The sequence below is a fragment of the Podarcis cretensis genome (genome assembly GCF_951804945.1).
Source record: "Podarcis cretensis genome assembly, chromosome: 8".
NCBI lineage: Eukaryota > Metazoa > Chordata > Lepidosauria > Squamata > Lacertidae > Podarcis > Podarcis cretensis.
Genome location: NC_137177.1, coordinates 35,716,681 through 35,825,868, shown reverse-complemented (window position 1 = coordinate 35,825,868; position 109,188 = coordinate 35,716,681). Strand labels below are relative to the sequence as shown.

Sequence of the window (109,188 nt, the reverse complement as noted above, 5' to 3'; positions counted from 1 at the left end):
ACCACTGGGAGAAGAGGGATGCTGGACTAGATGGGCCACTGGCCTGATCAAGCAGGCTCTTCTTGCATTGGGTGCTGCAACAAGGGCCTGAGCAGAAGTCAGTGGAAGGACTGGGGCTTCCAGTGTGGCACCTTCACTTGCTCCCCTGAAAGGGATATGGGGGCAAGCAAGGGCCTCAGGCTGGACTCTTCCACTGCTGAGTTAATGCCTGGCCCTCTTTTAGGCACAAGAGGGCGCCCAAGGGTTGGGCGCTGGATGCAGCCCTGACTGGGCCTCAGTCCCTCCTGGAAGCTCCACCCTTTGCAACTGCAGCAGCAGCCTTCCCTTCCTGCAAAGGAAGATTTGGGGTGGGAAAGTCCCTGCCAGCGCTTTCCCCCCAACTCCCCAGTTCAAGACCTGGAAGGAGAAAGGAGCTTTTCTATTGGGGCTTCCCATCTTCTTTGAGCAGCTTCCCTGAGGGTCTCTTGCACCCCCCACCCCAAAACAATGAGAGATGGAGGGCTGTGTACTCAACAGGTTGGCCCCAAACCTGTTTTGGGGTTGGCAAACTGCTTGTGTAACTTTGTGCCAAACTGAGGAATTGGGGACCTATTTTAGCATAATTATGGGACGCAGGTGGTGCTGTGGGTAAAACGTCAGCACCTAGACTTGCCGATCGCATGGTCAGCAGTTCGAATCCCCGCGGCGGGGTGAGCTCCCGTCGTTTGGTCCCAGCTCCTGCCCACCTAGCAGTTCGAAAGCACAATTAAGTGCAAGTAGATAAATAGGTACCGCTTTCTAGCGGGAAGGTAAACAGCATTCCGTGTGCTGCTCTGGTGCCGGTGCGCCAGAGCAGCTTCGTCACGCTGGCCACGTGACCCGGAAGTGTCTGCGGACAGCGCCGGCTCCCGGCCTCTAGAGTGAGATGAGCGCACAACCCTAGAGTCTGGCAAGACTGGTCCATACGGGCAGGGGTACCTTTACCTTTACTTTAGCATAATTGGAAATCCCTTTGTACAGGAGTACAGGAGTGAAGGTGATTGAGATGGAGCCAGCCTACAAGGGGTGGCTGGGGAGAGTTCTCCAGAGGTTGGGGGTAGCCCTTGAGGACGCAGCATTGCCCCTTCCTTGCCACTTGCCATTGCTTCCCAGTGCCAGTGTCCACCATCCCCTCCCGAGTGCATGCTTTTCTCTCACAGCTCAATAAGCCCAGCCCCACTCTCCTGCCCCCTGGATTTGGGGGACAAGGCATCCAGGCAAGGAGGCAGGGTTAAGTTCCAGCCCCATTTCCCTGTGGGACTGGGTGGACAGAAATGGGCTGTGCTGATGGCGCAGCTGCCCTTTGAGGTAATAGAAGTGGACTGAGGAGCACCCTCTAAACCCTGGTTGGACTAATGCCTAAAAAATCTCCCTCGACCCAAGTAGAAGCTGCACGTGATTGAACACATAAGAGTCTTGTGGAGGAAACAGCCTCAGAAAGAGCAGCCGCAGCAGCAGGAGGAGGATACCGGTGAGAAGGGAAGGGAATGGCCAGATCTAGTAATTTGGGTTAAATTTGTTGGGAGAGCAGCAGCTTATAAATGAGGTAGGGGAGGGGGTGAATTTATGGGTGGGGGTCTCTGCAACACCTGGGAAGGACCTGCAAATGGTTGAGAAGCGGAAAGAATGAAAGGAGAGAATTTTCACTCCAACATGCCATGTTCAGTCTTAGCATGTCTTCCGGAAGTCACCTGCCAGTGGTGGGTGGGGCCAGAGGCAAGAGTGGGCGGAGCAGCGGAGGTGACTCCTACTCCCTGCATTCTAGCCACACAGGTCAGAGTGGGTGCATGCCTGCCCACCCACGCTTCTCTCTCTGTCCAAGCAAGCAGGAGGCATAATCACACAGCTCATGGACATGTTCTAGCTAGGCAAAAGCAGTTGAGGAGGGTGCTGAGCCAGGCAGATGAGGGCTGTGGCCTTGGGGAGAAGGGGTGTGCCCTGCAAAAGACTCCCAGCCACATTCAGACCCAGGTTTGAGGTTCTCCACCCCTGATAACAGAGTCAGCTGGTCTAAAGGGGTCCCCCATTTCAAGTCATTCCCTGGCACAGATCCACCCTTAAACTCCACAGGACACACAGGGGCTGTTGCAGGCCTGCCCACGAACACCAGAGCAGGAGATATGGGAATGTGTGAAAGCCATGCTGTCTCTGGATTTACACCTTCAAAAGCTGGATCCTTGTAGCTAAAGGGAGTTGCAGTTTGTGCCCACGAAGGACTTGTTGTTCTGCCCTGGTAGGGATCATGTCTCTTGTTCTCCTGCCTCTCAGCCTATTCTATTTATTCAGGTTAAACCAACAGGCTCCTCAAATCTGCATATCTTTAAATAAATTAACATGCCAACTATTCCAGCTGGAATATTTAATCCTCCTTCCCTCCCATCCACATGGAATTTCAATATGCATTATTGTCATTTTGTGTACTCCAGTGGCCATTTTTGTTTAAGGGACGGTACCTGCCTTCCCTTGCTTGTTCTACCTGAAGCAGGTTAGCCATCAAAATAATCCAGCCATCCCTGCTCTCGCTCCCTCTGTGTGGGTAGAAGGGGGGGAGCTCTGACCCGCCAGCCCCCTCTCAACCACTTCCTGTTGCTCAGCAGCGTTAATGGAAAACAGACCCCATCTTTGCCTCTCTGACTCTTTTCATTCCCAAGCAAGAGGACGGAGCAGGGGCGTCCTTCCGTGGCAGAGGGGCTCCATTTTTCCCTCCTGGCACCCCTGGTGCTCCCGCGTCCCTCTTCTCCGTGTGCCTGGTGAGTATGCCATGGCGAGCAGCCTTCCCCCACCCCACCCGCATCTCTAATGTCTTCCCACCCAGGGATCCAGGCGACCCAGTTCTTTGCTCACTGGAGAAAGAGGAACGGCTTCTGCGTCAAGCCACTTAGCTTGAGGTTCTCCACCATGTTTCACAAGGAAGGTAGCGGAGAAATCTCCCCCCACCCCGATTCTGCTCTGTGTGTGTGTGTGTGTTCATGTGTTTGCTTGTATGTAGGGAGAGGAACTGATCTGGGCCTGTTAGCTCAGTGCAAGCATGCTCAAATTTGCATCTTGGGCACAGACTTGAGTTCTCTCAGATGCTAGAATTCAGCCGGAGAACAAGCTAGCCACCTTCCTCCTCTCCGGTCCTACTTAACTTCTGCAACCCTTCTAATCCTTGGAATTAGGGAGCCATTGTTTTCAAATGTGTAGCAGTTGACTGTAGTTACTCAGCAATGTCCCTCTGCATATGTTCAATGACCCAATTGCTATTTCACAGAACCAGAGAGTTGGAAGAGACCTTGAAGCTCGTCCACTTGAAACCCCTGTTCGGTGCAAAGACACCCATTGCTTCAGCATCCCATCCAACCTCTGCTTAAAAACCTCTAACAAAAGAGAGTCCACCACAGCCTGTTCCTAATAGCTCACGTTATCAGGAAGTTCTTTCTAATAAGGCAAAATCCTTTTTCCTGTGATTTGAATCTGTTGTTTCAGAAGTCCTACAGATTTGCCCCATCTCTGTGACAGCCCTTCAGATATTTGAAAGTAGTCGTCATTGTATCTTGTTCAGGCTAAATATACTCAGCTGCTTCAACCTAAAGACCTAGGAAGAAAGGGGTCCTCTTGCCCCTCCCCGTGTTAGTTTGCTTGCTTGCCCACCCGAACCCCAACCTCTGGACACATTCCAATGTGTCAATAGCCTTTTTAAGCTCCAGTGCCCAGAAGTTAACACTGTTCTCCATATGAGGCCTGGTCACAACAGAATGGAACAGCACCGTTCCTTGTGATCTGGATGCTATCGTGCTGATGCAGCCTAGAATTTCACTAGCCTTTGTAGACACCCCATCCCACTGCTGACTCAACAGTGGGGCTGCTGATGCCATGTGTCCCAGCGCTGAATACTAGACTCTGTGTCAGCATCAAGCATCCTTGGGCAGCTTCCAGAATTGCAGTACCTTGGCATGGTCCACTGCTGATGCCTTCCCTAGAGCTCCCATAATTTTGATGGGGTGGGGGAGCACTATGAGCACGGCAATGGGGTCTATCCAGCTTTTAAATTTCCCAACAATGCCCCTGGCCTAATGTTGCTTTGGGGTACTGTATGAAATTTTAAAAGTACATAGATTTCACTGCCCAGCAGTCAGCTAAGCCCATCAGAGGACATTGTTGCCCAAGGCAAACCTGAAGCTGGCTCTGATGAAGGCCTTGAGAAGGGGCTCCAGGTCCAAATCCACCCCCTTCTTCCACCTTGCCCTGCCTTTAAAGCCTGCTAGGGTCAAAGACATGAGATAAAGTCCACAGGGCACTAGGCTTCTTCAAAGCTCAGTGTTGCTTCCTGGGTTTGGGCCATGAAAGCTTTCTCCTGCCATCTTGGCAGCACATGGCTCAGCAATGAGGACTGGAGCATGATGGCAATGCCCATTCCTGTTAGCACATTCCCAGCAGGACCAGGAATTGCTGCTGAAAAGTCCGGGCGACATTCTTGTTCATGGCTCTGGCTGGGGCCAAATGGACTTAGCTGCCCCAGTTGGGTGCTCTTCAGCAGTTGCAATAATGCATATATAGAGTGCTGCAGACTCCCCTAAGCAGTCAGGACTCGGTCTCAACCTAAGGATCCAGTTGAGAATATTGCAGAGATGAGAGAGTGAGCCAAGGGCACCCCAGGATGACCGTCAGCCGGTGGCCTTATTGCAAGCGCACACCCTTTGTCTTGGGACTCCGTTTCTCTTTCCACCTGTAACTGCTTCCTCCTCCAGCTCTCCAGCCTGCCAGCTGACTATGAAGATGCAGGACTTCCTTGCTCTTGTGCCTCCAACAGCACTGAGACCATTTGTCCTTTCACCTGCTAAAGTCTGCGGCCCAGTGTGCTTTTACAAAGACACAGTTACACTTTGCAGCTGAGCAGTTGGCACCCTGAGTCACCCCCTCCACTGCTCTCTCCCTGCACTTCAAGCCTCTTGACTTTGCTTTAATCATTAACCAGATGTTTGAGCTGTGCAGAGACCAGGGAATGGGAGGGGGGCCCCGCTGGATGGTGGGAGCTTATAGGAACTGAGCTGCTGCATTGAGGGGAGGAGGGGAAGATTGTGGAAGAGGTTGCAAGGGTCAATCTAGGACCACTTCACATTATTTTAGTGGCCCTAGTCTGGACTCATAATGTGCCTATGGCAGGGTCCCCTCAAGGCTGGCAGCTTCAACCTCATCACCCCTCTTTGTGGTAGTGAAGTGTCAACTGTCACTCAAGCCTGGCCACTTCATTGACTTGCCTCCCTCCCTCCCTCCCCCCCCCCCCAACAGATAAGCCAACCAGCTCTTTGTCGGACAGATACAGCCAGACATATAAGTACAGATTGGGAAAAGCCACTGAATTGGCTGGGGGAATAGCTCCACTACTTGAGGCAGTGACTGCCCCCCCTCCGCCGCCACCACAAACAAGAGAGGGGCCCCAGCACCCCCATTTCCTGTGGCTGAATACTTGGCATCCCTCCTCCTGCTCCTTGCCAGAAGCCCCCCCACCCCACCGAAGGGGGTCTGTGTTTTCTATTGCTGGCCTGGCTTGACTCATCTCTGCTGATGTGTCACATTTTTTGGATTTTTCTCTTCATCCTCCATCCATCCAGATATTTCTGGGAAAAACAGGATCTGGCTGCCCCTGTGTCCGCTGCCCCACTTGGGCTAAACTCAGCAGCCATCGCTCTCAGTCCCAGGAAAACTCCAGCTGCCAAACTTGCTGCAGCCAAGGAGACGGGACAGCTGCTTTTGAGCTCAGTGTTCTGAAGCGGAGAAAGAGAGAGAGGATGCTAGAGGAGGCCTGATCCTTCCTAGCCCCATTGCCACTGCTGGAGTTCTGAGGTTAGTGACTAAAAGGCTGAGGGACTTAAAGGCTGGAGCGCCCAGAGGTATGAGAGCACTTTCGTGTGCCAGGAAAACATGTGTGCCAAATCTGAACCAATGGCGGAGGGGAGCAGTCACTTTATATTTCTGGATCAGGTGGCCGGATCCTTTTCCTTATCAGGCTGACCAGTATTTCTAATATATTTGGGGAGGTGGGGGTGGGCAGCCGCCCACATTCTTGGAAGGGTTCCTGCACTGAAAGTTTGGTTGTCTGCAGTGTTTCTCCCTAAGACAGGGCACCTGGCGTTTGTCTTTTTGATAACAGGGTTTGCAAAACCTGCTGGAACTGGATGCTGCATTTGTGGCCTGTGCGCGGTTTTGACATTTTGGGGGAGAAGTCCTGGCAACAGCAGGAGAGGCTATTTTGATGCGCACCAAAAAAACCTCCCTTGCGGGGTGTGCCAACCAGTGTGGCCTCCTGGGACCAGTGCCTTGGCGTCAGTGCTTGTTTTCTCTCCTGTGGGACTGAGTTAAACTTAACATGCCACATCTAATGAGCACCCTTCCCATTGGAGGCATGCTGCCAGGGTGCCGTTTTGGGAGCTTAATCCGAGAACCTCTTAGCTTGGAGAAACAGGAACAGAGTGTCTCTGCGCCATGTGCAGAGAGAGACTTTCCCCTCTCAAACTAAGAAATTGCTGCTCCGGTATAGTTAAGCTTACTGACTGGTTTCCCATCCAGAAGGAGGCAGCCTTGGGGGCCCATCCAGCACTCCTCCTTTTTAAAACCAACCTCTGCTGATGAAGCCCGGTACCAAATCTGAGAGGCCCAAAGGAGCCGTTTTCTGCCTCTGCTGGCAGGAGGGTGTTTCTCTTGCCCTGGCTGTGCAAACACACCCAGCGGGTCTTGATGCCAACCCAAGCCCAACCTTGGAGGCCTCCCTGGTGCGGAGAGAGAGGGTCCTTTGTGTGGACCTCTTTTGATCCTGACTTCCTTCCGTGGACTCTGGGCCCCTTTGACCACCACGGCAGGTGGGCGGGCACAGGGACAGCTCCTTTCGCAAAGGATTTTGCAGTCCATTGGCCCTTGCAAGCCTCTCCTCCTTGCTGCCTGGCCCTCTGCTGCCTGGGGGCTGCTCCTCCCCTGAACGCAGAGAAACAGGAGGCCTTCTCTTCTCCTCCCTCTGTGTGTCCCTGGGTGTGTGTGTGTCCAGCCCAGGCTTCCTGCTCCAGGGGAGGGGGCGGGTTCACTGTCCAAAGGGAGCCAGGCCGGTCCTGACATTTGTGCGCTTCCAGCTGCACGGAAGTGAGCGGCAGTTTCCATTAGCCGCTCAGTCCAGAGGCCAGTCTGCTGCTGCTCTGTAAGATCCCGCTCAAGCGGGGGGGGGGGGCTCCCATTCTCCCCTCCTTCTCAGAGGCTCCTTTCTTCTGACAGGGACTGCAATGGAGGCAGAGCAGCAGCCTTGAATTCGGACAGACCCTGCGCTCGGTAAGCCTGGCAACCTTTCTCAATGTTGGTCTGCTAGCTGGATTCTGTGGCTGCTAATTGCATGAGCCGCTTTGTAACGGTCCCATTCAAATCTGCTTTGAAGATAGCAAACTTTTAAGAAAGGAGAGCTGGAAGTTGCCCATCCACATCTATGCACTTGGATAGCAGACCAAGCACAGGGCCACAGGTTGCCTGACCCACAAACTTCCCTGCCAGGGTGCGATGTACTCTATTTGCATCGAAAGCACAGTAAATACTGGCAAGCTTTCGTGAATTAGTGCATCCAAAGTTTATGCAATTGCGTCCTCTTTGCCCCTCTTTTGGTGTTGCATCTCATCCTTTTCGGGTGATGCCTGAGAGGGGATCCTGTCCCTGTGCCATTTGGGAAGGATGGGCTGATAGACGGAGCTTTGTGGAAGGAGCTTCTCAGTGGAAATAGTGGGTGAACAAGCCTTGGGATTCCAGTCCGATTCTACTCTGGCAACTGTTCCTTTAGAAGAAGTCGTGCTTGTTCCTAGAATCAAAGAATTGTAGAGTTGGAAGGGACCCCAAGAGTCATCTAGCCTTGCAATGCAGGAATCACAGCTAAAGAATCTCTGGCAGATGGCCATCCAACCTCTGCTTTAAAACTTCCAGTGAAGGAGAGTCCCCACCTCTAGGGACAGCCCTGTTGGCTCCATCTCTGGCCTCTTCCTCGCATCCTTTACTGTAGTGGCATGAATAACCTACTCAGGTGTAGCTCCTGAACCTTCATGGCTCACTTTCACCAATGGATGGGGTAACTGCTCTTAATTTCACAAAGCAGACCTGGCTAGCTATCACCTCTGCCCTTGGAGGGTCCTCTCTTATCCCAAATTGGGGGAGGGGGCTTGCTGTGGATGCAAGAGCACTCCGCCCATGCTCAGAGACAGAATTTATTATTAAATTCTAGGCTGAGTCTTGCCGATGACTTGTACCTCCAGTCAAGTCCCCCAGTGACATCTTAATATCCTGTTGTTACTGGGTGAGATCAGTTTCTACATCTTTAATGCTCTGTGGAAAATCCCATTTCACGGAGCCTTTCCCAGTCCCTACTAACATTACGTCTTCAGCCAAAGCTGCAGTTCACCATAACATATTCACAAAGTCTCCCCCCACCCCCCAAAAAACACCCAAACTCCTCTTCCCTTTTTAAAAATTTGATGTTATATAGAACCCATAAACAGCCTAAGGGGTGAAATTGAAAAATTAACTTTCTAGATTTGCTCTCCCCCAAATAACAGGCAATGTTTCCTCAATGTGAGGGATGCACCCTGTGCATGCTTTTGATTATTCTTGTCTTTGTTGTTAGCTAGCACATTCCCAGAGATGTGCTTAAAGCAACATTGAGCACCAGGACTGTGCCTGAAGCTGCGTCTGTGTTTGGCTTCTGCTGGTTTTCCCCCCTTCCCGCCCCCTCCCTCCCTCCCCTGCATTCCTGGACTCTTGGCTTCCTGCTGCAACAGGCCAGGCATCATTGGGCAATTTGGTCAGCACAGGAGAGACTCCAACCAAGCCAAGCCAGTTTCCATTTTAATTTCAGGCTCAGCTGGAGGAGGAATGGCCTGGTCCCTCTTTGAAATTCATTCACCCTCAAAAAAAAAAAAAGTACCAGTGGGGGTGGGAGAGAATCTGAGGCACCTTCTAAATTGCTTTCCCTACTCACAAAAGGTTCCTCTGCAATCTTTTTCTTTCTTTATTCTCCCCTGCTTGATATTTGAAAAAATAGGACAAAGCTGGGCTTTGTTGGTGAGACTGGTTTTATAAGAGAAATCTCTATTTTTAAAATTATTCCATTATCTCAAATTATTTTGATCAGATTATGGAAGCATTTATTTCTATGCTTATTAGCTAAAACAGATGAAAAACAGGTTATGGGGGGACCCCTTTCCTACCCATACCCCAATATGCGTGTGTTGCACTCCAGTTAGTGATCGATGGCACAAGTCTGTTTTTCTGCATTTTTTGTTGTTTTTTTTAAGGGTTTCATCCTCTGTGCCCAAATGTCTCATTTTCATTTCCAAGTTTTACAGATATTTTTGCAAGTGGTTTTTAGACTCCATTTCCCATTGCATCCCTGCTGTACTGCCATGGGGTTGGTCGAGGGGTGTGTGCGTAATTTCCAACATCACAGACAAATGAGAAGAGGCAGTTCTTACCTTTGATGAAAGTTAGCAGCAACACCCCCTTGTTCCCTCCCTTACAACTTTGTTGTTATCCCCGACTTATATGGAAATACTGCTTAGCCAGTCTGGTAGGAGCTGAACAGACCCCTGATGCAGGACCTTGTCTGCATTCCTTGTAGAGATGAACAGTGGGAGGTAACAGGAGGAGTTGCTCTCCTTCCCAGCAGAAGTGACCAAACTCACACCCCAGATCAACAAGGCAGTGGTAGTCAACAAGCTACGTAAAGGTAAAGGGACCCCTGACCATTAGGTCCAGTCGTGACTGACTCTGGGGTTGCGGCGCTCATCTCGTTTTATTGGCCAAGGGAGCTGGCGTATAGCTTCCGGGTCATGTGGCCAGCATGACTAAGCCACTTCTGGCGAACCAGAGCAATGCACGGAAATGCCATTTACCTTCCCGCCAGAGCGGTACCTATTTATCTACTTGCACTTTGACGTGCTTTCGAACTGCTAGGTTGGCAGGAGCAGGGACCGAGTAATGGGAGCTCACCCCATCGTGGGGATTCGAACTGCCGACCTTCTGATCAGCAAGTCCTACGTTCTGTAGTTTAATCCACAGTGCCACCCGCGTCCCAGTCACCAAGCTAGATGACTCTAAAAGCGGTTTAGACAAATTCACAGAGGAGAGGGCTATTGTTGACCAGTGGCATAGCGTGGGTTGTCAGCACCCGGGGCAAGGCAAGTAATTTGCGCCCCCTAACCCTAGATTTGCGCCCCCTAACCCTATCCCTAACCCTAACCCCCAGATGTTGCGGCCGGCACCCCCGGCACCCCCCACGCTACGCCACTGTTGTTGACTAACAACCATGATAGCTACTAGCCACGACCAGTCAGAGGCAGCAATACTTCTGAATACCAGTTGCTGGAAACCACTGGAAAAATCCTGGTTGCTGTTTCCCCTTTAGGGCATCAGATTGGCCACTGTGAGAACAGGATGCTGGACTAGATGGGCCATGGGCCTGATCCCGCAGGCTGGTCTTATGTTGTTATGTTTGGGGCCCATAACTTTGCATGGTTTATCCTTAGCATGTTCAGAAGAGGAGGTAATTTTTCCCCAAAAACAACCCCCTCTTTCTTCTCTGGCCTGCTGCCCAGCCCAGCTGCCTGGCTCTCATCAAAGGGTCGCTCAGAGCTTTAGGAAATCTTGGACTCATGAAAAGCTTGTGGGGTGAGGGGGGGAGAGTTCTGTTTGCAGATGAGGCTGGCATCTGCCTGGATGGCTCCTGAAAATGGGTGGCTGTGAGCTGCTCATTGCTCAAGGGGGCATCCAATCCAGCATGTTGTCCTGAATGGGGGTGAGGTGCTTTCTATCTATTATTCAGTGGAAGTGGGGGCCAGGAATAATTATTTGCCCAAGGCCCTGTTTAAGGAGTCAGTGCTGTGGGTAGTAATATTGGTGAAAATTTGTGTTCACATGCAGCTTGAGAATCTTCAAAGCTTTTGACTCAGATCTAGTTTGAACCTGAGAGTCTCAGACCCAACCTGTCCTTCTGTCCTCAATACCTTTTTGCTCTGATTGCAGGTTTGATCCCCGTATGGGACAGCCACATATTCCTGCATTGCAAGGGGTTGGACTAGATTATACTCAGGGTTCCTTCCAGCATCTACAATTCTATGACTATCAGCTTCTTCCCTGACCCTTGTTCTGTCCACCCTGGAGTGTGTCCTCTGGACCCTTTGCAACATCCTTTCAACCTGCCAGAAATAGCCTTGACCTGGAAGACTCCTGAGTGCGGGTGGCTGTTGCTGGGTGGGGGCAGAGGAAGAGGCAACATCCGGTCTCCAAACAACAAGCCATCTTCCCACCACTGAGGATGCATCTTTTCCTGTGACAGTGGCAGGAAGTGCCCTGGGGGTGGGGGGCTTAAGGGATGAGGGAAGAGAGGAAACATTTGCTGGGACTCTGTTCCCAGGGTCATGCACAAGCGTAAATTAAACATTGGGCCTCAGTGCATGACAAGGCAGTGTGAATAATGCATTGGGTTTGGGTATGGAGAAACTTGGGTTCAAACCCTGTTTGGGCATGAAACTCAAAGGCCTGGGTCATTGAGAGGATTAAATGCCACAGGAAATTCTTTGTATCCTTTGGCGCCCCTCTTTTCAGCTTGCAGAGTCACTGACAGATGCCTCCATCCAAGCTTGCCCGGGGTGTGGTGTATGACGCATGTCAGAAGAGGCCCCCTGGGAGGGATGACTGTCACAGGACTTTGTAGCCTGAGAGGCTGTACTGTCCAGCAACCCCATGACTGGCCTGGGGGCCTGAGGGAAGCAAGGCAGCTGTTTTGCTAATTAATGGGGGGGGGCAGTTGTTTGGCACAGTCAAGCCCCCAAGGTTTCTTTTATTTGGCAATTTAAAACTATCTCAGCTGTTTGCCCTTTAAGCTTAAGAGTTCTGGGGCTGTGCACCCCACAGTGTGAGCAAAACCGAGAGAGAGGAGTTCTCAGGAGTGCCACAATCAATTTATTAAAAGCCCGACCCATTTTAGAGAAATTCCTTTGTTGGAGGCATCTTAGTAGACCTGCAACCCAAATGCATTAAACTTGTGTGCATTCAGCTTTATGTGACCTGGTTCTAAGAAATGATTCACAGTGGGGGCAGTGTACCTTGTTTTTATCCCACATGTTACTGAGGTGCTCATTTGTAGTGGTCTTTGTGTTTGACCCACATACAGTTTCCTGCATGCCCACCAAGTGGCATATTCTACATAACTGCTACTGCACATGGAGAAATGTTGGCTGGTATAAACTGTTGGATTTGTGAACATGTAAAATTTACTTGTATGATTACAGTGAATGCAGTGTCTGCAGGGATGGTGGCCAGAGAGCTTAGATATTCCCAAGATAATGGACTATGGTGGATTTTACATTAGAGTCGCTGCGGACCAACCAGTGCTTTAAGTTCCTTGTTCTTTTGTGATTAAAGGTTTGCTCTCTAAACATAGAACGCTATCTTGAGATGCCAATGTTTGTGAATACGATTCTGAAGACCATTGGTGACACTGTCCTATCTCAGACCACAAATAATTCTGTCCTTGCTCCTCAGCAGGGATATTGATAGAAGGTCCTCTGTGTTCTTTCTGAAGGCCCTTAGCCTGATGTTCTCTGCAATTCTTCATGGACACCCTGTCATTTAGTCCTCTTTCCAGTCGAGCTGCCTCCTGTCTGAACAAATCGTTAGATGAACCATGTCTCCTAATTCTAAGGAATTGGGCAGGAGTAATATGCTAATAACAACCCCTCCTCCCTGTCCTCCCAGGTGCCACTGAGGAGCCACCATGGAGACCCACAAGCGGGAGATGGAGCTGCTGAGCAACAGCATGGCAGCCTATGCACACATTCGAGGTGGGTCAGGAATTGAGGCAGGGGCAGACATATATGTGAGCAATGGCAGTCTCTGGCATTTGGCCGGAGGTGGCATCTTGTTCCCACTATCCGTCCTCAGCACACTATCTTGGGATGTGGAGGGAGGATCTTCTTCCTCCTGTTTCAAAATGGCAGGCCAACCTCCTTCCTTCCCATCCCCAGAATGGAGACTGGTTTACCTGCATTTATGAACTGACCGGCCAATTTAGCCACCAGCCTTTGGATTTCTTCTCTCAGAAGCCAATATAGTCCACTGCATTTCATGTTCAGGAACCCTCTTGGTCAACTTAACATTATAAAAGTTATATTGCTCCATACAGTGCAGTGTGATTTAGGATACCTCCTTGACTTCATAATGGAAAACAGTGGGAGGCATTCAACACCGTGCTCTTCCATTCATTCATTCATTCATTCATTCATAAACTAATTCGTATAGCACTGTGTCATTGAGGATGAAGGCTATCCATCCCTTGATGTGCAATTCACAAACGCCTGAAACTGAGCATTTACAAAGCAAAATAAATAAATAATACTCTGGTAACCATTTAAGAAACCTCAGCGAAAGACTACCATGTCAAATTAATTGCCTTCTTCCTGTACCCACTTCCGTATTCCTTCATTACATCCTAGCTATTCAAAGGCCATTTCTTTATTTCACACTGAAGAAACTATATCCCTATATTTTCTATATATGTCATTGTACTTTCCCTTCACCATAGTATTTATCTAAGTTTTAAGCACTTAGTACTGAACAGCCCTTCACCTCCAGCTGCACAATAGTTTAAATCTCTGGTGTCTTTCAGTGTTTGGCTACTAAAATTCCAGCATCCACAAAGAAATGGCAAATCAACTCAGTTTCTTACTGCCTAATGTCTACAGAGTCTGTGGGAGCCCCAGCTCCTAACCATTTCTGTCCCCTTCACTACCATTTGAATCTAAAAAGCCGGTCTCCTCGGTGGTCTTCCTAGCCTATTTCTGACCCTCTCCTCCATGTCTCTGTCATCTAGATCACCCTGAGAGCTTTGGCCTTTATTTCGTGCTGGGGGTCTGCTTTGGCCTTGTCTTGACCCTCTGCCTGCTGGTCATCCACATCTCATGGCAGCCTCAGGCCATCCCCCGCAAGCCCCGAAAAAGCCTACGCGACTTCAGTGAAGAAGAGGATGAGGAAGATGATGACGATGAGGAGGAAGAAGACACCATTGACCAAGCGGCTTCTGAGCCCCCCTTGGCTATGACGGAGCTGCCACTGGAGGCCCACTCCACCCCTGATGGGACCCTCACTGTCAACGTCTTTGCCTCGGCGGAAGAGCTGGAGCGTGCCCAGCGGCTGGAGGAGCGGGAACGCATCCTCCGGGAGATCTGGCGCAACGGGCAGCCTGACATCCTGGGCACAGGCACTGGCACCATTGGCAGAGTCCACTACTATTGACCCATGGTTGGCCATGGTCACATTCCTCACCCGGGCAGGGTGGACTGCTACTGAACTCTTGAACCCCCTTGTCTCACCCCAAGGGATTTATGGTTAATCACTTCACCCAGCCAGTATCTCAAACATTGCGAGACCTGCCCTGATGCCAGATAAGAGGCAGCGGTTTCACACAGGGGTGAGAGAGGATCAAGTGACAGTGATAAAATGGCAAGAAGGACCAAGATGAGTTAGTTAAACTGTTGGACAGCAAATTCAAGGACTCTGCTCCTTTTCCTCCTGGGAACTTGAGAGGGAAGGCAGTGCAGGCAAAGTAAAGGAGCAGCACACAGAACTAATGCCAGTTCTTTTGTTTATGTGTGAGGACTATTCCTGATTTTCAGAATGGACATGTGTAGGGAACATGGAAAGTGGTGTAGCAGTGCCCACTGCAGTAACCGAAAGGTACGGGGGTTGCAGTTCACCAGCCTGAACAGACCAAACTCAGTACTTGCATGCAGGACTCTGGCTTGCATTGTGCTTAACTGATTTAGTAGGCAAAAAAGGAATATGGCGCTCTTGAGGAGGATTGTGGCGGCAGTGGGGGGGGCGGGTCTTGTTGCACCTGTCCAGGTACCTCTAAAGGGATGGGTTGGAGGGAATAGACTGCAAGGAACTTCAACCCACCTGTGCTTACACACAACCACATACCAAGGGAGACAGATCAACCGTGACAAAGTTCTGTATCTCCCTTTCTTCCTGGCTGTGTTGGAAGCCTGTTTTTCTCCTACCCCTCCCCAATGGTGCTTATTATTTCAAGGAGCTGCGTAGGGAACAGGTAAGTGCCAACTTCAGTATTTTTCCACACTACCAGGAAACTCCCAGTGAATTCTCAGGGTGCAGCACTTCATCTCATCCCACCTTCAGCCAGGTTGATGCACAACTGGGGCGCATCCTGCAGGGAGGCAGCTTGGGGATGACCCCAGCACTTCCTTTGCTGCCTGACTCCTCTCATTCCACAAACAGGGTGTGGTTTGGCTAAGTATTATCAAGCAGCAGCATTGTCCAGTGGCCTTTATGGCTCTTTCCCCGGATGGAAAAAAAGGGGGGGGATTAGCAACCCTCCCACTGGTCCTGTGGGGCTTTGTGCCTGGTGCCCATGTCCCCCAGAAGGGGACTCTTTCAACTTTGCACAGACCCATGTTGTATACAGGACAAGCTTGGTTTTTAACAGGCCGGTAAACTTTTGTGTAAAAATGTGCCTTATCTTTCATAAACTTCATTCCAGTTTTCCACAACTTGCCTTGTGGTCTCACCTCTGGTCCTCTGCCTAATTTTACCTGGGTAACAAGGAAAATGGGGGAAGCAGGCGGGAAGGCTAGCTTTCCCCTGCCCCTGGTGGAACCTCCTTTGGTTGAGATGCTTTGCCAATGCCTCTCTCTCTAAGCCCCCTAATGCACAGGAAGGAGCCAGATGGGAGGTTTGAGAGGGCGGGGGGAGTCTGAGAGACTCTTGGCCATGTTCCAAGCATATTTTGGTAGTATAACTTCCTTTAACTTTCTCTCTGTCCCCATTCACACACACACAGACCAGCCAACATGAAGGATGTCTAGTCTTTTCCTGAAAAAGGCTGGTTCTCCTCTGCACCAGACCTTCCCTGTGTTGTTGGAAGAAGAGTTTTTTGTACCCATGCTACTTGAAGGCTCTTACTGACCTTCCTTGTTTGGGAGCCCTCTGCTTGGTTCCCACAAACCTCCTCCCCACCCCCACCTGTCCCTTGACTCAATCTTGGAAAACAGTAACAGGCTGGTGGGAAGGGGGGCGGGTCAGGTTGGGGTTGGCTTCCCAGGGTCAAAGCCTCTGTCCAGTAGCCGCATGTTTCCCCCCAGAGACACAGCACTGGTGATGTGGGAGGGGTGGAGAGTGAGAGCAGAGTAAATCTGTCTGGGCTGGGAATGGGCAGTGCGGAGCAGGGACAAGCACAGCTGAAAATCAGATGCTTAAAGAGTTTATTTTGCAATTAGGGAAAGCAACCAATTCTTCCATCCAAGAAAACAAACCCCACCCCTGACAGCATCTGACCCCTGGTAGGACATTTGGGGTCATTGGTCCTGGGACAAAAAGGGCTCAAGGCACACACCCCTTCCTCCCTGCTCCTTTTGCTCTTTATCCCACTCCTCCCTAGTTTGGCTTGATAAAAATAGCCCGTCCTCTCCTCCTGCTGCTGCTCTAATTGGAGCCAGATGTTTTCCTGCAGGCGGGGGGGGGGGGGGGCTGGGCAGGATGTTGCCTGGAATGCAGTGGATGAGGGGATGAGAAGGGGTGTTGGGGGCAGGAAGCCATCCGGCATCTAGGGAGTGGGAAAGGAAGGCAAGGCTTCCTGGTCCAGATGCCCCAAAGAGAGCCTGTGCCAGCCCAGGGTCTTCCCTGTTCCCATCTGTTGAAGGTTAGGAATGTGATATCTGTTTTTTATATCCACATCATCAACTATGTTGGGATTTCACACACACAGCATCTCCAAGGCCAGTGTCTCCAGCCACCCTGAAATCCTTCTGGGTTTTATCCTGCCCCACATTTTTTCAAGGCTTGTGTGCCACTTCTTTATGTCTGTGCATGGGAAGGTTATTATGCCAGCCTCTTAAGTGAGGCTTAATATCATTTTCCTCATATTATCTGGTGTAAGAGGGAAGTTAATGAGTGAGGCTTATGACCACCCCACCAAAACAAACATCATTTAGCTGGCACTGTTGAAATTAAAACCTGATCTACCCAATTCAGTTTGGGTGGGGGAATAGAAAGGAGGGCCCCACAAATAAAATTTATGTCTGCAAAAGTCTAAGATAGGCTTCCTCAACCTCAGCCCTCCAGATGTTAAAGGTAAAGGTAAAGGTACCCCTGCCCGTACGGGTCAGTCTTGACAGACTCTGGGGTTGTGCGCCCATCTCACTTAAGAGGCCAGGGGCCAGCGCTGTCCGGAGACACTTCCGGGTCACGTGGCCAGCGTGACATCGCTGCTCTGGCGAGCCAGAGCCGCACACGGAAACGCCGTTTACCTTCCCGCTGGTAAGCGGTCCCTATTTATCTACTTGCACCCGGAGGTGCTTTCGAACTGCTAGGTTGGCAGGCGCTGGGCCCGAGCAGCGGGAGCGCACCCCGCCGCAGGGATTCGAACCGCCAACCTTTCGATCGGCAAGTCCTAGGCGCTGAGGCTTTAACCCACAGCGCCTCCTGCGTCCCCCGCAGGTGTTAGGAGACTACAATTCCCATCATCCCTGACCACTGGTCCTGCTAGCTAGGGATCATGGGAGTTGTAGGCCAAAAACATGTGGAGGGCCGAGGTTGAGGAAGCCTGGTCTAAGAGGTTCTGGTTGTGCCAGAGCTAAGAATTGAAAGGTCCTGGCTAAGTGAATTTCTTCCCGTTCCCTTAAAAGGGGGCAAATGTCTTGATCCCTACAAGTGTGGGTGATGAGACCCCAAACAGTGTTAAACATTCTCTCTCTAGTCACCTGCCTCCTTGAGTCCCTTTAGGTTTACAAGCAGGACAAACAAAGGCACGTGCTATAGAACATACCACTTATCAAGCAACATCTATTCTTTAGGAGGGAACCATGATATACAAACTGCCAAAAAAAAAAAATACAGGTTCGGAAACTCCCTTAATCCCCTTGAAGGAAACAGGAAGCCAAAACTTCAGGCAGAGTCTCTTCTTTCTGGCCAGAACGGACTGCCTGGAGCTCTGCCAAACTGGGAGCCTGGAGGTTCTGAAGGAAACTGGTTCTTAGCCAGGCTTGTGCATGTGTTTGTTTAGTTTCAAGTAGTCACGACCGTATCTCTCCTCTCCCCAAAGAAGACTGGGACCAGGATATTGGGTGCCTGACCAGTGCTCTTGATAGCCATTTTATCCCTTTGAAAATCCAAGTTTCTAGCTGCAGAGAGGTCCTGTTTGCATGGGGCACCTTCTAAAGAGCATCTCATCAAAAGCAAAAGTAAGGCAAGTAGCAGGGAGACCAAAATGGACTTGAGTTCCTCTTTGGTCCCAGTAAGCCATGGTTTGGCCTAGTGCAACATGAGAAAAAGGATAACAAAATAAGTAATGGAATAGAGACATCCAGCAGTTGTCTACGCTAGACACTTGCAGTTCCCCTAGAGTCCAACAGCCCTTGTTTTGCACATTTAGCAGAGAGCTAACACATTGTTCCCTCATTTTTTATGGGACACCTACATGATGATGCCACCCACTTGTTATCCTCTTGTGTGTTCTCCACAGTATCAGCTTTTCTTCATCCATCTTCCCTTACAAGTCTCTGCACTACACCCTCTGTCACAGGTGTGCATTTAACTCTTTTTAGAAATTGTCCATGGAGGATGGAGAGGTGGTTGTGGGTGTGCTTATGCACATCTAAACACTGTGTGGTTTGAATGCAGCCTGTTCTACAAAGGTTAAGAGCCATGTCTGTCACTTCACAGTGATATTTGTAAGCTCTGGAGTACAGTTATGGGAGCTGAACTCTATGAAGCCACAAAGCTCCACCTCCAATTTGGGACTTACCTCCTTCTGTCAAATCATCCACATGCAGCCAAGGTCAACAACCAACAGACTGCAGAACAAGCCAATACAGAGACCATAAAGGGTGCTAATAGCTCATGTAAAGTTCAGATTTCATCCAAGGTAGACCAGCTATCAGTCTGTAGAAATGGGCTCTGAGCCTCACTCACAACAGATAAATCGGAAGAGAATCTTCACTGTTGCTTTCACAAACATCAAAGCTGGGGGTATGTGGAGTAGCCAGCTCCAGGGAACTACAAGCTTTTCCCTGCAGTCATGGTGGAAGCTGCTCCCCCAATGCTTTCTTCCCCCTGATGGCTGGTAAGAGCAGTTACATCTGTTTCTGTTTGACTGGGAACATAGGCTGGAGACCTCCAAGTCAGCAGTCACTCTGGGCTCCCCAACTTCTGTTTCAGGATCAAATACTACGAAGAAGGGAGGGAGGGAGAAAAGAGAGAGGAAAGGAAGAAATAAGGAAATGAGTTGCAGATGAAGTCTTGTCCTTTGTACAGCACCTAGGCCACCACTGGTTCTGAAATGAATATTAAATTGTAATAAGCACCAGTACCCCCATTAGACTCCAATGGATAGTGCCTTTGACAGTTTTAGCTATTTGGTGCTGAACTGTCTGCGGAAGCGGACAAACGCCAGCTCCCTCGGCCTGTAAAGCGAGATGAGCACCGAAACCCCAGAGTCCTTCATGACTGGACTTGTCAGGGGTCCCTTTACCTTTACCTTTTACCCACCCACTGAGATTAAAAGAAACAAAAGCTGAGGGATCATCCCAGACCCACCAGCTCTTTTCTCAATGGTGGGAGGGTGCTGTAGGCATCTTACAAAGGTGTGAACAAGAAGTCACAGCTCCGCACCACAGCACTGGCTCTCCTAGCATCTCTTCCCCATGCACAGAAGACACCCCATGGCTCCTTGAGGACCAGCTCTTACGTTCTTACGGCTGGCAATCGCTTGTTGCAGCCACAGCAGCTCCATGGCCAGGTGCTTTTGGTAGCGCTGGAGGTCAGGCACAGCTTGGGGCATCTCTGGTACTCTTTGGAAATGAAGCTCTGCACAACAAGAGGTGCACAAAAGGTCAAGAAACCACTCTTAGTCTGCGCCACCCTTGTCTCTCCCCTCCAGTTGGCTCCTATGCCCTGCCCCCCACTACCAGGTAAGTTTATTGGGGCAGGGACTTGCCTTTTCAACATAAGCAAAAAGCACTATGTTGGGTGATGATGCTGAAGAACAGAGAAAAACAGCAACTGTACTGCAAAGCAAAGGAAGACAGTGGGTGGGAGCTTGGAGTCTCAAATTGTTCCACATGCCTTACCTTGGCTCAGCCTTGGAGACTCCATGTTGAGGATCATGCTGCTCCATTCGGACAACATGCTACTGTGGTACATGCTTTCCTCACTCTCTCCTGGCAGGCTGCAAGCATTCCCAGGGGGCCTGCCCACAAGATGTTCCTCAGCCTCAGTTTCTGCCACCACTTCAGCTGGTGATTGCATCTTGCAATAAAGGGTTTTTTTGGAGAGTAGCTCTTCTTGACAACAAAACGCTGTCTCCTTTTCATGCAACTTGTTCTTGTTGGCCCCTGGCTCTTGGACACTTAATTCCTTGGCTTTTATTGGCTTCTGGACAGACTATATTTAAGGCAGAGGAAGAAGAGCACCATTTTCAATGCATGGCTGCAACATTAAGTATCACCCTCACTTTTACTGCCGCCAGTTTTCATTTCCCTCTTCTCTTTCCTCCTCGTGCAATTAAAAGCCAGCGAAATTATAAGCACTGCCAGCTTCTACCAAGAGTAGAAAGAACCAGTAACCATACCTTTGGAAGAAACACCGGCACAGGCATGTAATGACTGTCCCACTTCAGCCAATCCAGATCCCCTTCAATCTCCTTGACGATGCTATCATATTCCCCCTTTAAGCTTTGAAATCTCTTCCTGACCAGGTAACCCCTGACATGAGCCTAGGAAGTAAATGAATCATAAAAAAATAACAGTCACAAATTAGGAAGGAATTAAAGGCCATTAGCTCAAGCCTGGTTTAATAAGACAAGTCTACACAGACCAGCCTTCTAGGGTTGCCATGAGTCCCCCCACTTCCTGGTCTTGTGGCTTTAAAAAGCAGCCCAACAAGCAGGAATTATATAGTGACGCTTTTTCTATCTCCATCTTTGCCAGGCTGTTGTGGAAGATGCAGGAGAAAGGCCAGTTAGGAAGTTGGCAGTCCTAGTATACTGCGCTCCTGACCCCAATCCCAAAAGAACAGATGCTGGAGGCAGGAAAGGAAAGAAAGAGGAGCAAAAGGCATATGTATGTGTGCGTATTTATATATTACATGCTACCACCACCACTTTTGAGAACTTTTCCCTATGGGTATTCTTTAACAGAAGCTCCCAGTTTTGCATGCAGAAGCTCCTCTCGCCTGCTTTGCACCCTCACCAAGCCCCCCGCCCGCCCAGGGCTGCTGCTCCTTTTCAGGGTCTCCAGGGGGATGAGGCCACGATAGGAAGCCAAACAATGAGGACGAGCACCCCTAGGTCTGCCTTGAGTGGCAGGTCCACCATGCCAACCAGTGCCACCCACTATCCTGGTTCCGGCACCTGCAGCGTCCCCAGCACCTTCCTCCTCCTCCTCAGCACTAGCTCCTGCTGCTCTTCCTCGCTCTCCTCCATCATCTTCCTCGGCGTTGGCTGCCCTGGCAACCGCGTCTCTCGATGACATCAGCGAAGCGCGACAAGCGCGGGCTCTTTTCTTCTTCCTTTTTCCTGAAGTTCCTCAGAGCGGCCGCGAAGTGGCGCTGTCCAGGCGCCCTCTTCGTTTTCCGGGCTGGATGACGGAGGCGAATGGGGAAACTAAAAAAATTCCGTTATTTGCTTTCAAATTAATTGTAACGTCTGGCGCGCGCGCGCGGCCCCTCCTCCAGCCCACCTGCCCCCCGCCCACTGCCCGCAGACAAGTCTCTTCTGCTGCTCGCGGCGGCTGTTGGCGAGCTCTCGCGAGGTTTGTTCGCAAGGCATCGCGCATGCGCCTCTGAGCCGCGCCATTTTGGAACTGGCTGGCAGACTAGAGCGAGGCCTTGTGGGCGCGGCGGGGGAGAAACGGCGGCAAAGAGGAGCGTTCAAAATCCGGGATCCCGACTGGAGCTGCTGTGCTTTGCTGGAACTTGGCTGGCAGGTGAGAGTCGCGGCGGCGGCGGCGACGGCGACGACAACGCTTCCTCCTTCTCCCTCCACACCGCCGACCGGCCTGAGGGAAGAGGCGGCGAAGGAAACAATGCTTGCGTGTGGGGGGCGGGGCTCGTCCCGTGGGGGGGGGGAGAGGGAGGAGAAGCCGGGCTCTGAGGCTCCCATAGTTCCGTCTCTTCCCCCCCTGCCTCGAGCATGTGGCCTCTCCGTCCTTCCCCCGTCTCCTTTCTTCTTCCAAGGGAAAAAAATTATGGGACTGAAGTTCCGTTGGGGTCCAGCTTGGTCGAGGGGCGGCAGTTGGAGGCGGATTGCGAGGGAGGGAGAGTATAGATAGGGCAACCTGGGGCGGGGGGTGGGGAGTCGTACCCGACTTTACCTGGCTATGAAATGGGAGGGGAGCATAGCTGTCAACTTTCAGATTGGAAAATAAGGGATCAGCAGCCTCACCTGTCCCGGGGACAGTCTACAGGATATCTAACAATCCGGGATAGCAGCGGGAAGCAGCGCTGGAATAAGGGAATTTCCCGCAAAAAAGGGAAGGTTGACAGCTATGGAGGGCAGGAAACGCGCGCGCACTCCTGTAGGTTAGGCGCTGAGATCCACGGGCGCTTTTCCTCCTCCGCCCCCTCTTTCTTTCCTCGGGTCCCGAATCCGAGCTTGCCACCTCTGGTGGTTTGCAGCGCCGTCCTGTTGCGTGTTTACTCGGAAGTAAGCCACACGGTGCGTAACGGGGACTTTTCCCAAGTAACTCTTATGCCTTGGGGTTGCAACTGCAACTCCTCCTTTCACCGAGGACTGCCTTCTCTTCGGCTAGTTGGGCCAAGGAGCGTGCTTTTTGACAGTTTTAATTCCTCCGGTTTCCTTTGCGCCTGCCTCCCATGATAGTATCGCCGTTTCACCCTGCAGTAAGACATTCTCACCTCCCCTTTTTGCTGCCGATTTTAGCGTATGCTTCCAGCGCAATCGGCGTGGATTTCGTTGCATGTTATTATTTTAAGGCTTCCTTGTCCACAAGTACATGGTGTTCACGTCTGGAGAAAGGAACACTGATTGCAATGTGTCTTGTCTCTTCTTCCCAGCCTGGCCTTCTAGGTGATCTGGATTCTGAACATGAGGCCTGGATGTTTTGCAACCTGTTGCCTCACTTGTGGGGGACAAAAGGTAGCTGGATGTTGACCTGCAGAGTCTGCTTCGGTTGAAAGGGAAAACGTTGACTAAAAAGTGAATTGGAATTAAAACCAGCTCAGTCACTTTTCCACTTCAAACACTTCTGAAGTCTGCAGAACCACCTCATGAACTTTTGAAATTCTCCTTAAATTCAGGATAACACCTTGGACTAATATTTTCCCACATGGAAAGGATAATTGTATAAACTTCAGTTCCGCATACTACTTTCAAGAGCTGTTTTTGCTTTCTGGTTCAAACATTTCAGGCAAAACTGAGATTTAGTGCTTCTACACAACAAAATGCCGAAAAGAAAATGTAAATTTTCTGTTGGGCTACAGAAGAAGTATACCTGTTTTAGAAGAGGTAGAGATGATTTTGAAGGTGAATGCATGATATGTAAACCGGGTACATTTGTCTCTGTGGCAAATAAAGGAGGACGTGACCTGCAATCACATGTGGAGTCCGAAAAACACAAAAAAGCAATTCGAGGCGAAGCTTCCTCAGCACAATTAACAGACTTTTTCATAAAACCGTGCAGCAAATTAGAAGATGAAGTAACCGCAGCTGAAGGAACTTTTGCTTTTCACACTGTTAAGCACCACAACAGTTATAACGTGATGGCGTGCACATCAGGCCTACTGAAGACGACATTCCCAGATTCCAATATCGCAAGGAAGTTTTCAAGTGCAAAAACCAAGACAGAAGCAATTGTAAATTCTGTCTTGGCACCCGATTGTTTGGAAAATGTTTTGAAAAGCATTGAAGAAAATGACGTATGTTATTGTGGAGTTTCTACTGATGGGAGTAACCATGGTTCAGTAAAGGTGTTTCCAATAGTTATTCAGTATTTTGACTGGAAAAGTGGTGGTTTGCAGTCCAAAATAATTGAAATGCGAAGCCAACCCAATGAAACTGCAGATACAATCTTGTCATACGTGAAGGAAACTCTTGAAAGTAAAGGACTGCTAAAGAAATGCATAGCATTCATAGGTGACAACTGCAACACAATGTTTGGAGGGATACGATGGGATTCAGAAGGAAGAAATGTGTTTGCAAAGTTGAACAATGAGCTAGATAACAAAACTTTAATTGGTGTGGGATGTCCAGGACACATTTTGAATAATTGTGTTCATCAGGCAGCAGAAACTTTGGACATTGATGTTGAGAGCATCATTTTCAAGATATACCAGTACTTTCATATCTATACAGTCCGAACGGAGCAGTTAAAGGAGTACTGTGAATTTGTAGATACTGAATACAAAAAGCTGCTATCTCATAGCAAGACAAGGTGGTTGTCATTATTTCCAGGCGTCAATAGACTCATTCGCGTGTTTCCAGCTGTCAAGGCATTTTTTCTCTCGCAGAATAATCCACCAACAGTGTTAAAAAGGTTTTTTGAACACGCTTTTAGTGAGGTTTATTTATTGCACTTGCAGTCTCTCATGAGTATGTTTCACTCATATATTTTAGAACTCGAAAGGGAAAATAATTCAGTTGTAGAGGTTCTGAAAGTTCTGCTTTGTGTTCAGAACGTGCTCAATGAACATAAAAGCAACAACTTTATGTCCCTCAAAGTTAAGAGCCTTCTAGAAGAAAAGTGTAAGGAGGGTCTTGGTGCAGAATGTAACAAATTCTATGCAGAAGTAAATAGCTTATATGACAGCTGCATAGAATATCTGGGAAAATGGATGGAGTGCATGAAAGAGTTTTCATGCTTCATGTGGATGTCTCTTAGTGAGTCACTTGAGTGGGATAAGGTAGAACTTTCCATAAAATTTCTCCTGGACAGGGATGTGTCCATAGATGATGTGAAATGCTTTGATCAATTCTGCAACCTCAAGAAGTTTGTGGATCAATACAAAGGTGATGATAGGTTCATTAATCTTCAGGCACATCAGAAGTGGACCAAGTACTTTGAGACTTCCCAAAACATGTGCCACTCAGAACTTTTGAAGATTGCACAGTTTTTTTTTGCTGTTGCATCACATGATAATGCAAATATGGAACACATTTTTTCTTTGATGCAGAGTTGGTGGAGCAAAGAAAGAGGCCACTTATCCTTGGAATCGCTGCGGAGTATATTGCTAGTACAATATAATTATAAGCACTTTACTTGCAAGGAATTTCATGCTTATCTCTTAAGCAATAAGCAGTTGTTGAATAAGATAAGATCTACAGAGAAATATGCTTGGGCCAGACAACATCAGAAAGAAGAACAAAGTACATTTGAAAGTGACATACCATGAGGTAATTAGAAGTTAGCAAATGTGTTCTCTTTTTCGTTCTTCAAAATATGGCAACCTTAGTCTGGAACTGAGAGGGGTGTTACGCACTGTTGACACTAAATAAATGTTTTGTACTGACAGTATATGGTGAATGCTAATGTATAAGTTTGCTTGAAGACAGAGATGCATTATTAAACAGTCTGTCTCCCCACACTGCCTCATATTTAAATCAAGCCTTGCAATTATGTATTTGTGCCCCATCTCTCAGCCTTAGTTCCCAAGGCAGTTTACAATGACATTTAAAAATCCATCCAAGAAATGAAAGGGCCCCTGAGCAAATGAATGGGGAGGGCACAGGAGGGTGACACAGCCAAGAGGAGCCTTGGGGCAGAGCAGCAGTCCCCTAGGATTGCTATCAGCCAGTTAAGTCACTAAAGTGTAGTGCCAGTTCCCTCCCTTCAAAACATATTAGTATTAAAAGCTGAAAAGCTATAGGAGAGCCAATATACTCGCACGCACCCTCCACTGGTGTAGACCATCTAGCAGGACCATCAAGACATTTTCAATCCCAAATCTGGGTCTGAATCAATTTTATAGCAAATGTGGTTATAGTATGAACAAGAATTGAGAAAAAATTATTTTAAGACACAGTTTGCCAGTCTGACTTGCACTGCCACAATGATGTCTCCCAGCCCACGTAAAGCCCCGAACTCCTGGCTTACTGCCCCCTTGATCATGAGATGATGAGGTTCCTTACTACCTTCTCCCTTGAAAAGCACTTAGAACTGAAGGAGGCAGTTGGACACCCGTTTCCCGCACGATGTGCTCTCAAGGCTCAGATTAATTCTACTGGACCCAACTTTTGCACAAATCCCTTGGAAAAGTGAAGTGAATGCATGCACACTTTCTCTTGCACACCCCTGGTTGATGTTAACTGTCGTGGTTACAGGTAGGTAGCCGTGTTGGTCTGCCGTAGTCGAAACAAACAAACAAAAAATCCTTACAGTAGCACCTTAGAGACCAACTAAGTTATTGGTATGAGCTTTCGTGTGCATGCACACTTCTTGAGATACACTGAAACAAGTCTCCAGACCCTTATATATAGTGAGAGGGTGGGGAGGGGTATTACTCAGAAGGGTGGTGGGAATTGCAGTCGTTACCAGTCATCAACAGGTTTACCACACCTATCAGCTAATCACCCATTCCCACCACCCTTCTGAGTAATACCCCTCCCCACCCTCTCACTATATATAAGGGTCTGGTGACTTCTGTTTCAGTGTATCTCAAGAAGTGTGCATGCACATGAAAGCTCATACCAATAACAAACTTAGTTGGTCTCTACTGGAAGGAATTTTTTTATTTTGTTAACTGACCTGTTTACCCATTCCCATATTTGTGTGTGTGTCACTGTATTAAACTAGCAAGTATCAGTTGTCTCACACAGTCCCATTGAGGTCTGCGCCCCTTTCTGCCTCCTGGATCCCACCACCACAGCCCACCTCTGTGAAGTGATCCTCAGATGTACATTCCAAAGTAGAGAGCATTCCAATGCTACATCTTTATTGTAAGAACATCCATAAGATAAGCATTTGAGTCAAAGATTGCACAAAACCAGCATGTGGTTGTTTAAGGATCTCACACACACGCATATCTAGGAAAAGCCTTGCTGGTTCTTTGTGTTACCACAGTCTTTTCTCAGGTGAAACAAAGTTTCTTCAAGCCGGATGGAAAGGAGGCTTTCTTGTCACTTCTTCCTGTGAGTCACCAGCAGAACTCTGAATTGTGTGGGCCTTCTGTAGTTTGTCAGTATTCTCAACCTACTTGATGCATAAAGAATTAGAAATTAAAAAAACAAGGCTAGTGCTGTCTCCAAAAAACATTGAAATAAGCATCTAGAGGGCTTTGGAAGGAAGGTTGAACTGGGGTGCAACTGCTGGAGTAGGAGGGCTGTAGGAAGAGAACAGGGATGGGGGACTTGTGGTGTCCCAGGTGTTGCTGGACTACAACTCCCATCATCCCTGACCATTGGGCCATGCTGCCTGCAGGGGACAGTGAGACTTGGGAGTCCTGCAAGATGTGGAGGGCCACTGATGTACCCCACCCCTGTCTTAGAAAAAGGTAACACATGCAAGAATAAATGATATTTTGTGATTAACCACCTTTTCTAAGGTGAAGGGGTTAAACTATGGATACGTTTTTTTCTGTGAAAGGTGCTGTAGACAATATGCACATTTCTATGAGACGGCTACTTTACCTTCCTGCGTTGCAAAGCTTCACTTTTGGGCACAACTTCCTCTTCTACAGTCTCTGCAGCTTTCTGGAAAAAAGGGGAGATAAAATTGAAGAGGCCCAAGAGGATTCACAACACACAGCTGGAGAAGTGCTTTGTTGCTCCATACAGCAGTAAGTCCCAGTGAAGAAAATGGGACTTGCTTCTGTGTAGAGGGCTGTACAGTAAGTTGGCCACAGCCACAAAGCCAGCTGCTTTTTAGAATCATGGCCACAATTGGAATGTAAAATTTAACAACAGGCTCCTTGTGTGAGGATGGAGATCTAAAAAAGCTTTCAGCTTTCGAGTCAATGTAAAGGCAAAGAGACTCCAACCCAATATTCAGAGTTCTCCATAACTCCTCCCCTAGACACATTTTGAGAGTGAATTCTTCCTGCTGAAGTTTCGTCACCCACTGGGATTCTTTGCGGTGGTGAGAGTTTCCATTCATAAAATCAATCCAGAAGATGTTGACCTAAAGAGAGGCCCACATAACCCCCTCATACCTGGTCAAGAGGCAATTCCACCTGCGTGTTTTCATCATCTCTGATTTCCTGGGCATTCTGTATCTCTTCCCTTACACCTTTTATTTTGTAAACACTTCCTTCATCTGTAGGAAAATAAGACATTTTGAGAAAACATTATTTCGTATCCTGGGGCATCCTTACCAGAGGAAATGGGATTGCAAAGGCAGCCTACCCAAATGGCCTGCAAGTCTGAAGTCTTCTTCACTTTGGGGGAATCCTATGACCTTTCCCCTTTAAATTAGGAGCACCCTTTCATTTCACCCAAGAGGTACTTCTGAATAACACAGCTACGTCATATTCCAGAGAAGTTTTCAACATCTCTCACACATGATGGATGGGATTCACTACGCCAAAACACAGTTCTTGCCACCAGCTAAGGACAAATTCATGGAAGACAGGAAGACGGAACCTTCAGGGGGCACTGCCTAAATTTAAATCAAGCTGGCTCAACCTGAGACCTTCCACAACCTTCACAGGTCATACTACATGCGGTTGGGCTTTATGTGAATTCTACCATCTTTATTACTACTGTATTAAGGATACTACAATCCATATTAAACCAACCAATAAAGACATTTGGTTGGCCTAAATGAATACACTGCCCCTCATAGGGATTTGAGTTTTGTTTCTTAATGACCAATGAGGCTATCTTTGTGTTATGTGCAACATTCATTCATTAATAACATTTGTACTCTGCTCTTCAGCCCAAAAGGCTCCCAGAGTGGCTTACATGCAATCAAAACAAGACAGGCTTATCAGCTAAAAATTCACACAGCACGCAAGGGAAAAGGAACAGGGAGGGGAGAGGGAAATAAAAAACTCAGGCACTACACAGCAGTTCCTATATTGACCAGCTGGCAGAATTCAGGGGCAGGTGGGGCCTGATGGAAATGATCCTCCAGCAAAGCTGATTACATTAGCCCTGTTGCTTCCCATCTCTCCCCCTGAGGCAGCCTGAGAGAATGGCTGCCCCCAGGATGACAGTTGAGGGGAGGAAGAGGAGGAGGTCTGGTGGGGCTGGCTTAGCTGACAGACATTCCAAGCAAGAAAACCTCCTTTTCCTTTTTACCTTGGTCAGAATTCTGGTTTGAGTTCCTCCTGATACGCCCGGCCTGGCCTGGCTTGGCGTGGAAGATGGAGTCTGGCTCCTTGCGCAGGTGCTTCCTGCCTTTCCGCGTCACCGCGGAAAGATTCTGGCTGCTCTCCTTCTGCACAATCCCTGTGGACTGCACTCTCCGAAGGTTCAGCTGCAAGTGTGAGACAATTTTATCATTCTCAGGAGAAATTTATTTCTAGGAGTGGTGCCTTATTTGAGCTGGGAGCCCCACCACCTCCACATTTATGAGTGCTGATGCTCAGGTGAGATGTTTCTTCACAATCACACAAGTTGCCATGGCTGTCACTTGTGAGCTCCTACACTCACATTTCACTGCTGACACAACTAGGCTCTTTCCACCAAAAAAAGAAAGCTAGTGTGGTGTAGTTGTTAGAGTGTGGGACTAGGACCCAGGAGACTAGGGCTCAAATCCCCACTCGGCCACTGGGTGACCTTGAGCCAGTCATAGCTTCCCAGGCTAACCTACCTCCCAGAGTTGTGAGGATAACAGTGGGGAAGAGAACCATGTGTGCTACCTTGTCACTTTTGAGCTGGCCATCGGGTTTGAGGGAGAAGCAGGGCTGTTTCCACACAATGATTGCTAAGGTGGAAGACACACCACAGGATGACTTTTCCCACTCCATATTCTCATGCTGAAGCAAACTTGGGGAAAGGGTCCCCACAAAATAAAATGGCAGACTTGGGTAGCCAGAGAACAAGTGCTTTCAGCACATCCATCATTTGTCATCACTCTCTAATTCTAGAGGGTGGACTCAATGGCAACCTCATGGAGATTCATCCACTTTGAAAATGCACCATCTCAAATCGGGGTGTGGAGTCTTCCTGGCCCAGTGGGCCTGATGACCTTCTGTTCCCACCCTCACAGGGTCATTACGATGCTAGCTGCTTGGGGGCTGCAGCAAGAGGAGCTTGGGCAGGCCGATGCTTGGTAAAGCTGCATTCTGGAGGGATTGGCTGTGCAACCATGGGTTGAGTTCACCTGCTGATGGGCAATGAACCATGATCAAGTGCCCCACAGGGAATTTGGTCATGCAGATGATCTACCTACGTCTATACCTGATGTTACATTTGCAGAGCTAAGCAGGATCCAGTATGGTTTAAAACTGGATGAAAGACTATGTGTTGAGATTCCTGCATTGCAGGGGACTGGACTATAACACCTTCCAACTCTGCAGTTCTGTGAATCTATTATTCTATATGACATCAGGTGTGGGGAAGATGGGTGTAGTTTGGGGAAAACAGTCTCACAGGCCAAACTGGAACCCACACAGGGCCAAATCTGGCCTGAAGTCTGGAGATTGCTCACCCCTGTCTTAAATGGTTCAAACATTTGTCCCAAATGGCATATTAAGAGCCACCATTTGCTTTTCGGGGGGGGGGGCAGATAGAAGTATTTAATGATGGAAGGGAGAGATACATACAATAAAAACATGTTTTTAAAAATATGACATCAATGAATTTTTAAGGCTGCACAAACCTTATGGGGCCTTTGTTAAGTTCTTTGCAGTAATATTATTTGTGCACTTTTACTGATGACCATGTAATCACAAGCTCCCTTTTTCAGTCAACACGAAAGAGAAGCATGAGGAGAAGCCCCCATTTCCCCAGAGCTGCTGTTTGTGTTTCTCTACCTGTTGTGGCGGTTCAAGGAGTGCTGAGTCACTGGACCCCTCTAGCGGAGCCAGGTGGAGCTTAGCTAACTGGAAAAAAAGAAGATATAAAATTCCCACCAGGGTAATTGTGAATAAATCAAATTAATTGTTAACTTAACCCAAGGCTGCTTCATTTTAAAAAGACAGGCAGACCCAGAGGGCTGGAATTCCGAGTAGAGGAACCAAAGCCTATCTCTACATTTCAATTGGGTTTTGAGCCGTGGCAATGGAAAGGGCAGACTTTTGTGGCACAACATCAGGAAATCCTATGCACTGAGATTTAGCAATGTGAGATTTTAGCTTCCCTGTGATCTCTTTTATTTGATGAAATGAGGGTGGACCAGCCCAATACATCACACAGGGAAGCAAGCGTTTTGCAGAAATCACACTATTTTTGAAGAATCTAACAACTCCTTGGGTGCTACCCAATGGTCACTGGAAACCCTTTTTTTTAAAAAATGGATTTTTCTCAGAAAGGGAAAATCTAGAATAAAATATTTTTCTCATAAAATATCTGAGAAAAAACATGGGCTGGCCATTCTGCATGAGCACCACCAAACCCACCATATGACACACCAACCCATCTGGAAGTCCTGTCCCCACCCTTGCCCCTTCAACCAGCAGAATCCCTGGTCAGCACCATCCCTGGGGAAGTCAGCAAAACTTACCCCTCGATTGTGGCTCATTCGTCTGCTATTTGAGTGGTCCCTGTAATCATAGAAGCAGGAAATTCACTGCGGCCCACACCTGGATAAATTTAGTTAGGGAAAGAGGGTCTGGACAGGTAAGATTTATTTTAAAATAATAATTCTTATAGTGCTAAAAAGTTGCCTTTGGTACGTTGTTATATCTGCTATTGTGTTGTTTTACTATGTAATTAGGACATTGTTTTTGCACTTTTTGATTTTGAAATGCATTCCTGTTTCCTTGGTTGTAAGAGCATTATTTGTTTTGTAGAAAAGCGGCCTACAAATAGGATCATGATTGATTTTTATTTTGTTTTAAAGGGCTATGTTTGGAACAAGAGGGACTGAACAAGTTTTAGCAGCATGAACACAACCACGAAGGAGTGGGAGGGGCTGGTGTTTACGGACTTATGGCCATCTAAGGAGTGGCAATTGAACTGGCCCCCACTGACTTCAGCCACCTACCGAATTGGCTGGTGTGTTATCTTTGGGGGCACCAGCAATTCGAAGTAGGGCAGGTCTTTGTACTTCTCCAGGCCCACTGCAACGTAGTAGTTGCCGCTCACCAGATCTTCACCCGTGGAAACGGCATCACCATTGAGCTTGCAGAGCCTGGCCAGAAACAGAAAAGCAAGTATCTATAACAGGCAGGGAAATCTATACTGGGAATGAGATTGAGGATGGAGAGAAAGTTCTGTATTTGAATGGAGAAGGACCATAGCTCAGTGGTGTAGCACCTGCTTCGCATGCAGAAAACAACCTTTGCATGGGAGAGAACCCTGGAAAACCACTGCCAGTTAGTGTGGGCAATACTGAGTCAGATGGGTTAATGGTCCGCCTCAGTATAAAGTAGTTTCTGAAACTTCACTATAAATCTGAAGTGAAACTAGCAAACCAAAATGCTTACAAAGCCTTGAGAACAAACTTTGCACCTTTCTGCATTACTGTAAAATATTAAATAATAATAATAATAATAATAATAATAATAATAATAATAATAATAATAATAATAAAGAATTGGTATTCTATTCCAACATTAAACCTACTGTACAAAACAATGTGGCTTTAAATGTCACTGTCTTCCCTTGGGAACTGTGTTGACAGCTTGGGACTTTGAGCAGAATTGCCAAATTACAGTTCCCTAAATTCCTTGGGAGGAAAACCATGACAGTGATGCCAATATGAAACAGAATGCAGATCTCTTCCTACAGACCATGTGGTTGCTTGTAACCCCCAGTCAACAAACCTTGTTGCACATATTCCTAGGAATGGGCACTTTCAGAGGAAGAATCTAGCAAGTCCAATTACTTTTATTTATTTATGGCATTTATACCCCACTTCTCCTTCAAGCTCAAGGCGGGATTCTTCCCCATTTTATCCTTATAACAACCCTGTGAGGTGGGTTGGGCAGAGAGTAACTGGCCGAAGGCTGCCCAGTGAGCTTCATGACTGAGCTGGTTTTTCTACTTGTAAACTACTTAATAGTCTATTTTGGCACTAAACAACACATAAATAGCCAGTGTTCCAGAATTCAATAAATCCCACATAGAGGTGCCTCCTAGGAGACAAAAACCTTTGGGTCCATTTCCCAAAGAATCTCGTTGTTGGAAAGCGAAAGGCAGGCAAAAGGGGTGGAGCTTGTTCAAAGTACTCACCTTCTAACAGCCCCAGTCCGCAGGTTCGCCTTGACTGACAAGATGGACAGGACGGCACTCCACTCTTGCAGGGTGCTCTTGTTGAGGATCAGGCGGAAGGGGGGGCTTAGCAGGTCCCCGTTGCGAAAAACACTTCAACAGAGAAGCAAAGGGACAGGCTGCATAGGGCATGATTTCTATAGTTGCCTGTATGTGTAAGCTCTCCATTCCTTTGGGAAGGGGCGTGGCTCTGTGGCATGGTTGCATATGGAAGGTCCCAGTTGAAACCCCAGTGGCACCTGGTAGGGCTGGGAGAGAACCTGGCCTGAAATGTTGGAGAACCACCGCCAGTCACTGTAGACAATGCTGACCAAAATGAACCAGTGTATGAATGGTATACACTGATGGTATATACAATGACGACCACCAAATCCACCAACTACATACAACAAGACACTTAATGCCACTGTTGCTTCAGGAACCTCCAAGCCGCCTTGCACCCAACAGGTACTCAATTCAGGTTTATACATTTTTGCTAACCACACACCAGCTAAAAGCAGCACGAAGCCCTTGTGCCAAGACGTTTACCCCTATAACAGTCAAGAAACATGGCTTGAATCAGGCCTGGAGTGAGGGACGGGGCATGTTCTGCCTTCAGACCCTTTCCTAATAATCCCTGCACTCCCCCCACCACCACTGTCCAAAGAACATTTGCTTTCTCTACTGCTCCAAAGGGGAAATTGTCAGAAGCAGCCAGGGAGTCACTCACTGTATAATGCAGGGCAAGTTTGCCTGCTTCCTCCACTGTGTCGAAACAGGCATCTTCTGGGGAATAACTGGGTAGCTCTGAAGACCAGAAACACCAAAATTGTTATTGACAACAGGAGATCTCCAGCCGTGCTCTTGGTGCTCTGCAGATAAGCATAAACAGAAAAGAGAGACCAACAGGGGTCTCTACCCCAGCAACCTTACAATCTGATTTTTGGAAGACCAGAAGAGGGGAGGGAGGACCAAGTCTGACAAGCGACGGACATGGGGTGACTCAGAAGACAGAGGCAGCCCAGGAAAGCCTGACAGGTTTATGCATTCTAGAGTTCAAACTCGGAATTTGAAACCAGACAGCCAACAACAGGTTAATGGGCTGCTGCCCTCCCCGCTAAGCCCAGAACTATGGCACACAGCAGTGAGTCACTGTGGCCTTGGCAGGCCTGTTCCTAAGAGGCACTGCTAAGACAAGGTCTCTGTTGTCACCAACACAGAAAGAAGCCTTCACAATAGCTTGCTGAGTGCACATCTTGCTGCTACGGTGACTAAAGCTTTACTGTATATATACACAACTCAGTTGGTAGAGCATGAAACTCTTGATCTCAGGGTCATGGGTTCAAGCCCCACACTGGGCAAAAGATTCCTGCATTAAAGGGGGTTGGACTAGATGACCCACGTGGTTCCCTTCCAATTGTATGATTTTTAGTCTTGTAAGGTGGATGGGACTAACTCAAGGGGTTCCACTCAGCCTGAGGAAGATTCAGACCTTCCTCCGCAGATTTACTCTTCAGAGGTTAACCTATATAATGCATATCACCATCTTCAATGAGTGGACCATTCTGTACCCCTGCACTGCTTGCCTTTCGACCTAAGTAGAATCACAACAGTGATAGATAGTTCAAGGTCTTGTTGCTATATTTAAGAGAAAAATCAGTGGGTGGGTGGGTGGGTGAATAACTTACTTGCATCAGCCACCAGGCATTGCAATTTGTGTACAAACACACACATTTATTATTATTATTACTACTACTACTACTATTTGTACCCCCACCCATCTGACCGGTTACCTCAGCCATTCTGAGTGGTTTCCAACAAATATAAAAGCATAATAAAACACCAAACATTTAAAATCACTTAAAGCTGCTTTCTACTGAGCCTAAAAACATGGAAACAGCAGTTCAGAGCCCTCTTGCAGGTTTGCTTCACTGCATTGGCTTCTGAGAGACTGGACTATATTGGAGTGGGTGGGCCAAGCAGAGAGAGTAACTTTTCCAGACTGTAAGCCTGAAGGCAAAGCTTATTCTTTTGCTTCCACAGTGCCTAATGCGCCAATAAAAGTATTTTTGTGTGTGTGAAAACCACTTTAGACTGCTCATCCTTTAAAGCCGCATCAGCTGTTTACTAACAGCCGAGGCCTTTCCCTGCCCCGCTCTTGAACTCACCTGCACTCTGTCTTTCTTCTGGTTCCCATTGAGCTGCTTCATTTCAGGGTTTAGGTAGCTGTCAAAGCAGTGAGGGAAGAAAATGAACAGGGTGTGCAAGCAGAGGTCAAATCCCAGCTCAAGTCTGGCTCACTGATTGGGTCTGGTTAAGTCTACTGTTGCCAAGTCTCATTCTCCTCTGCTATGGATTGGACATGTAATTTAGCTTTACAGCTTCTTGTTTGGTGGAATTAATGTCCCATGACGAAGCCAATGTGATCTTTATAAACAGCAACATTTGGGTGATTAATTAAAAAAACTATTTGGATCTGCAACAAAGTGCTGCAGTATAGCAGGGGTGCCCTCCAGGACTTGCAGGGGTGAGCAAGTAAGCAGGCACCAGCAGCACCATGGCCATTGCTGCTGCTGCTGCTTTATTGCCAGTGTTCGAAATTAGCCAAGAGCCAGGCACATTGTGAACCTGACTATCGGCCACTTGTGAACAAATGAAGATGCCAGGGAGTCAGGATGGCGCCTGACATCTCCATCATCTGGAGGTACATGCCTGGGGATCATTGGTGCTTGATTGTTTTCACACACTAATATCACATCCTGTGGAATTCTATCCATTATATTTTATCTGCACAATCAGAACAAATTTCTAGAACCAATTTTGTTTCCTGTGCAGCCTGAACAGCAGTGGTGAACAACGTTAATTGTTGTGCAAACCTAAAGTTATGGTGTTCCCTTGAATCCCGCCCCTCTCCCAGAAAATAGTGACTCTTTGGAGGCAACCAAAGCCAGAGACACTATGGTTTACAAAAGCCAGAAACGACCCCCAACTTCGTACTGTAACAGCCCTCCAAAATGCTGCCTCTGTCTGTCTCACACCTACCTTTCTCTTCTGCTAACATCCCTAACTGTCAACGACCATTAAAATCCCCCAACGCTCTTGAGGAGCAAATAAAGACTAGGGTCCTAATCCAGGATATTATAACAACTACAAATTATACACTTTTTTGGCCCAAAGGCCCCCAAAGTGGGAAACTGCATGTTAAAACAAAATATTTATTTCTTTAAAATATTTATAAACTGCCTACTCCCATAAAATATATTAAGGCAATGTACAACAATGTGCGCGCACACACACACACACCTGTAAAGTGCCTCAAAACAGTACAAAACAATCATAATAATTGACTGGCTCGTCTTTTTAAAAATTTAAACAACTGAACAGGCCTGTTGACATAAAAAGGTCTTCAAGAGACATCTGAAAGTCAAAAGCAAGGGATGCCCTCTTCTGGTTAATGGCAGTAATCAAGCTGGGGTCCTTATTTCATGGAGTGCAATAAATGCTACCATCAAATCAGCAAGCAAAGGCAGCCAAATCACAAGAGGAAAAGCCTCCCCAAGCAAGATTGCTTACAGGTGACTTCACCAACCCTCCACACAGCACCTAGAAGACTGTACAGACAAGAAGAACCACTTATCTAAAAAAATGAGAAACATTTCTAGAAATATTAAGTCCAACATGCCCCCCCCCATTATTTCTAGCAAAATATAGCCCCTCAATAGAAGCCTCATTAGACTTGTGTGCCCTGTCCCTCCGAAACCTCAGCCATGACCTCCAAAGTCAAAAGCACTTGCAGAAAGGTTCTAGTTCTCTCCTAATAATAATCACAATGTTTCACCTCAGTCACTCAACAAGTCTCAGGCAAAGGGCTGAGTCACCTCTTCTCTCTGGGACCCTCCAAAAGCCACCAGACTTTGGACACCCACCCACCCCTGTTTTGGGCCATGTTAGCTGGGGCCGATGGGAGCTGTAGTCCAAAGCATCTGAAGGGCACCAGGTTGAGGAAGGCTGCACTAAACATTGACCACCAGATATCAGCCTTTGTTGCCTGCCAGAAGATTGACTGTATTCCCAGCGGACTGTGGGATAAGAGGCGCTGAAATTCAGACTGTTCTGTTACCTTGCACATCAGCTTTGTATGTCAGGAGCCCACGCATACACAATACTTGCTGGGGATAATGCCTGTGATGTTTGTGGGCTGACATCACATACTTGCTGCTGTCACAATCCAGGAGGGGAGTCTCCCTGGGGACACACAATCCATTGTGGGGCCTCCTGTATGGGTACGGAAATCACAAATGGGGAGAGATGTTGCTGTGGCACTCAGGTCTTCCTTGTGCGCTTCCCAGAGGGCCAGAGTAAGAACAGGATGAGAGACCCTCCAAGTGCCCCTATTTTCCAGGGACAGTCCTGGATTTACAGAAACCATCCTGGTTTCTGATTTGATCCCAGAATGTTCTGCTTTTCTTTTCATCAGAGAAATGTGGGAGAGGATGCAGTTATGTGACCCCTGAGCTAAGGAGATAAGTAACTGTGCAACCTTTAGAATGGGGTTGCTATATTCCCAAGAGCGAAAATCCAGACAAAGTTGTTGACCAAAAAACAAGTCAGTCTTTGGGCCTTTGGGCCTAGTTGCCTGGCCACCATTTTTACAATCTGATTCCCAGACGTGTCCAGGAAAACCCAGACATATGGCATCCCTACTTTAGAAGACATCTGAAGGCAGCCCTGAATAGGGAAGTTTTTTAATGTTTAATATTTTATTATAGTTTTTATATACTTTGGAAGCCACCCAGAGTGGCTGGGGCAACCCAATCAGATGGGTGGGGTATTACTACTGCTGCTACTACTACTACTACTACTGAATAGGACGTCCCTATTTTCATCAGAGAAATGTTGGGGGTTAAAAGGGTGATGGGCTAGATTGCCACTGGCCTGATCCAGCAGGTGGGCTCTGCTTATGCTCTTAACTTCCACTCATGCCATCAGGACTCATGTAGGAGATCCTACCGCAAGGAGGCCGGAGGGTGGCAGCACGAAAATGGGCCTTTTCTGCAGTGGCTCCGTGTTTGTGGAATGCTTACCCCAGAGAGGTTCCGTTGGTGCCTTCATTATACACTTAGGTGCCCAAAGAAAATGTTCCTCTTCAACCAGGCCTTGGGCGGAATAACATCCGATGCCCTTTTAATGTGTGGTGGGAGGGGGCATTATTGGGTTGTCTTTGTTCTTATGCTTATTATGTATTTTGTGTGTGTTTTTATATGAGAATTTTATGATGTGAACGGCCCTGACATCTACGGCTATAGGGCAGCATGGAAATTTAATAAATAAACAAATAAAATACCACGTGCCAGCAGAGGGAGCTCTCTGAGTTTTCTTATAAGAGGACTTGCCAGACACAGCGAGATTCAGTGTCTATTTCTAGTCACCTCCCAAACCTATTCCTAAAACGCTCACAGCCACGAGGCGGCTGTATGTGAAAACAAAAACATTGGATAGGATCAGGGACAGCATATGGGAGAAAGGGTTAACTCTGTTTGGCATGGTCTTTCAGGTTTAAATGACCTCCCCCCCCCCCCCAATCCTGTTATTTGCTCAACAGCAGAAAACGTGCACATTGAACCAGCACATGTTTCCCTACAGAGCTAACTGCAGCTTGGGAGGACAGTTTTTATCTGCGGAAATGGTGCAGGACAGCTGTGCTGAAAGCCTAACTCCCCTCTGCGCAGTTCCCCCCCCACACACACACACCAGCAGCTACTTTCAAATAAAAATGTGGCATCCTGCAGTGCCCCAGGTGAGAAGACACCCTCATTTTTGGTAGGAAATCAATGCCCTCATACCTGACTTCATCCGTCCCTGCCTGTCAACATAGCTAACAGGTTCACAGTCGGTGGAGCTGCTTTTCTGCAGAGAGCCTGGGATTATTTGGGGTTGGGGAGGGGGGCAGATATTTTGCTGCCATCAGTAGGGCAGGCAGCACAGCCAGCCTCCAAGTGCCTACTCACTCCAGTCTCTTGAATCTCTCAAAGCCTCCTGCAACGTACTGGCACCCATTCTGCAGCTCGCCCAGGTCGGAGACCCGATGACCGTGCCGGGGGGTGTAGATGCTTCTGATGGCCGTGGGGGCGTGGATTGTGCTGGTCACCTCGTTCAAAAAGGCCTCAAAGGTCAGGAACCGCCGGTGGCTCACCACGAACTTCCTGCCGTGGAAGAAGGGGTCCCCGTTGCGATACACCATCACGTTCTTGGCCACAGGGGCCACTGCCACTGTCCCTGAGCTCATGTCCCTCTGGCCTGTAGGTACCAGCAGGTTGCTTATCTTGCAAATCCCCTTGGCCAAAGTTGGAAAGCGGAGCAATGGGGGCGGGGGGCAATCCTAGTGAGCTCCCACCACTGCAAACCCTTCCAGTCTGAGCAGGGCCTCTTTGCCAAGGTCTGTTCTGAGAGAGCAAGGCTTGCCGTTTCCATAGCTGCCAGCTCAGCAGGGGAGGAGGAAATATCCTTGTCAGGCCAGGAAGCTGAGCCACATCAAGAGCGAGAGGGAGGGAGGAAGCGAGTGAGACACTTTTGGCTTGCCATGGACACCGATCCTCCCTTGAACAACATTCACAGTCCAGGTTCCTTCCTTTGACTTCAGAACCTATCTAGTTCTCAGGCCCGCAACATGGGCATGTGCAGAGTTCCTCCCACCTAGGATTTTCCTCCCACCTAGGATTATAAACGAGTCTTCCAGGCCCTTCTCACTTATGTTGAGAAGTGATGCCACTGGTGGACACAGCTTGGGAACGTATATTTTCACACTATAGGCAATACATTTATTTTGCAAAGGAATTTGCAATCCTTCCTGTGCTTGCCTACCTAACAACTCAGCAAGGTAGTCCATTGTTAATTCCAATTTACAGATGGAAAAAAAGAGGTCGAATGTGTTGCCTACTCACTGAAGCCACAGGACTTGCCCCTGGGCTGCTTATTTGTCAAAGCAAGCTCTATACACCCTGGCAGGACTAAGTACTACAGTCCCAAACAGCCGTGTTATAACTCCTGTGATGCAGAGCCGATTGTTTCTTGGAGAATATTCTGTGAATATTCACAGAACCTGGTGCTCCATAACCATCTCCCTGCACTGGGCATTGCTGTCCAGCCAGGTAGGAAATGTGGCTGCCACCTCTGATGATCACGGATGGTTTGTATTCTGCAATTCAGTACAAGAACAGAAAAAAATGCAGATAGTGGCACAAGGGGCAGAATCCAGATTCTCCAGAATCTTAACACTTCTCAGGGGGGAAAACATAGCCATAAGCCTTGCAAAGGATGTGGGTAAATCTGACCACAGCAGGCCCACTTGTGTACAGCATCTTGCTTGTACCCACAGAAAGCAGCATTGGGGCAGAAGTGATGGTTTGGTACTAGGCAGGGGACACTCCTCCGGAGTACTGGGTGCATAAGTCTGGGATAATCCAAGCTTTTTGTGGGATTGCTGGGAGCCTACTTTGTTTCATACACTACGTACCTCAGCCTTTCCCAATATTATTGCCTTTCTATTTATTTTCTTCCCCTGCCTTCTAAATTGGTGGGGGTAGGCAATCATGATTAGGAATCTGGAGGGGGGGTTCAAGTATTTGGACTCTCATCCTAATTAAATCCTACCGCCCACTTGGCTACAGGATGTGATTTGGACTCCAGAAGTCTGGAAAAGGAGTTGTGATACCATTTGCAGCGTAAAGCACATCAGGAGCGACTGGATGCTGCTAAATTGCAGTGTTGCCAAGTTAGATGTCAAAACCAAAGACACAAAATAAACTTACCTACCAAATATACACACAAAACTTTTGTCCTATAGAAAGTTTAATAACTATTTATGAGCTGACTTTACAAAAATTGGACTCCACCCCTTTCCACGATGATCGTTTCATGTGTTAACAAGCATAACAACATTTAAAAAATTACAAACCACATTCATTTGTTCAGTAGACTACAGTTTTCACAAAGGTTTAGAAGAGCTTGGGAGGGAAAGAGAACACAAGCGGACTAGTAATACAAATTAAAGTTTGCATACCTTATCTGCTTCTTGTGATTTTAAATGCAGCTTTTGGGGGGGTACACACTACCCAGTCTTTGCCAAATTTGTGCCCTCCAGATGCTTTTGGATACAACTCCAGACGTAGCCAAAAACAACTGGAGGGCACCATGTTGGTGAAGGCTGCATTAACCCCTGCCTTCAGCAGTCCTATGCATTAACAAAGAATTCTTCTATGGGACTTCAACTCATTAAGCACTCAATCCATATCCTTACACCATCAGTTACTAAAGAAACACTAACTGGGCCATGCGAGATCCTCTGCAAGCCTCAAGGGAGGGGCAGTGCACTACAGGTCCAGGTATCCAAATGGCTCTGGCAGTGACTCCGGGTTCAAGGCTAAGGGTGATCAGGAGAAGGAGGCAGTTGGGAGCACTTGCAGCAGCACCAGAACTGGGGAAGGTGGAACTGAGGGTCAGAAAAATCCCAAGAAATATGGTCCTCGAGATTCCTGCCCCTGATACTCCTCAGCGCTAATTTCTCCTGCAGGAAGGCAGACGTGGCTCCCATGTGCATTAATCCGCATGGAGAATCTGGATGTTGATCTGGAGTTAGCTAGGCCTGCAGAGCCATCAGCTGCAGCAAACGCCAGCAGGCAGTAGAGCAGCTGTCATGGGCTAAAGCGAACGACAAGCTCAATTCTGCCACATTGTGCAGGCCGCTTGGAACTTTCTGTTGACCCTCAGGGACAGTCATGAGAGGCCCTGGCAACCTGATGAGGTCGTCACAGGAAACATTATCCCATCAGCATAAATAAGATACTCAAAAGTGCAATGAGAACAACAGCCACAGTGCCTCAGCAAATGTGGAATCAATAACATGATTGACAACGGAATGTCAAAGTGACCTGAGCAAAGGGGTGCTGGAAAAGGAAGGAGCTCACAGATTATGGGCACCCAGAATCTACATCTTATATGGGCTTGCCAAGCAAGTAATTAAATTGATAGAAAAGGTAGAAAACACAATCTTTCTGATATATAAAAGGTGTTCAGAGAATCTCTCTCTTTCTACCTGCCTGCTTGGGGTCTAACTTTTTTTACAACCTCTCACCCAGCTAAAGGCCACAGGATCCTAGCCCACAGTTATTGATGCTTAAATATTTTATTCCAAAATGCTACATGTGCCATCAAACTTAGAAATTAATTTTCACAACTAGATGGCTCCAAGTCAGGAGGCTGAATTTTCTGGAAACCTAGGTTTGCTCGGCACAACAAAGCCACTTAAAAGAAAAAGAAAAAACGAGCTTTATGCAGTTAAGAAAGCGATGCACTAAAAAGTGTGAGATAAACAACTGATTAAAAGGAAGGCATAACACCATCACACAAGCAATTCAATCACAATGAATGTCCATTGTCATATAACGTCCCTGAAAACAAATCGGAACGTTTGCTCAATAAAAACCAGACACCATAAACATTGTGTGGACAAATCAGGATGAATGCTCAATGTAGAGGCCATCTGGAGGTGATATCCATATTAAGTTCTAATGGTACTATACTGCAATATCACATTTCTTCAAATGCCACAGTTATCTATATGAAGAGAATAATACACCTTAAATGAAGCAAATGAATAATATACCTTCATTTCATGTATAATCTTGAGTCTTTTTTCACTGGTTATGCATTACTGTCTCACTGGGTTCTGAGTGAGCAAATGCGAACCCTAATTAGATTCCCCAAGTTGTTAACACTGGGAAAGTTTTGCATCTCTGTTTTGTTGCCTTGGAACAACCGCCAGAGCCCTGCATGTGATGTAGGGGTAACCTAGCATAGTCTTGGGTTAGGCCTGTCTGGGGATTCCTAGGGCTGGGTTGTGGGGGTGGGGGGGTGAGAAATGAGGGACAAGCCCCAGGGAAGAGAAAGGAGGTAGCCCAGGGATAGTATTTCTACACCTCTAGCAAACCAGCTGTTTGTGTGCATTTGCAAGGGGCAGAGCTGAACAGTGGCGTAGCGTGTGTTGTCAGCACCCGGGGCAAGGCAAGTAATTTGTGCCCCCTAACCCATGGATTTGCGCCCCCTAACCCTAACCCCCAGATGTTGCGCCCGGTGCGGCCGGCCCCCCCTGCACCCCCCACGCTACGCCACTGGAGCTGAATAGAGAGAGTGCAGAAGTTCACCTGGCAGCATGTGAAGGGCTGTGGAGCCAGCAAACTTGCCCTCCTCAAGTGGTTCCATAAACTGTTCCACAACCTGTCCTTCAAATCTGGTATCAGGGGGAACTGGGTCCTCCTTTTCATAGCAGAAATGAAACATGCAGACCAAGGATTGGATGATCCCAATGATGAGGATAATTAAAATAGTAACACTTAACATCTGTATAGCACCTTCACATGTACTCTCCCTAGCTGTAAAGCTTAACAACAGATCTGTAAGATATTATCATACCCCATATTGCAGAAGGAGGTACTGAAGCTGAGAGTGACTAAGGACAACTAGTCAGTTTGTGGCAGAGGCAAGATTCAAACTGGACACCTCTTGATTCATAGTCAGTCTCTTAAGCTGCTACACTACACCAGCTCTCTACAAATAGGCCTGGGGGATAAATTTGGGTCTGGCTTGTATTTTAATGAAGAACTCCATAGGTTGTGCTTATTAAAACAATGTGTAAATAAAAATACAGCTATTCTTCAAAATTCACACTCCTCTGAAGTCTAACACAGTTCTCCAACCAAATAATGTTTTTAAAATGTGTATGTTAGGGGAAAGTGTGCATAAAATGCATACATTAAGGAAAATAACATACAAAAAAAATGCATTCGGGGAAATTGCTTGCAAAAATGTGGTTAAGGAAAACTCTGTATAATTAGGAGGAATTCAACTGAAATTCTGATAAATTTGGCCTTCCCTAGTCATAAGACCACTTCCCTCCTCCAGGGGCAGTTTCCTATTAAACAGTTGGCATTTTAAAAAATGTTGATGGGGCACCAAACAAACAGTCATGAAAATGAGCATTCATGCTATGCTGGGGGGGAAAATATTAAAACTGGAGGCAGACAACTCTTGGCAGAAGCAGAGAGGCTGATGGAATACATCACCGTTCAATTTGCTGGCCTTGTGCCTGTCAAACTGTGTGTGTACACACATAGCATGTGTGCAAACTGGTCTGGAGCTGTAGAAGGAAAATAACAGTGGATCCTGGTTCTAAGGACTGTCTGCAGGCAACCAAGCCCTAGAACCTGCATCTCTCTGTGTTGGCACAGGACATTTTACCAGTCAGAGCCAGAGCCCTGCATGGCCCTAGAGGGCTCCCCCAGCATCCCTTGCCACATCCCCCAGGGCCTTGCACTGGAGCTCTCTGTTTACCCTCTGTCAGTCGTGGGGCGCAGGAGTCTCTGCCTGAGGCTGGCTTCCATGCTGCATCTGCAGTGTGTCCCCAGTGCACCGAGGCCCAGGAGTTGCATCCTTTTCCACCAGGCTCCATCTAACTTATCCTTTCTGTGTACAGTCCAGAAGTAGTTCTGCGCGAGGGTCTTCTTGCTCGGCTCCGCAGCTGCTTTTTGCTTCCTTTGTTTTTCTTTTTGAGGCTTCTGAATGAAAACAGTCAAGAGAAAAACCAGGCAGCCTCCTCCTCCTCCTCCTCCTCCTAGACTGTGGACGCATCCTCCAAGTCAGGGTTTTCTGCCAGGTGGAGCTTTTGTCTGAGGTGTCTTATTAAGGAAAAATGGAAGGCAGCTAAGCTATGATGCCCCCCTTCTTCTCTGAAGACATACCTTTTCACCTAATGCTGCTTCTCTTGGGGAGAGAGAGGAGGAGGGAGCCGGGGGGAATCTCCTATTTAAAAAGGAGTAGCCGGAGTATTCAACCTTGCCTATCTGCCACAGATGGATAGACTACGTCCTCCCTGTACCCCACCCAGCGTCCCCACCCTTCACCCCCACCATCGCCTCTGCCCCCAGTCCACCTGGGAAATGGCTTGGGCATTCACACACTGGGCACCATAAGGAGGATACATGGAGTTGCTGAGTTCTTCCAGCTGCAAAAGCAAGAGAGTCAGCCACAAACAAACACAAGGAGCTCTTAAGAGAAACTTCTGCAGTGTAAATAAACTGGGGCCACACTAAGCAAGGTGATGGAGCGCTGTGATAGGATCATCCCCTTCTTTACATTTTGGCAAATAGCAGCTTCTGGGAGAAGGCAGTGATAAGCATCAGGGGTGCAGGCACTGAGTGAGTGTGTATGGTAGTGTTTTTAACACATACATGCACAAAACCTTATTTTTCAGATAAAGATGCCCCTGAAACAGGTATTTGCTCTGTTAAGGGAGAAGCCAGAGGGATCTCCCACTGCCACCTCTGTGGCTGCCATTTGCCAATATTTAAAGAGAGAGGATATCCAATATGTCATATTCCCTTATTTAGCCTGCAGGTACTATAAAAATGGATCAAGATTAAGAAAGTTAACTTGTTTCCTAAAATGCAGAAGGGAGTCCCATAGATATTGCACCAACATGGAGAAAGCTCTATTGCAGGGTTTAGGAACTGGATCTGGCCATGACGCTGGATGGACCCTTATCTCCCCTATAGGCCAAGCTTGATAGGCAGGCCAGTCAATCACCCGACATCACAACAATGTGAAGGATCCTGTTTTTGTCCATGCAGACGATCAGCTCATTGGTGGGGCTTGCAGAGTGCTGCTCACAGAACACTGCAAGTCCTGATGATCAGATGATGACCAGTACCTGCAAACCTCTTCTGTCTCAGCCACACCTTTACCTGTCCAACACCTGATCAGGTATAGGGCTTGGCCAAAACCACCAGACTGGCCATAAATATTGGAGGAGCACAGAGCAAGGTCTCCCCCACAGGCAGATGAGTGTAAATTTGCCAGTAAGTAAAGGACTGATAGGGACGCGGGTGGCGCTGTGGGTTAAACCACAGAGCCTAGGACTTGCCGATCTGAAGGTCAGTGGTTCGAATCCCCGCGACAGGGTGAGCTCCCGTTGCTCGGTCCCTGCTCCTGCCAACCTAGCAGTTCGAAAGCACGTCAAAGTGCAAGTAGATAAATAGGTACCACTCCTGCAGGAAGGTAAATGGCGTTTCCGTGCGCTGCTCTGGTTCGCCAGAAGCAGCTTAGTCTTGCTGACCACATGACCCGGAAGCTGTAAACCGGCTCCCCGGCCAATAAAGCAAGATGAGCGCTGCAACCCCAAAGTCGGTCACAACTGGACCTAATGGTCAGGGGTCCCTTTACCTTTAAAAGATTGTTACCTATCACCTGCAAATGCACCCTACACACAGACCGAGTAGTTGGGATGTCATGGATGCTCATAAACTTCTAGGGGCAGAGGCAATTATATTTTAAGTATGCTGGGTTTCTATAACAAAGGCATATGCACCCAAACATGTCTTGTGCTGGACAACATTTGTGACTTGGGCTACATACTATATATTGTAAAACACATCCCCCCCCAACTCAAAGAATTCTAGGCACTATGGTTTACCCTTCACAGTCTAACAATTCCCAGCAACCTTTAAACTACATTGCCCAGAATTCTTTGAGGGAAAGTGTGTGCTTTTGATGTGTTTCAAAGTGTATGCAGCCTGAGCTCTTCAGTTCTGGGCTGAACAAGGAGGTGGGAGAGGGCGAGAGTCTCTCAGCCAGAAAAGGGATTCCAGGATTCCTCACAGCACTCACATTTGTCAGCAGCTGATCCAGGTTCCTGTCGGCCACCGTCTTCTTCTGGTCCTCGGCAAGTTCCTCCACGTAGACGTCCAGGCTGAAATGTAGGCGAGCCAACTTCTCCTGCATCTCCCGAACGTGCTCCAGCTGCTCAAAGGAACATTCCTTCCCTGCGTTAGTTGAGAAAAAGAACGCCAGTGTTATTCCATGGAGCTTCTAGGAGATACCACCCCCATTTCCCCTGCAGGGAGGACCAGTTAGCTAGGTGAGGCTGAGAGAGTTTAATTCAGCTCCCTCGGAACTTGCTAAGCAAAGATTCGAATTCAGGCCTTGCCGTTCCCCATCCAACACCCTGCATATTACAACACACCGTCCAGAAACAGATATTTCTGAGATGTTTTTCTCCCTCGGAACTCAAGGGCCGAGAAATAACCGAAGTGCTTACCAAAAGCCTGCAGCTTTCCCGAATGGAAGTCATTCAAGAGGTTCAGGAGGCCCCCCTCCATCTCATACACATCCGAGACGTCGGTCAGGAACGAGTGCTGCAGAGGGGTCCCCACAGCTGCTGTGGCAGCGCTGCCTCCGGGCTGGGGAGCTCGGGGCTTCTCCTTGTTTGCTCTGCATCAGACAACAGCAATAAGAAAAGATGACGGGTGGGGTGGGACCGGGCAGGAAGTCCGTCTTCCTTCCTCAGAGCACAAAGGAAGCCAGAGACGGCCTCCAAGATTGTCCTCAGCATCATTTCCACTTTCCTTGCCAAGGAGCCAGGGGCTCTGCCAACGCAATGGCCAGTTGGGCATGCAGGGGTGGGAACACACCAAAATCTCTCCTTGGAGGGCAGCCTCACCTCCTCCTATGGAAGTTGTGGGGGAGAGCTGAGGGATCCCCCACCCCAAATTATTAACAGGGAGGCATTGGGGTGATTTTTTCCCAGGGAGGAACAGAAAGTTGGGCAGCTAACTGGATAGTAGAGTCTTTCTCTTGTATGCAGACTTCTTCTCAGCAGCTGGCCTCCCCATAAATGCTGCTAGAAATTGTGCTATATCATCACTGGACATTGATCTGCTTACCCACAACTTTAAAGCAAAAGTTCTCAGCCCAGAACTTTCAGCTCAGGAGACATATTCCTTCCAACTCCTTCCCACCTCCCACACACCAGACCACAAGACCTGGACTAGGGAGTCAAATCCTTTTGCTTTGTTTACTGGATAAAGAAATGCCATTGACTCAAGGCCACGGCCTAGATTTCACCCAGGCACCCATCTGGCTTGCTCTAGCAAAGGTCTCCTTTCATTTCAGTAAGGCCTGCTTCAGAGGACATTGCTCACAGCACTCAATCGTGTCCATCTTCCCTCGTGCCACCCTTAAGGGCAGCCCCAAACTGGAAGCCTGGGTCCCCTTTGCCTCGGGTTATAATTTGGGGAGAAGTGTCATTTCAAAGGGAAAAGAGGTGGGCTCTCTCTAAGGGGAACGGACCTTAGGTAAGCTGTCGCCAACCTGGCTGGAGCTGGTGGGAGTTGTAGTCCCAAGCATCTGAAGGCTGCCTTAAGGCACTGTGGGGTGGAGCAAGGACCGCTTGTGACTTTAGCAAGGCATAACCAAGACACTGTAATTCTTCATACATTGACTCACTGTTTTTGACTGTGCCCTGTTTGCTACTGCAAGGAGATGCTGAGATAATTTTATTCAAAAGCAGGGTTGCCAAGTTTTTCATTTTCAATAATGTTTCCAGGGGCTAAGTGCCTCTAAGCATGTGCCCAGTGCCCTCCTTTTGTGAAGGCAGCCAGCTTTTCTATAAAGCAGACCTATTAATTTTATTTACCGTATTTTTCGCTCTATAAGACTCACTTTTTCCCTCCTAAAAAGTAAGGGGAAATGTGTGTGCGTCTTATGGAGCGAATGCAGGCTGCGCAGCTATCCCAGAAGCCAGAACAGCAAGAGGGATTGCTGCGATCCCTCTTGCTGTTCTGGCTTCTGAGATTCAGAATTTTTTTTTTGTTTTCCTCCTCCAAAAACTAGGTGCGTCTTGTGGTCTGGTGCGTCTTATAGAGCGAAAAATGCGTTACTTAAAAAAATTATACCCTGCTCTCCCCATACAGAAAAAGTCAATCAAAACAGCTTAGAAATGTAAAAAAGCAAGAATGGTGCAACCATTTAAATGCAAATCATCAAACTCAAAGCAGTAGCAAAAAGCAAGAAAAGGGTGCCTCTGGGCAATGGCAAAATGCCTTTCTCTGATGAAAAGCAGCTTGGTTTAAAAAATAAATAAATCAGCATAAGGTTAAAATGTCCTTAAGCATGCATGGAGTGTCCAAATCTGAACAGTCCTATTTAAAGGTAGGAACACAACATAAGCATTAAAACACCTTCTCCCCAGTTTCACATCTTTCCGCTTGGCAGTGGCTAGGTGGATGAAATTCTAGCCTGCTGGGTTCTGGGTTCAAGTCCCTCCCAGAGGAAACCATGCAGCTCTGCCCCAAACCTTTGGCTGACCTCTTGAACTTGGCTCTCTGCTTTGGCGAAGGAAGATGAGGCATCCCCAGGGAGAAAGAGGTGCTCTTGCTAGAAGGGACTGGCAGCTTGCGGAGAGCACTGGCTGGAACTGGCTGAGCTAGGTGGGCTTTGGGACTTTTCTTCTTCTTCTTCTCCTCCATCCTGGAAGCAGTGGGTCTCTCTTAGTCACACACCGGAAACCGCTCAGGGGAACCAAGAATGAACCTAAAAATAAGCTAGAAAGAGATAGCAGCAGCATATTGGTGGCTTTCAGTCATGAATGTAACTAGATGGACCCTCCAGTGCTCCAAGGCAGCCTACCTCTGAACATCAGGCCCTGGGACAAACAACATGGCAGTGGCCAGTCCTGCCATGCTCTGCAGGGGAGCTTCCATAGGAACACAGGAAGCTGCATTATACCCAGTCAATTCCTTGGTCCATCCAGATCAGTACTGCCTGCACTGACTGGCAGCAGCTCTCCAGGGTTTCTGGCAGGGGCCTCTCCCAGCCCTACCTGGAGATGCCATAAGGGACTGAACCTGGGACTTTCTGCAGGCAAAGCTGATGCTCTGCCACTGAGCTATGGCTCTTGCGCCTTCCAAAGGAATCTGGCTGGCCTTTGGTGAAAATAAAAGGCTGGAACAGATATTCTTTATTATTATTTTTTTAGAAAGCCATTTCTTCATCAGAAAATTGCAGGGTGTACAAAAGTTTTAATAAAACTCTTCACACAGCTTGCAAATATTTTTTATAACCCCAATGGTAAACAAGACAATAAGAGACATATAAATATGTCTTCCCAATTACATAGATATGTACGGCTGTCATTGCACAGCCCCCATCACAATCCTGGATTTGCGGGAAGTTGTGGTGGAGTAGGGGAGGAAAAGAGAAGGCAGGTTGTACAACAGCATGACAACAGCAAGGGAGTGAGAAGGGAGGCACATTGAGAGGGAAAGCAGTTTTGTCAGGTGTTGCAAGGCCAGGGAGCGTTCTGAAGACAGCAGCCCATTCTGTAACCAGGACAAGAAACAGACTTCCACCACTTCCAGACTTCCTCTTCCTCATGTCCCATCTCCAACCCTTTGAATCAGAGGTGGGGAACTGGATCTAGCAAACAACAGCAAAGGTTTGAATAAAGAACCTTCCATACAATGAAATCATTGAGACCTCCTCATCCTCTCTCACACACACAGGAGTCAGGCGAGGACTAGAAGGAGAAGTTTGAGTACAGCGAGAAGGGAGTAACATTGAAGGGGGAAAATCGCATAAGTGGGGCTGAAAGAACACAGTAGGGAAATAGTTTTAAACAGCAGCGCAGGTCTGAATTAAGCAGGGATGGAACAAAGCAGAGCAGGGGATGGTAATTTTAGACAGTGGCAGAGGTTTGAATAGAGTGAGTCAAGGTGACATTAAGAGGGGTGAAGCGGCAGATTAAAAAAAGGTTTGAATACAGCAAGAAGGGAGGTGGGGAGGTTCTGTTGTGTTAGCTGCTATGATGCACCCATTTCTGCTACTTCTCCTTGTTAAAGCAGCTTCATTTTTTAAAATAACAACCCCCAGTGTCTCTCCATCCCTGCTGCACTCAAGCCTCTGTCATTATTAAAGCCACATTTTTTTTGCCTCCTTGTCTCCAGCCCTGCTTTACTCAGATTTCTGCTGTTGTTTGAGTACAGTGATAACTGTGTAAGTACAACGTGAGAACACTTTCTGACTGTTGCTATTTTCGGGTAGGATTCAGTCACACACTGGCAAATCCAGGTTGCACAGTTTTTTTTAATGCTTGAGCACATCAGTTTTGCTTCTCCCCCCCCCCAAAAAAAAATTGTTTTGGTGATAAGAAAAGTGATGGGGAAAATGAACTGGAAGGTTTTGGGATAACATTTGCTCGATGCAAGATTGTACAACCTTCACACAAACAAATCAAGGTGACTGCTCAGTAAGTCTGGATGCAGCCTAAGTCTCTACTGTTCTCCCCTTCAAAAGGACATCATGCATGGGTTGTATTACCCCTGGAGTTTCTCATTACTTGGAGACAATAATATGAGAAAATGAGGTGCTGGGCGTTTTTGGTTCAGTGGAGATACCTAAGTACCCTTCTTAGAGTCATAGAATTGTAGAGTTGGAAGGGACCCAAGGGTCATCTAGTCCAACCCCTTGCAATGCAGGAATCTCAGTTAAAGTATCCATGATAGAGCACCACCCAATCTCTGCTTTAAACACCACCAAGGAAGGAGAGTCCACAGCCTCCCAAGGGAGGCTGTTTTTTTTTTTTTTTAAATACTTTTTATTGCATTTTTCACAAAAAAGAACAAAAAAAGCAAATTTTCACAAACATTACAAAAAGAAAAGTTTTCACAAACATTGCAAAAGAAAAGAAAACATAGACAAAAAAAGAAGAGAAAAAAGGAGATTTTAACATAAAAAAAACAAAAAGAAATCCCTCACTTTCCAATTATAACCTTCAAAACCTTATTTTCCTTACTTCCACCCGCCTCCCGATCTTGTGTTCTATGTAATAATTAGTTCAGCAAGCTCAATCTTTGTTCATTTTGATTCTTGATCCCTCCCTTTGTGCTCTTATTTAACTCAGTCACTAGAACCCCTTCTTTCCTTTTCAATGTCCTCAACATTCAAAGATTTTACAGTGTTTTTGTAGATAGACTTTAAACTTCTTCCAGTCCTCTTCCACCTGCTCTTCTCCTTGATCTCGAATTCTGCCAGTCATTTCAGCCAGTTCCATATAGTCTATTACTTGCATCTGCCATTCTTCCAGAGTGGGTAGATCTTGTGTCTTCCAATACTTTGCGATGAGTATTCTTGCTGCTGCTGTAGCGTACATAAAGAAAGTTCTATCCTTCTTTGGCACCAATTGGCCGACCATGCCCAGAAGAAAGGCCTCTGGTTTCTTCAAGAAGGTATACTTAAATACCTTTTTCAGTTCATTATATATCATCTCCCAGAAAGCCTTGATCCTTGGGCACGTCCACCAAAGGTGAAAGAATGTCCCTTCAGTTTCTTTGCATTTCCAACATTTATTATCGGGCAAATGGTAGATTTTTGCAAGTTTGACTGGGGTCATGTACCACCTATATATCATTTTCATAATATTCTCTCTTAAGGCATTACATGCCGTGAATTTCATACCGGTGGTCCACAACTGTTCCCAGTCAACAAACATAATGTTATGACCAACGTCTTGTGCCCATTTTATCATAGCAGATTTTACCGTTTCATCCTCAGTATTCCACTTCAACAGCAAGTTATACATTCTCGACAATATCTTAGCATTGGGTTCTAACAATTCTGTTTCCAACTTTGATTTTTCCACCTGGAAGCCAATTTTCCTGTCCAAATGATAGGCCTCTCTTATTTGAAAATAATGTAACCAGTCTCGCACCTTATCCTTAAGTTTCTCATAGCTTTGCAATTTCATTTTATCTCCCTCCTGCTCCAGAATTTCCCAATATTTTGGCCAATTAGATTCCATATTAAGCTTTTTTAAGGCCTTTGCTTCCATAGGTGAGAGCCACCTAGGGGTTTTATTTTCCAATAAATCTTTATATTTCATCCAGACATTAAACAATGCTTTCCTGACAATATGGTTTTTAAATGTCTTGTACACTTTAGCCTTACCGTACCACAAATATGCATGCCACCCAAAAACGTTATCATATCCTTCCAAATCCAAAATATCCGTGTTTTCAAGAAGTAGCCAATCCTTCAGCCAGCAAAAAGCTGCTGCTTCATAATATAACTTAAAGTCCGGCAGGGCAAACCCCCCTCTTTCCTTTGCGTCAGTAAGAATTTTGTATTTTATTCTGGGCTTTTTGCCCTGCCAGACAAATCTAGAAATTTCTTTTTGCCACTTCTCAAAACAGTCCATTTTGTCAATGATTTGTAGCGTCTGAAACAAAAACAACATTCTTGGCAATACATTCATTTTGATAACAGCAATTCTACCCAGTAAGGAAAGTTTCAAGTTTGTCCAAATTTCAAGATCTTTTTTCACTTCTGACCAACACTTCTCATAATTATCTTTAAATAAATTTACATTCTTCGAAGTCAAGTTCACCCCTAGGTATTTCACTTTTTTCACCAATATTAAACCTGTTTCTTCCTGAAACCTTTCCTTCTCTACTGCTGTCAAATTTTTCTCTAAAACCATAGTTTTTGATTTATTCAATTTAAAACCTGCCACCCGACCAAATTCTTGTATTATTTCCAGTGCTCTTTTAGAACTAGGGATTGGCTCCTGTAGCGTCAGTACTAGGTCATCTGCATAGGCTTTAAGTTTATAGTGTTTAACTCCGACCTGTATACCCTGAATCTGTTGGTCCCTTCTAATCATATTCAGCAAGACCTCCAGGACTGAAATAAAAAGCAAAGGGGAAATTGGGCAGCCTTGTCGTGTCCCTTTCTCTATCTTAACTTCTTCCGTTACTGCATTATTCACTATTAATTTCGCCTTCTGTTCTGAGTAAATCGCGCCTATGCCGTTTCCAAACCTTTCTCCAACCCCCATCCCTTGCAAATTTTTCCTCATAAAGCTCCACGAAATATTGTCAAAGGCTTTCTCCGCATCAATAAATATTAAAACAGCTTTTGTATTTATATTAACTTGTAGCTTTTCTAAAATGTCAATTAAATTTCTCGTGTTATTTGACAATTGTCTGCCTGGGAGAAAGCCAGCTTGGTCTTTATGAATCATTGTTGCTAAAACTTTTTTCAATCTTCTAGCTAAAATATCAGCAAAAATTTTATAATCCACATTAAGTAGGGATATGGGGCGGTAGTTCTTTAGTTGTGTCTTTTCTATCTCATTTTTCGGTATAAGCGTGATGTAAGCTTCTTTCCACGACTCCGGCGCTCTTTTCCCTTCCATAATTTCATTGCCAACCTCCATTAGAGGTTGAATTAAGTAATCTTTCATGTCTTTGTAGTATTTGGAGGTTAGCCCATCCGGGCCTGGAGACTTGCCTAGTTGCAGGTTCTTAATGGCACCTTCAACCTCCTGTTCAGAAATTTTGTCGTTCAATATTAATTTATTCTCTTGAGAAATTTTTTGTAATCCATTTGTTTCCAAAAATTTCTCGATTTTAATCTCATTCTGTGGCCCTTGTAAATACAGTTGTTTAAAGTATCTCTGGAAGCAGTCTTGAATCTCCCGTGGGTTTTGTATATTTCGTCCATTTACTTCAAGATTGGTAACAGTATTTAATTTCTGTCTTTTCTTCAGCTGCCAAGCTAGCAGCTTTCCACACTTATTGGCCGATTCGAAGGTTTTTTGTCTCATTTGTTTAATTTTCCATTCTATATCCTGGTTAACCATTTTCAAGTATTGTGCCTGATGTAATTTAATTTCTCGTAGAATGTCCTGTGACTTAGGTTTAGTCCTTAATCTCTTCTCGCCTTCTCTAATTTTCTCTAAAATCTTTTCTTTCTTCTCCTCTTGAAGTTTCCTCTTTATAGCATTTTGCTGGATCAGAAACCCCCTCATTACGGCTTTACTTGCATCCCAGATTACTCTTTTCTCCACGGTAGTCTTCAAATTTATCTCAAAGTAGTCTTTTAGTGTTTTTTGGGCCTTTTTCACAATTTCAGAGTCTCTAAACAAGGTGTCATTCATTCTCCATCTAAAGGAACCAGTGGGTGTTAGTTTCATATCCATCTTCACTGGGTTATGGTCGGAGCAGATTTTGGGGCAGATTTCCACCTTTCGAATCTTGGGTGCCATCCCTCTTGTAATCCAAATTTGGTCTATTCTAGTCCAGGTCAAATTGGCTTCAGAGAAGAAGGTCCCCTCTCTACCTAGGGGATTTTTAGTTCTCCAAATATCAATCAAGTCCATATTGTCTGTCAATTCAAAAAAGGTCTTTGGTAGTCTTCCATCTTTTGTGACTACTTGTCTTTCAGATTTATCCATATATGTCGAGACAACGCCATTCATATCTCCCATCAAAATGATATTTCGATCTATAAAGTCCATTAACGTCTCATGCAGTTTCTTATAAAACTCTGATTTCCCCTCATTAGGTGCATAGACTCCGATTATTACTAATTTCTCTCCTTGAAATTGTATTTCAATTGCCACAAATCGTCCATGTTCATCTTTAAGGAGAAACTTTGGTGATAATTTCTCTTTTGCGTAGATCACAACTCCTCTTTTTTTTACTTTGTCTGATGAAATAAAGTCTTGGCCTAACTTTTTATTTATCAATAATTTCCTTTGGAGTCTTGTTATATGTGTTTCTTGTAGGCAAATTAGGTCCAGTTGTTCCTTTTTCAGAATATGAAAAATCCTCTTCCTTTTGCTGGGGGAGTTCAAACCTCGAACATTCCAAGTTAACATCTGCAGAGACATGTTGTTGTTATTCTGATGTTCCACCAGTTGCTCCTAGAAGTTGCTCTTGGTTTGTCGGCGGTATCTCTTTCCGTTGGTCCAATCCCAAGAGAGTTCTTCCTAAGTCAGGTGGTCCCAGTCCTAATATTTCCGAGTCTTTTGTTCTGGCCTCTCTTTGTAGTTCTTCTCCAAAATTTCTCAGAAAACTCTCTTTATCTTCCTCTGATCTTATCTTAATTTTCTTTCCTTTAAATGTAAACGAGAGGCCTTGTGGGAATTCCCACCTGAACAAAATTCCGTTTCTTTTTAGCAGGTCCACCAAATTTCCGTAATTGGTTCTAAGATCAAGCAGGTATTTCGGGATATCTTTAAAAATCTCAATTCTCACCCCTTGGATATCGAGTGCTTTCTGGTAGTGTAGACTCAGTATTTTATCTCTTTCCTCTTTTGTCCTTAGAGCAATCAAGCAGTCTCTCGGCCTATTTTTCCTCTTAACCCTTCCCAATCGAAAAGCACTCACTATCTTAAATTCTTCTTTCTCTGGATCCAGGTCCCAGCACTCCTCAAATTCCGATGTCAACAGTTCTATCAAGTCTCCTTCTTCTATTTCTGGGACCGATCTAATTCTCAAGTTGGTCTGTTTCTCTTTAAGTTCAATCAAAGAGAATTGTACCTTGTATTCATCCAATTTTTTATTTATTGGTGGTATCTTTTGTTCTACTGCCAATACCCTCTCTTTGGCTTCCTCCGCTGTCTTCTTTGTCTCTTTAGACTCCTGCACCAGTCTGTCAATCGCCTGGGTGTTAGAATTCACATTCGTCCCCAAATCGTTTACTTTTTGCCCCAGGTCCTTAATAGTTGAAGTATTTTGATCAATCTTAGCTGTCAAATTTTGCAGAGCCGATAAAATCTTATCTAATGTTGCAGAATCCGATCCTGTTCCTTTTGATTCTTCCCTTTCTGTGGCTTGTGGGACAGAGAGTCCTGCTGATGATGTTCTTCTATGCTGGAGTTGCTGCTGTGCCTGCAGCTGCTGCTGTTGTTTAATTTTTGCTCTTGTTGATACTTTATCTGGAGGCTGTAACTTGTCTGGTTGTTTCTCTTCCATTGCTTGCCTCTAGAAATCAAGGTCACTCACACAATTCCCAAGCTTCCTTCTTAGCTATAAACAATAGCAGCTGCAGTGGAAAATCCCCAGCTATAACACACAGTTCCTCTAGGGGAGCAGAATACCAGGTTGTTCCTTCAATAATTGTTAAAGAGTAACTTCATCAGCTCCCCAGTTATCTTTCCAATTTGTTGCAAGAGTAAAAGAGTAAAAAAGTTATAAATTTGGAGGCTCCCTTGATTGTTACCAGTCCTTCTAAGCATTCAGTAGCAAAAGTTACAATGTCCATAAACAGTACTTTCACAGTAGCCTTGCATTTATTTAAGACAGACCGGCAGATCAGTGTTAAAAGTAAAGTGGTGGATTTTTTATCCCCCCTTCCCTACTTGGGGGGGGGGTTCTTTTGCTCTGACAGTGAAATTTAGCTCTTTATATAAAACAAGTCAGTGGTTCAAAGTTCCCTTGTCCCTTGCTTTTATTCTATTTACAGGATCGGCAAAGCGGACTTCCTGTTTGCACTTTGCCGATTTCAGGTCCGAATTTTAAATTCAAGTTCAAAGTCCCGATCAAAGTTTCTAGTTTCAAGTTCAAATTTCAAGTTCAAGTTTCTAGTTTCAAGTTCAAATTCAAATTCAAAATCAAAGTCCAATACTTGGTCTTAACTTTGATCTTTCCAAGTTCCCAATTCTTACTCACGGATAGCTGTTTTAATCCGATGTTTCACAGGAAAAAGGCCAGCGCTCTCCGGTAACTGCTATGCAGCTTCACTCCGCAGAAGTAGCGATCGGCTCCAGCACAGCGCTACACCCCCGCTCCGCTCCGGAGCTCTTTTCAGGGCTCCTTTGACAGTTCGGGGGGGCGCAAAGCGTGCCCGCTGAGCCCCACGGCCCCAGGCTTCACCCGCCTGTGGGTTTTTTGAGGGTCCTCCGCTTCGCTGTAGCGGTGGACCCGATTTCTGCGGAGCTTCCCCCTCCGTTTCAGAGGGTATCCGCCATTACCGATGGCGCCGCCTCCGGAAGTCCCCAAGGGAGGCTGTTTGACTGTAAACAGCTCTTACCATCACAAAGTTATTCCTGATGTTTAGTCAGAAACTCCTTTCTTGTAACTTGAATACATTGGTTTGGGTCCTATCCTCTGGACAAGGTGAACACAAGCATGCTCCATCTTCCATGTGACAGCCCTTCAGATATTTGAAATGGCTATCATATATCCGCTCAGACTCCTTTTATCCAGGCTAAACATACCCAGATTCCTCAACCATTCCTTCTAAGACTTAGTTTCCAGACCGCTGATCATCTTGGCTGCCCTCCTCCGCACACATTCCAGCTTGTCAATATCCTCCTTAAAACTGTGGTACCCAGAACTGGACACAGTATCCCAGGTGTGGTCTGACCAAGGCAGAATAAAGTGGTATTATTACTTCCCTTGACCTGGACACTACTGTTGATGCAGCCTAGAATAACAGCTGCACTGCCAGAATATACAACCCAGAAAATGGCATCGCTGATCAGCGTTGGAGCTAGGGAGAGACAGCTTCAGTCCCCACCCAGCCACAAAGCTCACCAGGTGATGTTGGGAAGGTGTCTTGCTTCCTTAGGCTAACTTAGCTCTCAGGGTTTGTTTTGAGAATAAAATGAGAATGCATGGGCGTAGCCAGGAGGGGCAGGGGGCAGCTGCACCCCCCAATCAATCAAAATCAATACAAATCTGAGGTTCTGTCCTCCTCACAGAAGCCTGCCCCCACCCAACAAAAATCCTGGCTATGCCCATGTGAGGGTGGGGTAAGTGGCTATGCCCATGTGAGGGTGGGGTAAGTATTTTACACCCCTTAGCTCTGTGTAAGAAAACTAAGGTAGAATTTAAATTGATTTCATAAATAAATGTGTTAATATTGCAGAGGGGACATTTTGAGAAGGGGCAGTAATCCTTCCTCCACCCAGTTCTCAAAAGCTGACTGCTCCCTGGTGTTCCAGCCCCTGCTCTGTTAGGGAACATGGTCCCGTCAGGGACACCTCTTGGTTTAGGGCCAATTATCAGAGGTCGGTCGGTGGGGGGGGGGGGGAGTGATGGGTGCAAGGGCTTCTTCTCCAGCAGTAGCTGCTGGGGTTGTCAACTGCTTGGGTGAGGAGGACTGGTTCTCCCGCTATGAGAAATGCCCTGTGCATCTCTTTTAGGTAACCACACTAAACGCTGAATTGCTAACTTCAACCCTCCCTGGCTCATCGACCTTCTATTTTCGCTCTTGCATCACATAAGGAGCTCACATAAATAGATCGATAAACAGGACCGTGCAGAGGAGGCGGCGATGATGCAGCGCCTTAACAAACAGTCCTGTCTGACTTCTAAGAAGAGGTCGCTGCCCGAGAAAAGAGGCCCGGGGCGAGAGAAGGAAAGGTCTCGCTCTCCGCCGGCAATCTTAAAAGGCCGGTTAATCCCACCCACCGCCATCTGCCAGCAACAAAAGATGCCACCGCCGATGTTCCGATTTGGAACGCTGATTCCTCGCTCCACGTTCCAAATCAGAACGTTCTCCTCGCCGAGGTTCCACGCCCCCCGCCCCCACTTCGCACCGCATGGGGTGGAGGACGCGCTGCGGAGACACTGACCTCTGCGGCGGAGACGGGCCGCGGGGGACGCTCCCGCGGCGGCTGCTCTTGCTGCTGCGCGCCCGAGAAGCGCCGAGCGCGTGCGCGCGCACTCCCTCTCGGAGAGGCGGTGGCCAGGCAGACGCCTCCGCAAAGGGGCTTGTGGAAACGGGGGCCCGATGCTCAGGGTCCGTTCCGCCTCGGGTCGGCTGCAGCTGGTTTCCCCGGGCTCGGGCGGAGGGAGGCTTGGTGGCCAGAATGACATGCCCTTTCACTGGATCCGATGCTGCCACTGCCTTCGTGGACAGCAGCCGCTGCTCCACCGCTCAGATCCGGGCCCTTGGAAAACTGGCTTGCTCCCCACCCCCGCTCTGAGCCAGCCCATTGCAAACGCCCGAATTCTTAAACCCGTTTTGGAGGATAGGGTTCAGTAGCCCAACAGCGCGTCGAAGGGAAAAGGTCTCTGGGTGTGGTCAGAAGGCATCGGATTCCACCTAGGTAGGCCTTCCTCTGCCCATCTTCCCCTCCCTCACCCCACAGCTTCCATTCAGCCCAAGTAGTACATTAGACTTCTTCCCTCCCTTCACGCCCAGGAAAGCTTGACCTGGTACATTTCTCCAGGGTAGAAGCAGGACCTTTATAAAGAAAGAAAAGGAGATGTGGAGCCCCCATCCCTTGAAAAATGTAAATTAGAAGTTTAACTGCTTGCCCCTTTAAGCTTGACATGATGGCCTGCAGAACCTCCCCAGGATAGTCTCCCAGTGGGGGTGGATCTGTGTTTGGTCATATTCATAGCCTAAGGCTTTGGGGCAGGGTAAAAGGTAAAGGTAAAGGTACCCCTGCCCGTACGGACCAGTCTTGACAGACTCTGGGGTTGTGCGCCCATCTCACTTAAGAGGCCAGGGGCCAGCGCTGTCCGGAGACACTTCCGGGTCACGTGGCCAGCGTGACATCGCTGCTCTGGCCAGAGCCAGAGCCAGAGCCAGAGCCGCACACGGAAACGCCGTTTACCTTCCCGCTGGTAAGCGGTCCCTATTTATCTACTTGCACCCGGAGGTGCTTTCGAACTGCTAGGTTGGCAGGCGCTGGGACCGAGCAGCGGGAGCGCACCCCGCCGCAGGGATTCGAACCGCCGACCTTTCGATCGGCAAGCCCTAGGCGCTGAGGCTTTAACCCACAGCGCCACCTGCGTCCCTTGGGGCAGGGTACACAGCTACAATTCCTTTATCACAAGTGTTGCTGAAGGAGTACAATACTTGAAAGCACCCTCCCCCCCCTCCCCCCCAAAAAAACCTGAATAGGGGCTAGGATGCCTCAAGGCAGAGTTGTATGACTAGAGATATGGGTACTACTACACCCATGCTCCAGATTTTGTTGGACCCGACTCAAAATCGGTCCTGGCCAATGGTCAGAATCAGAAGAGTGTCAGGTTACCACACATTCCACAGTCAGATCCACACCAGTTCATTCAAAATTACATGGTTTCAACAAAGCATTGGGAAGAACTTGCCATGCTAACCGCACAATATATTCAATCCTGGAACAGTGGCGGACACTCTTTTTGGTTAATAGGTTTTAAACAGAAGCTGGATGGCCCACACAAGGCTGCTGTAACAGTACATTGGATGGTCTTTGAGGTCCCTCACGGCTCCATGGTTTCCTTTTTTAAAATGTAGCTAGAGTTCCACTTAAATTATAATACAAATTAGGAAGACCCCTTGTAACTTCAGTCTTCAGTATTCTAGGCGAATAAAAAAGCAACACTGGGACCTGAAAGTTTGGTGTTAATGCTTAAGAAGACTAACACTCCCTCTAAAGCACTACATTGGTTTTATTTCTGAATCCTAACCAAAAAATGATTTTGAAGCTAAGCAAGTGAAAAATATTTCCCAGACCCATTTTCACCACTTACAGTACACATGAAAGTGATACAAAAACTGTCCCAAGCCCCTTGAAAAGGGCCAAAATACCCTTTTTAGCGAATTGGGATGGACATCTGGAAATTGGTGCTGTGTGCCAGGCTCAATAGCCTGCCTCAATATCCATGATGGTAGCGGAGAAAAAAGGAGCACAGACATGCAGTCAAGTTTATGTTCATTTGTATTGGATACAAAGATATATATATATATTACAGATCTAGATATTGCCTGTACCACTGCATTAAAAAAAATTGGAAGGTTTTCTTGAAACATCTCAGTGTTCAGTTCTGTCCCGCTTCAAGGGTAAAGTTCTATCTCCCATTTACATTCATCAGCTTTTGGCCAAGCCCTGCAAAGTACAAGGAAAAGGATGGGAGGCGGCCCATTCATAGCATGGACTTCCTCTCCCCACCCCAGCCCCCCATGCACCCTTGAAATTGCTCAAGGGTTGAGGGACCCTCCAGAGCAGATTGGGCGTACGTGGGGAGAGGGGCTGTGACAAAGGTGAAGTCTTGCCATATCTGCTGGTGTGATGCTGGATGTCACCCAAAGCTTTGATGAAATCACTACCTCCAGTAAGAGAAACAAGGAAGCAAAACAGCTCTGCAAGAAATCTGCCAACTTGAGTGAAGTCAGATCATACAAAATGCATTGCTAATACTGTTTCCTAAAGCCCAGCTTCCTTTAACACAGAGTGTTTGAAGTATATAGGGCTGGGCCTGAATGGTGCCTGCCCACAGCTGTTCCCAACCACCAACACTCAACAGCTCAAAACACAACTAATGGGAATAGGCAGCTCAGCAAGACAGGAATTACAATAAAGGCTAATAATGGTCCCAGTGAGGAGGGATGCAGAGTTTTAAAAGCAAAGGCAGCAGCTACTAAAACGCAAAGAAGTCTGTAGTTGGGTTTTAAGCCCAAGAAGCAGCAGAAATTGAAATCACAAACAGAAAAAGCCTCTATGCGTTTAAATTAGCCATGGCAGCACTGAGGACTAAATAGGAAACCTCTTTTTTACTGACATGGAGCTGTGTAGACAAGGTGGCCCAAGGAAAAGTGCTGTTAAGCTAAGGAAACGGGAGTCCCGTCATGGAGGACAATCTCCAGGCAGCTCCAGATGTGTGTTAAGTTTGTTTCTAGTTACTGGGCTTTGCTGCCTGGGAGGTTAGGGTTTTTTCTCCCTGAGCCTCTGGGACTGTGAAGGACGTTTAGTACCAAAGTATCCCAAAGAGGAGTATATAACACATGCGGGGGATTCACTCCCCCTGCCCGCCCCCCCCCACCCCCAGAGCATTCCCCACACGCAACCATGTGCACGGGTGCTCATCATGTGCAAAACACTTAAGGAAGGAAAACCTTTGGATTAAATCTTTAATACATACACTTGTGCGTGTATAAGCATAGAGGCAACGGTGAAGTTGTAAGGCTGTTGAAACATAGATTCTGGAAGTAGCAAAGTCCCAGAGAGGATGCTCCCCACCCACTCTCTCCTCAAACCAACAGGGCTCTCAGTCTCTTGTCCCTGTGAAGCAAAGTCACATCTACTTTATTCTCTGCTTTCCTGGGGGAATCTACATGCTAAAAATAACCTACTAGATAGCAAACTCCTGAGTCTCCTGTTCTGGTTTTAAGCCTCTGGGTCTGGTCAATATATGAGAAAAATAAACAAATCCTCCAAAGGGCCCCGTGATGCCAACCTCCTAAATCTGCATTCATGGCATAGCACCCACAGTGAGATGTAGCAGCCAAACTGAGTTTGGGGGAGGGGAATAGGATTATGGTTGGCAAGATTCCCCCATGCCCATACTTCAGAAGGTATTTTGGTGAAACTGCCACACACTTAGAGATGTTCACACGACACACAAGGATGTGGTTCAATCTAGTTCCTAGGCCTATATATAAAAAGTGGGAGTTGCCCTGCACATCATATCGTGTAATATATAGTGAGATAATTTTTATAAAGCAAAAAAGAAAAGAAAAACGCTTTCAAACTTAAACTGGAACACCTTAAGTGCCTGGGGGGTGGGGGGCTGAGCTTTGTCACCCCAGGCCTGGGGCCCAGTCTCTGGAGAGGTATGCCCTCCTCTCCCCCTTCCTCCATCTTTACTCAAGAGAGACAGCAGCTTCATCCATCTTTTCCGGAGCAGGGGCTCCTCCTATGCTTGGCTCCCCAAACCTCTCCGCTGGTCCCGTGCAGCACACCGCCTGTGCCAGGGCAAGACACTCCTCCACGGTGGTGCCCTGAGGTGCCAGCTCCTCTGAGCTGCCTTGGGATGGGTCCTTTGGTGGTCCCTGGAGGTCCGTGCTGGCAGCAGGAGGCACAAGGGCACACAGGTCCTGCACCTTCTTGTTCAGGTCATTGCGCTCTGTCTGCAGGGCCCGGCAGAGCTTCTCCAGGCGCTGGATTTTCACTTGGAGCCCTTCCAGTTCTTTGTCCCGGAGAGTTTTCTGCAAGGGGGAAACAAAATCAAATTCAGGGCCAGCTTCTGCCTGCTTGCCAAGGTACAGAAGAGATCATGAAAAGGCGACAAAAATAAGTTGCTTAAATTCAGCTGCTAAGACGTCAGGAAAGCTGCTTGTTCATTAAGATGGGAAATGTCCTTAACCAGCTTACAGGCCAGCTCTGGACCAGATACTAACTAACCCTCAGCCACACCCTCCCCTCCTTGTACCCCTGGGCGTAGAAGCCCCACAGCAAGTAGTGCAATGTGTGCTCTGGAAGAAGAAACTTCCAAGTACAAGGACAGGGAAGTGCATATCCCTGCTTCTTCCCACTCCACTCCAACTCATTGTGGCATCAAGGTTGGCCTGGAGCTTCTAGTCCCAGTCAGCAATGAAGAACAAAAACAAGGGCACCATTCCTGGGTTGTCTTTCTGTCAACTGGCCAGCGCCCAACTGCAAAGCCAAGGCTGAGCGCCAGGCAAAGAGCAAGAACAAAAACTCAAAGGTTTGTTGAAAGGAATCCTGACTCAAGAGCACGGGATGCCAAGAGCAAAACTAAGGAAGTGAGAGAGCAAGAGAGGTTTCTTCTAATGGAGAGGATTTGTGATTTCACCAAAATGCCTCCCCCCCCCCCAAAGAGTGGCACACTCTTTGAGGAGGAGGATACTTCCAAGGACTGAAAAACTATGCATAGGCCATCAACAGGTCGAGACTTCAGCAAAAGGTTGCTCAGTGTTTCCAAGCTCATCTCTAAAACTACAGAGGCACCAGCACCTTGTACCGGATCTGCCAATATTTATTACTCTCTCCTGAGTGCAGAGTCTGGGGGGAAATGAACATAATCTTCCAGAAAATCTGATTTTTTGAACACTATTTAGATCCTTGAGGATTTCAAAGATTTGAAGGGGTGGGCACAGTTTCAATCCCTCATAGGAATTTCTGGGGCCTGTCTGGCTATGCATTTGACCCTGAAGCTCTTGTTTCCCCTAGAGAAGTCAATGTGGGTAAGGCAGCGGCAACGTTACCTCTTCTGCCATTTCCAAAAGGGCCTTGTTGCTGCTTTCCCAGCGGGATCTGTACATTGTGGTCTCTTTCTCCAGCTTCTTAATCTTCTTTGTCATCTATGGGGTTGCAGCAAGGAAGGAAAAAACAGTGTAAGTCAGTCGGTCCTGGGACGCCAGCAGAGAAACAGTTCAGGGGCTGTCCTCCCCTCCCAAGGCAGCAGTTCAAAGGGATGGGCTGGTGCACTTCAGAATTTAAGCGTTGTTCAATAGGAGTGACAATTTAAGTCAGAGCCTCTCCTCCCACAGCACATGAAAGCAGCATAAACATACAGTACCTTCTCCATTTCTTGCTTGAAGGTTGTGAACACTTCACTGCTTTTGGATAGTGTGTTCTGAAATTCCTCAAACTTTGCTGTGTAGAGGGCCAGCTGGAAAAAAGGAGGAGGGAAGGGGAAGAGTTAGTGTCTACAACTCTTTCTTTAGATCAGGGCTGAGTAAGAGAAAGGGAAGTGCGCGCTCTCTCTCTCTCTCACACACACACATGCATAGGCACACATTCTTCAAGCACCATTTACTGAAAACACTGCAAGTGCAGAGGTGGGGTAGGAAGAGGGAGCTACTCAGGACTCAGCTGGGAACTCAAACGAAACCATCTTAAGTGCCTAACAACATTCCAACCCAATTTAGGTTTGGAGGAAGCAACTGTTCCTTTAGCCATGCCCCTGTCGTGACCAACTGATCCTGCCAGCAAGTCGCAAGAAGGAAAATTGTTTCCTCATTCTAAGAAAGTGGATTTTGTATAGAAAATGTGAACTATAGCAAGGGAGGGGGGCGGAGAGAGAAGAGTGCCACCCACGCACACACCTGCTCCTTGAGATGCGTTTCCTGTTGCTTCATCAACTCGCACATCCTCTGGGACTCCACAGCTTCCTTCAATAGCTGTGCAAGAGAGAAGGAACAGGGGGAAGGTAATGGAGTAAGAGAAATTAACTCCCCACCACCACCACCACTGCAGGAGAACAGCGCCCTTCAGCCAGGAACTTCCCTCCACTCCATGTTTAGAGGATCAATTAAGAGGCAAGCAGGGCCTGATGTAGCTTTGAGGAATATCAAAGAATCCAGGAGGAGGGGAAAGGACTCCCTAGCTTGGACGCAGCTCTCCTCCTAAGAGATGCTCAGCTGCGGCAGCCAGACTGGAGCTTCTCCTTGGACCATTTGAGCAAGACTCACAAAGTCTTTCTCCCGCTGATGCCTGTCCTCAGCCTCCTTCAGCATCTCCTGGGCTTGCTGGAGCTTGGCGTCCACCAGCTGCTGCTGCAGGTCCTTGTGTTTAAAGACCTTGTCGATGTGCTGCCAATGGAAAGACAAAACAGGCTGTCAGTCAGCAGCAGCAGCCGCCGCCGCTTCTGGCAAATGCAAGAGCAGAAAGTCACAGGCACAATACCAAGACACAAATATCACTTTTATTTTCACAAGTCACATTAGCCAAAGGAAAGCAATCGCCCATGGGGAGGTTGCCTCTGGCATACCAGAAAAAAGCTGCAATGTTTTGGTTTTTTTCTGAAAGTGAAAGCATTTTAATTTGGGGGCCTGCATAGGACAGGTCAGTTTAAAGCCAGAGTACAGACTCTGGTATCAAAACGGTGCTTCTTCAGTTGCCAACAGGCCACTTGCTACAACGAGCATAGGAAACTGTCTAATACAAAGTCAGACCCTTGGGCCATCTAGCTCAACATTCTCTATTCCAGCCTTCCCAAACCTGGTGCCTTCAGATGCTTTGGATTACAAGTCCCATCAGCCCCAGCCAGCACACTTATGCGACTGATGTAAAAAATCAGAGACCCCAAATGCATATTTTTGATTTTAGAAATGTTTCAATAATTGCATTTAACCTTTGGCTAGAATGCATCCATGAATGATTCCTGTGTGCCTGCAGTTTATGACTCCTAGTAGCTGCATTCCTTTCCTATCTGATCCTGAAAGTGGCATAAAGGGTCACTCAGGGTGTTTTGCCGTGTCTGTTTTGAGTTAGCACTAGAGTGAAATCCGGCACCTCCTTGAAAGGTTCCAAGGAACAGATAGGGACAGGAATGTCAACAACTCTGTCAAAGGCCTGGTTGCTAAGGAAACAGTTATAAAGTGGGACATTTGCAATATAAACTCTGGGTCCCTAACTGGATCTGCTGAAGCTTGCTGTAATTCCCTTGGTTCTGTGTTTTATTTAAAAGCTGTTCCCTCACTTGGGTAACAAACAGGTGGTGTAGAACTAAATTCTTATCATAAGACTAAGGTTGCAGAGATTTGGGGATACTTCTCCTCCCTACCTCCCCAACATTCCAGTCGTCCCTCACCCCCCAGTCACAATGCACACCCCACCGCTCACTGTGGGCTGCACACCTCCTCTCGCAACTCATACTGCTCAATGAGTTTCTTCAGTCTCTCGGCTAGCTCCATATTCTCCTGGCGTAGCTTGGAGTTGCGCTCGTTGTGCTGCTCCATCTGCAGCTGGATATCGTTGAGGGTCACCTGGAAGTGGGATGTCACCTCCTTACGCTTCTCTTCTTCCTCCCGGGCTCTTTGGACACCTTCTTCCTAGATAGACAGGTTGGAAAGAACAGGTGAAAGTCAGGGGGCAGAAGAAGGGCAAGAATGAGGACTCCTGCGGGCAGAAGGCTCTCCGGGTGGGGATACTTGGCACCCCCCTTAAAGGGCTTCTGTTCAGTGGCAGCGATGGAAAAGGGAATGGCTGCAAGTCACAGTAGGCAGAGCTTAGCTAAAAATGGACTGGCTCGCTGGAGAAAAGCAATTATTTATCATCCCTTATTGGAAAACACCTGCTGAAATCCAGTTCAGAAGCTGTTATCTTCTTCCTTCTTCCCCCATCCTGCCCCCCCCAACCAATTTGTCTACAAAGTCACAGACTGGGGGCTCCACTGTGATCATTTAAAATCAGCCAAGAGGGCAACCTAAGACATCCAGTATGGCAAGCCAGGAGCTGCCCCCACAACAATGTTATCTCCCTTCTTAGGCTGAACTACGCTGCTTGGATAGGCTTTCTTTTGACCCCAAAGGTGCAGCAGCATCACACAGGTCTCTGGTCGAGAGGCCTGCACATGACACTAGTACAGCATCCGGGGCTTTGATGGGGGTGGGGGAGAGGCTACCTACAGGTTGGCCCTCACTTGCCTTGAGGGTGCGGTTGTGCCTCTGGAGCTCCCGGCACAGGCTCTCCAGCTTGCTGCGGGCCAAGATGGCCTTGCTGTGCTCGCTCCGTAGATGATCCTTCTCCTGCACCAACTGGGTCTGCTTCTTCTGAAGGATTTTCATTTGCTTCTGAGAGTTTCTGTGCTCCTCCAGCTGGCAGAACAAAGAGAAGCAGACCAGGACAGGCATAAGTAATGGTATCCACATAGCAGTAAAATGAGCGTTCCCAAACATATGAGCAATAAGGACAGAGAGGGGAGAAGAGGGAAAACTAGTACTGAAGCAACATGGTGGAGGGATGCATCATCCTGGGTGGTCCCTCTGTGCTAGAAATGCAGCCCTCTTTTTCTGGCTAGGCTAAAGGCCAATGAATTTGGATAGGCAGATCCCTGAGCCACAAGAGAGATCAGCCACCCAAGTCCCAATCTTCCCTGGATGCAACTCTAATTGTTGGGACTCTCATGTATTCTACCTCTGCAGTCCTTTTCAGTTATTATAAAATCTTAAGAATGCAAGCAGCACAATGCAGTGTTGGGCATCGAGATCTGAAGGGTGTTTGTGCCACTTAGGCAAACAGACTTGTAAGCCCCCTTCAGACCTTACTGTTCAAAGCTGAGGGTGTCCTACATTTCATCATGAGGAAGCTTCTGTCAAATTCACATAACAACGTTAAATAGTGCCCAGATCAAGGAAAGTTAATAGTACCACTTTATTCTGACTTGGTCTGACCCCACCTGAAGTTCTGGACCCCGCACTTTAATAAGCATATTGAGTAGGAAGCATGGCATTGCAGATATTTTGCTATAGATTGGACACTGCAAAGACTATGACACTCCAAAGAAGGTCAGTTGAGATTGTCTAAACCGATTGTCAGTGGATTGATATGCATTACACCTGACACTGTGGGTTTGGTGAACACACTGGGGCAGAGATGAACCTGAACAATAACCCCCTATTACTACCAGGGGTAAGAGATAACTGCCACTAGAAGCCATTAGCAGAAGTACTCACGGTCAGTGAACAATGTGAGCATCCTAAAACTGGAGCCACTTGTGCCTAGTTTTAGGTATTTCACAGGTCTAAGGCAGCTCTCTTAACCCCTTAACTGGTAAATCTTCTGGTAAAACCTCCTTTACCAGTGGTTTGGGAAGGCCTGTTCTACAACTCCTACCCACCCATCCTGCCAGCACTGGCAGCAACCTGGCAATAAGCATACTGCTGCCTGCGGTTTAGTTTGGGATTCCCAAGAGGCAAGCCACTGCTAGAAGCCTGTTGAGCACTTCTGCTTGGCCATAAAGGTTTCTGAAAGAGTCTCCAAGTACAAAAGGAGGGAGCACTCTGCTGCCTGGGTGTTTTGCATTCCTCATCATAGACAAACTATTTTATCTATGGTCCCTATGAAAAACTCCCAAGTCCCTTGAAGACAAAGTTTGCCCCTTATGAAGGGCCAGGCGGTTAAGTGGGATTTGGATATGGCACGCATGTCCCCAAAGTTTAACCTACACTTACACCAAACTATAATAGCATATGTCTTGGCTTTAGCAGACGAGTTGGGTGATGGAGTCCCACTTGTTCTGAACCTGTTATGACCCACAACAAACCATACAAGATTCAAAGCAAAGCATGTACACCCTGCCCCTGGCATCTGGTTTCCTCAGGGATAAGCTCTCACTTTCAGAATAAGCCCTCTCCTGTTGCCTCCTGCACTAATACCCCACACAAGCATCCCTCCCTCTCACTTTGCCAGACACTGACCAGTTCAGCATACTTCTTGCAGAGGGCTGTCAGTTTCTCCTCAGATGTGCTTAGAGTGTTGAGGGTCTGCATTAACAACGTGATCTCCTTGCCTAGAACACAAAGGATAATGTAGACACATCTTCAGATCACAATGAAAAGAACTAGGGGGTGGAGAGTAGGAGTCTGAGACCAAAAGAATCTAAGGAACTAGAAACCTGTAGACTGTGGAAATTACTACCAGTTTTCTATAAGCTTGTAGATCGGGGTGGGGAGGCAGGATGTGGACTGGTTTCTGCTATACGCTTTCCTGCCTGCCTCACTGCTCTTTAACAAAGGGCATATTTCCAGAGAGCAGCCAGCTCACATTTTATTTTTTCAGTCATCATAATGTGAAAAATCTCTGCCTTAAGCACTCTACAATCTGAACTTAGGCAGTCCAGAATGTCTGTAACAGAAAGAAGTTGAGTCAATACCAGCCACAACAGCCCTGGCATGACTATTCCAACATCAGAGCACAGCAGGCAGCGAGACCAGAGGCCCATGAAGAGATTGCAATAGTAAGTGATTACTCTTTAGCAAGGGCAACTGCGTTTAGGAATAGGACATAAACTGAGGATGGGACAGCAGAGCAGAGCACTATCAGGAAGGAACCACCTACCAAGCCCCTTAGCTTTCTTTTTTTCTTGGGCTCGTTTCTGATCCCGCTCGCCGCCTTCATCACTGGTCCCTCTGGGTCCCTCTTTCTCTCCATTCATCTCAGGGCAACTCTGCTCCTGCTCGCCATTCCTTGGGGACTCACTCCGGCACTTTTCTGCCTCATCCATCTCTACAGGTTCACTCTGCCCATTGTCATCTCCTGGTCCTTCCTGGTTTGTATCCAGGCAATATGTGTTCAGAATGTCCTCTAGTTGTCTGCTTAGCTCTTCAGAGACATCACAGCTAACCGGTTGCTGGGGTTGGGATACAGCCTCATCCACCAAAAGTGCTGCAAAAGGAATAAATGAACAACACTATTTAACATTAATACATAAGATATTAAATGTGTGAACATGTGCAAACTGGGGAGAAAGATTTTACTAACTAAATAATATCAAATGTTATTGTGTTTCAGATCATTGTGCAAAGTTTATAGAGTCTACCAGAATAGCATACAATATTTCAAAATATTCTGCTCTTAATGTACTAGACATTTTACTAACAGCACAGAAGAAATGAGCTGTTTTTTTCCTGTAAAATAAGGCCTGGAAACTGATAACAGAAAATTGACATAAAAACTAACTTCCTAGGTAAGGTTCAAGCAGTTAACAAATAAGCACTTTACATAAACCACTGCATATATTGCGCTGAAAATATATAAAAGTCATTTTTTTGCACTTCTTAGCCATGTAGACACTAGTGTTTAGTAAATAAGGGGCTGGGGATAAAGGTGGTACATTAGGATTACAGCACGGGGGAGGAGGGGAAGAGATGAGACCAACGCTTCCTGGAAGACAGCGGTATGGCCTCAGGTGTGTTTTGGCTTTAGAGTTTGGCTTTAGAGTCGATGAAATGATGGGTATTGTGAGATTTAAGAAAGCATGCAATATAAACAACAATCCCTTTTAGCGGTGGTGGTGCAAACACAAAGGAAATAAATGTTTAATGCCACTAGCAGCTTATGGCTGAAGAAAAATGTAAAGGGATATAAAAACTAACATTTGAAAGGGCAACAGGCCTCATGATAACACATACCCTCTTTCTTACTCTGCTCCTCACTCATTGGGTTTTCAACATTTCCGTCAACCAAAGAGTTCAAGCTGCACATCTCAGGCTGGTGTGGACATTCACAGCTTTCTGTAGTCACAATGGGAGCCTCAGCTAAGTCTTCCAACCCCAGCACACTACTCATTTTGGAAGGGCTGGCAGGTAGAAGGACAGCTTTGCTTTCCCCATCTTGGCTCTTCATTGTAAGTCACCTTCCAAGCCACTTCCAACAGGGTCTAGTAAAAGAAAAATGTGGCCCTCTGTTTAGCATAAAGTTCAGAGGATGACTGGCAATTTCAATGGAAATTAAAAGTCATTACTAGATAAGATAACACCACATTCAGGAGAAAGGATAGTCGCTGGTGCAGTCATTGAAATCATGTATCATTCATTACAGCTTGGGACAATTTGTATGGTTGCTTTCTCTCAGCATAGGGGAGAGCTTTGCTCTCATAGGTTTAAAAATACCCCTGATTTATCTTGCTGCCCTGGCCACACCCATCCCCATCAGAAACAAGATAAGAGAGGCCTGTTAAAAGCTAACATGTGAACACTATCAGTTGAGGGAACCTCAAACTCCTAGCCCATTCCCATTATGCCCCTCTCCTATGCAAAAATTATGTGGCACATTTCCACACAGTGCCAGAGAACATTGCCAGTCCCTTACAAGAAAACAAAATGCCCTCAGATGTTGTCTCATGAACCCCACCAAGTGACTTACCTCTCTGTCTTATCAGCCAAGCCCTACTCCAGGGCTGGCCCACCCATGAGGCAAGTTGGGGCAGCCACCTCAGGCGGCAGGGTTTACAGGGACAGCAGATCCAGTCCCCAAGGAATGCATTGCTGCCCCCTCCCCAACGTTACCTCTGCAGTGGTGAATAGGAGGCACTGCTGGTCTCCTCCCACTCGTTCCCGATGTAGAACTTTATTCCTTTCCACCCTGACTCCCGCTTGTTCCTGATGCAGATCTTCACACACCTCTTCTCTTGTGGGCAGCTTTGTGCCATTTTGTGGTTTGTCTCGGTGCCAAACTGTCTTGGGCCATCCCTTCCCTGCTCCCACTACAACCGCCTTAGGGCATGAGCAACTCATGGGACCCCTCCTTCCCTTAGCTCAACACCACCTTTGATTTTTTATCCCCCAACACCTTGTTATTACATGAGTTGGGAACTCAGGCCCCAGATGCTCCCTGCGTGGCTCCAAATGTTTGCCTGTTCACGTCCCACACCGAGCCCTGGCAAATATACCCCAAAGGGCCCCCTCAAGAAAACAGCACGACTGTTTCTCCCTCATCCTTGCACACAGCTCAGCAGTCTACTGACCTCAGCCCCCGTTTCTTTGCCACTCAGTCCAACACCCCAAATACTCGGCGCGGGTTTTACTGCTTTTACCAGCCCATGGCTGCTGCCGCAAGTTTCCTTTTATGTATTTTGAGTTGCTGCTGTGTTTACCTTTGCAACTTTGCGGGGCGGGGAAAGAAGGCCTTATGGAAACCCACAGGCCTCCTCCTGCTGCCACTCAGTCCCAGCCCCGCTCCTCATACAGTTTGCCTACCTTTCCAGCCAGTCCCAGCCTCCGTCCTGGCCCACCCGGGACTCCTCCCGCCCCCCAGCCTCAACTTGCCGACCCCACTACGCATGCTCCCCCGGGGGAAGGGCGCTACCGCGGCCCTCCCTGCTCGCCACATGACCACGTCACTCACTCAGCGTTGTCGTCACCCTTAGTGCTCTGACGTCACGGCCAAGAGGTATGACGCGTCCTACCAAACTCACCGCCCAGCACGCACGGGGCTGCTCTGATCGCTTTTGCTTTTTCCCTTTTGCTGCTCCGCCGCCACTCTCTTCTTAACGAGTCGCCGCCGCCGCCAGCGCTTCTTCCCGGTTCCAGTCTGGATTTAGCGGTTCCAAAAAGCTCGAGAACGCAGCTCCGGCCCCGGGTTTCAGAATTGCGCATGCGCCGCCAGCCGCCGCCAGCCAATCAGCGGGAGCGGCCGGGAGAAGCATGCTGGGAAACTTCGATGGGGTGGAAAAAAGCGGCACGCGAGGCGGGAGTCTGGGCTGCACTACAGCTCCCGGCATGCATCACTCCGGGGGAGCGGGGCGGGGTAAGTGGCAGCCTCGTTAAAACTACAACTCCCAGCATCCTCTCGAATGCGGTCCCGGGCTTCTTGCTGGAGAACAAATCCCGGCTAGTTCCACGCACCCACCCCAAGCAAGGAAGGTGGCAAAGGGAAAGGGATCTTACCCAATGGCAGGGCGGCGGCACGCAAGGGAGCGCTTTCATAATTAACACTTACACTGACCCTTAAAGTGCTAAAAGGGCTTCAGATGCTATCTGGCTGTACTTAGAAGCGTGGAAGGTAGATAACATACGCACGGACGGACGTATGCTCACTCTAATAGGGAGCAAGGTTGAGATTCATCCTTGGCAATGGTCGCTTTGCTACCGTGGCCTTAATCTAAGGAAGCCTGGCTTGTTTTATTAAAACACTGAAATTTAACCATACGGAAATTCAGATAAAGAGGTCTTACAGAAGACCTGTGCTATATTTTTTTTTAAAAAAAGTTCCAATATATATGTGCCACAGTTATTGTCTCCAAGGTAACCCCTCACATGTGTTGCTATCTTGCGACACTGAATGATGAGAGTCCAACACGCAGCAATTGAAAAAAGGCTAGCTGACGTTGTTTGGGCTTTGCAAGGCTGTGATCAGGCAAGGAGCAAATGGGCGTGACAAACCACTCACTCAAAAATAAATGAATAAAAATTTTAAAATGCTAATAAGCTTCCACCACATCCATGACTTCTAATATGCACTATCTTTTTACTTAACAGGTTTTCTGCAGTATGAGGAAATCTGAATTAAACATATGGACAGTAAAAAAGCATGGTTGCACAAGTAGCACCAATTCTACAATAGATTTATCAGATTAATGCAGTTATTATTGCATTCCCTTATTTTATCCTGTTTGCTAATTATGTTGTTTTCATCAATGGGATTTATTCTGTCTGTAAGGCAAGCAGATAAATATATTGTTAAAACCCCAGAGAGAAATAAAAGTGCACTTTGCAGTGCATTAGTCTAGTTTTATCCATATAGCAATATAAAGCTTCCAGGTAGGAATTTGGTTTCCTTAAATTTACTAGACTATTTATGCTAGAAATAATTTTTCTAGATTTCAGTTGGAAATTCCAAGTATATTATCACTGTTCTACATTAATTCAGTTCACCAACATAGCAACCCTCCTATGAAGCCTCTTTATGTTCTGTGGTTATGTGGATGGTTAAACCCCCCCCCCCCAAAAAAAGTGCAGAGCTGAAGGAGGAAACTGGAACAGTGATACTCTATGAGATTTTCAAGGATTAGATTAGATCTACTGGATCCAACTTTTCCCCTGGATTAGGCCACTCCCTCACAGAGAGGAATACACACAGTTGCTTTTACAAGGGATCTGGGTAAAAGTGGCCAGAGGGGAGGGCACCTATGTCATTCAGAAATCCAAATATCAACCTAAAATGACAGTCAACGACCTCTAACTTAATCCTTGGAACATTATAGATTGCAGTCCCCTTTCCTTCAAGCAGAAATTCTATTAATCACAGGTCTTGGGCTTTTTGTTATCAAAATAATTTAGTCTTCTACACAGTAATAATACAGTAATAAGTTTTCTGTCCTAGTCTGATGACCAATTAGCCAAATGACACTTCCATAGTAAAAACAACAACCACCCCAAATACTTCTAGCTTTGTCTGCTATGAGAAATCATATCAGTTGTAATAAGATCCTTCACCAAGATGCTCAAATAAGGGGCATATACATTATGTCTCACACTCATCTGATTTTTTAAAATCATGCTAAGAGATATAAACCAAGTTTTCTACCACCACAACAAATTTGCATTACAATTACTCACTGGAACTTTAAAGCAGCTTTCATCCACCTGGTGTCCTCTAAATGTTGCTGGACCGCAACTATCAGTACCATTCAGTACTGGCTAGGGTTGATGGCATTGCAGTGCAATAGCATCTGAGGAGGGCACCAGGTGGGCAAAGCCTGCCTTAAAAGAAGCATCTATTTCTGATTATGTCCTTTGAGATGTGATGGGTCACATAATTTCTTAAGGCAAGAGAGGGAATCCTCAGAAACACTTGCCCCTCATGTAGCTAACGTCTTATTAGGAGTGTGAGAGAACAGAAGAGCTTGGTTATTGGATGAGCATCATTCAGCCCCACCTAAATTTCTCAATCAATGTGAGCAACAGTTGCATTTGTTGATATGCTTGTATTTGAGACGAGGCAGTATGGTTATTAGTTATAAACAGACATATTAAAATCAGCCCTGGCCTGACTGGAATTCCTAACAAGTGGGGAAAGAATATAGGTAGGAGTTGTGTGGCACAGGAATTTCACACCATCAGCTGGGTGTATTACAAAGATTGTACAGAGACATCAGCATGTAGATCAAATATATTAAAATCCACTTATATTTGCATAATCGACGTACCTGGGACTTCCCCCCCTTGCTCACTCTGCTTCCTAACCCCCATCTCCTTGCCTCAGTTTCCCTCCCAATGACCATAATGTGGTTTTTCTTTCTCAGCTTCCAAATCTACATAAAAGTCATAGTATCTCCTCCACCCACCCACAGAACTTCCCATCAAAAGGACAATCTCTCCACACACCTCAAATTCTCTCACAGAAAAGCCTCCCTCAGTAGCTGGGAACAAGAACAGCATGGAGGAAGTTCCCCCTCCCAAGCACATAGTGGCACCACCCTCTCCCTTGGTGACCCATGTGGGCTCTAAGGTGGATTCCTGCAAAGGCCAGCTTCCAGGCATCAGATCACTCCATGTTCCTCTTGTGTCCCCCAGCAGCTCAGCCTGTGGTCACAGGATGACAACAGACCGGTACAAATTCAAAGAGACGAGGATGTCGTTAAGTAGCAATAGAAGGTCACCACCAGTTCCATTAACAAGCCAGCCTCTTCCCATCTGCCACTTCATAGCAGCCACAACAACATTAGGTCAAAATAAAAGAATGGAAAGAAGGGATGCAGGGCCACTTCATTAGCACAGCTCAGAGAGCAGCAGTTTTTGGCTCCTCCTCTCCTTGAACTTTTCCACTTTAGCTGGACCCTAGAAGAACATGTTAACCAATAACTTGCACCTGCATGGTACATATTCCCCACATTCAATTTTAACTTGTACTAAGCCTTTTGAGGGAATATGTATAGGCATCTATATTGCTTTGCTTGCGCTCGAGCCTTTGGTTCATTTAAATCAGGAAAGGGAAACTTGTTGCCCCTTTGGGTGGCATTTGACTCAAGCTCCTACCAAACCAAGAAAGCATGGCCAACTGTCAAGGATGATGGGAACTGTAGTCCAAACATCATCCAGAGAACCACAAGTTTCCCACTCCAATTTATATTACATGGAAACAAAAACAAAAAGGAAAAACTGCACCGGATTGGTGTGTCAGTAAAGCAGACTCCTCCACATGCTGGAACACGACTTGTATAACCTAGACTTAGATCCAGGAGAGGCACTTTTTATGACCTTTTGGGTTATTTCAACAAGCAGAATTCTTGTTTAACTTTTATTTCTTGCAACAAGAACTAAGAAGCCCATATATTTACTGTGGCTGTTTTTCTTCTGGCAGGATTTCAAATCCTAGCATCAGTTTAAGGCAAAAAAGGAAATAGTGAAACTGTCTCTATCCCCCACCCCTTTATATTCCCTGATCTATGCCTGGACGGTGGGGACCTTCAGTTCAATACTCTCTATGCTAGCATCTCTAAAATCAGTATTATTATTATTATTATTATTATTATTATTATTATTATTATTTTATTTATTTTTAAAACTATGCCACCAACTGCATAAAGCAATGCTGTCCAGCAGTTAAGAGTGCCAACCCAACTATGACTGCCGAGTAGATTCAAAGCCTCAGCTGCATCAAGAGAACACTGTGGCCTCAAGTCAGGAGTACTTTGCCTCCATTCCCCTTCAACAGTAAAATGATGTTAACCTACCTCGCAGGGCCACTGCAAGACACAAATAAAAGCATGCATGCCATTTTGCACATTGGATCCTAGATATTGCTAGTTATGTTAAGGAAAACAGTCTTCACTCCAGTCTTATCTGGATTGCAATCACTGAATGCACAGATGTAGTTTATTAGTTTCCTTGGCATTTGTTTCACTTTTTTTTTCCTTTTAAACAACAAAGAGCAAATCTCTATTACAAAATGCAGCCCAAGGTTTCGCATCCAGCTTCACACCTGCCTGAACTTCTCTTCTTGAATGCTTTGGGAACCCTGAATTCAAATGTCGGAGAGTGAGAAGAAGAAAAGGGGGAGGGGATATGTGCATACCATAAGCATTTAAGCAATCTGAAGGGGCCATTCCCCATCGCAGAAATAAGCTGATAGTTTGCCTTGGCCAAGTAATCTATACCTGGTAAAGGGAGTTCAACTAATCTGGCACTTCCTACAGTAGGTAGAAGGAGAACTCAAGATAACCAAAGAGGTTTTCATGGCCATGTGTTCCTAGGCAGGCCTGCCACACAGTATCCTAATATATATACCTTAGAAGAATTATAGTTCCCCCCCTCTGGAGACCAAATTAGACAAATATCTACGTGTATATATAATATATAAAAAATACAGAGCTTTCTCTTCTTCATTTTGAAGTAGAATGTATACGACACAGTTGAGCAGGAGGTAATTCTGAGAAAACACAGGCCACTTGACTCTTTGAGCTGAGAGCAGATTGTGCACCAAGTGCAGGCACAAGACTTGCTCCAGGAAACATGTCAGGTTTGTCCCCACCCCAGCCAGCCAAGACCCCAAAAAAGGGAAAGAATTCCTTTCAAAATAAATGACATGGAACCAAAAGGCTTCAATAAGGTTTGAAATTTTTCTTCAAGTAAAGATGCAGGATGAGGTTTCCTCCACCAGTTCAACACTTCAGTCAGTAGCAAATGTAAGAGAAGCCCACCTTCATGGTTAGCTGTGCTTTGAGTCCTTTTAACCTAGGCCTCTTCCTCTTCCTTAGACTGGGCCTTCAGGAGACAGTGGGAACTGCTGCACTGTTTGAATTCTGAAGCAGTTCAGAATAGAATCCCTCCCTGAAGGACAGTCTTTCCGATGCCTGGTGGGATGGGGCTGTCCAACTTTTCCTGCATCTGGGTACAGGAATATTTTTGAGGAGGGGGCAGGAGCAGCAGCAACTTGGCCCAAATCCCTTGAAAAGGTGCTGTTTGGCAAGAGGGTTTCGGGGGGCGGGGGGACACAAAACAATGAGGGCCAAAGTGCTGCTTTTGGCAGATCAAGAGTCTTTAATAAAAATCAAGATGTGCAAAAAAGAATTTTTTTAAATAGTTGAACCCAAGCATCCAGGATTAAATTCCTTGGTTGTGATCTATGTTATTTTGCCTTCTCCCACTGGAAAAAAGTCATCTCTCAAGTACCCAAATGAAGAGACACATTTGAGGAAAAACCAACACAAAAAACCCCAGAGGAAAACCACACACTAGAAGGTGTAACTGATTTACACCTCCACTTTCATCCACCTCAGCACCTGCTTTTTTGACACACATGTGCAGCAGCAAAAAGAAAAAAAATGTATTGTGTGTAAGAATCTCTCTTCTTCTGCTTCTTCTTCTTCATGAGCGCGAAGTACTGCTGCCATGTGTCAGTGAAGGAGAAAGCTGTTTTGTAACAGGTGGAGTGGGCACTTTGCAGCCTTTTGTTTGGCTGAGAAGAGAACACGGCTGGGGGTGTGAAGGCTCTCTGCAGTTAACTTTCCAACAAAGTTACGATGTTCTCCCCCCTTCCCCCACTCTGCACACATGTTATAGCTGGAAGCCTTCCATGGGGGCCTCTGGTTGCTGGAATATAAACTGCTGCTGGGCCTCGTCTACCTGGGGAGCCAAAGTGGAGTCGTCGTCATCGATGCCAAAGTAGTGCTCAATCAGATCAAAGGCTTTCTGGTAGATCTCTTGGTTTTCATGGCTCTGGAGAAACTCTATTTTATCCAAGCCTGGAGGAGAAACACATTGTCCTTGTTATTATGCATACACAGCTCCACCACCTGGTGCTATGCTATAGCTACAACTATGGAACTCACTCCCACAGGAGGCACTGATGGCCACCAACCTGGATGGCTTTAAAAGAGGACAGGACAAATTTATGGATGAGACAGCTGTCAATAATTTTGCCCTCGTGCTCAGAGGCAGTAATGCTTCTAAATACTAGCTGCTGGAAACCACAGAAGGAAGAGAGAGTGGTCTTGTGCTCGAATCTTGTTTTGTCGGATGGGAGCTGTAGTCCCAAACAGCTGAAGGTTGGCAAAGGTTGTGGCAGGGTTTGGGGAGGACTAAGGAGGTATGCCAAAAAGTGCAAGGAAAAGGTGGACCTTTGAGGAAGTTGAGAGCTTCCATCACACCAGTGAGTCTGGGAGGCGGTTCTGGCCATTAAGAGAGCAGAGAGTGAGAGAGTGAGAGAGTGAGAGAGTGAGAGAGTGAGGAAGGAAGGAAGGAAGGAAGGAAGGAAGGAAGGAAGGAAGGAAGGAAGGGGAAGGGAAAGGAAGGGAAGGGAAGGGAAGGGAAGGGAAGGGAAGGGAAGGGAAGGGAAGGGAAGGGAAGGGAAGGGAAGGGAAGGGAAGGGAAGAAAGAAAGAAAGAAAGAAAGAAAGAAAGAAAGAAAGAAAGAAAGAGAGAGAGAGAAAGAAAGAAAGAAAGAAAGAAAGAAAGAAAGAAAGAAAGAAAGAAAGAAAGAAAGAAAGACTTGCAGGTGGCTGAGGCTGGTGGAGATGGAGGAGCATAGGTCACATGCAGGTATGTGTGAGGATGTGAAGGAAGAATCACTGACAATTTATTGGTAAGTGTTTGCAAACGAGGGTATACTTATTAAGTTGCCTCGGGAAAAAAGTTTCAAGATGCAGACTGGCCAACTCACCATAAGCTTCCTCAATGAGGCTGCAATAGGGGTTGATGCCAGAGCCATTCTGCTTGGCCTCCTGTTCACCCAGTCGCAAAATGTTCTCCAGGCCATTCAGGGCCACTTGAACAATCTTGGAGTCCATGACAGTCAGAAGGTCACACAGGGGCTTGATGCAGCCAAGATTGACTAAATACCTGAGAAAGGGAACACAAATGCTCAGAACTTCACCTATATTCGAAACCAAACCAGGCAGACGTTACTGACTGAAGTTCAGGTCAAATTTATGTAACTGTTTCAAGTGGGGGGCGGGGGCGGGGAGGTAAGTAACTCAAGCTTGCTTGGAATACATGCCCTTCTGCCCCACCATGTTCTCACACAAAAGGGCTGGGTTATGGCAAAAGTTGTGAGAATGGTACTCTGCCTACATTCAGGAGAAACTTTAGGTAAGCTTGGAGATGCAAGAGTCTTGGAAGATTCCAGGGTTTAAAAATCTGCAAGGTTCAGCTGAAGTTAAAGTGCTGAAAGTAACAGAAAAAGTATGTCCTGGTTGCCAAGTTGTGCTACTCTGTTTTTAGACATGTACATTTTGATCTACATTCTATTATCTCCCTCCAAACCCCCAGGGAAGTGCTTGCCAACCAACAGGAAGGTTACAGTGCTCTGAACAAGGATGCTGCACTAATCATCAGACTTACCTGCTGTGAATTAATACTTTTATAAAGAAGCCCTTTGTTCTAATGAAAAATGTAGCAATTTAACGGTCTGAGGCAATGAAATCCGCATACACTGTGGGAAATATGCCCTTGTCTCACCAGTAATACTGATGAACATTAGTTTCTGGTGTTTGTTTCTTGTTGTTTTGAATAATTTTAAATTGGGTTTTATAAACAAGGCTCATAGGAATAATAAATGATACAAATAAATAGACCACATCTTCTCATAGCATTTGTAGCACAATAAATTTGCAGTAATATCTACAACTTATGGTGCATTATTAGTGGTCAATGTACAAGTTATTGGTTCAGGAATTGGTTTAAACAAAAACAAAGGTGAAACAGAATAGAAGAGAGTTAACAGATAACATTCAGCATCACACAGCTAGACGCCGAATCGGGAGTTCTTGCAGTTGTGCTTAGATTAAGTATGAGTGATAGTCATTGATGAACATGGGAGGCGGGTTCAGAGCGAAGATAATAATTCATCAACAAGATTGGGCTAAAATGCTGATGGGGAGGGTCGTTCATTTTCTGGAATACTGGCATATGTTGTGAAATTAAACCACACTGGGGCAAAGCCATCTTTCTTGATCTGTCCATATGTTAACTATAGTTTATTTGTTACTCTCTCAAGGAGGGCTGTTTCCCAAACTGTTTTGTACCAATTGTCAATTGTTGTGATAATCAGTTTCTGTTAACTATAAAGAAATAGGGTGTGTGGAGTGAGAGAGAGCTCTCCTCTTGTCCATGCTCCTAACCTGCACCTGGTCATTCTTTCTCATGACAGCAAGAAGTGGGGGGAGGGAGTTACATGTCACTCATTCTTCCTACCACAAATAGTGTCTCTTTCTGACCAATTCTTAAGTCTCTCAACAATCCATTCCTGACTTCCTCCACAATTTAACCAGTTCTTCCATATTCTTTTTTTTAAAAAAAACACAAAATAAAATAAAAGGCAGCCCAACCTAACTGCAGAACTCCTCTTTCTACCCAACTTATTTGGCCAAATACCATAAATGCCAGGTCAAGACTAGGCACGATGTATCCTAACCTATCCCTTCCCAGCAGTTCTTCTGGAACTGCTGGGAATGAAAACACTGTGATACAAAGAGAGAGGGGAGCCAACTGGAAAGACTTTGCAAAATGAGAACAGCCTCAACCTACTTGATCTGCTCTGGGGTTCCTCCCGATGTCGCATTTGTGATTGCCCAAGCAGCTTCTTTTCTTGTGCGAAATTCAGCCTTCTGCAAGATCTCGATCAGCACTGGGAAAATGTTGGCATCTATGACTGCCTGCAGGGGGAATGTGAAAAAGAGAACAGTGAGTCCTTCTCCTGCAAGAAGGAACTCCTGCCATCCATATTGATGGGACAGTTCAATCATTCCATCAGCTTCCCTTTCTATGGGCTCACTCTCCCCAAACTGGATTCTGGCTGATTTCTCTTCCCTAGATTTGCTTAGGCTCAGGCAAAGCTTTCCTTATAGCAGCCTGGCAGTATTGTCAAGATAACTTTCTTTAAACCACTGCCCTTTGTGCAGTTATCACTAGCTACTGTTGGAAAGTAAGAGGAGTTTCCAACAACAGTTTGCCACATGGCAAAGGAAGGGAGGATGGAAAGGGAGCTGGGGCTGTTTCAAAAAATTAGGTTCTCGCTGGCACTCAACAAACAAGTACCACACCTCTTTAGATTCAGGCTTTCAAAAATTCTAGCTAGCAAGAAATTCTGGAGAACCTCAGATGTCATTTCATTAAGTTTTGGGGGCTTTAATACTTTGAGTTGGTGTGTGGGGAACCTCCAGATATTGCTAAACTATATCCCCCATCAGCCCCAGTAAACATGGCCCATGGCTAGGGATGGGAATTGTACCAACATCTGGAAAGCACCAAGTTCCCCACACTTGACTCAGAAGGTAGCTATTCAATATCTGCAACAGGCTTTGCAAACCCATCTTTTAAAAAGGAGCATTTGGTTTCAGGTCAAATGATCGGGAAAGCATGTGATGGAAGGTTTCCGGGTATCTCAAATGAATTAAGATGCAATTTGGGGAGTATATGTTCTGAGGGGAAAAACAGATCCTGCTGCAGGTGATTGCTGTAGAAATCATTTGCTACCTTCAAAAAATGCTACAATTCCTTATGAACATCAGTCATTGTCTGAGCCATGCAGCCAACAGCATTTTGTTTGCTTTGACTACTATCATTTCTGCAGTATTATTCAAAGAGAACAAGTCTCAGAACACTTCTACTTAGGAGATGCAATCCAAAAGCAGGCAGGCAGGCTTGTACATCTGCATGATCCAGAAGAATTTCATTCTTTTGAAGAAGCTTTCACATTCCAAAGTATTTTTGCTTTAGCAGAAAGAAACTGCCTACTTATTTCCATCCTTACAATTTGTAAAAGTTGTAGGAGCAAGATTAATATAAATCTCCCACTGAACAGCTTTCCCCTCCCTGCAGTATCCCCAAGCTTGTACTGTAAAGTACCATAGCAGTATGGCTGCCACAACCCAGGGCTGGCTTTCTCAGGCACCTGCTAAGGTCACTACTCCAGCAGTGGCTTGCTGTCAACTGCTACAGCTTTCTGGCCCTGATCCACCTTGCCACTGCCACCTGCACAGCCTCTCCCTGAAAGCAGGTAGGTGAACAAGCAGTAGTGGCGACAAGGAGGAGAGGATGCCCTTGCCCCAAGGGCTGACCACAAATGCAGTGCTGGCACTGTTATTGCATCAGCACCCAGGTACCCAACAGGGAGACTGCTTGAGAAATAGCCAATTATGTATGCCCCTCCCATGCCATCTCTCCCATTACATTACCAGAGTAAAAGACCCAAAAGGTCTGCTGCCCTTTGAGTCAAAGGAAGCTGTACCTGTATCTGAGCACTGTTCCCCGCTGTTACGTTGGAGATCGTCCAGCAAGCTTCTTTCCGGATAGACTCTTTGGAGCTGCTGAGTAGATGAAGGAGACAAGGCAAAGCTGAGCAATTCAGGATCACCTGAAAAGGGGAAGTTGAAGAGGCGCTTGTTAGAGAGAGCTGCTCCTACCCAAAAGAAGAGCACCAAGCTCTTGCTCTCTAGCTATCCTGAAAAGTCTCTGTTTTTGTTACAATTCACAGTGGCAAGAAACAATCCGCCTTTCCCTGTATGACTGCAAATCCGCCCTCCCCCCAATGAAACCAGTGTTTGCTTTGATGACATTTTCACATCTTCTCCTAAAAGCCTAACAGAAATGCATCTTCCAGAACCAGCCCTCTGCAGTGGTTGTAGGTTCCCGTATCCTGAATTTGGGGTGGCCCCATTTAACTCTTATTCCCAACGTCACCTGGGTCTGGATATCATCCCCCGTCACAATGTTGCCAACAGCTCGCAAAGCTGGGGAGGCCACCTTGTAATCACTGTGCCTGCCAGGAGAAGAAGAAAAGGAAAAGATGCCCACCTTAGTACCCAGCAGAAGGAACACCCGAATCCCTATCTCAATGCTTCACTTCTCTTGGCACTGGCTATGCTCTACCATTTTGAGTGTGGTACTGCTGCCCTGCTTAAGAGATCTACTTTATTTTATTTATTTCATAAGATTTATGCGCCACTTAATTGTGTGTAAAAAAAACAACAACCAAAGAAAAATTATGGTGCTGTTCACATTATCCCACCTATTTATTCCATTTTAAATCCAGTGTATGCACACACACATATGCAGGGGCTGGTGCCATTCCATGCTTCCTATGTCAGAAGGTCTCAGTACCTATAATGTACATTAACATTATCCCCCTTCTGATGAATGGAAGCCACTCTAGCCATAATAATGGTCAATATTAATTCCATATGCTGCTTTTGTAAAACTTCCAAAGGGTGCCAACATTTCTCTCAGGCCAACATGTGACTAAAATTGTGACACACATATCCCTGCCATGTAAGAGATATATCCTCCTATTAATCCCAGCTAGAGAGGGGAGGCAACTCTGCCATTACACACACACACACACACACACACACACACACACCAACATCCTTCAGAGGCTGGACACTTACATCAGCAGTTCCACCAGTCGCCGACACACCCCTGAATCTATTACAGCCTGGATTTTCTCATTGGGGCCATCCGACAGGTAGGATAGGGCCCAGCATGCATCCGCCAGCAAGTCTGAGTCACTGCTGAAGAGTAAGCGTGACAAGACTGGCAAACACGATGACACCTACCAAGAAGCACAATCGTAAGGGAAAGATAGTAAGATCCCAAGAGAGGCAGAATGACAAATAAGCCCATGACAAATTGGGGTTGGGGACCAGGACAAGTTGCAAGCATTGAAGGAGAATGCCTGAATGCCTGTCAATTGCAAGACCAAACTCTTGTCCAACTTGACTCATAACAAAAATCCATTTTGGGAAGGCAGGGAGGGATTGTTTGAACCAATGGCCCAAGCTACAAACCCTCCCCCCTTCATTTCCCTTACCCTGGCTTGGGGCTGTTGCTCACAATCACTCTGCTTACTGGAGAGCACAGCAGCGTCACAATGGGATGTCCGTGTAGAAGAAGCTCATGGTGGGCTATTTCTGGCTATTACTTCACACACAACCTAGGGTTAGTAGTGGATATTTTTGCCAAGGGCCAACCCTGAAACTTTCTTCCAGATGTAGTAGTTTCTTACTACTACAGGGTTAGACATTTTGGCCCCACACATTACAAAATATGAAGCATGTGGGTGGAGTGTGGTTGTGGGCATCTACTTCAAATGGTATAGTCTAGAGTTCTATGACATCATTCTGTGGAAGGTGCCAGGCAAAGGCCACACTTTTACATCTCACCTTCTCAAATTCAGGGGGCGGATTTTTCCCTCTGCACAAGTTTGACAAGGCCCAGACAGCATTTCGTGTCATTGTCAACCTGGTGGATTTTGTGAGGAGTCTGGAAAACAGGCAAATTATACTTTATATAAATATTACATTGCTAAATATAAATCTAAAGATTACAATTGTTTGTTCTTACAGTCATCATTTTTATCAGTTAAAACTCTTCTAATCCTTAAGTCCTTTTCCTTTCAGTGACAGCTTGAATTCAAGCTGAACTGCAAAAGTAGAAAAGGAGAATCTGAAACACACCCAGACCTTTCTGGTCTGTTTAAAGGAAAGCTGGTTTACCTCAACCCAAAATGCCTATGATGCCACCATGAACACTTTCAAGATACATCTTATTCCGCAACATCAAGTTTTATCCTGCCTTTTCTCCCACCTATTCAGGGCAGCTTATGTGGGGTATCCTATTTGTGATTGATAGGTGGGCTATCCCACCCAACTATCTTGCAGCTAGCTAGCTGTCAAACACTTGGGAACTGCAGTGCAAGGGGCTTTGCAAAGTGCTGAGCACAGGGCTGGCAAAGCTGCTTTCTGCAGGGACCAGCTATGTGATTGAGTTCCCCGCAGTAAAGTCTACCACACAGCAGATCCAGCCACATCTCTATCTGCCCCACACCAGCATCATATGTGACATCAGGTGGGGGGCAAATAAGCAAGATTTGGGAGTGGGGGGGAGGGAGGACCATCTTGCGAGCCAAACTGCAAACTGTGCCAGGCCACATTTGTCCCATGGGCTGGAGATTCCCCAACCATGACTTAGGAGAGATTGCTTAGGCTGAGAGAACTGGATCATGGTCTGTTCTGGTTGAGGGCTTCCCATAAGCATCTGGATGATCATTGTGAGAACAGAACACTGGAGATGTGTTTGGCTTGATCCAGTAGGACTGCTCTTATGTCACCTAGCAAATTTAAATGACCAAGTGGAAACCTGAATGTCTCAGCCTCTCTGTTGCTCAACTAAACTTGCTTGTTTATTACATTTATATCCCACCTTTCCTTCAAGGAGCTCAAGGTGGGATATAAAGTTTTCCTCCCCCATTTTAGCCTCATAACAGTCCTGTGAGATAGGTTAGGCCAAAAGTGTGAATGACCCAAGGTCACTGAGGGATGAGTGGGGGTTTGAAACCTTGTCTCCCAGGTCCTAGTCTTAACCTATCTATCTATCCAGTCATTCATTCATTCATTTTAAAAAATTGTATACCACCCTTAGAGCTCAGGGTGGTTCACAATATAAAACTGGCTCTCATCCACGTTCTGATCTTCATCCACCATTCCATCTTCCTTCATTATCAGGAAGGAAGGAAGGCCTTGCACATTCTTCCCTGAGCAGAGATCTTTCCCACGCATCCCTCCTCAGATGAGCCACATCACTAGCATCATGCTAAACCACCATGGGCTTCTTGCAATCTGGCCCTCACAAGGTGGGTCACACCAAAAATACCTACAGGCTTGTTTAAAGTTATTGGGGTGATGAGCTGCGTGTTACTAAGAAAAATGAGTCTCCATCCTGGACCTCTAGCCAGTCTGGTCTGGGGAGAAGTCTCCTCCAGACTCCAAATATGGTGATCAATTTGATCCTACTCAAGAGAAAAATCCCACTGGGTCTTCCCAGGGCAGTTTCATGCCACCTAACAAAATCTTTACTTCCATGGCTGTAGAATGGAAACAAAGGAACACACGCACACACGCATTGTCAAGGAGCACCCGAAGTCGGAGTTTCATGCAACAGCTACTCACAACAACAAGGGAGGGAGGATGCCACAGTTGAGGACGTAATCACGGCAGGCAGAACTGTCTCCAGCAATGTTCCCCAGTGCCCAAACAGCCTGGAAGAAGAACAGGAGCTTCAGCACTCAGTCATTGAATGGAGAGGGAATGGTGGAGCAGGAATCCCTGGCCCCCTCAAAGAATCCAATAACTTGTGGCAACTTTCAGCTATTTGAAATTTTTGCAATTAAAATGTAGCAAAGCTTTTTTTTCTGAGAGTTTCTGCACACACCAATGTAGGCAGCTGTTAACTGCTGTAGGGAGCTACAGCCAAATGTTTGGTTGAAATCAGTGTAAAATGCATCCCTAGCATTCTGATCTTGCTCTCCCTACTTTGAATCATTGACCCACAGTGATTCAAGCTCCTATGTTCCCTTGCTGTCCCATTCCCGTTCTTGCCAACTGCTCTTGAGCATGCCTACAAAGCACTAATGCCACCACAGGCCCTGCCCACTGCTCTGAGCAGTCAGGATGCTTTTGTTATTACTATTTATTAAATTTATATACCACCCTTCATCAAGAGACCACAAGGCAGTTTACACACACACAAACACACACCGCATTAAAAGGCCATAGATTGATTAACAGCCCAAGGCCTGGTTGAAAAGGAATGCTAATGATATGTAACTAAAGCACCTGGCAAGCCTCCCTGGAAAAAGCATTCCACAAATGGGGAGCCACCACAGAAAAGTCCCATTCTTGTGCTGCCAGTCTCTGGGCTTCCCGTGGAGGGTGCACATGAAGAATGATATCAGATATTGACTGCAGGGTCTGGGTCAGTTCATACAGGGAAAGACAGTCCTTGAGCTTTCTGTGACATCACTGCAGCTTTGTCAATGACTGAAGAGGCAGGGTAGGGGCTTCACAAGCAACAGGAAACAGCCAGTTTTTCTATCATATAAAAGCTTCGCAGCAAAGAAATGATTTGGAACTGCTCTCCCACAGCTAAGCCAAAAGCTCTCCCTGAAAACACCTTACCTGCTCTTGGACATCTTCAAAATCAGAGCTCAACAATTCAATGAAGATCGGAACTGCTCCAGCTTCTATTACTATTTTGGTTTGTAGTGAAGTGCCCGAGGCAATGTTTGTTAATGCCCATGCAGCTTCAAACTGAAAAGTAACAAGCAACCAATTAAATAAAGTCTCCAACAGAAGTACACTGTTCAACAGAGCAGTGGCCCCCAAACTTCCCACCCCAGACACTTGAAAATCATTGATGGACATAGTGGACCACTTAATGGTTTTTCTGCCTGTTAGAGAAATTGCAATGAGCTGTGAGAGATGCTGAGTGATTTTTAATTGTCTTTTTTATTGCTTCTGTTATTTCTAATTTTGTATTTTATTGTATTGCAATTCGCACGCCACAAAATCTAAAGCATCTCTTAACTTTTTAAATTTTAATTAACTTTAATTTGAGAGAGCACAGCCTCTGTTTTCTTTTCCCCACCATGCCCCAGATTGATGCTGTGTCTGGGACCGTGGGGGAAATGAAAGGTAGTCAAACAACAGAACCAAAGTCTATGGACATCATCACATCATGTAAGTGAGCTTTTATGTTATAGGTTTGTGGGCGGACGCCTAACGTTTGGTGGGAAGGAAAGTCAGACCACAGTCGTGGCTACAGTCACAAACAACCCCATGCAAAGGCACAAACACTAAGAGTGACAAGGGGGCCAATTTGATTTCCAGAGAAACAGATGACAACCTTGTTGATAGCACTGAACACCAAATGCAAAGGAATCTCATTCTCACTTACCTGCAATGTGCAGTTTTCACTTTTTTTGAGGAACTCCACAAACCTGTCCACCACACCCTGAGTATTGATCACTTCATCTATTGGAGGATTGGGCTCTAAACAGAGGGGGAAAGACTACTGTTAACACATACTTTTTTCTCCACGACACCAGTGGTATGCTAAAATAGCACTTAGGCACGTAGTTTGTAAGCAGTTAGCACAGATAGTGATGTGAGGTGAGAATATTCTCTGCTAGTAAATTCTCCAGAGAATATTCTCCACAGCTCTCTTCAGTGTTGCCTTAAGAGTTTGTCGGACACAAAGTATGCTTTAAAGGCTTTGGCTGTAAAAGAAGAAGTGGAAGATATTTTATCAAATTGTATACAGTCCCTGATACTAGATGAGGCAGTATGTTGGCTAAGAGTACTAAAATTTCATGACCTTATTGCTCCAATAGTGAAATGGATAACATTATTAGAATCGGACACACCAAGGTTAAGTAGGGTGGTTGAGTCATTTAAAGAACTAGAAGATCACTTTGAAAAAGTGATGTCTTTGAGCAAGAAGAGAAGCAGCTGAAAGTGGCAGTTAAGAAAAGAAATGGCATTGCAGCCAATTCACTTTGCTGCAAATATCCTTCATCCCAAGTATAATGGCTTTCATTTATCACGAGATGAACAAATTCAAGGTAGCAAGTTCACTGATCTCAAAATATCAGCAAGTGTACCAAATAATGTATAAGATATTTTGGCAGAGCAAGCAGCATAATGTGCTAAGGAAGATTTTTTTAGCAAGTCATATGTATTATATCATTTTCAATGCATTAAAATGAATATTCTCCATTTTAAATGAAAATTCTCTAATATTCTCATTAATAGTGAATATTCGAGAATATTCTCCAAAAGATTATTCTCGAGAATTTAACATCAATAAGCACAGATGCCCTTTTTATCGGTTTCCATCACTGACAGGATATTTGTTCCGACAGCTGAGGTTCTCAGCATTCAATGAAGGCTACACCTGGGGCAAGGAAAGATTGTGTATTGACAAGCACCTAGCTCCAGCATGTGGTGGACAACATAGAGCTCAAGGTCAGAAATCTCACCACCACCAGGCCATCCATATTTTCAAGACTCTAATATTCTAAATTAAAATGGCCGCTGCATTAAGAATATAGCATAAGAACATCAGAAGAGCCTATATAGTCCAGCATCATGTTCTCCAAGTGGCAGTGGAATACCTATGGGAATTTTGCAAGCAAGACACTGGTGCAATAGCACTCTCTCCTCACTTGCTATTCCCAGGAACTGATAAACAGAGGTATTCTAGAGACAGAACATAGTTTTATCCTCCATGAATTTGTCTAATCCTCTTTTAAAGCCATCAAGATATGAAATAGATCCCACAATTTAATTATGCACTATGTGGATAGGTACTTTCTCTCAGTGACTCACACCCCTTAATCATTCAACATTCAGCTTCATTGAATGGTCAAGATTTTAATGTTATGAAAGACAGCAAAAAACTCACTTTTCTACCCACTTTCTCTACACCATGCATAGGTCTACAGACCTCTCATATCACCTCTTGCTCATCTTTTCTCCACATTAAGAAGCCACAAATGCTGCAACCTTTCCCCACTGGAAATCAGGGTTGCTCTTTTCGCAAACTTTTCTAGCTCTACAATATCCTTTCTGAGGTGAGACAACCCGGATTGTATACAGTATGCCAAGTACAGTCACACAATAAGATTTGTATAACAGCATTATGACATTGTCACTTTTATTTTCAATCCCTTTCCTAAGGATCATTAAAATGGAACTTGACTTTTTCACAGCTGCCACTCACAAGGTTGACATTTTCATCAACTGATCCACTATGGCACCAGTTCAGGCCCTATTTGTATATATGTGATTTAACCCTATGTTCAGGTTTGTTTAAAACCATCTGCTTTCTTCATAAGAAGCTCTTCAAATTAGGGCCAACAGGGCACACATACATCCATAGGCACTGTTGGAAAGGGTCAAGAAATGGTTTAAAAATCTAAAAACACCATCTCTCATTCCAAGAACAATCACGGTTGAAAGGTTATCAATATTCCAACCCCATGTTTGTATATCCCCATTCTTAACTTATTATACTTCACCTATTCAGTCCACTTTCATTTACGAATTTTTCATAAGTTTCTGGCAAACTATTTAAGCAATTAAAGCATTTCGAGGTCAACCAAACAAACAAAATACACACAACATTCCTACAATTTCTATTTACAATAGAAAATTCTAAATAGCTATATTTACCTTTTGAAAGCAGCTTCCTGAAGCGCTGGGTAGTTAGTAGCTGAAGATCAGGGTCCTCGGAGAACAGCATTTCCACCATCTCCCTTGTGATTACACCTTCCTGAAAAAAGCCCATATATAACAGTCCTAAGGTAAGCTCTTCAAAGCAATGCCCAAATCTAACAGTTCAGATGAGAAACTACCAAACTCGACCTAAGAACATGCAGGCTTAGATCTTGTAAGGCCCTTTTATTTTATTTTTAATTAATAAACCAGGTCCTCATCTTACACATCTGCAAAAAAAAAAAATACTGAAAAGGAACAGCAGAGAGTAAATTAAGTTACTTAAAACAGTTTTTCATTTCTGTACTAGTAAGATTATAGTGGTATAAGCCAAAGCACAGTAAATGCCATTAGATGGGAATATGACACAGCTTCTGAGAATACTTACCCCACCTGTGGTGGAACTGACAAATGAGTCTACATGAGGACTGTCAGACATAGCAGCATCTTCATTAATTAGCTCCACATTTCTTCGTTTAAAGAGCTGAAATAGAAAATGGTATGTATCAAATCAATGGCAAACAAAATTGCCAAATGTTGGGTATAAGCAAATGCCTTCAGGTCACTGAAGTCCCCTTCAGTCTTTTAAAGCAGGGTTCTATTTGTTCCCATCAGCATTTAAGATTCATCAGTAATGAAATCCTCTTGTGAGGATTCTTCACTTCTAAGAAATCAGAGTTGTATAATAGTGCAGTATGACTGAAGAGAAGAAGAGTGTGTGCACTGCTGGCAATAAACAATAAACAACCCTCTTCAATCATCCAAAGCACTGTTTACTTCAGCTGCAGTTAACTTAGCAAGAGACACAGCTCATCCTGGCTTGCTACTCGTTCCTCAAGCCTCACGATCTACAAGTTCTGAGGGGTATAATTTGTGGTTTGCCTCCCTCCCCTGCTGCCCCCTCCCCAAATCCAATTTGCAGAACCACATCTTCTGAAACAGATATAGAACAACACTAATTGCAAGGGCCACAAAACTCCTCATCAGGAAACACTGGTGCCTTACATAGTGTTCAAGTTGTTGAACACTGTGTAAAGGCACTGCCTAGAAATTTAATTTATTTGCATTTTACTGAAACTCCATATAAGGGCATTTTTGAGATACAAGTGGGAGATCAAGAACAGTAGTTTTGTTTATTTAAAGGAAAGGCTCTCTAGTACTTCCTCTCATTACCTGTTACGGTAGCATACCAGATCAAAGACAGCCTCAGGTAATGCATGTGTCCACTAATTAAAACTGGAACCCACCCACCTACCTGCACCTTTAAGCCGTCAAGTGGTTAGGTCAATTCAGACCCCAATGTTTTATTATCCATTTTGTTGTTCTGCCAGCTGCCTAGGAACCGCATAGCCAGTGATGGCAATGACCAAAGAACCATTTACACAAGAAGTTGAAACTCATCTGTCTCCTACACTCTAGAAACACAGAGCACAGCCAGAAGTAGAAACTATCAGCCTGGGCCATATTTCTGGTCAACCTACATGCCCTGCTCACCATCCACACAGGAGTTACCTGCTGCTCCCGCTTCTGTTTGCGTAGCTGTATCCCTTCTTCTTCTCTCCTCCGGCGCATCTCCTCAGGGTTCAGTGCCTTGTTTTTGTAGCTCTTCATTCTGTAATTGTTCTCTTTTGCTGGGCTCGCCATGGTTTCTAACAGCGGAAGAAAAGAAGAGGTCATTTTTACTCCATTTCTTTGGGCAACCAAAAGAAAACAGGCATAGTCCTCAAACGTAGGCACTGTTTTCAACACTTGCCAAATGGTACCAACAATCTATTTGCAGATGAGGAATATATCGTGAAGTGAGTCGGGACATTGCATGGATAAGGCTCCCTATGCTCTATCCCAAAGTATGGCTGGGAAAGACTCCTTATTGAAACCCTGGACCACTGCTGCCAATCAGTGTAGACAATACTGGGCTAGATGGACCAATGGACTGAATCAGGATATGCAGCTGCCTATGCCTTAAACACCCACAAAACTCTAGCTTTTTAAAAATTTCTCCTATAGGAAGGTGTACACACACACACACCCCACAATATCTAAGAGCAATGAGCCCAGAAGAGAAAATGAGTAGCAGTTCATTTCTTTTTATTTTTCTTTCTTTTTTTTGCCATATAAACCTGCAGATTTTATTTTCTAGCAGATGGTATGTGTGGGTGAATGAAGATTAGGTGATGTTATCGGCATGTAATCCACCCCACTACTGTCCATTTAATTAAGTGCCAGATAATGTCAAGATGACATACAGCTTCAAGGACTCTTTCTCTTTGATGGTGGAGCTGGGGTTGATGGAACTGAATCAGCTAGGATTCAGATTTCTTTTTTTAATGTTTTTTTATTTTATAAACCAACTTTCTACTTCTTTTTCTGTTACACATTGTTATCCATCATATTTAGTATTTCAGTATTTATAACGGAACTTGTTTATTCTAATAGGAGTTCTGATTTTTCAATATGATTTTGCAAGTATCCTTCCAGTCCTTGTCTATCTTCTCTTTTGAGATCCTTCCAATTTCTCCCATTGTTTTGGCTGTATTGTAATACTCTAATTAATTTGGCAAGCCACTCTGTTTTTGTCAGCATTATACTACTTTTCCAATTTTGCGCAATCAATAGCCTTGCGGCTACTGTTGCATATAAATATAATGTCTTGTCCTCTTCCTTTAAACTTCCTTGCACTATTCCCAATAGAAAACCTTCTGATGTTTTCCTAAATGAATATCTAAACATTTTTTTCATTTCGTTATATATAGTTTCCCAAAATTGTTTGATATTTAAACAATTCCACCATATATGCATCATAGTGCCTTTTTCTGTGCTGCATCGCCAGCAGACATTGCCACAGTTTTTATTCATTTGGCTATTCTTTCAGGTGTTAAATACCATCTATGTTGTATTTTAAGGCAATTTTCTTTCAATATGCAACACGTAGTGAATTTCATATCTTCTTTCCACAATTTTCCCCATTGTTCAAGCATATTTTTCCCAATATCTTGCGCCCATTTAATCATGGATGCTTTAACCAGTTCACCCTTTGTTTCCCACTCTAAGTTCAAATTGTATAATTTAATTTTTTTATATTTTTCTTGTATTAAATATTTATCGTATTTAGAAATTTCTTTTTCAAATCCTATCTTTTTGCCTTTCACTAATCTATACTTAATTTGAATATATCAGAACCAATCACTAATATGAACTTTAATTTCTGTAAAGTCCTTTAATTCCAATTCTCCATTTTCTTCCTTTAATACAGTTTTATAAGTGGCCCAGTTCTCTTTCATATTTCATTTTTTCACTGCGACAATTTCTGCCAGCGATGCCCACTATGGAGTTTTTGGCTCTAGGAGTCTTCTATATTTCTCCCATATTTTATATATAAACTTTCTGATTATATGCCCTAGGAAGCCTTTATGTACCGTATTTTTCGCTCTATAACACGCACCTGACCATAACACGCACGTAGTTTTTAGAGGAGGAAAATCCGTAGGCATGCCACCCATAGGCATTCCCTCCATAACACGCACAGACATTTCCCCTTACTTTTTAGGAGGAAAAAATTGAGTGTTATGGTGCAAAAAATACGGTACTTTAACTTTCTCATCTATTAGATAGGCATGCCATCCAAATCTCACCTCTACTCCTTCTAAATCCAATACATCCGAATCGTCTAGTTTAATCCATTCTTTTAACCAGGTCAAACCCACTGCATCATGGTATAACTCCACGTCAGGGAGGCCAAATCCTCCTCTTTCCTTCTTATCTATGATTATTTTATGTTTTATTCTCGGGGGGTTTTCCTGACCACACGAATTTGGCCAAATCTCTTTTCTAATTGTTAAAGCATTTTTCTCCCTTATTATTGGGATACTTTGAAATAAAAACATCATCCTTGGTAATATGTTCATTTTTATTACCAATATTTTTCCTAATAAGGATAAACTTAGCTTTCCCCATACTTGCAAATCATTTTTTATTTCTTTCCATGTTTCCCATAATTCTCATTACTTAAATCCATAGTATTTGTTGTTAAATTAATTCCAATATACCTTATTTTCTTTTTAATTTTGTCCAATTTCTTGTAATTTCACTTTATCTTTTTCTTCCATATTTTTCACTAATATTTTTGTTTTCCCATAATTTAATTTGAATCGTGCTAATCTGCCATATTCGTTTATACATTCCAATATTCTGGGTGTGCATTGTAGGGCATTTTCTGTTGTGATCATGACATCGTCTGCGAAAGCTCTTAACATATCTTTTTTTCACCAACTGCTATTCCTCTTATTTGGTTGTCCTGTCTTATTTTCTTTAATAGAACCTCTAATACTATTATAAATAACATTGGGGATAGGGGGCATCCTTGTCTTGTGCCTTTGAATATACTAATTTCTTCTCCAAACTCTCCATTAAAAATAATTTTTGCCTTCTGCTGGTTATATATTGTATTTATGCCTTTTTGGAATTTTTCACCTAGACTCAATTCTTTTAATAGTTTGAGTAGCAGTTCATTGCAATCTAAAAGGATTATAAGGTATCTGACATAAATGGTTAAAATGATTAGCTGCTCAGCTGCCTAAAAGTCCACCTCTGTTCCAAAGCCAACCTCCCTGCAGAGAACACCCTAGAAGCTCTGCTCTTAGAGTATAAGTCCAGGAGAACTTCTCCAACACCAAACAGGAATGCTCTCAAAACCCAAGTTGATCAAACATTCCACCTTTCTTCAATCTTATGCTACTGCAGGTAGCAGTTGAAGAAAAATGAGGGAAGGATGAGACTGAAAAGGAATTTTTATATGATACAAGTAGGATCTAGCACCTGTTTACCCAATTCTTAACTTCCAATCCCACTTTCAGCCAGCCTTTGGGTCCAGGCTTTGCCCAGGCCTTAACCCCACCAATGAAGTCATAACGAGGTATGCATGATAATGGCACCCCATTTCCATAGCAACATCACATGTCACAAAAGAAGATTTTCAACTTCATTGCAAAGCTGGGCAGCAAAAGAAGCTTGTCAAATGGGCTATAGTGGGGAACTACCAATAAAGCAGCTAAAACAGCTCTGCTTCACTCAGGATGACTGCAAAGCTCTTCCTGGAAAATTTCAACTATCGTTCCCACCACAAACTTACATAATGTCTAAGGAATGGCTGCAAATCTTTAACAATCTAGCCCAGATCCACTTCCCTCTCAATCCTCCTAGTTACTTTTCCCTGCTCTTGAACCTCTTATTCCACTACTCTCTACAGCTTTAAGATCATTTGCTCCTGAATTCTTCCTGTTCTCCCTTGGTGCCGCCTCTGCCTGGGAATTGTCTACGAAGCACCACTCATCTTTCTTTCTTCAAAACTCCCCCAAACCCAGATTTCCCTAAACTGTTTGAGCTCAAGCTAGTCCTCCACTCCCAACCACACCCATCTAAGTGCTATGTACAACTGCATTTTCTCACCCCTCGTCACCCTCCTGCTTCTGTCTCCTATCAAAACTTAAGTCTGGTGTTTTTAGAAAGGCCAACACCCACCCTGTCCTTGAAGACACAGAGAGCTATAAACCTATCTAATCATTCTCACTGAAGGTCAGTAGCCTTGGCTGCTCAAGGCTTTACCAAAATTGACTCAGGAAGCACAGAAGAGCCGGGTCCAAACTTCAGCTATGGCTTTCCAGTCTCCTGTTAACTATGTCGCCGCTTTGTGCTTCCTACCTCACTAATCATCTCCGCTGAGTAATTGCTGAAATCCAGATGTCTAAAACTCGGCCTTGCATTGCTGAGTCAGACTCAATAGCAGACAGAAGGGGGGGGGGAGCTAATGTGTATATGGATTAGACAAATGCAGCAGTGTTTTTATCCCAACTCACATACCAATAAAGGGAAGCCCAAGCAGCAGGACTTGTGGGAAAAGAAATGTGGGTGTGCTGGGGGTCAGCAGGACAGAGAAATTCACCTGTACAGAACTATACAAAATGTTAGAAACAGCCCACATCACTTAAAAAAATATTATTATGCCAAATGTGAAAGAATCAAGGCTGCATCAGATGTTTACCTGGGGTTTTTTTTTGGGGGGGGAGAGGGGGATTTCTTCCCCAACCACCCTAACGCTGAGAACATTCACCTTTTTGGCACCTGTCTGCAGATATCAGGTGTATTTTGATGGAACCACTGTTTTTTAAATGGGTCTCTTTCTTTAGATCAGTCATACCGGTGATGCCAGCCAATTGACCATCATGGCTCAATTGATCATCATAGCCCAGCAAGCATCACGGCAGTATGCAACACAACTGGACTATGTGCAGAGGTCACGGAGAGCAAACAAAGTAACAGTAGGTTCACTCTCAGGATCCATTCCTTGCAAAAAGTACATGGAATAGATTCTGCTCCTTCATGACACAGTAACATCCTGTGCCTACAGCTCAGAGGTTGCAAAGTACACACTTAGAGCTCAAGAACTTAGTCAAGGGCTGGAGTATACATTATAGTTTGATGGCAAAACACACTGTCTACTTTCCCCACATGTCTCCTACACTGGCATTCCCTCCCAACTTGGAATCAGATGTGCACACCAGTCTAGAAACTGGGCCCAAATTCATCCAGCAATCTCCTTGCTTTCAGTCTTTGCTTCCATCTTGACTAGTGATATCCTAAGCCCTGCTAGGCTCTGTGGAAATTCCAAGTTCCAAACAGCTGCTCCCCGTAAATATGGAATCTGACAGTACTACTGTTGAGGGGGACAGGGGAGAATTCCTAAGGCACTGCAAAGGAAGGGAGAATAAACACACAGATCTCCTCTTCTCTTAATTATATACCCAGCAGGTGTCTTTAAGGGACCTCTCTAACAAAATCCTGTACTATCCAATACAGAGCTCCCATCACCCATTAAGAAACTGGCTCACAAGTTAAATTTGGCAAGCTGATGGCAGAGTGCAACAGAGTGCTTGTCATCTTTGGCTCCTGGTGCCAAAGGAAGTATGAGGAGCCAGTGAGCAGTTTGGCAGCAGACACCACCTGCAGACATCATCGGCTTAAAATGCAGGCTCCTCCATGCAAACTAAGTCCAGGATTCAGCAGGAGTATTTTGTGATGGTCTCACTCTGTGCCAAGCATGCGGCAGTCACTAGGGAATGACTAACTAGATTTCCCACTCATTTCTCTGGATTGAGAGAAACTCTCAGCTCTGTTCAAGCCTGCCTTCTCCTGACATACTCAATATGCAAAGACCATCACACCTTCAGAAGACACATGCCCAGTTTAGATCCCGTTTCATATGTCTGAATCCCACAAATCCCTGTTTTATTTATTTTTAGATGCTTTCATGCTATTGTTTAATTGGTTTTAGGCTGTATTTTGTTTTAACAGCATTGTTTCTTTTCACCACTTAGATCGTTTTCAAATACTAAGCTGTTGATAAATGCTTTTCTAAAATAAATAAGGGCACAGAAACCCCTCTCAGACTACCCTCCATGCATTCAGATAATGTGCAATGAGAAGATCTGAATCATGTCATTCAATTATTTGTTTTATTACATCTGTTTGCCATGCATGTATCTGTATTCTCTGGATGGTTTTTACCCATCAATAAAAAATGCAGAATGCAAAATTTAAATGGTAAAATAAAAATACCACTTAAATAAATCAGTTACCCTATTTTTCGCCCTATAGGACGCACTTTTTCCCCTCCAAAAATGAAGGGAAATCTGTGTGCGTCCTATAGGGCGAATGCAGGCTTTCACTGAAGCGTGGAGAGCGCACCGACCCCTCTCGCTCACCACGCTTCAGGAAGCTATCAGCAAGCCTGGGGAGCCTGCGGGAGTTCCCGCAGGGCTCCCTAGGCTGTGGATAGCAGCCTGCTGCCCGGAACACAGGGCGCGCTGAAGCAGAGCGCCTCGCGCTTCGGGCAGATATCCGCGGCTGGGGCGGGGAATAAATTTTTGCCCAAGGTGAGAAGCTGTGGCCCAGCAGTCCAATGTGATTTTGGAACTGTCAAGCTTTCTGTCTGCTCCCCCAAGTCAGAAACAGAGACAACCTCCTGCTTTACAGAGATTCTCTTTCCAACAGGGCTCATAGTGAATTTCACCACCAAACACAAAACCACTACCAGATGTGTACCTACAGCCAGTAAGAGAAAAGGGAGGACAGGAAGGGAAAGCAGAGCCCTGCTTTGTCCATACAGTAGAAACAAAGAGACTCCACTCTCTACATACAGCCACAGACACATTTAAATTGTCCTCCCCTAAAAGTTACCACCTCTCCAAAGGGCTCATGTATAGTAATTAGAACTCTGGTAATACTGACTCCTGTCAGGACCAACTGGGCTCCTGTACAGCTAGGAACCTGTTTTCAATGTACTGGGACACAAGAGGCTGAACTCAACATTCAAACAATACCTAAGCCACTTGTTATTTGCAACCAGTTTAGCAGACCCAACATACAATCTGCTTTAGGAACATGTGTGTAGGCAAAGCTAGTATCGTAGATTCCAGCGTATAAGACGACCTTTTAACCCCGGAAAAGAGGTTTAAAAGCCGGGGGTCGTCTTATACGCCGGGTATGGCTTCCTCCCAGCACCGAGCCCACCGCCACTGCTGCTTCCGAAGCTGCCGCCGCAGCAACAGTGGGCGGCGCACTCCGCATCGGGAGGAAGCCGCCCAGCGATGCCAAGCCGGCTTTGCTGGGCGGCTTCCTCCTGGCGCAGAGGAGCCTGCCGCCCACTGTGGCGGCGGCAGCTTCTTAAGCAGCAGTGGGCGGTGGGCTCCGCGCCGGGAGGAAGCCGCCCAGCAAAGCCAGCTTAGCATCGCTGGGCAGCTTCCTCCCAGCGCAGAGCCCACCGCCCACTGCCACTGCCCAGCGAACCTGCCAAAGTGTATAAGTAAAGGTAAAGGTAAAGGTACCCCTGCCCGTACGGGCCAGTCTTGACAGACTCTGGGGTTGTGCGCCCATCTCACTTAAGAGACCCCCCAAATTGGCGCTGCCAATTTGGGGAGTCGTCTTATACGCCCAGTCGCCTAATACGCCAGAATCTACGGTAAATGTCATTTTAAGGGCTCAGCAAGCAATGGCCCTGAAATCAAACCCATTCCCACTCCTCACATGCCTTTCTGTCTGGATTGCCCAAAGTATCTTAAGGCATTAGAAGGAAGGACAGCCATGAGCACATAAGGAAGTGTGTAGGCAAGACTTGATAGCTGGGCATGGGGGAGGGGGAGGGGGAGGGGGGAATCTCAAAGAAGTTTACAACCTACATTAAAACATCAAATAAAAACAACACAGAAGAAAACAATACAGAAGAAAGTCAAATATAAAGTATACATTAAAAGTAGTATAATTAACTGGAAATTAAAATATTACCTTAAAGTTTTCCTAAATAAAACATTAACACAGCAAAGTTAATTTTTAAAAAGTTCTTAAACATTTCAAAAGAAAACATTACTAAAGGAAGTCAAATATCAAACACATATTTAAAACAGCATAATTAGCAAGAAAACAAAATATTATCATAAGCATAGAACATGTTCTGCTGTTACTGCTGCCAACCTGGCAATGTTCGTTCATGGCGGCTGGCAGCTGTAGATTCTCAGACTTGATGATCTGGGTCTGCACTAAGAGACAACCAAGATGGTCCCTGGCATCTTCAGCAACCTCAGCTTTTATAGTGGGAGTCAGTCAGGGCCCTCCCCTCCCAGGCCAGGTAGAAAAAAGGCTACAAGGAAAGGAAGCATGTCTTCCATGTCTCACAGTCTTCTGTTACTATTTCTGTGGCCTTTTAGAAGTACCGGTAGGTGGGTTGTGTTTAATGCATTTCTCTTTCCTCTTGGTCTTAATGTATCTATGTGGGATTTGCTGTTTGTTTGGTTGCAACTTTGCTTTAGACTGCTCTGGGCAAGATAAAGCGAATGACAAATTTAAGAAAAGAAAGAAAGAAAGAAAGAAAGAAAGAAAGAAAGAAAGAAATGCACACACTGCAAACTAGGACCGATCCCAATGGTAAGATTGATCACCAAAGCCAAGAGTTTTGGGCACAGTGTCCTCTGTGCTGACAACAACAACATCATCTTCATCCCAGCAATTCTTTCAGCTCGCCTGGTGCTGTGGTCATGGCTGGCTTACTCAATCCCACCCACCCAGTGAGCTCACAAAAGCCAGCAGCACATGAGCATCTGTGGAATGCACTACTCTGCTGACCAAGCTGGCTCCCACACGAGGGAGGAAAATAAAGCATTTTGAGATCTAGGACATAATGATGGCCAAGCAATCCTGCCAAAGGAGGGCAACAGTTGGACACCTCCACCACACTTGTGTAAGAGATGTAGATCAGAAGTAGGGAGACTTTTTGGCTCCACAGGCCAGATCTTTATCAGAATCTGCCTCTCAGGGCTGTCCACCTGTCAAAATACCATGCGCTTTGCATGTCTTCCTGTTCCCCACTTTTAAGCTCTTGATCTCAGAGGCTTAAGCTTTCAATATCAGGAACTTAAAGGGGTAGGAGGGAGACTATAAAACTTTGCACTCCAATTTGAGCTTCCAGAGGATCAGACAGGAGTGCAGGAGCCTTTGCAAAAGCTTTTTTGAACCAGCTTGCACACGAGAGCTGCTTCAATGGGGCACTTTTGCACAGGGCTTAAATCCCTGCTCAGCTAATGAACAGGCTTGAATCCTGCTACATTGGTTGCACAATCTTGTTCATTGCTGGGAACAGGATAGTCCAGCTAACACAGGATTAAACCCTTTTCTCCTGCCACATTCAGCTAACATCATCTGTGACATAAGCTGATAGGTAGGTGGGCCTGATTTGGGGAAAATGGCCTTGTTGGCCAAATTGGATCCCCTGGCTGGCCAGGATTAGCCCACAAACCAGAAGCGCCCCTTTCCTGATGTAGATATACTGTAAAAGACGGTGATGGAGGTCATCATCACACCTAGAGGTGGCAATATCCAAGTGCCTCAACATCTGGGTGTCTGAAATGTTTCCAGCTCTGTGTCACACAATATCAGTGGGGATTAGACAGATACAGTCCACCTAATCAGATCACACATTATCTGAGTTTTGACTATTGCATTATAATGGCAGAAGTTACAACCAAGGTAGCTAGATCCAAGGAGACCCAGACCAAACAAAATGACTAGTGCAGTTATGTGGGTGGTGATCAATTACCAAACAAGAGGGTTTAGTTCATGGCTGTGCAACCATCCTACTCTGTCTCATGGTCTTGTCACTAAAGTAAGAGCAGGAAGTCAGGGCCACATGTCACTAGTCTACACCAGTGTTCCCCAACCTTGGGCCTCCAGCTGTTTTTGGACTACAACTCCCATCATCCCTCGCTAGCAAGACCAGTGGTCAAGGATGATGGGAGTTGTAGTCCAAAAACAGCTGGAGGCCCAAGGTTGGGGAACACTGGTCTACACGATGGCTAGACCATCAGCCATGGTGTGTGGCAATTTTTTATTACATTTAGTTGGTTTAATTGATTTATTGTTAGCCACTTTGAGTTGTTACGGACAAAAGTTGAGGGTATAAGTTTTTTGCCCTTTTAAGTATCATTGCAGGCTCCTTCAGGGTGTTCCTGGAGTACTCCCTTCCATGCCCCAATTGCAGAGCTGGTGCAGCAAAAAGGTGTGCAAGCCACTATTCTCTCAGCCTCACTCCTACATGTACAAGCACCTGCAATATGGGAATAATACTGATCTGCAGTGACTGCTGTGAATTCCAGAGAAGTAGCTGTGTTAGTGTGTTGAAGCAAAGTTTTGCAAGATCTGAAGACTAAGATTGTGTAGTTCATGTCACATTACAAAAACATACGCCACAATAAATCCATTTTTAAGGTACTATAGGGCTGCTTAGGGATCACTGAGATAATGTATGAATTGCTTTGTACACTCAAAGTATCTTGCTTGCTAGCAGCAAGGAATCCTTAACTATGACAAGTAGCTGAAGGTGCATCTTCAATGCATCTACCAAACAGCCTACACCTGAACCCACATTTTAGGAGCTGTGTCATCCACTACTACTAACTGCTACTTTGCAAGTGTCCGGGCATTCATCTGCCCTGCCTTCCTAGCGGCACTTAAACAGATTAGGGTTTTACTTAACACAGCTTTGGAAGTTATATAAATTATTTGCCCCCAATTTCAAATTTATGGGAATCAACAAAAATTCTTACAGCCCTCCACAAGGTAGGCTAACTTTCTCAGCACAATGAGGTGAGGCAGGAAGCCTATGAGAACAACATCCTGCCTAAGACAACCTGATGAGGTGAACTTTGAACTGGTGACTTCCTGGCTCAGTGCTGATTTGATGTTCTCAGTCTCTCAACTACAGGCAGAACCCTGGCTCAGCCCTGTTCAACCCTTGCTATGTGCATTAGGTGCTCTTCCAGCAACTGGTACAGTGTTACAAAGACCAACTGAAATACTGCAGCAACCAAGGAATAGACTATTGCCAGTACAGTACAGTGGTACCACGCGATGCAAATGGGATCTGTTCCGGAGCCCCATTCGCATTCCGAATGGAATGCAAGACGCGACGGCGCATGCCGTGTTTCGTCGCTCCCGCACATGCGGTGAAACCCGAAGCACATTCAACTCAAGGTATGACTGTATACCAAATGTACTCCTAAAGTACTCCAGACAAATTTAACTACATAACACTACAATTCTTCCACCATTTCTTTTCCTTCAGCTGCCTGAATGAGTTTTGATTTGAATCCACCTTGCCCTTGATTTTAGGTGTATTTCCCCTTATCTGGAATGTTTAATTTGTTAACTGTTTTATTTTACTATAAGCTGTTTTAGGGGCCAAAAGAAGAACTTACATATTCTTAAGAAAATTAGGAACCTTGGCCCCAGACTCCTCAAATGGAATCATATTAGACAAAAAGCCTTCTCTGTAGAAAATAAAATAAAATTATCAGGATGCTAGGAAGATCATGCTTTATCATTATTTCATCTCTGAATAGCTGTTCATAGGCTCCCAGGAAAGTATACAAATACAATAAATACAATAAAATAAAATACAGTATAAAATGCACTACTTTGAAAAAAAGCAGTAACTATGAATACTTTACAACCATGAATACTTTCAGTACAGCACAAACCAATTACGAACTGCTCAGCTCCAGATAACATTCATCTCCCGAAGACCTGAAGAAATAGATGCAGCTTCAACTAAAACTGGAAATTTATCAAGGGGAAATCCATACCTCCACAGGAAGTTACCGTAATTCCACAACTGAGGTGCTGCAACCAAGAAGGCCCCATCTCGCGTCACCACTCAACAAACTACAAGTGCTGACAGGACAAACAGGAGTTCCTTCGCAATAGGGCTGGGCGATATATTGATATATCGCCCAAAACTGGTATGAAATCCATATTGTTATATCAGTTTCATAATTTTTGACTTGGCAATATATCATGAATCATGATGTGTGTGTTCTATACAAAAATCACAATGCGGGGGAAACCATGAAGCCAGCCAATGCCTCTACACAGCTCCATCCATCGTGGTATATCAGTATATTGCGATGTTTAGCTAGTGATATTCTATCACAATGCTGAAAACCGGGTATCGTCCAGGCCTACCTCACAGTTCTCAAAACTCAGGTCAATAGTTATTGAAAGAGGTGCTCCATTAAATACTTGTGTCCTAAGTTGCTCAGGGCTTTATACACCAGTCCCAACACCTTGAATTGGCCCCAGTATCAAAAAGGCAACCCGTGCAGTTCTTTAAACAGCAGCAGTATGTGATCCTATTTTTCTGTTCTACTTTACTGCTTTTTAATACATAAGTGATAAAAGTCAGGATAATCAGGGAACAGATTCCTCCATAGTTTGCAAGTGCAGGAACTACCTGTTCAGAATGCCTGCTTTTGAGGTGGTTTGGCAATACCTTTTCCACATGGACTGGCAGGAAGAGCAAAGAGCCAAGGCATCCCATGCACAGAAAACATATGAATATAATAAGTTGCCTTATACAGTCAGGCCATTGCATCTAACCCTGTACAGGGAGCAAGCAATTTGCATGGGGGTTACGTTCCGGCTGCCCTGCCCTGTCCCTTTTGTGACACTTCCGAGTTTGATGTGATGCATGTGTGTGCAGTCACACACATATTAGACATACCTAAAATGGTAGCTGCCTGTAATTCAACTTGCTGCAGCTCACCAGCGTCTCAGATAGGTTTTAATTTCCCACTGTGAAGATTAGTGCCGAAGTTGTATATGCATCCCCCGAAACTGGAGCTGAAATTGTGTGGATGTGCCCATCCAACTTTGACATGCACAGACTTTTCCAACTTCCTTAAGTCAACGCTTAACTTAGAACTTCAGTAAGATGCAGAAACCAAGCCCAGAGTGATGAACCTGAGGAGCGTTTATCTGACCTCCTGGCAGCAGAGCTGCTGCTGTTGCTTACAAGAAAGAATGGGGAGATCATTGCTGGGCAAATGTGCTGGCTGAGCTGATATGGCGCTCCTGTCAGTGGATCTACATAACAGAAACCTCCTCACCTCTTCTGCTACTGGGCCTTAGAAACCAGATGTTGCTGTCTACTCTAATTATTTTGCCAACTTGTAATAGTCACTTGTAGAGAGTTCAGATCTCCTCTACTCAGGGAAATTGTTAACTGGAACAGTTGGTGTGGTGTTGCACTTTTTAATGTTCTCACTGTGCCTGCAATGACCACCAGTGTGCGAGAACAGGTGGGTAAGTAATTTTTGCAGGACAAATGTTTGTGGGAGTAGAGAGATGCACAACTTCAGTCCTCCTCTGCAAACACACATAGAGTTTCATCTAATGTATGAAGACTATCAAGAGTAGCTATTAATACCACTTTGATATCAATGCAGAGGTAATAAAGATAAATAATCCAAAGTAAAAGCCAAAGATGGTTTTGGGGTTTAGAGAAAGCAGCAAAGCTCTGAAAGGCTGTAACAGGGATGATCTTCCCATGCAGAAGATCCCAGGTTAAATCCCCAGAATTTCAACACATTTGGTTTCAGGTATCAGGGCTGGGAAAACCCTCTGCCCAGGGCCAGAAGGTCCACTAAGGTAGCTGGTATAAGGAAGAGATAGAGAAGCTGTGGCCCTCCAGATAATGTTGGAGTACAAGTCACATCACCCTCAGCTCCATGGCCAAAACTCAGGGATTATGGAACTGGGAATCCAGCAACAAGTGACTGCCACATTTCCCATCCTTGGTATAAGGCAACAACTTGTATCTTACTACACATTCAGAAGAAAGTAAAATAATTTCAGAAACCATCAATATGTCAGAGTGACTGCCCATGCAAACATTCTTTACTGTTTCGTATTTTTACTCTGGTACCCTGGCGTGCTCTGGTCCATGGGGTCACGAAGAGTCGGACACGACTAAACGACTAAACAACAACAACAACAACAATTGTTACTCTGCAAAATTAGGCCAGGAGTGCACTTGTCATGCTGTGTGAACAGACTCAAAAAGAGGTTTGCACGCCCAGGAAGACCTCAATAAAAGCCAAGTAGAAGTTTATCAAGGGCAGGAATGTAAATTTAGAGTCACACAGGCCCTCAAAATACTCCCAATATCCACCTTCTGATGTACTTATCAACATAAGAACAAATTTGGTATAATGGTTAGCGTGCTGGACTATGACTTGGAATACCAAGGTCTGAATCCCCCACTCAGCCAGGAAGCTTACTGGGTGAACTCGAGCCAGTCACTTACTCTCAGCCTTATCTACCTCACAGGGTTGTTGTGGGAATTAAAGTAGTAGGGAGAGACCCTAATGTGTGCCACTTTTAGCTCTTTGGAAGGAAAGGTGGTATGTAAATGTAATCAATTACTAAATAAATATATCTGGAAGCCAGAGAAGCGGGAAAGAACTACCTCAACCAAACCCGTCAATACCACAGAATATCAGGGACTTTTGGGTTGCGGGGGGAGAACGCACGACTCCTGGGCGCAGAAAGCAAAGCCCCGAATGCCGCCAGGGACACCGACGGCGGGCCTTCCTAGCCCACAGAGAGGGAAGGAGACGGACACCTAGCAAGCGCTGCCTCTTGGCGCGAGTTGGAGCACCTCGCCCGTATGGAGGAGAACTGGGGACACCTCACCCACCCGCCCCAAGGGGCCGAAGCCACGCCGGCACGGTCGGAATACCTGGAGCCAGGGGCGTGGGCGCCGGAGAGAAACAGTGAGAGCTGCCGGAAAGGGAGGAAGAAACCGAGGGGGGAGAATCGCCCGACGACCCGCCTTCCTGTTGGGTTATTTATATATCTCCCCTCACACAGAGATGTATCGTGAAGGGCTGGCACTTCTCTCCTGCCTCAAACTCAGCCGCGGAGGGAGACGGGGGAGACTCCCTCCTCCTGCTACTGCTGCTTAGAGGCGGCCCAGAAGGGCAGCAGAATACAGCCCCGGCCTCAGCGGAGCCCCCGCCCCACGTTCAAGGGACTGAGCGCGAAGGCCTCGCTGGAGCAGCGACGCCAGAGGCCGGACTGGGGTGCGGAGGAGAACCGGGAGAGAAGGGCCGAAGAGGCCCTCAAGGAAGGGAGGAGACCCCCTCGCTGCCCACCCCGGGAGCCCGGAGAGGGGGAGAGAGAGGCACCCGAGGAGGCGCCCCATGCCCGGCGCAGGCCCTCCCTCCCCGCCGAGCGCTTAGCCTCACCCATGCCTGCGTGCGTGCTTCCGTCGCTCTCTCTTCCCTCCAAAGGCGGCGGCAGCGGCGGCGGCAATATGGCGGGCGGGGCCGGAGCGGTGGGCCAAGCGGACGCGCCGGGAGGCGGAGGACGGGGCCGAAAGGGAAGCCGACGGCGGCCGAAGCGGGACAGAAAGCCTCGGTGGCACCGAGCGCCCGAGACCGGCCCCTTCCCTGAGCACGCCCCTTTTTTAAAGAGACAGTTGGGCGGAGCTGAGGGCGGGGCGTGGGGAGGTGGGCGGGGCGAGGACGGGACAGAGCGCTTCGAGCGGAATTCAGGAGCGGGTGAAATCCTGGCCGGGCAAGCCGTGGCAGCGAAAGGAGACGGGCATCTGGTGGCCGCTTCGAAGGAGGCAGTTTTTGTTGTGGCCTGAATTTCCGTAGGCGAGGAGAGCCCGCTTCCTCCGCTGCGTAAAGTGATAAGGCGGGGTGTGTGTGTTTGTTTTTGACGAGAGTCAGTCCGTTAAATTAGTCGATTTCAGATATTTTGACCGTTTCGGAAAGGGGCCTCCTCCCCCCACTAGTTAATCAGTGCTTTAAAAATACAAGAGCTTTAAGCA

General features: G+C 46.1%; 6 protein-coding genes and 2 long non-coding RNA genes across 21 annotated transcripts; 3 read left to right on the top strand and 5 right to left on the bottom strand.

The window, feature by feature from the left end:
- The first annotated feature begins 1,854 nt into the window (after nt 1-1,854).
- EVA1B (eva-1 homolog B) lies at nt 1,855-15,584 on the top strand. 4 transcript variants are annotated; one of them, XM_079988510.1, is made up of 4 exons: nt 1,859-2,768; nt 7,261-7,314; nt 12,775-12,860; nt 13,889-15,584. In XM_079988510.1, the coding sequence occupies exons 3-4, from the start codon at nt 12,794-12,796 to the stop codon at nt 14,308-14,310; spliced, it is 489 nt and encodes a 162-aa protein (XP_079844636.1). In that variant the 5' UTR covers nt 1,859-2,768; nt 7,261-7,314; nt 12,775-12,793; the 3' UTR covers nt 14,311-15,584. The 4 variants fall into 4 exon arrangements, with proteins under 4 accessions (XP_079844638.1, XP_079844636.1, XP_079844639.1 ...); XM_079988511.1 differs by lacking the exon at nt 1,859-2,768 and adding an exon at nt 5,316-5,844; XM_079988512.1 differs by lacking the exon at nt 7,261-7,314 and having other exon boundaries at nt 1,855-2,768.
- Nucleotides 15,585-17,854: 2,270 nt separating this feature from the next.
- On the bottom strand, nt 17,855-21,729 carry LOC307222589 (IQ domain-containing protein C-like). Its single transcript, XM_079987984.1, has 5 exons — nt 21,440-21,729; nt 20,660-20,803; nt 20,160-20,472; nt 19,778-19,896; nt 17,855-19,257 (listed from the first exon to the last, which is right to left on the bottom strand). Exons 1-5 carry the CDS (start codon nt 21,512-21,514, stop codon nt 19,219-19,221), a joined length of 690 nt encoding a protein of 229 aa, XP_079844110.1. The 5' UTR covers nt 21,515-21,729; the 3' UTR covers nt 17,855-19,218.
- Nucleotides 21,730-21,800: 71 nt separating this feature from the next.
- Nucleotides 21,801-25,663, top strand: LOC307221872. The gene is made up of 2 exons (XR_013841575.1): nt 21,801-22,013; nt 23,104-25,663. It is a non-coding gene; the product is annotated as an uncharacterized lncRNA (long non-coding RNA).
- A 1,296-nt stretch (nt 25,664-26,959) lies between these two features.
- DCDC2B (doublecortin domain containing 2B) lies at nt 26,960-39,804 on the bottom strand. 2 transcript variants are annotated; one of them, XM_079986591.1, is made up of 11 exons: nt 39,349-39,804; nt 35,509-35,566; nt 34,071-34,147; nt 33,323-33,454; nt 32,133-32,279; nt 31,650-31,689; nt 30,961-31,029; nt 29,282-29,459; nt 28,192-28,295; nt 27,671-27,733; nt 26,960-27,236 (listed from the first exon to the last, which is right to left on the bottom strand). In XM_079986591.1, exons 1-11 carry the CDS (start codon nt 39,624-39,626, stop codon nt 27,234-27,236), a joined length of 1,149 nt encoding a protein of 382 aa, XP_079842717.1. In that variant the 5' UTR covers nt 39,627-39,804; the 3' UTR covers nt 26,960-27,233. The 2 variants fall into 2 exon arrangements, with proteins under 2 accessions (XP_079842717.1, XP_079842716.1); XM_079986590.1 differs by having other exon boundaries at nt 26,960-27,233; nt 39,349-39,792.
- LOC307221873 lies at nt 29,439-32,126 on the top strand. The gene is made up of 3 exons (XR_013841576.1): nt 29,439-29,571; nt 30,894-31,063; nt 31,989-32,126. It is a non-coding gene; the product is annotated as an uncharacterized lncRNA (long non-coding RNA).
- Nucleotides 39,805-41,170: 1,366 nt separating the features above from the next.
- On the bottom strand, nt 41,171-59,697 carry CCDC28B (coiled-coil domain containing 28B). Of its 5 annotated transcripts, none has more exons than XM_079988505.1 (8): nt 59,592-59,691; nt 58,043-58,373; nt 49,535-49,770; nt 47,487-47,659; nt 47,057-47,211; nt 45,373-45,395; nt 43,508-45,060; nt 41,171-43,357 (listed from the first exon to the last, which is right to left on the bottom strand). In XM_079988505.1, exons 3-7 carry the CDS (start codon nt 49,693-49,695, stop codon nt 45,006-45,008), a joined length of 567 nt encoding a protein of 188 aa, XP_079844631.1. In that variant the 5' UTR covers nt 49,696-49,770; nt 58,043-58,373; nt 59,592-59,691; the 3' UTR covers nt 41,171-43,357; nt 43,508-45,005. The 5 variants fall into 5 exon arrangements, with proteins under 5 accessions (XP_079844631.1, XP_079844632.1, XP_079844628.1 ...); XM_079988506.1 differs by lacking the exon at nt 59,592-59,691 and adding an exon at nt 59,250-59,428; XM_079988502.1 differs by lacking the exon at nt 58,043-58,373 and having other exon boundaries at nt 59,592-59,697.
- A 1,955-nt stretch (nt 59,698-61,652) lies between these two features.
- Nucleotides 61,653-73,575, bottom strand: LOC307223226 (alpha-taxilin-like). Of its 4 annotated transcripts, none has more exons than XM_079989090.1 (11): nt 73,393-73,575; nt 71,609-71,856; nt 70,536-70,862; nt 69,896-69,987; nt 68,119-68,293; nt 67,334-67,524; nt 66,167-66,286; nt 65,801-65,875; nt 65,272-65,364; nt 64,958-65,053; nt 61,653-63,937 (listed from the first exon to the last, which is right to left on the bottom strand). In XM_079989090.1, the coding sequence occupies exons 2-11, from the start codon at nt 71,820-71,822 to the stop codon at nt 63,593-63,595; spliced, it is 1,728 nt and encodes a 575-aa protein (XP_079845216.1). In that variant the 5' UTR covers nt 71,823-71,856; nt 73,393-73,575; the 3' UTR covers nt 61,653-63,592. The 4 variants fall into 4 exon arrangements, with proteins under 4 accessions (XP_079845216.1, XP_079845219.1, XP_079845217.1 ...); XM_079989093.1 differs by lacking the exon at nt 73,393-73,575 and adding an exon at nt 73,323-73,341; XM_079989091.1 differs by lacking the exon at nt 73,393-73,575 and adding an exon at nt 73,175-73,278.
- A 4,182-nt stretch (nt 73,576-77,757) lies between these two features.
- On the bottom strand, nt 77,758-108,807 carry KPNA6 (karyopherin subunit alpha 6). Of its 3 annotated transcripts, none has more exons than XM_079989094.1 (14): nt 108,599-108,807; nt 93,483-93,619; nt 92,359-92,454; nt 91,929-92,028; nt 89,650-89,744; nt 88,872-89,003; nt 87,864-87,952; nt 86,079-86,178; nt 85,305-85,468; nt 84,598-84,676; nt 84,146-84,271; nt 82,444-82,571; nt 80,579-80,757; nt 77,758-79,662 (listed from the first exon to the last, which is right to left on the bottom strand). In XM_079989094.1, the coding sequence occupies exons 1-14, from the start codon at nt 108,600-108,602 to the stop codon at nt 79,475-79,477; spliced, it is 1,617 nt and encodes a 538-aa protein (XP_079845220.1). In that variant the 5' UTR covers nt 108,603-108,807; the 3' UTR covers nt 77,758-79,474. The 3 variants fall into 3 exon arrangements, with proteins under 3 accessions (XP_079845220.1, XP_079845221.1, XP_079845222.1); XM_079989095.1 differs by lacking the exon at nt 108,599-108,807 and adding an exon at nt 96,786-96,846; XM_079989096.1 differs by lacking the exon at nt 108,599-108,807 and adding an exon at nt 96,794-96,815.
- Nucleotides 108,808-109,188: the final 381 nt, after the last annotated feature.

Bases quoted from the DNA above. Each gene is read 5' to 3' on its own strand.
- LOC307222589 (XM_079987984.1), bottom strand. From the start codon at position 21,514: ATGATGGAGGAGAGCGAGGAAGAGCAGCAGGAGCTAGTGCTGAGGAGG. The intron at 20,473-20,659 runs GTATGGTTACTG...CCTTAAATATAG, and splicing joins TGCCGGTGTTTCTTCCAAAG to TCTGTCCAGAAGCCAATAAA. The intron at 19,258-19,777 runs GTAAGAGCTGGT...CCTTCTTCGTAG, and splicing joins CGATTGCCAGCCGTAAGAAC to TATTTGATCCTGAAACAGAA.
- DCDC2B (XM_079986590.1), bottom strand. From the start codon at position 39,626: ATGAGCTCAGGGACAGTGGCAGTGGCCCCTGTGGCCAAGAACGTGATG. The intron at 31,690-32,132 runs GTAGGTGGCTGA...CTATGATTACAG, and splicing joins ATAACACACCAGCCAATTCG to GGACCACTCAAATAGCAGAC. The intron at 28,296-29,281 runs GTAAAAAGGAAA...ATTTTCCTACAG, and splicing joins AAACCAGAATTCTGACCAAG to ATGAAGGAAGTGTTTACAAA.
- KPNA6 (XM_079989094.1), bottom strand. The intron at 89,004-89,649 runs GTAAGTGAGAAT...GTTACTTTTCAG, and splicing joins GTGAAAACTGCACATTGCAG to TTTGAAGCTGCATGGGCATT. The intron at 84,272-84,597 runs GTGACGTTGGGA...TCCCCTTTTCAG, and splicing joins GGGATGATATCCAGACCCAG to GTGATCCTGAATTGCTCAGC.
- CCDC28B (XM_079988502.1), bottom strand. From the start codon at position 49,695: ATGGAGGAGAAGAAGAAGAAGAAAAGTCCCAAAGCCCACCTAGCTCAG. The intron at 47,212-47,486 runs GTAAGCACTTCG...CAACTAACGCAG, and splicing joins GGGAAAGCTGCAGGCTTTTG to GGAAGGAATGTTCCTTTGAG. The intron at 45,396-47,056 runs GTGAGTGCTGTG...TTGCTTTTGCAG, and splicing joins TGGATCAGCTGCTGACAAAT to CTGGAAGAACTCAGCAACTC.
- LOC307223226 (XM_079989090.1), bottom strand. From the start codon at position 71,822: ATGAAGAGCCAAGATGGGGAAAGCAAAGCTGTCCTTCTACCTGCCAGC. The intron at 68,294-69,895 runs GTCAGTGTCTGG...TTGTTCTGCCAG, and splicing joins GCAAGAAGTATGCTGAACTG to CTGGAGGAGCACAGAAACTC. The intron at 65,876-66,166 runs GTGAGTCTTGCT...TCTCTTGCACAG, and splicing joins ATCAGCGGGAGAAAGACTTT to CTATTGAAGGAAGCTGTGGA.
- EVA1B (XM_079988512.1), top strand. From the start codon at position 12,794: ATGGAGACCCACAAGCGGGAGATGGAGCTGCTGAGCAACAGCATGGCA. The intron at 12,861-13,888 runs GTGGGTCAGGAA...TCTGTCATCTAG, and splicing joins AGCCTATGCACACATTCGAG to ATCACCCTGAGAGCTTTGGC.